The 104,168-nt window shown below is 35.0% G+C and overlaps 18 protein-coding genes and 2 non-coding genes across 23 annotated transcripts; 6 read left to right on the top strand and 14 right to left on the bottom strand.

Moving 5' to 3' along the window:
- The first annotated feature begins 9,306 nt into the window (after positions 1-9,306).
- Positions 9,307-12,143, top strand: LOC148768199 (F-box/LRR-repeat protein At2g42730-like). The gene is made up of 6 exons (XM_088823081.1): positions 9,307-9,576; positions 9,669-10,128; positions 10,208-11,125; positions 11,221-11,373; positions 11,468-11,509; positions 11,595-12,143. Exons 2-6 carry the CDS (start codon positions 10,066-10,068, stop codon positions 11,967-11,969), a joined length of 1,551 nt encoding a protein of 516 aa, XP_088679207.1. The 5' UTR covers positions 9,307-9,576; positions 9,669-10,065; the 3' UTR covers positions 11,970-12,143.
- A 3,433-nt stretch (positions 12,144-15,576) lies between these two features.
- On the top strand, positions 15,577-19,486 carry LOC105976063 (putative sulfate transporter 3.4). The gene is made up of 13 exons (XM_013001346.2): positions 15,577-16,032; positions 16,144-16,192; positions 16,541-16,748; positions 17,024-17,195; positions 17,302-17,367; positions 17,473-17,586; positions 17,691-17,807; positions 17,888-18,014; positions 18,103-18,389; positions 18,472-18,662; positions 18,777-18,862; positions 18,967-19,043; positions 19,157-19,486. The coding sequence occupies exons 1-13, from the start codon at positions 15,652-15,654 to the stop codon at positions 19,298-19,300; spliced, it is 2,019 nt and encodes a 672-aa protein (XP_012856800.2). The 5' UTR covers positions 15,577-15,651; the 3' UTR covers positions 19,301-19,486.
- A 934-nt stretch (positions 19,487-20,420) lies between these two features.
- Positions 20,421-23,300, top strand: LOC105976091 (structural molecules protein). 2 transcript variants are annotated; one of them, XR_016033496.1, is made up of 3 exons: positions 20,421-21,151; positions 21,575-22,640; positions 22,709-23,300. XR_016033496.1 is itself a non-coding variant. In XM_013001381.2 (3 exons), exons 1-3 carry the CDS (start codon positions 20,928-20,930, stop codon positions 22,985-22,987), a joined length of 459 nt encoding a protein of 152 aa, XP_012856835.1. In that variant the 5' UTR covers positions 20,443-20,927; the 3' UTR covers positions 22,988-23,300. The 2 variants fall into 2 exon arrangements, 1 of the variants encoding a protein (XP_012856835.1); XM_013001381.2 differs by having other exon boundaries at positions 20,443-21,151; positions 21,575-21,801; positions 22,980-23,300.
- A 336-nt stretch (positions 23,301-23,636) lies between these two features.
- On the bottom strand, positions 23,637-23,710 carry TRNAR-UCG (transfer RNA arginine (anticodon UCG)). The gene has a single exon. It is a non-coding gene; the product is annotated as a tRNA-Arg (tRNA).
- Positions 23,711-24,727: 1,017 nt separating this feature from the next.
- On the bottom strand, positions 24,728-25,549 carry LOC148768201 (putative protein phosphatase 2C 55). Its single transcript, XM_088822799.1, has one exon. It carries the CDS (start codon positions 25,547-25,549, stop codon positions 24,728-24,730), a length of 822 nt encoding a protein of 273 aa, XP_088678925.1.
- A 2,594-nt stretch (positions 25,550-28,143) lies between these two features.
- LOC148768202 (FCS-Like Zinc finger 11-like) lies at positions 28,144-31,873 on the bottom strand. The gene is made up of 4 exons (XM_088823082.1): positions 31,752-31,873; positions 31,339-31,502; positions 29,542-30,147; positions 28,144-28,457 (listed from the first exon to the last, which is right to left on the bottom strand). Exons 2-4 carry the CDS (start codon positions 31,362-31,364, stop codon positions 28,298-28,300), a joined length of 792 nt encoding a protein of 263 aa, XP_088679208.1. The 5' UTR covers positions 31,365-31,502; positions 31,752-31,873; the 3' UTR covers positions 28,144-28,297.
- A 1,369-nt stretch (positions 31,874-33,242) lies between these two features.
- TRNAD-GUC (transfer RNA aspartic acid (anticodon GUC)) lies at positions 33,243-33,314 on the bottom strand. The gene has a single exon. It is a non-coding gene; the product is annotated as a tRNA-Asp (tRNA).
- A 180-nt stretch (positions 33,315-33,494) lies between these two features.
- On the bottom strand, positions 33,495-36,274 carry LOC105976036 (Pentatricopeptide repeat (PPR-like) superfamily protein). 2 transcript variants are annotated; one of them, XM_013001317.2, is made up of 3 exons: positions 36,101-36,274; positions 35,676-35,798; positions 33,495-35,589 (listed from the first exon to the last, which is right to left on the bottom strand). In XM_013001317.2, the coding sequence occupies exons 2-3, from the start codon at positions 35,767-35,769 to the stop codon at positions 33,743-33,745; spliced, it is 1,941 nt and encodes a 646-aa protein (XP_012856771.2). In that variant the 5' UTR covers positions 35,770-35,798; positions 36,101-36,274; the 3' UTR covers positions 33,495-33,742. The 2 variants fall into 2 exon arrangements, with proteins under 2 accessions (XP_012856771.2, XP_088679209.1); XM_088823083.1 differs by lacking the exon at positions 36,101-36,274 and having other exon boundaries at positions 35,676-35,885.
- A 311-nt stretch (positions 36,275-36,585) lies between these two features.
- Positions 36,586-41,930, bottom strand: LOC105975769 (heat shock 70 kDa protein 15). The gene is made up of 10 exons (XM_013000997.2): positions 41,578-41,930; positions 39,866-41,087; positions 39,481-39,708; positions 39,281-39,376; positions 38,551-38,742; positions 37,934-38,128; positions 37,704-37,850; positions 37,470-37,619; positions 37,233-37,363; positions 36,586-37,132 (listed from the first exon to the last, which is right to left on the bottom strand). Exons 2-10 carry the CDS (start codon positions 41,033-41,035, stop codon positions 36,913-36,915), a joined length of 2,529 nt encoding a protein of 842 aa, XP_012856451.2. The 5' UTR covers positions 41,036-41,087; positions 41,578-41,930; the 3' UTR covers positions 36,586-36,912.
- A 1,518-nt stretch (positions 41,931-43,448) lies between these two features.
- LOC105975930 (RAD3-like DNA-binding helicase protein) lies at positions 43,449-52,157 on the top strand. The gene is made up of 24 exons (XM_088823084.1): positions 43,449-43,779; positions 44,050-44,303; positions 44,692-44,840; positions 45,323-45,404; positions 45,492-45,639; positions 45,775-45,931; positions 46,133-46,309; positions 46,897-47,024; positions 47,147-47,186; positions 47,829-47,970; positions 48,061-48,215; positions 48,325-48,416; positions 48,503-48,610; positions 48,705-48,773; positions 49,031-49,117; positions 49,449-49,502; positions 49,598-49,713; positions 49,877-49,934; positions 50,026-50,131; positions 50,436-50,506; positions 50,588-51,115; positions 51,300-51,445; positions 51,676-51,758; positions 51,836-52,157. Exons 1-23 carry the CDS (start codon positions 43,678-43,680, stop codon positions 51,755-51,757), a joined length of 3,051 nt encoding a protein of 1,016 aa, XP_088679210.1. The 5' UTR covers positions 43,449-43,677; the 3' UTR covers position 51,758; positions 51,836-52,157.
- A 706-nt stretch (positions 52,158-52,863) lies between these two features.
- Positions 52,864-53,874, bottom strand: OFP14 (ovate family protein 14). Its single transcript, XM_013000800.2, has one exon. The coding sequence runs from the start codon at positions 53,834-53,836 to the stop codon at positions 53,096-53,098; it is 741 nt and encodes a 246-aa protein (XP_012856254.2). The 5' UTR covers positions 53,837-53,874; the 3' UTR covers positions 52,864-53,095.
- A 1,877-nt stretch (positions 53,875-55,751) lies between these two features.
- LOC105975475 (uncharacterized) lies at positions 55,752-57,290 on the top strand. Its single transcript, XM_088823569.1, has 2 exons — positions 55,752-56,024; positions 56,597-57,290. The coding sequence occupies exons 1-2, from the start codon at positions 55,811-55,813 to the stop codon at positions 57,091-57,093; spliced, it is 711 nt and encodes a 236-aa protein (XP_088679695.1). The 5' UTR covers positions 55,752-55,810; the 3' UTR covers positions 57,094-57,290.
- Positions 57,291-62,732: 5,442 nt separating this feature from the next.
- Positions 62,733-64,382, bottom strand: LOC105976103 (uncharacterized). Its single transcript, XM_013001393.2, has 3 exons — positions 63,490-64,382; positions 63,050-63,121; positions 62,733-62,969 (listed from the first exon to the last, which is right to left on the bottom strand). Exons 1-3 carry the CDS (start codon positions 64,084-64,086, stop codon positions 62,952-62,954), a joined length of 687 nt encoding a protein of 228 aa, XP_012856847.2. The 5' UTR covers positions 64,087-64,382; the 3' UTR covers positions 62,733-62,951.
- A 1,081-nt stretch (positions 64,383-65,463) lies between these two features.
- On the bottom strand, positions 65,464-70,013 carry LOC105975866 (protein ROLLING AND ERECT LEAF 2). The gene is made up of 4 exons (XM_013001105.2): positions 68,377-70,013; positions 68,012-68,190; positions 67,262-67,485; positions 65,464-66,485 (listed from the first exon to the last, which is right to left on the bottom strand). Exons 1-4 carry the CDS (start codon positions 69,422-69,424, stop codon positions 65,696-65,698), a joined length of 2,241 nt encoding a protein of 746 aa, XP_012856559.2. The 5' UTR covers positions 69,425-70,013; the 3' UTR covers positions 65,464-65,695.
- Positions 70,014-70,800: 787 nt separating this feature from the next.
- On the bottom strand, positions 70,801-73,747 carry LOC105976135 (Putative methyltransferase family protein). Its single transcript, XM_013001430.2, has 9 exons — positions 73,597-73,747; positions 73,402-73,494; positions 72,673-72,746; positions 72,456-72,558; positions 72,253-72,306; positions 71,927-72,071; positions 71,404-71,542; positions 71,208-71,313; positions 70,801-71,131 (listed from the first exon to the last, which is right to left on the bottom strand). The coding sequence occupies exons 1-9, from the start codon at positions 73,745-73,747 to the stop codon at positions 70,983-70,985; spliced, it is 1,014 nt and encodes a 337-aa protein (XP_012856884.2). The 3' UTR covers positions 70,801-70,982.
- Positions 73,748-77,516: 3,769 nt separating this feature from the next.
- LOC148768204 (zinc finger BED domain-containing protein RICESLEEPER 1-like) lies at positions 77,517-79,717 on the top strand. Of its 2 annotated transcripts, none has more exons than XM_088823086.1 (2): positions 77,517-77,622; positions 77,716-79,717. In XM_088823086.1, exons 1-2 carry the CDS (start codon positions 77,592-77,594, stop codon positions 79,569-79,571), a joined length of 1,887 nt encoding a protein of 628 aa, XP_088679212.1. In that variant the 5' UTR covers positions 77,517-77,591; the 3' UTR covers positions 79,572-79,717. The 2 variants fall into 2 exon arrangements, with proteins under 2 accessions (XP_088679212.1, XP_088679211.1); XM_088823085.1 differs by having other exon boundaries at positions 77,526-77,622; positions 77,710-79,717.
- A 1,415-nt stretch (positions 79,718-81,132) lies between these two features.
- On the bottom strand, positions 81,133-84,120 carry LOC105976012 (Regulator of Vps4 activity in the MVB pathway protein). Its single transcript, XM_088823087.1, has 7 exons — positions 84,094-84,120; positions 83,739-83,939; positions 83,501-83,633; positions 82,753-82,856; positions 82,460-82,604; positions 82,240-82,380; positions 81,133-82,143 (listed from the first exon to the last, which is right to left on the bottom strand). The coding sequence occupies exons 2-7, from the start codon at positions 83,777-83,779 to the stop codon at positions 81,364-81,366; spliced, it is 1,344 nt and encodes a 447-aa protein (XP_088679213.1). The 5' UTR covers positions 83,780-83,939; positions 84,094-84,120; the 3' UTR covers positions 81,133-81,363.
- A 5,529-nt stretch (positions 84,121-89,649) lies between these two features.
- On the bottom strand, positions 89,650-91,659 carry LOC105975573 (purine permease 3). Its single transcript, XM_088823088.1, has 3 exons — positions 90,846-91,659; positions 90,074-90,159; positions 89,650-90,035 (listed from the first exon to the last, which is right to left on the bottom strand). The coding sequence occupies exons 1-3, from the start codon at positions 91,572-91,574 to the stop codon at positions 89,756-89,758; spliced, it is 1,095 nt and encodes a 364-aa protein (XP_088679214.1). The 5' UTR covers positions 91,575-91,659; the 3' UTR covers positions 89,650-89,755.
- A 707-nt stretch (positions 91,660-92,366) lies between these two features.
- LOC105961130 (purine permease 3) lies at positions 92,367-94,397 on the bottom strand. The gene is made up of 2 exons (XM_088823089.1): positions 93,564-94,397; positions 92,367-92,853 (listed from the first exon to the last, which is right to left on the bottom strand). The coding sequence occupies exons 1-2, from the start codon at positions 94,275-94,277 to the stop codon at positions 92,476-92,478; spliced, it is 1,092 nt and encodes a 363-aa protein (XP_088679215.1). The 5' UTR covers positions 94,278-94,397; the 3' UTR covers positions 92,367-92,475.
- A 2,930-nt stretch (positions 94,398-97,327) lies between these two features.
- Positions 97,328-99,422, bottom strand: LOC105975472 (purine permease 3). Its single transcript, XM_088823090.1, has 2 exons — positions 98,538-99,422; positions 97,328-97,715 (listed from the first exon to the last, which is right to left on the bottom strand). Exons 1-2 carry the CDS (start codon positions 99,222-99,224, stop codon positions 97,344-97,346), a joined length of 1,059 nt encoding a protein of 352 aa, XP_088679216.1. The 5' UTR covers positions 99,225-99,422; the 3' UTR covers positions 97,328-97,343.
- Between the last annotated feature and the right edge of the window lie 4,746 nt (positions 99,423-104,168).

Consider the following 104,168-nt stretch of genomic DNA (forward strand, 5'->3'; position numbering starts at 1 on the left):
ATTATTAATACTAATACTAATACTAATATGAATACTAATACTAATACTAATACTATTACTATTTATAATAATGATATTAATACTAATACTATTATTAATATTATTATTAATATTAATATGTTAATATTATTAATGTTAATGCTAATACTAATTTTAATGCTAATGTTAATCTGGATATACTAATTATTATGCTAATGCTAATTATAATTGTAAGTCTAATATTATCCAAATCCTTTTCCTATTCCTAATCCTATTCATAACACTAATCATAATTCTAATCCTAATCCAAATCATAATCCTATTCATTATACTGATCATAAGCCTAATAATTTTAATACTAATAATGTTAATGATAATACTAATGTTAATTCTAATTCTAATATTAATTATAATTTCAATCCCAATCCTAATGCTAATTACAATCCTAATACTAATATATGTCACTAAGTATCGTACTAAGCATAATCATAATCTTAATATTAATTATAATATTATATTAATCCTAATTACAATTCGAACCCTATTTCAAGTATTAACACCAATACTAATTCAAAGAATATTAATTATAATTCTAATTATAATGCTAATATTAATCACAAATCCTGATCTTGCATCATTTTTTTTGCAATGATCTATTATTTTGTATAAAAAAAAACAATTATATCCAATCTCGAACCTTTATATCAAATTTCTTATGTGCGGTAGCTGAAGCATCAAAAAACACATATTAAATATATTAGAAATTAATATTTAATTATATTATCAAACTGACATTAAAAGTATATAAAATATTATAAGGGTATAAATAAACGTTACGACGTAAAAGAACAATAATCGTTGTTAATAAGATAAATTATGAAAATCCTCCTGAACTTAGGCTAAATTCTAGAAAACACCCTCACTTATCGGTGATTACCAAAATTCCCCTGATGTTTGTTTCTATCTTACACGACCCCCTTATGGTGTGATTTTTTACGGAATTTTTTTTATTCCATGTAATATCCCAAAAAATATGGATTCTACCCTAGCAAACGTGACATTTCTTTTATCGTACTTTTTAAATACAAAAATTACCCTAAGGGGTGGTCATGGTAATAATAAAAATTTGTGAAAGTGTTATTGAAGAAGAATAAAGATTTCTTGTAAAGTACCCATGAGGGTAATTTTTGTCTTTAAAATGTACCATAAAGAAATGTCGCGTGTGCAGGTATAATCAGCATTTTTCGGGGAATATTCTACGTAATAAAAAAAGTTCCTTGAAAAATCATACCATAAAGGGGTCGATGTAAGACGGAAACAAACATCAGGGGAATTTTAGTAATAACGAATTTGTGGGGGTGCTTTTCTTAATTTAGCCTAAGTTCAGGGGGTTTCATAAGCTATCCTTGTTACATACAACTTAAACTTATTTACACGTATGACCATATGTTAGAAACTAACATAAAGGCTGATGTTATTGAAAATAGATCAAATTTCAAGTAAACAAAAATCACTATAAAATGCTTATATAAATAAACAATGGAAAAATAAAAAATTAATTGGATTTTTGTGTAAATCAGTCGAATATATTGTGATTTAAAAAAAAACATAGAGATATAAAATCGATATAAAGATTCTTATAAACATTATACAATAAATAATTTCATTTTACAAATATTTTAAAAATGGAAATTAAGAAAATAAATACAACTTATTATATATGATAGGGAAATAGAAAACTTAAGAATATTTCACTAATTTATATACATAACTTGTAAATTAGACAAAAGAACTCATGTATTCCAATACCAAAATATAGTGAGATATATACAGTGTTAAAATATTTAATAATCATTTACGCTATTATAACCTACATTAATACTTTTATTTTCATATGGTTTAAAATTTTAATTTAAAAATTAGTCAGAATATTTGTAGTTAAACATATTTTTTCCAATGGTAGGTTTTCTATATCTTTCTTTACTCACACTATAGGATTGTAGTAAATCTCATATAAGTTCGATATGGTACCAATATCATGCCAAATGAAATGATAACCATTAAGTTGGTATTTGATAGGTAATATTTTGTTGGTATACTATGATCGATTCTTAGTATTTGATAACTTTTTCCATCCATAAATTATGCAATATCTTTCTCAATTTGAAAAGACACACACATAAATTATGCAATTACTTCTCATATAATTGTAGTCATTTATGTACTATATAAATATTTTATTGAGTTTGTAACTAAAAATGGATCGTAGAAACTACTTATTTGTCGATTGATATTGTATTTGTTAATATATACTATTTACGGCAAGAGCACCTCGAGTGGCGTTATTAAATGAGCTATCAAAATATTTAACCACCATTTTCATATGCAAAAATAGTGATTTTTAATTCCAATAGTGTTATGAAATCATGGTTGTATTTTGATATTTCATCTTTCAGAATGTAAAAATACATTATGCAATCATGCATAATAAATTATCAAATATGAGTTATGAATTTAACCACCTTAGTGTCCATTTTGAAAAATAATATATGTGGCAATTACAAATATAAATAAATTTAATTATATTTAATTAATAACTATTTAATACATATGGTTGGAGCTAATACATTTAGATAAATATCAAAATAAAATAATAAATAGCACATAAATATTTGCAAACTCATTTTGATACTTTTGGGTTAGAGTTGGTCTAGATATTTACTTATACCAAGTAAATATTTATCATAGTTATAATGAAATACTTCTTAGTGGAATACAATATATAATATATACAATCATTATACATTTTAAACAAAACAATTGATATTCTTAATGTTTGGAATTAAATAAAGTGAATAAACTAATTTAATACCAAAGATTTAGAATAACATTGTTACATTTTGAAATATATAAAATCAATTCGTTTTTTACCAATTAATTAAACTTAACTTATATTATTCAATTTATTAGTATAATCATGATAAAATTATTATTTTAATTATTATATAATTTAAAAAAGTTAAATCAATTGTAAAATTTATTGTCAGTGGATTCAGTGAAGAAAAAATAACTGTTTAAATAATAAGATGAAATTCATGTAGTATACTTTTGAAAATGGTAAATAATGAAGTACATTACTCTACACATGTCAAAAAAAAATAGTGTCAATTTTCGCAATATAGTAAATTCGAACATGTTTCTTTCCTTTTTAGATATAATATTAATATATAATATTAAATTCGTAAAAAAAACGTATTATTTGGTCATGTTCATGTAAAATGTATAATATCAAATAATTTATTTTGCAATATTTTTTAATATAAATCCAAGTTTATGAATTAAAATACAAAATTTCCGTAACACCACCAATCATGCAATTATAATAGGGGAATATTTTAACTTGAATTTAACTAAATTCAAATTAAATTAATTATAAATTAAATTAAAAAATAAATTTTGTTTAGAGCTTCCAAGAAAGTTGATATATTTAGAGTATTTTATAAATGGTAGGATATAAATATATTAATAAAATAATTAAATATACTTAATTACCTTTAATTTTGGAAAATGATGACATGTTTTTTATGATTTATTTCCACCAATCAATTCGCCAATTGGGATGAAATTGAGGACATGTCATCAATTGAAATTGCCAAATGTCAATCAATTAAGTGTGGAATTCAACTTTTATATATTATATAGATGTGCATCTTTTTATATGTATAAATACGGTGGGATGGTAAATTATTTATTAATTTATTTATTTCATATAAATAAATTTATTTATTTCAACAAATAAACTAAGATGCCAGTTCATTTTATTATGAAAAATAAGGCAATTATCGAATTCTAGAAATTGAATGAATCTCCCGAAACCATTATTTCGATACATTTTACCGTTGTACATGCTTTTATGGACCATCGCACGTTGTACATGCTTTTATGGACCATCGCATCTCCACCACCCTCTGATCATGGCTTTTGAGATCCTACATTTTGTGAAATACACAATGTGGTTTTAAAACGTAGATCTATATAAATAACTACCCACCAAACACAAATATACAATACATGGGTGTGTGTTATTATGTGTAGATGTACGGTTCACATGGTGTATTTCACCAGGGTGTGTGTTATTATGTGTAGATGTACGGTTCACATAGTGTATTTGTGTGTTCTTATGTGTAGATGTACGGTTCACATGGTGTATTTCACCATATATAGGTTGTATCAATTGTAATCACCCTTGTAATCACTGAAAAATATAAATTAGATTAATGTTTTCAACAAAAAAATAAAGAAAAAAGCATAAAGAAGAAAATAAAATTGATGTGTACCTAACGTGTAAACGCAATCTCGAAGCATTCATCTCTGTGTAAGCCTAACTATCTCATGATTCTTCAGGTCTCTGTGTAAGCCTAACTATCTCATGATTCCTCAGTCAAACTAAGGTGAATTTCAGCTGGTGTTGAGAGCATGACCGAAATATAACTAATCGCCTTGATATCAGCGCAACCCATGACGGTTACATACTCCCAATCTTTTGGATTGTAATCTTCTAACAAGGGGCAATAAGCCTTTCGTCTCTTTTCTTTCCGCCTTGAGTGCGTTTGTAATTGTTTGTTGGGCTTCGTATGCCGGTAGAGCCTGTGCGATTTCATTGAATAAAGTCATGCGAGTCGCATCCAACCCTTTAAGCATTTTCGTGATGCATCAACATGTAGTCAATAGCCACACTATCTGGATGCACCAAATTGTCATACTTCTGTATCCATCCTCTCAGATCTTTGGCCCTTACCTAGCTCTCTAAACTACTCTTGTCTCAGTTCTTTCATTTGACTTCTCAACTCTGCTTCAACATCTCTTTCATCTTTCAAAGTCGACTTGATCGACAACAAATTCATTGTATGAAACATAATTTGGGTTCACGAGTCATTGTCCATCTGAAAAACAATTGACATATCGAAACTCAAAAATCAAAAAAAATAAAAAATGAAAACAACATCTTTCTACAAAAGTATTCCAGTAAGAAAAACACAAATGAAGAGTTCTAGTAATAAAGACACGTAATAGTGGTTTCAAACATTACACAATCTGATTTTTTTTTTAAATTGATTTTTTATATAATAAAATTTGGTCGTTTAATGCAGGTTACGATTTTATTGATTTTCTGTCAAGGCAGATCTAGATGGATTCTTGGCTGGTGCGACAGTAATTGTTTCACTACAACAGCTAAAAGGGCTACATAAAATAGTCCATTTCACTACCAAGATGCAACTCGTTCATGTGTTATCCTCTAGCCATCTAATAAATTGTTATAAATATACTGATTTACAAAAGAAAAGATGATAATACACGGCAAAATAAGTAGAGTTGTATTGATGAAAAAGTGAGAACATTCAATACAAACTGGACAAAAACTCCATCACAGCTACACTACTCTACATAACTTAAGTAATGTGATAGAAGCATAAGAACATAATGCAAAAAATGTTGGTCTTTAAATAGTAAAACTCCAGAGGAGTGGGGGGAGCACTCTGATGCCTTGAATCATGAAGAAAGTGTGAGCTCCATGCACAGTCATCAAAACGCCGAGCTCCATGCACAGTCATCAAAACGGCGGCGTTTTGGTGACTCCAGCTTAAAACAAAAAGCATGTTTGATTGGAATGACGATAGCGATTCTATAAGCGTTGCAACGTCATTTTAGGTGGTATTAAGAAATAATTAAAAAACGGTTTTATACCGTTACACTACTCCTCCCTTCCAAGAGCCGTGACTCATGGCTTGAAACTTGAAAATTTCTCATCCATCTCAACTGCAAATTCCCATGTAGCTTCCTCCACCGGTAGATGTGCCCAGACTAGCTACTGCACTTGAGCCACATTATTATGTTTGACTATCCTCCTCTCTCACAGCAACAAGAACCAGTAGGAACTGGTTCTGCTCATTCAATGAGGGAAAGACTCTTGTGATCCTTGTGGTGTCTCCAACATGCTTCTTCAGCTGTGATACATGAAAGACTGGATGTACTCTAGCCTCCGCAAGTAATTGCAATTCATAAGCTACAACTCCTATCTTTTTGGTAATAAGGAATGACCCACAATACTTTGGAGTTAATTTCCACAGTTCACTCTTCCTCAAACTCAATAGTTTGTAAGGTTTGAGCTTCAAATAGACCCACTCCCCTTCTGCAAACTCCCTCTCACTTCTATGCTGATCAGCATAAAACTTCATTATTTGTTGTGTTTCACTCAACAACTATTTCAGCCTCTGAGATATCATTTGATGATCCTTAACCCAAGCTTCCACCCCTCCTGTCTTCCTTAACAAATGAGGTCCATATCCCACTTGAGATGGGTTGTAGCCATATAAGGCCTCAAATGGAGTCATTTGGATGGATGAGTGGTGGGAAGTGTTATACCACCACTCAGCCGAAGGAATCCAAACACTTCATTTCTTAGGCATATGCCCGTACGTACATCTGAGATAAGATTAAAGACATTGGCTAACTCTCTCTATCTGCCCATCAGTTTGGGATGATGGGCAGTGCTCAGTTTTATTGGATGTTTTGGTGGCAAAGATGGCGGCTAGTTCGAATTTTTTTAAGTTGGCCGGCAATGGTGGTTTTAGGTGTGGTGTAGGAGAAGGCTTTTTTGAAAGTGTAAGTGACTCAAATAAAAAAAATTGAAAAGTTCATTTTGGTGCTTATAAAAGAAGTAAGGGTGAATCTGTAGTTTTGTAAATATGTGATGAAGGGTAATTTGGTCTTTTACAGAACAAATAATCCTTAAACACCACAATAGGTTCTGATAGCACTCTCAAGTCTCCTGTTCTCTTTTTTGCTGTAAAAATCAAGAAACTCGAGATGCTCAAACAGCTTATACTGCATCTGATTATTCTCGTCCACTTATATCCTTGCCATATTTCGACCGTTTTGTCCAAGAATGAAAATTGCGCAATTGAATATCTTGTTTTTTTAGCTTCCATGGTCACCCTATATATGGTGTGGCGATTTTAACCGGTTACTGCTCCATGCCTAGTCCAATCAAAATATAAACAAGTTTATCTCGCATTTAATACCGATGTTATACCAAACTGTTAAAAAACTCTCCGTGTTATTAATATCAACAAAAATACCATTATAATGCATTTTTTAGCACATAACACTCTAATAACGAGTTTATAGGGGCAGTTTAGTAAGAAAAAATGAATCATATCGGGGTTTTGCTATTAAAAGAATATGGGGAGTTTTTTAGCGATAGAGAAAATACACGGGTGTTGAATGCAATAAACCGAAATATAAAATACAGGGGTGTGTATAGCACATACCCTCTAATAATGAGTTAATTGGGGCATTTTGGTAAGAAAAATTGAATCATATGGGGGATTTTGCTATTAAAAAAATACGGGGAGTTTTTCAACGATAGAGAAAATACAGGGGTGTTGAATGTAATAAACTGAAATATAAAATACAGGGGTGTGTATAGCACATACCCTCTAATAATGAGTTTATTGGGGCATTTTGGTAAGAAAATTTGAATCATAGGAGGGGTTTTGCTATTAAAAAAATACGGGGAGTTTTTCAACGATAGAGAAAATACAGGGGTGTTGAATGCAATAAACTGAAATATAAAATACAGGGGTGTTTTTTAGCACATAACCCTCTAATAACGAGTTTATAGGGGCAATTTAGTAAGAAAAACTGAATCATGGGGGGGGGGGGGTTGCTATTAAAAAAATACGGGGAGTTTTTAGCAATTAGAGAAAATGCAGGGGTGTTGAATGAAATAAACCAAAATATATTATACTCGGCCATTGTTGAGACAATTTTTCAAGTACATGGGGGCAAATCAATGCAATTAAGAGTATAAGGGGTCAAAGTGATATCGAGCCAAAGTACAAGGGGGCAAATTGATGCAATTAAGAGTAGAAGAGGGTAAAATGATATCGAGCCAAAGTACAAGGGGGGAAAGTGGAATTTACCCTACTTATGATCACTTATGTAGCACGGAAACGGAAACAGTGATACGGGGAAACGGTATGTCCCAAAAATAGGGATACGGAAACTTGAGGAAATGTGTAAATACTAAAAGTATGAGATTATTTATAAATTATTTTTATATATCTTTGTACAAACATATTCAACATAAATATTATTATCACCTATCGATTTGCAATAGATCATTAAATCACATAAACAATTAGTGAAACAATAAAAATATTTAGAATTTCGCTACTCAAACATATTTCTAACTTTTAAAAAAGTTGCAAAATAACCCATAAAGTGTCCGGTAGGTGTCCTCCAATATTGGACATGAAACGCGTTCGAAACGCGAATAAATTAAGAAGTTAAAGTTTTCATGCTACATAGAAGTAATAATCAAACAAAGATCATAACTAAACAAATTGTGTGGCAAATTAAATAGCAATAGCATTAATTTATAAATGGCATATAACCATATAAGACATCTCCATCTCCATGTATTTTGTCTATAATATCCCTTATAATATAATTTTCATCAATTTTATCAATTGTATTCTAACTTCATTAATATTGCACATTGACCTTGGATTTAAACAATATATCCCATTAACCTCCATTTTCATTATTATTATTTTATTTTATTTTTATTTTTTTTAGAAAATAATCTCTTTTTTTTCTCAATTTTGTTTTCCAGACAGATTATGGCGTTGACTTTTTTCTAAGGGGGAGTGCAGTGTCCATGGTAAAATATTGAGGACTGAACCGCATTTGAAATTAGGCAAAAATGATTTTCAAGTAAAAACCCCTATTTTATTTATCCGAATATTTATTTCTCTTCTCTTATGTTGTGTATAACAAATGCGTAAATGACGAGGACTCCCTGAGGTGTGATCAAATAACTTACACACCCATGAGATATCGGTAATTACAAACTATTGCTCCGTCTAACAGTTACACTCTTACGGAGCTATGACTAACGAAATATGTAAGATATACCATGGAATATTCGATATGAATTTCAAGATCTACCAAGTAATATTTTGTCTTAACTGAGGGGGTATTCGTAATTTACACAAAATTTTGTTTGTTTAATAAAAGGGTAATTTAGACAATTCATTAATTCCGTTCCGATTTATAATGGAGTAAAATGCAACCCCCATCCCCGTAATGTCGAAAGGCCAAAAAACCCCCTAGGAAAAATTAAGTGGCAAAAACCAACATGTAATTAATTCAAACAAGCGCACTCGACCCTTTTTATTTTCATCCGTTGGCTGCTTGTGAAAAGACGAAAAAACCCTCCAAAAAATAGACTCTTAATCCAAAAAAACCCAATGGATCAATACCCTTTAAACCAGAAATTTCGAAAATTATAAATTTACCCCAGAATTTTTGTTAAAACATTCCTCAACAGCGAGCTCCACCACCTTGTTAAACTTGGATCCTCACAGAATTAATCTCCGTTTTTTTTCATGTCACCTTCACTTTTGTTGATGTCAGCATTGAGTTTGCTTACGAGCTCCTCCAAAGAATTAACACGATTGGTCCGGCAGCCCACCACTGCCGTCGCCGCCCGCCGTCGCCTGATCTGATCTCCAAACCTTCGCCGGAGCTGTAATTATATGATGAATTTTGAAGTATTATTTTTTTACCATTCCCAAATTTCAAATTTAATTGCATTTTATTTTGGATGATAATTGGTACAGGTAGCATCTTTTTTCATCGAGGCTCGGAATTCCGCTGCTGTTCATTGTAGGCCTTCGGGTTTATTTTGATTTTATATTTAAATTGGATACATACAGAAAGTTAGCCCCACGGAATAAAGATAATTTGGAAAGAATCATGAAATACCTATAAAAAAAAATTGAATAATGATTCTTAAATATCCTAATTAAGGTTATTTCTAGGGTTACACTTGGAATCCTAACCTAATTTCAGGTCAATTTTGAATCTTACAACTCTTCTTCAGCTGGAATTTGAATCGGAGTACAATTTCTCTTCCTCTGTGCGCACGTTTTCCCTGTGTTTCTTTTTTAATTTATTCATTCATATATATATATATATAGTGGTAAAAACTTCAATTCATCAAAATTTGTTGATGAGATGGAGATGAGCAAGCATAATTCATATGCGGAAAACCCAAGAAAACGAAAGCAGAAACATGAGGTTTGTAATGAGATTTTTGTCTATATATTTATAAATTTTCACAATTTTTCATGCTTTTGTAACATTTATGATGATGCAGAGAACCGATGATGCCATTCGTGTTAAGAGACGACGCAAGACTGCCGCACGCAATGTGTTCGATAAATTGCCCGACGACATTCTTATTGCAATTCTATCTCATATGAGCCTCAAAGATGCCGTGAGAGCTAGTGTTCTTTCTCAAAGATGGAGAAATTTGTGGAAGTTTACATCGAGGGCGTTGGTGTTTTCCGATAGGGATACTCCCACCGGGGCTAGAATGGACATTCGTAAGTTCCAAGTTTTGCTGGCACGTGAGTTGGAGTTGAATCAATCTACAGGTCTCGATAGCTTGATTATTCGTTTCTCCAATAGATGTAAATACACCACATCAGACACCATCGACGATTGGATATTTTTCGCCATGCAAAAAGACTTGAAAAACCTCGAATTGGATTTCTCGGTCAGACCTCGATTCCGTTACAGATATAAATTTCCCGACGCTTGCGAGATGGTATTTGAACACGCTACCGAGACGTGGTTATGTGGCTTCTCGACTAGGGCCCGAACTCTTAAAGAACTTGGTGTTTTCGCCTCACTAAGAACCGTTAAATTGGTCGATCTTAGTATCAAGGATGAGGTCGTTCACCATTTTCTTTCGTGTGCTTGTATCGAACAATTATGCATAAGGGGTTCCAGATCTACGAAAAATCTTCGAGTTGTGGATCCGTTACCAAACCTGAAGCAATTGGAAATATCCAACTGTAGGAAAATCCGAAGTTTGGTGATATCTGCAAAGAATCTTGTATCGTGTACTTACCAAGGAAGAAGGAAAATCAGTTTTCCATTCAAGGAAAACCCAAATCTCACCGAACTAACTCTTGACGGGCCGCTCTGTGAATCATTCATTTATGAACCTAAAAACCACTCAAGCTATTCGTTTCAATTGACGGACCTTGTGTTGAAGCTTCAAATTTCAGTATGTGCGCGATTATTAATTATCATCTCTTTTGTATAATGAATATCTAATCTTGGAAAATCACAAAAAACACTGACATTTTCTTTTTTCCGCAGAGCTTTGAGAGAACAATTGCGCCAACTGATTTGCCTCGGTTGTATGCTCTCACGAGCCTGGAACTGAACATTGTGTCGGAAGTTGATCGAAGCCTTCTCTTTTTCTTATCATTGATCAAGTCATCTCCTCACTTACACCACCTTAAGATCAAGGTGAACAATGTTTTCAAGATTTCGTCTTTTTTTTTATATATAATATTTTCAAGAATCCTACTCTTACGGATATCTTTCGATCATATTGTTACAGATAGACTACTTAGTGTCATTCCCACCGATCTTCAAGCGAATGGTACTCAATTCAACTCTGACTCGTGTCCATTGGTTTTTCTTTTCTTTTTTCCGATTAGCACTAACTATGCTCTTGGTGCTAACAGATACGAAATATGATGGCATTTCCTGAAGTAAATTCAATAGAGGAAAATGAGTTTAAACTGGAAAAGCTGAAGGTGGTTGAAATAGTCGGGTATTGTGGGTCTGCGAGTGAAGAGAAGTTGCTATTGAATCTGTTAAAGATTGCCCCATCGATCGAGACGGTGTTTATTTATACCGATTGTGATTATTACGCACGTGATTATCCGGAAGAAGATGATCTAGTCTTTTTCACGTATAGACTGAGACAAGACGGTCTACATCGAATGAAGAAGAATGACAGGAACAAGAATCGGCCCTTGTCACGGTTTGATGCAATAAAGCATGCCAATAAATTGAGGTCCAGTTTTACTTCAGAAACAAGATTTGTTATAACATGATAAATTTATATATATAACATGATAATTTATATATAAATTGTTTATTTTTTGAAACAAATATTGAGTATTTTTTTTTATCTTTTTTGGGCAAAAGAAATATGTCTTGGATCAGAAATATTTGTATTGGGACTAAATGATGTGCATGAATGAATATGCAGCTTTAATTTCATCAAAGGTTGTGTCAAAATTACCCTTTTAGTAGTAAATTACGACAACCCTTCTGAGGTAAGAAAAAATATTACATTTACTCCCCTGAGAGAGAGTATATTACAGTTACCCTTGGAAATGTATAACGAATATTCCATGAAACCTTCAAGATTCTAATTGCTCGTAACTCCGTAAGAGTCTAATTGTAAGACGGAGAAATAGTTCAGGCGGATATTTGTAAGGGCAAATTACGCCCACCCTTTAAGTTATGGTCAAATTACGAAAACCCCGTCATGTTTGGGTAATTACAGTCAGGGGCGGACCCAGGGGGTTTTTCTGGGGGGGCGGAAATATAGGGGTAATTTAAGAGAGGATTTTTTTTTTTTGTTTTTTGGGGACTAAAGTGTACAAAATTAATTTTTTTTTTTGGGGGGGGGGCGAATGTGTATTAACTAATACATAAATACAAAAAAAAAAAAAACAGCTTAAAAAAAATCTTGGGGGGGCGGGGCCACCCCAGCCATAGGCATGGGTACGCCCATGATTACAGTCACACCCTTAACTATGTATTATCTTACGAAAATACCTCTCCAGAGGTAAAATCGAACCGAAATTTCGGTACGCCAACATTTCATACCGTTTACCGAACTTAATATACGATTTGGTTCGATAAATAACCGAATTACATAAATTTTATGTAAATATTTAAAAATAGTGGGTGACTGTAATTACCCAAACAATAGAAGTTTTTTCGTAATTTAGACATACCTTAGGGCTGGCTGTAATTTGCCCTATTTGTAATGACAACTACCACATGAATTTGTAAGTTGTATGGTATTATCTTACGAGAGTGCATGTAATTTTACCCTTTAATTTATTACACAAAATTAGGGGTGTAAACAAGTCGAGGTAATCTTAGGTGTGTAAACTTATTTTTGAATCCTTCAATCCAAATCAACTCTATTTCCTTTTTTTTTGGGTCTATTTTCATTATTCTTAAATTTTCTTAGATTTTACACTAATACTAGTAAAATTCTGTTAAGTATTAAGTGTCACTAAAATCAAGAAGGGGGCTTCAAAAAGTGGGGGCCGTAGAGAAAACCAAATTGGACTTCATTTTGTGAAGTGTTGACTGTTGAGATAATAAACATATATTTAATTATTTAATTAGAATAGGTCAAATTTAGTATGATTGGTAATTAGCACTCTATAAATCTACACTAGCAACTCTTCCACTGCCCATGGAATATTCCTGGAATATACCTGTCCACTATTCTGTAAATTCAAAAGAAAAATTTAGGAAAAAATGGGCTCCACTCCTTTTTGCCTGAAATTCATCAAGTTATTATTACATTACATATATAGATCAAATTAGGCTCTATCAAATATATTTATTCCTACCTATCTATTAATAATAATAATAATAATAATAATACAAAATTTGCATTTATAGCCAATTACCCCACTACTTATTCACTTACAAGAATTTAAAATTAGAAAAAAAATAAAAATCGCTAGTTGTGGAACTAATGATCATAATTCATAATGACACTATCCATCTTTCACTAATGCAGAATAATTAGAATCGAAATCGACGAAATATAAAACATACTTTATGTACACAATATTTAACACATTTTTTTAACGAAAAATACTGAAGATATATACCGAGTTATGTGATTATGAACTGAGTGAGTTGTGATGTTATCGTTCAAATCAAGCGACTCCGAATAATCAGATGCCACGTCGAACTTTCCAGTTTCTTCAAATGTCGGCCAAAAGAATTGAACAAAAAAAATTAAAGGGGAGAAAAGATATATAAAATATAAATTAAAGGTACAAAAGGATGGCCTTTTGACTCTAGAATTTGTATTTAAATTTGGTCCATCAATGGTGGGAACTTCATTCAGATTTCAGACATTTGTTACTGTTCTTCATTACCTTCTTTTAATTTGCATATTTTTTTTTATGGAGTAGGACACATTCGAAGGCATCCACTGCTCGCCGCGTATTAATCAGACTTATTATTTGTCCCGATTCTGAAATATTTAAGTCTAATAATATGTATTTTTCTAAAATCGAGATATATTTATTAACATTATTAAGATTTGTGCAAATATGAAAAAACGACAATTAATTAAAATTAGAAGAACAAAGAAGTGATGTTTTTTTTTCTTATCTATAAAAGGCAAATTAAAAAGTCAACGATTTTTGGCTCGTGTTTTGACCAAATAGATATTGGATTCTATGGCCTACCATATATAATTATAGTGTTGTCTCTTCACTCTATTTCCTTATTTATTTTTTGCATTTTTATTAATATATATGCCAAACACGACTTTACTTTTTATAGTGGGAGTGCCACTTAACATGCCCAAATACGAAAATTAACTCCCCAAAATAATTATCTAATACCAAAAACTTTATCTCAAATTAAATTCAATTCAATTCATCTATAGTTATATTTTGGTTGCCACAATTGACGGCCTCCATTATTTTCCACATTGAATTATATTCTTAGAGTAAAATTTGATTTCCTCCATTATGGCAAATAAAAAATAGGGTAAATTACAACCATCCCTGAGGTATGATCAAATTACAAAAAATTCCTCATGTTTGGATAATTACAACTACTATCTCAACTATGAACATTCTTACACACCCACCCTTATAATGTCAAATTCAATATAATCTTTTAGATTCCGTGAAATATTCACTATTTTCTACTCGTTTTGTAAAAAACTGCATTTTCTGATGCACCACAATCTGATATATACAAGCCAAAAAACACATCTTATGATCATCTTGCTTCAAAATGTGGAGCTCGAATTGGATAACACATGTACAAAATTGAGAATATTCTATATAATCTAGCCGCAAAGGTGGACGTATAAAAAGATTTATAGTTGAGGGGTCGTTGTAATTACCCAAACATGAGGATTTTTTCGTAATTTGACCATACCTCAGGGGTGATTGCAATTTACCCTAAAAAATAAAATAAAAAGAGTTTAATTTTTAGGTGGTGTTTGCAAATGCTTTTTGAAAGTGATTATGCGGTTTTTTTTGCTCATAATCTGTTTTTAGGTGTTTGCAAAATCAACTTTTGCTTTTGCTTCTCTTAAAATAATCTGCTTTAAGCTATTTTTTTAAAAGCACCCCTAACCCTGTTTTTTCAATTTTAGTTCATTTTCTGAAATATTTGCAAACACCCCCAACTTTTAGAAATAAGCACTTAAAACTAACTTAAATCACAATCACTAACTTCTGCTTTTAAATAATCATTTACAAACACCAGCTTAGAAAAAAACAATTTACAAAAACCTATATGCTATTGCTATGGATATATATAAAATAAAACATTAAATTTAATAAAATAATAATAAATTAAATGAAAAGAGACCCCATGCAAAAAAATCTCACTACTATAAAAACCCCATGGTTGTCTTTACTAACCACTCCCAAGTTAAAACTTACTACAACAATACTTTCTCTCTGCACCACCACCACCACCACCATCTTCTCCGGCGGAATAAAAATGGGTGTAAACTCAAACAGGATTGAGCACATTTGGAACCCCGAAGCACCGCCACCGGCCGAAACCCTAGAAACCGCCGCCGCCATAAGTGTTCCCATTAATTCTTCACATGCAATGCAAATGCCGCCGGCGTCGGAGGCGCACAAGGTGTGCATGCCGCCAGCAAGAACCACCGCGCAGAAGCTCCGGCACCGCCTCTCGGAGATCTTCTTCCCCGACGACCCCCTCCACCGGTTCAAGGATCAAACATGGTTCAGAAAGTTGGTTTTAGGGTTGCAGTTTTTCTTTCCTATTTTTCAGTGGGCCCCACATTACGGCCTCGATATGCTCAAGTCCGATGTCGTCTCCGGTCTCACGATCGCAAGCCTCGCAATCCCACAGGTACCGTTAAAAACACATCAAAAATTAGTTAATTAATTAATTAAATCATGATCATAATTATAATTATGTTTAATTAATTAATCTTGTTTGTTTCTTGTACTAAATAAACAGGGTATTAGTTATGCAAAGCTAGCAAATTTGCCACCCATAGTTGGTCTATGTAAGTATTCCAAAATTAAAAAAAGATTGGGTAAATTACAATCACCTCCCTGAGGTAAAGTGTAATTACAAAAAAACCCCATTTTGTTTGAGAAATTACATCCAACCCTCTGTAATTTGTAAAATTATTACACTCATCACCCCCCTAAAAAAGGGTGTTAACAAGACATTTACAAATTTCAAGGGGATGGATGTTATTATTGGAAAATGAGGGGTTTTTTTGTAAATAGACCTTACTTCAGGGGGCGGTTGTAATTTACCCAAATAAAAAACCATCCTTAAATCTTTCTTGTTTAAATATTTGATTTGATGAATTAAATCATTACATAATTTTTTATTTTTTTTACAGATTCGAGTTTTGTACCGCCGTTGATATATTCGGTTCTTGGAAGTTCTCATCATCTAGCTGTGGGACCCGTCTCGATAGCGTCTCTCGTGATGGGAACAATGCTAAGCGAAACAGTTTCTTACACCGAAGAACCGATTCTTTACCTTAAACTCGCTTTCACAGCTACATTTTTCGCGGGATTATTCCAAGCTTCTCTTGGCTTTCTAAGGTAATTAAAAATATTTAAAAAAATTAAAAAATAAAAATAAAATTATTATTACATCTATTATGGTTTGTCCGAAAATTCTTTTACTTTTGTTAAATGGGGAACATCTTTTTATAAAAGTATTCCACAAGAATATTTTTTTACTATATAGTAATAATTAAAGACAGTTAATAATGGTTTAAAACTTAAGCATAATTTATTTTTTCATAAATGTAGATGCTTTTGCATAATATATTGAAATTAATGGTGTAATATTTATTTAATATTTTTTTATGCAGATTAGGATTTATTATCGACTTTCTGTCGAAGGCGACGCTAGTTGGATTCATGGCTGGTGCGGCCGTAATTGTTTCACTACAACAGCTAAAAGGGCTACTCGGAATAGTCCATTTCACTACCAATATGCAACTCGTTCCCGTTTTGTCCTCCGTTTTTCATCAAAAAAACGAGGTACATAATTAATTAATATAGAATATAAATTAGGAAATATTTAATATAATAATCTTGAAATTAAATATATATATTTGATTCTGAAATTTTGTCTCATGTTGTGCAGTGGTCTTGGCAAACAATTGTTATGGGAGTTAGTTTCTTGGTATTGTTACTCACAACAAGGCAAATCGTAAGTACTTTAATTAATTATATGATCTTAAATAATTCTTTTTACCTATAATTAGTTATATAATTATATAATGGTCTTGAATTTTTCATTAATGAATAAATGCAGAGCATGAGAAAGCCGAAACTATTTTGGATTTCGGCCGCTGCTCCATTAGCATCGGTTATCTTGTCGACAATTCTCGTCGTCTCCCTTAAATCCCAACTCCCTGGAATTAAAACCGTAAGAATTTCGCAAAATTTCGACAAATAATTTGCACTTGCTATTTTTTGTCGAATAACCGGAAAATTTGTATTTTTTTTATTTTTTAAATTATTTTTCTACAGATTGGTCATTTGCCTAAGGGTTTGAATCCACCTTCTTCAAACATGCTATATTTTCATGGCACTCACTTAGCTCTAGCAATCAAAACCGGTCTCGTAACCGGAATACTCTCTCTCACGGTAAGTTAAATCAAAATTATCGAAAAATTTCGTAATTAATTTATTTTATATTTCATTAATCGAAAAAAAAAATTATTTAGGAAGGAATCGCAGTTGGAAGAACATTTGCATCTCTAAAAAATTACCAAGTTGATGGTAATAAAGAAATGATGGCCATTGGACTAATGAACATGGCTGGCTCTTGTTCGTCGTGCTACGTTACAACCGGTAAATATTTATATATTATTTTTTTATTTTTTTTCGGAATTCATAATTATTTGTTTATGACACTAATTAGACATTAATTTTTTTCTAGGATCATTTTCGAGATCAGCTGTGAATTACAACGCAGGAGCGAAAACTGTGGTCTCGAACATAATAATGGCTTCGGCTGTGCTCGTGACATTATTATTTCTCATGCCATTATTTCATTACACTCCCAATTTAATATTGGCAGCAATAATTATAACGGCTGTGATTGGCCTTATCGATTACGAGGCAGCTTATAATCTGTGGAAAGTCGATAAGCTCGATTTTTTAGCTTGCTTGTGCTCGTTTCTCGGTGTTCTGTTCATCTCGGTTCCTCTTGGTCTTGCTATAGCAGTAAGTCGTTTTATTTTTATTTTTTAAGTTTATATAAAAAAAATATAGCCCGGTAAACGATATTAAAAAATTGAATTTTCAGGTCGGAGTTTCGGTTTTCAAGATTTTATTACACGTGACGAGGCCAAACACGGCTGTGTTAGGGAATATTCCGGGGACTCAAATATACCAAAATGTTGGAAGATATAGAGAAGCTGTGAGGGTTCCGTTTTTTCTCGTTATTGCGGTTGAAGCTCCCATGTACTTTGCGAATTCGACTTATTTGCAAGAACGGTAAGATACGAAAAAAAAAACCCGAATAATTGAATAATTTATTTATGCCACATTTGAAACGAATCGACTTAGAAAGACCCGTGATTAAGTTATCCTGATTTACAAAATGCGCAGGATAATACGGTGGATTAGAGAGGAGGAAGAGTGGCTAGCATCAAACAATAGAAGCAACATCAAATGTGTTATACTAGATATGACAGGTAATTAATTAATTAATTCAATAAATAAATAATTAATTAAGATAGCTTGTTCATATTTAAATAAACACTAAGATTTTTTGTTATTTATTTTTTTTTTTTTTCAGCTGTGACCGCGATAGATACGAGCGGTATCGACACTATCAGTGAACTCAGAAAGATACTTGATAAAAGATCGCTTAAGGTAAAAAAAAAAAAAAAAAAAAAAAAAAGAAAAGACCACCTTTTATTTTAGACAAGTTTTCGTATTTGTAATAAAAAAAAATCTAATTATGTAATTTAATATGATAAATGCAGCTTGTGTTGGCAAATCCTGTCGGAAGTGTAATGGAGAAACTGCATCAGTCGAATGTGTTGGAATCGTTCGGTTTGGAAGGACTTTATCTAACGGTCGGAGAAGCAATTACCGATATTTCTTCTTCATGGAAAGCTCATCCCTGAAAATAAATATTGCCTTTTTTTTTTAATATAAATTTTAATTACATAGATGTATGATGTAGGATGTAAGGGAAACTCTTTTTTTTTTTTTTTTTTTTTTTTTTTTTTTTTGTAAGAGGATTTGTAGCTCAAATGTATGAACTATTTCAAGAAGAGGTTTTGTAATGAGTATCTTTAATATATATACCATATGCTCAATGTGAAGTGATGGTTAGATTTTCCAAGTGGCTACTATGCTTGTGTGTGTTTATTTAATTAAATCATATTTTTAGATTTAATATCTAATATCTAAAAATATGATTTAATAGTGGTAATGGAACGAGCAATAATTATTTATTCTTTGAAATGCCAACTAATTATACGGGTTTGGCACTTTGCATCCTCAAATTAAAATAATAGCAATTTGCACCTTTTAATTACAATTTTTTTGACAATTTACACCCTCCATCACTTTTTGGCTCGAAAATGAAGGGCAAGCGGTTTTGTGAAATTTGAAAAAGGGTAGATTTGTCATTCTCTATTTATTAGAAAGTTAAAAAGGTTCATATTTTTTTTTTCATTTTGCATCTTTCCATACCCCAAAATAATTCGATTATTTTGCATATAGAGAGGAACATAATTTTTTCAACGGTTCTTTCTTTTTTTTTTGGAAGAGAAGAAGGAATCAAATGAAAAAAAGGGGAAAAATATTGCAAAATGAAGAAAAGAGGTGCGAACATTTTTTACTTTCTGAGAATAGGAGAAAGACAAATCCGCCCTTTTTCAAATCTCACAAAACCGGTTGCTCTTCACTTTCGAGCCAAAAGGTGATGGAGGGTGCAAAGTATCAAATAATTTGTAATTGAAGGGTGCAAAGTGCTATTGTTTCAATTTAAAGGTGCAAAGTATCAATTACACAAAAAAATGATTTTGAGGAAAATAAAAGATATATTTTATTTTTGACAATTACAGTCTCATTAATCATTATTTTCTTGATTTATTTCCTTTCAGACTATTATTTTCATGAATAAAATACTTTCAATCTTTACCGAATTTTATTAGCATCAATGTGAGAAATTCGTTTTTAACAAAAAAAAATAAAAAATCTTCATATAAAATATCATGAAATAATACTAAACAACCTAATTGTGAAATGAACAATAATTGATTAATTGATTAATAATTTATCAAGAATCCGGTCCAACATGACAAACACCGATTCCTAAAACCAGTAACCAAACACACCTCTTCCTTCTTCCCCCCTTTCAGAGACTCCCCCATTATTCATCAATCTAACCGCACTCGAATCTGCAGCTCGTTTTGCATACAAAATTCAATTTCAAATACACATCCATTTTTCGTATAAACCTCGTAAAATTCCCAATTTACAGATCTCGCCCCTCCCAAAATTAGAGCATTTTTGTTCACGCCCAATTTCCAGGATTTCAAGAATTTGTCAATTCCCACCAAAATTGATTCGCGATTCGGCCCCAAACACTAGAAACAAAATCTGGGTTCTGATTTTTTTCACCTAATGTGTAGGTGAAAATTAACAAAAAAAAAAAAAAAAAAAAAGGGGGAAAATTGAATCCTGTGTTTGGAGAATTCTCTGAGGGAAGGGGCGAAAGGGCAAAAGGAAGAAACTAAAGTCATGTTCTATGGTACGGCGGCGTGGGATCCATGGCTAATTGTAGCGCAAATCGTGTCCCTGCAATGCCTGTACTACCTGACTCTGGGGGTATTATTGTCAATTCTGGTTGGGACTCGTGTATCGAAGATGAGCCTTGTGTATTTCTTCGATTACGCTACGGTTACTGCATCTACAGCTACTGGGTGGTGTGTAATGGCTTCCATTCTTCTCAGCTCTATTGCTGGGTATGTCTATTTGTTTTCGTGTATTGGTAATTTGGTATTTGTTGCACTTTTGCGGTTTTTCGGAGTCAGTGATTTCGATTCTTGCTCGATTCCTTTTCGATGTTTGTGGAATTTGCTGTTAAGTTGATCATGGTTTGTCGTAAGGAAGTCCAATTCAGCTGTTAAGTTGATCGTGGTTTGTGTTAAGGAATTACAATTTAGCTATTATGCTTCGAGTTAGGTCAAAGTGTAGGAAGTCGGTATGCATATGTTGCCTTGATGAAGGGTTTTTATATTTAATTGGATTTTTTTTGTTCAACTGTGTGAAAAAATTTCGCAGGCCGTCTTTATTGTGTGAAAATTTTCAACGAGGTTGGACCTTGTTATACAAATTACGAGAAAATCCATTACTGACAATGTCGTTTCTTTTTTTATTGAATACAGAGCTGGTTATTTAGTCTATTTAGTCGAAAGGGCAAAGAAATGCCTGGATTTTTGTGCGACCCTTTACATCATCCACCTCTTCATTTGCATCGCATACGGAGGCTGGCCCGCATCGGTTACGTGGTGGGTTGTGAACATTACGGGACTTGCGGTGATGGCACTGTTAGGTGAATATCTCTGCATGAGACGAGAATTGCGAGAAATTCCCATCTCAAGATATCGGTCAAGTAAGCCCTCTCTCGTGCTTTTGACTGATTACTTTGTTTGAGATATTAATTATCTTATATTTTACCTTGTGTTAAAGTTATTGGTAAAAACCTCATCATTTCCCTCGTTTACGTTACTTTAGCTATTCTAGTCTTCAACATCCTTACACTCGTGTAAAAAGTCAGTTTACCTACCTAATAATTTTTCACTAGAGGAACTTCGTGTTCATACCACCCCCGATTAGACGTTTCAGAAAGTTTGGGGAAACTCAAAGATGAATTTCACTGTTTCAAGATTTTGATCAATCTGATTTTAGCTTTTGGGACGTCTGATTGAATCATGATAAGTTTTAGGGTAAATTACCCCCCCCCCCTCGAGGTAGAGTCAAATTACGAAACCCCCTCATGTTTGGGTAATTACAATCACTCCTCAACTAGGAATCTTCTTACACGTCCACCTTTGTGTTGTCAAATTAAGTGGAATCTTCTAGATTATGTGGCATATTCTCTAGTTTGTACCCGTTTTACCCCGTTCGAGCTCTCCACATTTTGAAACAAGATGATCATAAGATGTGTATCTTGGCTTGTAAATATCTGATTGTGGTGCATCATAAACTGCATTTTTGCACAAAATGAGTACAAACTTGAGAACATCTCACGGAACCTAGAAGATTCCGGTGAATTTTACACCATAAGGATGAACGTATAAGATTAATAGTTGAGCGGTGGTTGTAATTACCCAAACATGAGAGAGTTTTTTCTTAATTTGACCTTACCGCGGGGGTTGGCCGTAATTTACCCTAAGTTTTATTTTCATAACAAACTCATCACGCAACGCCACCAAAACTCAGATAAGGGAAGTAGAGGAAAGAAAAGTGCCATGAAAAGGTGCATGATTGGCTCTGACCTTTTATGTTAACTAAATTAGTGTTATTCAGACCGAGGATAATTTGTCGGTGCAACTATCCAACAGAATTTCGGGCGGGTATTTTTCTTGCTTGTTTATACGGTTGCTATCGCTCGGTACGATGATAACTGTTTCTAGAACTTCCGAAATTTTGTTATATGATTGTTCTTGTGGTTACTTAAATCTCAATTTGAAAACTTGTCGAATGTTCTGTAATTCTTCGTTAATTACGCTAACCTACTGACAATTATATGCACGACTTATTTGAACATTTGCATTTCAATTCATGCAGACGCTTGACGAACGAAGAACGTGACCGGTTTCGCTTTTGGAGGTGGTGGTCATTATTAGATGACACTTATATTTCATATGGATTGAAATATATATATAATGGAACCTGCCCCTTGTGTGTTAATTTTTCGGGTTTTTTTCTTCTTTTTTTTTTCTTATTATTTTTGGTGGATTTGAAAGATTTATTAGAATAGTATAGTGGATGAATGCATCTCAAGTTTGAGATGTGAGATGGCTGAAGTATGTAGAATCAAATTTTAAATAGTAAACCACTTTCTTTGCTCTTGATATGCATATTTCAGACAAACTTTGTTTGTTCTTATTTCACTCTTTTTTCAGATAATATTTTTAGGGCAGCTATGTATAAATATTTATGTTACACTCCATGAACTTCACCGGTTTATATATATGATTTACAATATGTTTCTATATATATATATATATATATATATCTTATAAGCTCTTAAAAAAAGATTTATAATAGCTTATAAACTCTTTCAAAGTGTTTGGTGTTTTTTTTAGAATAAAAAATCTTAACAATTCAATAAATAAGTTGCTGAAGAGCTTTAAATAAAAAAAAAAAAGAAAATTAAAAAACAAAACAAAACTTACACAAAAAAAAACAATAAATGAGACATAAAATACGAAACAAAAGATTTGACCACAGTGGGAGTCGAACCCACGACCTTTTGATCCGAAGTCAAACGCGCTAATCCACTGCGCTATGCGGTCCTTGATGCTTTCTTTGTTAGCTTTATTTTAGAAATACTAAAATAAGGGACAGAACCGTCTTATATAAAAAGAAATGCTAAACAAAAAGTTTTAAAAGAAGCTGCCTATTCTGCACAAAGCCATATTACACAAGGAAAAAAGAATGCACCACCATCACCACCTTCTCCAAGAATATACATACCACATCATTCATCAATGCAAATTTTAAGGACCACGAAAACGACTTTCCATCCCAAGAACACGAAACCCAAAAAATTACTCGACTTTCACGTACATACGGTTTGTACAGAACGACGAATGTGAGTGTGTATTAGTGTTAAAAAGTTCAAACCAATTAGCATATATATGGCATTTTTTCGCATGCATGCACTCCCAACTACGAATCTCCTTTCTTAGGAGTCGCCTTTCTTCTCCGATCCGATCGAGTAACCTTCCTCTTTGGGATATGATCACCTTTCTGTCCCCTCTTCAACTTCTCGTTTTTTATCGACATTATATGCTACCTTAACCGTAAAATCTCTCCCTTAGTGAACGCAACTTCGTCTTCTAATTTCTTCCAAGCATCTTACAAGTTTTCACAAGCTTCTTTCGATATCTGCCTTTGCTCGTCGATCGACTTATACAACACTTCTCTGTCCTCTTCCTTACTCGAAATCCGAGCATTAACAACCTCCAACTCTCTGTATAGCATGACTCCATTTCTACTCATAATTTCATCTAATGATTTAGTGGCTTCTTCTAAATCAAATTCGAGATTTTTCCGGGCTTCAATTCCTTTTCTTCGAAAATCAAGCCTCGAGAAAAGTCAACTCTTTCTTTAAAACTTCCCATCCTCCCATAAATCATACACATACATAAAATTGATTTAATAATTAATTATACATATATATATATACAAGGAAAATTATTGATAAACTGTTTCAACTCTGGCAACAGTTCTCTATTAATACATGAATCAACCTCTCAAATGTTCTTATAAAGAATGTTTTTGATAATACTAGTAATTAACGTCGCTAACTAATAATACGGTACGACGTGCGCAACAACGACAGTGATGTCGTCTTTCTTCAATCCAGTGTCGATAATATGACCGTATCTTGATTTGAATCGGGCGTATTTAATGTCATGCCTATATTCGCCTTGGGATGTTTTTTCCTCGAGGAGGGACAATTTGTCCTGCGCATCCTCGGCAAACGGCCCGATTACGTCATCGTGCCGGCCCGATCTTAGGTTGGCCGCCCTAGCAAGATCCTCCGGCAGACGGCTCCAATCCATGCACGCGTCCACAATCTCCTCGATTTCGGTCAGATACAAATTATCGAAAAGCCCGTCGGTCCCCGCCACCACGACATCTCCAACTTCCAACTTCACCGACATCTCTTGCGCGTCTTCCGGCAGGTCACACTTGTCGTAATTCCCCAACTGCCCCGGGTGATTGAACCCGTGCTGCACCTGAGGCGCGCCGAAGAAAGTCTCCCCGTTCCTTATGACGACGAAGCCGGAGTCGCCGATGTTCACCGCCACGAGATTGTTGTCTCCGGCGAGGGCCATGATGAGTGCGGTGGAGGAGCCGGGAGCCTCCGTCCGGTGGAAAGCTTCGACGAGGACTTTCATGGGGTCCACTTTGCCCGGGCGGCAATAGTAGACGGCGTTTTCCGCGTTCCTCATCAGCTCGCGCGCGTATTCGCCGGCGTCAACTCCCTTCTTCGCCCAACCGCCGACACCATCGGCAACTCCGATCACCTGCGCCGCCTTGTTGAAGAAGTGCGCGTCATCACCGTAGGGCTTACCTGGCTTCTCTTTTGGTATGTAGAAAGATTCCACAACAAGCTGCATCATCTTTTTATTAATTATTAATTATGAGGTATGAAAAATATTTAGGAGAGAGAAATAAAGATCGAGAGGAAGACGATCGATGCAGGGTTTGAGTTTAGAGAATTGATTAATGTAATGAGAGATTCAATAGAAAGGGGTTTATATAGGTTTGCAAGAATCGGGTATTTAACTTTTTTTTTTTTTTTTTTTTTTTTTTTTTTTTTTTTTTTTTTTTTTTTTACATATAGCTAGAATCCAAGTAGAGTTAAACTTCTGTAAATTAATAGAGTTAGGGATATCAAAATCTCATTAATTTAGTAAAATATTAACTTATCGATAAATTAATAACTATTAATTTATACATTAATTAATAACTTATTAAATTATGAAATTATTTTTATTATTATTTTCAATAAACACGTCTTTTCTTTTTTTAATTTTTTAACGTGTCTATTATTCATTGTATCATTAGTTCAATGCACTATAAAGCCCGTTTCACAAACGAAAGCTCTTAAAGCAATAATAATATTGAATATTTTTTTGTTGAATTATGAGAAAACTTATACGAGAAGTTCTAACCGTGTTAAAAAAAGTGAAGGACGGGACTGATGGTATACTTCAATAAAAAACAAGCGATAAATAATTATATTATGACTTCTTAGATCTATAAAATATGTATATACCACGTAATTTAAGAATTATTTATATGCATTGTTAATATATATATATATATATATATATATATATATATATATATATATATATATATATATATATATGGGGCTTCTTAAAATTTTTGAACGTGTATTATTTTATAAATTTAGCGAATATTAATTTAGCACGTTGTCCCCGAGTCGGGACCAAGAAAATTTATTATTTAAGCGAGATTATTAATTTATCGGGTATTAATTTATTGAGTTCTACTGTAATTACCTTAATTGACAATTGTAGTTACCTTAATTGACATAGAAAATAATTACCTTAATTTACAATTGTACTTACCTTAATCGATTGATTTTTTGGATTTTATTATGTTATTAATAATAAAATAATGGATTAAGAAATTTGAAAAAAATAGTTATTTCTTATAATTTTTTATAGGGTAAATTACAAACACCCCCCTGAGGTATGGTCAAATTACAAAAACCCCCATCTTGTTTGGATAATTACATCTACCCCCCTAAACTATGATTTTTTCTTAGACCTCCACCTTTATGGTGCCAAATTCAACATATTCATCTAGATTCCGTGAAATGTGATCTAGTTTGTACTCTTTTTGTGTAAAAAATACAGTTCCCGATGCAACACAAACTGATATATACGAGCTAAAAATCACATATTATGATCATCTTGCTTCATAATGTAGAGTTTGAATGGGATAAAACAGGTACAAACGTGATAATATTCCATATAATCTCGAAGATTCCACTAAATTTGATGAGTTGAGGGGGGTGGTTGTAATTATTCAAACAAGAGGGGTGTTTTTGTAATTTGAACATACCTCAGGGGGTGTTTGTAATTTACCCTTTTTTATATTTGTGTCGTCTCGTAAAATTCAAATGTTGATTATCAAGTGAATAAAAAAAAATCAAGATTAACCAGTCACAGGGCCCATGTCTTCTTTCTTTTTCCTAATTGAATTTTTTCTTTTCATTTTTAATTAATAATTAACAAGAGATCCCATAATTATATTGATGATGCTAGTCGCTACAGTTAGATGACCTTGGAGAGAGTTGAAATAAGATGAGCTCGAAGAGCAGAGTGGATCACTGGCTCACGAGCTTGATAACTTCGAGATATCTGCGATCATAGAACACGTGAACTAAGTCGGGGTTGATTCGGCGGAAACTCCTCCGACGTTCAAGTCAGACGTGCGGATAGTAAAAATAGTCAATTGGGTTGGCCCAATTAGGCATATCATATCATTCATATATATATATATATATAATGTTGTTAGAACCGGACCGAACCGGCCGGTCGGACCGGTTCGACCGTGACCCAGCAATAAAGCGGTCCGGTCTGACATCTAAAACCGGAAAAATCGAAAATCGGGGTCAAATGACCAAAATCCGGTTCGACCAGGTAAAACCCGACAACCGGAGAGTCAATCAAGGAACCCGGTTTTCGGCCAAAACGTCTCGAATCACCACTGAGTTAGTTATCTGTGGCTAGATTTGAGCGAACCTTCACTGACTTAGTAGTGGGTGGCCGGATCTAGTCATGAGTGGTCGAAGGATTGTCACATATGATCATGGGTGATCGAAGAGGAGAGACCGATTGCCGGATTTGAAGAATAATTTTTTTAAAAATATAGAGTATAAGCAATAATATATCGTATAAAGTGAGGTGAATTAGATAAAAGGAAAATAATAAGTGGGAGATTAAAAATATAAAGAAAATAATCTTTCTAAAACATCAAAATTAATAAAATAATGGCATATTAACAAAAAATCAAAAACCCGGTTGAACCGATTCGACCCTATAAACCCATGACTATATGTTGCAAATAATATGTACACACTGATTTATTTATTTAAAATGATTTTCTCGAAATTAGTGCTCTTAAATAGTAGTCGTTTATTTCAAAATAAGTGTTGTTTTAAGTAAAAGCGCACACATTAATAAACCGACTAAATAGCCTCCTTTTTAATTAAAAGAAAAGGCCTAAATTGTTTCAAACTACAAATAAAACATGTACTGCAGTAGCAGCTTAATTATAATAAAACGCAAAAAGAAAACTCAACAAGTTTTTCAACAACTATATCATGAAAATTATGAAAAGAAATCAATTGTAAAAACGACGGGCCCACCCATGCTCGAGATATCACTCAACTCGTCGTCATCATCACTGTCGTCGTTCCTGATCGTATCACACGACCAGCAACTCGTGCATTCCTCACTACGACATTCATCGCTACAAAACGTATTATCCCTACAAAATTAATACCAAATACCCAAAAATCGCAATTTAAGAAATAATAAAAAAAAAAAAAAAAACGTTAACAACATATACAAATAAAGGACAAAATGCATTTGTGTCCCCTATAAATTTTCTAGATTCACACTTACGCCCCCTTTAAAAAATTGTTATGGTTGCACTCTCTCCAAAAATCCAATTTCTGGTGGGCAAGTGCAATAATATAACATTTTAGAGGGTGCAACTTACAACAAAAATGACATTTGAAAGAGCACGCAACAAAAACAACATTTTAAAGGGATAATTCAAAACAAAACACTTAATTCCAGTGAATAGCCATAAGAATTTGGCTACCAGAGCAAAAATGCATAAAAAAAGGGCAAATTGCACTTCACCCCCTCAAAATACCTCTTTGCCCACCCCCCCCCCCCCCCCTCTCAAATGCAAACACGAGATTGCGCCCCTTCGAAATATGCAACTCGTTGCACTTTTCTCCAAATTTATATTTTCGGGATAATTCTCGCCGGGTTATAGGTATATATGTCATTTCACTTTTCTACTTTTAAAATCCCTCAATCATAGTTACTTAAGGTTCTTAAATTAACAAAAAATTCTTCTCAAATTGATGAAAATTTATTGCAAACTAGACGAAATTTTCTTCCAAGTTCGACAAAATTTGTTGGTCGTTGTTCTTCATAATCACGGCAATATGGGCTGAAAAAAGGTCAAATGACATTTATAGCCTTAACCGATGAAATCACCTTTCCAATTTACTCAAACCCGACTAGAATTAGACCGAAAATACACATTTGGGGCAAAGTACACCGAATTGTATATTTTGAAGGGGCCAGTCTCATTTTCACATTTTCGGGGGGGGGGGGGGGGGGGGGGGGGGGGGAGAAGTGCAAATTTTTGGGGGCGATGTGCAATTTGCCCTAAAAATATTAACATTTTGAAGGGTACACTCATTTCTTTGAATTTTGAGGGGGGAAATGCGAAAATTGAAAATTTATAGGGAGTGAAGTGCAATCTCTCCATAAATAAATTAAAAATAATAAAAATAAATAATAATAATAAAGGAAGAAAAGGAAGAACAAACCTGGACATGTAAATGTCATCTTGATCAGACAGCTCTTTATCGCAGCGGGAGCACTTAGTCACCACCTTGTTACTTGTATCAGGAAACTCCAATACGCAGTCTTCGAAGCGGTGGACCACTCTGTGCACCGGTAGCACGTGTGTCGTACACGTGTACTCCGGCAGCATCCTGGCGTAATCCAACGGTAGGAACCCTGCGGTCCCATGCTTAGCGCATGTGGTCAGCGGCACAGGATTATTACTACTATTATTATTAGTTCCCATGCGATGAGAGATGATGTAGTTTGACGAGAGGAGGCAGGGTTTTCCGACGAAGCTGCGTCTGATGAATGAGTGACCGGTTCCCGGTGTTTTTTGTTGACCACCATCTCCGGCGATGAAGGCTAGCGGCGAGTTGGCGGCGGCGATGTTTGATGATGATGATGACGATGATGATGATAAGGGCGGGTTTGTTTGGACCACAGATTTTGTTATGTTTCTTGTGTTGAAAACGACGTTGACTTTTGCGGATGCCACGTCGGATTGAGTTTCGCCGCCGTTGAGAATCAGCAAACCTACCTTTTGTTCTTTGATGACGTCAGCAAATGAAGTTGGTGCATTTGACCTGCTATTTAAGATGAAGAATAATAATTTATTTTATTTTTAAAATAAAAAGTTAAACATCTGTAAATTAATACGGTCTGGAATACCTAGTAAATTTTTATTAATTTAGCGAAATATATAATAAACTATCAAACTAATAATTTAAAATGTTTTCATCAAGTTGGGATCCGAAAAAATTGTTATTTGAGCGAGGTTATTAATTTATCAAGTATCAATTTAATTGAGGTTCTATTATATATATATATATATATATATATATATATAACCGGAATATTAAAAACAAGGGTTTTGTAGATGGATGCTAGTGAACTATATCGGGGGGGTAATTTCGTACAATAAATCGACAGACAAACACGAACGAATACAGCTGTTTTAATTAGTTGATAAAGTTTATCGAGTATAGCATCTAATAAATCGCACACAGGATTGAGAGTGTATGGATATGCAAGAATCTATATACACAAAACAAAACATCAAACCGATGTAATAAATTAGCTTTTAATGCTTCAACTGGTTTTCTATTGTAAAAATTTTTTTGAATGTTTTTTGGGTGATATATAATTAAAAGCTGTATATACATATATAATCTATGAACTCATGAGTTGTATCCAAACAAGGTGTGGTGAAAATCAAATTAAATCTCTTGAAAAATAAGAAATTCAGTTGCATGCATAGAAAAAACAGCTCAAATAAATTATTAAAAAATGAATAAAAACTGATTTAATTTATTAAACAATTTTATAATCTGATGCATGCATGCTTAATTAATAGTTTGATTTTAAAATCTTGAACAAGGGTAGAATGGTTCATTTTTAAATAAACCAATCAATTTTACCATTTTTCCTTAATTAATCTCTCTCTCTCTCTCTCTCTCTCTCTCTCTCTCTCTCTCTCTCTCTCTCTCTCTCTCTCTCTCACACACACACACACACGCACACACAAAACACTCACTGACATACATGTATATATCTGTGTGTAACTAAAACATGAACAAATTAAACACACACACAAACAACGCAGAACTTGTAAGAAACACACACAAACAGGGCAGACTACTTGTAAGAAACACACACTCACACGCACACGCACACACACACACACACACACACACACACACACACACACACACACACACACACACACACACACACACACACACACACACACACACACACATATATATATATATATATACCTGGATTTTGTGTATGAGAACTCCATGATTAATGTGAAAGAGATTGAGCTTTACAGATAGAGTTGCTTCAATTTTATTTTGATTTCCAAAGTTCTTCTTCAACTTTGTGCAGAAGGATTCACCACCTTTTACAACAAAAACCCTTAAACCATGGAATTCTTGTTCTGTAAAAAAAATAATAAATAAATAAATAAAATAAAAAATTAGATTATAAAAAGACAAAAGAATCTTTTTTTTTTCTAGGGCATCTTTTTCTAGAACCCCAACCGAAAATAAAACACCGTCAAATCTGAAAGAAGGAGAACAAAACGCATGAAAAAAAACTTTGTGACGAATTAGATTCAACGTTCACATGGTTAGCGTGACTAAAATCGATAGAGATAAGACGAAAGAAACGATGTCGTTTTTTTTACCTGCTAAAAAAAATTGTTAGTTGAATAAGTTTGTAGAACAGCTGCCTGTTAAACGTTTCTCTTTTTTGTTTATATGCTTATGAGAGAGTGAGGGATGGCAAATGGGGAATATATATATATAGAGAGGGAGTGTGTGTATGTAGAGAGACAAGGGTAAAATGGTCATTTCAAGATGATGCTGATGTGGTTTGAGGAAACATTGGGTATGGCCTTAATTAGTAATTCCACCTCATTACCAACTTATTTATGGTATTCCATCTTTTGAAAAAAAAAAATCTAATATATTCTTTTTATTATAAAAAATGTTTTTTTTTGTTAGATGGTTAATATTATAAGATTTAGTTTAATTTGTAGGTTAATTACTTCAAATTTGTGAATAAGTTCATGTGAGAATTAGCAAATGTTGTTTGTATATTTTTTTAAGATTTTCTTCGATCGTTAATAAACGACAAATTTGATGTATTTAACGGTTAACGGTATGTAACGAGGACTGTAATCTCTAACGACTAACGGTCATATGTAATAAACTCGTTGGACGTAGTTATTTTTGCCTGCGGATTTAATTCTAACGACTAACGATCATAAAAATAACGAATTATAGTTATTTCCGTTTGCGAATCTTATCTCTAATAACCAATAACGACTAACGGTCGTAATAATCTTAAATCAATTATTTCGTTCATAACGTGTCAAATTTGTATCGAATAACGACAAAGAATTGTAACAAAAATCTTATAAAAAAAGTAATTATTTTGAGTTGCATCACAATTATATTACTATTCTTTTTTTGCACATTTTCTCTTACTTATTTGAAAAAAAAAATCATTTTATTTAAACTTTTAATATAGTTAATACAAGTTTTGGTATTGCTCTAATTATTATTAACACCTAGTTTAATACAACATGAAGTGTAACTAGCTAGCATTTGCAAAAGCTTGCATATTTACCTTATATAATTAGGCTATAAATCGTCGAAACAAATATAGAATTATTTTAATTATATATTAATCACATACCATATACAAGTAGAATATTTCTAAAATAAAAATAAAAATAAAAATAAAAATTGTAAAAATAGGGCAATTTAAGAGAGAGAGAGAGAGGGGTATGGATTGTAATTTTTGACAGTTGTGCGTCAGCTCTTTCCGGAAAGAAATCCACCAACTTCTATCTGGTGGGGCCCAAATTTGGCCAAAGACAAGCGAGCGCATGCATACTCACAGCGGCGCATTTTAGCAACTTGCCACGTCACAGTCTTCGTCTTCGTCTTCATCTATTCCGCTATTATACACCGAAAAAAATGCGCACTTTTCAACTTTATCCACTCCCCAACATGACAATTAATTCTACGTTTCACGTGAAAAAGGCACAATTATTTTATTTTTATTTTTTTCTGGAAAATTACCTTTTCTGATTTCTGAATGTATTAATCTGGTAATGTAGCAGAGAGAAGGTGGAGCAAAAAAAAAGTAAGGAAATTAAAAAAATTAGCGCCGTTGCCGGGGATCGAACCCGGGTCACCCGCGTGACAGGCGGGAATACTTACCACTATACTACAACGACTTTGTTGCTTATATTTTATGTTATTGCTATATGGTTAACTATTATTTCGTTGAGAATAAAAGAAATTGATATTTGTTTACATTTACAAAAGCCGCTGCCGGGGGTCGAACCCGGGTAGCCCGCCTATCAGCTGTCTGAAACGCGGGAATACTATCCCATTTATGCTACAACGGCGTTAGATTTATATAATCTAAGTTCAATATCTATATAAATGACTAATGTTGTTGACAAGCTAAAAGTCAACTCACAATGAACTATGATACTGTCATTTTATAATTGTACATTACATCTCTTCATCAAATTACTAAACATAATCTCATTACAGTACTACAATAAAAACAAAAACAGAACCATGATGTTTTTTATTTTTTTTCTGGTAAAAAATAAATAATCACCACAAGCTACCAATCATGTAGTGTATATGGTCATCATGATGAAGAAACAAGTTTACAGTCTTCGTCAACTTTACCAACCGCCTCGAGTATCGAGGAGTACGTTATCCGATCATACTCCAAACCACTCGACCGCATCTCCTTCATCAACTTGGCAGCCTCCTCAAACATACCCGCCCGACTCAAACAACCTAGCACTGTATTGTAAGAAACAGCATCCGGTTTCATCTTCCAATCCCTCTTCATATTCTCAAACATCTCCATCGCCGGGTGGGGCCCACCCGCCCTAGCCAGCCCGTTCAATATGATATTATACGAGTTCAAATCCGGAGCGCACCCGTTTTCCTCCATCGAACGGATCATTGACCGAGCCTCGTCGGTCAACCCTGCCCTCACCATCCCCGACATGAGGGCATTGTAGGCGTAAACATCGGGAGGGCATCCTAGTCTTTTCATCTCGTCGAAAAGGTCAACCGCCTCAGTCAAACGTCCGCATTTTCCTAAATGCTTTATCATAACCGCGTAGACACGAGCGCTCGATGAACCGCAATTCTCCTTTAATTCTTGAAATAACTCGTGTGCTGCATCGTATCTTTTCGCTCGGCAGAGGCTGTTGATCAAGCTGCAGTAGGCGGCTGGGCATGGCGGAAAACCCTTTTCGTCCATTTCCTCGAGCATCAACAAAGCTTTTTCCAAGCTGTTTTTCTTGCAGAATCCATCGATGAGGATCGAATAAGTGAAGGAGCTCGGATTCACACCGCTGTTTTTCATTTTCTCGTACAATAAAACGATTTCAGACACTGGCGATTTCGATTCGAACATGGATTTGATTATCGTGTTGTAAGTCACCACATTCGGAGTGCAATCGAAAGACTCCATATTTTCGAAAAGCTTGACCGCGTCAGCCAAACGGCCCCTACGCCCCAAGATATTAATCACGTTGTTCATAAGCACAACATCTGGTTTACAACCATCATTTATCATGTTTAAAAATATCGAATAAGCTTCTTCGACTCTCCCAGCAGAGCCAAGCCCTCTAATCATTTCTGTATACGTATACACCGTAGGCGCACACCCTTTTTCCTTCATTTCTTGCACTAACCCCAATGCCTTTTCGACCTTATCAATCTTGAAGAAAACACCCAATAAAGTAGTGTATATTTTTGCGGTGGGGTACAATCCATTCTCTTTCATTTCATCAAACAAACGAATAGCAGATTCATTGCGGTCCAATTTCGCAAATGTAGATATGAGAGCGCTGTAAGTAACAGTGTCGGGGAAACAGTTAGTTCCTTCACCGCACATCTCGTTGTACAGCTCGTGGACTTTTTCGTGGTGGCCCTCTTGCATCAGCATCAATATCATGGAATTGTACGTGCTGGCGGTCGGTTTGCATTTCCGGGTTTTAATGTGGTAGAATATCGAGAGTGCTTTGTTCACCATCTTTGCCCTGCCCAAGACTCGTACGATTTCTGACAGGTCAGCGGGGCCCACGGCACATGGACTCTTGACCATTTCTTGGATCGTTTTCCACATTGGACCGAAGAGTTTCGCCTCTTCGAGGCAATGGATTAAGGCCATGTAGGTGGTGGAATCGTGCTCGAAGTGCCTTCTCTTTCCCGCCCACTTGAAGAAGTGCAGTTTCACGTTGATTTCGACATCTACTTGCAGAACCTCGCGGACTAATCTACGGTCAACTTTTAATTTGAGAACCTCGAGAGCTTTTTCTGCGTCATGGCCCCACTTGAATATTTTCAAGATTCTTATAAACCTCTCGTCGAGTTTTCTGGCTGACATGCTCCTCCTTGTGCTGGGGTGGTTGCCGAAATTTGGGGTGTCGTCTTTCGGACTAGCTAGCCGAAACATTTGGACGATTTCATTTTCTGCAACGATAATGAATGCAGTCGAAATTTTAGCCCTCGGTATCACTACAAACAATGGAGTCATTGTAAAAGAAAGGGTTGTTTACCTGTCTGCTTGATTCTCTCGAATAAACAAGAACAGGTGAATACTCCTCGGCTCGAGGCGATTGATTTGGCCAACATTTTCCCTTCAGCCCTCATAGCTCAAATCCTCCTGTAATTTCTAATACCTGAAAAACATCGAAGCATTCTGAATCGAAAATTGAAAATCGAAAATCGAAATGAATGCAACTTCAAATTATCACCATTTTCATTTTTTTAATTTCCTACATCTGAAGTATGATAGAACCATAAATTGAAATGAATACAACTTCAATTTTAGCCCTTCCTGTCGTAGTCAGCACAAAATCACCATCGCCGAATATCAAACTCCGATAAGCATTAACACCGACATATCAAACCAAATAAAAAATGAAAAAATGGAGTGAATGAATCAGCGAAAATTAACAGCAGAAAGAACAAACAAACATACCTCGAATAGCTGAGATTGAAAGGGAAACGGAAATCGTTAATTAACGGAGGCTAGATCGCCTGTTTTAACCTATTAAGTATTAATTATCAAAATAGCCTTAAACCCTTGCGCCGTTAAAAAACCCCCCAAACTGAAGAACTCTTTCCCCACAAAATGATTTAAAAATCTCCAGAAAATTATTTCTAATTTATAGAACCTCAATAAAGTAATATTATCGTCTAATTAATTTACGTTTTTCTGATCCCAACTTGAGGACATTTTCAAACTATATTATTAATATAATATTTCATTAAATTAATAAAATTTCATAGTTGGTAGCGTATTAATTTATAGACATTTAATAATTTATAGAGATTCAACAGTACGGTGCGTTCTTAAAATATAAAACGAACGGTTGATGTTCTAAAACAGGGTAGTAATATCTTAATCAGACCGATTACCGATATCACGGATATTCACATAAGAAAACACAATACGAAATGAACTTTGCAATAAACAAAAAGCGCATCCATAAAACTGAAACGAGCCGAAACAAATCCTGTATTCAGATAAGACTAGCGAACGAAACTCGTTAATCTATTTCTTACGAACCCATATCAAAAACATGACCAACCATATATATAGTCTATAGAGAAGAACCCCACCTAATAATTAATAGTATAATAAATTTGAAGTGACCGGAAAGTAACTCAAAAACAATCTCATCATCAGATAAAATTCAATAAACCACACCCCGTCGACAAAAGTTCCCCCAAAGTCGTAACAAAAAAAACCGAAAATAATAAGCCCCTATAAATAAATAAAATAAACCACTACTCCGGTTTCTCAGTTTCCATAGGCTCTGCATCAGCTGAAGGTACTCCATTTCCAGATCCAGCAGTGTCAGTCGTATTACCGTTTTCGCCCCCACCACTTTTCTCGGCCCCATGAGAATGCGGTTCGCCTCCTTGTGAAGAAGCTGGTGATGGTGCTGCTTCGGGTGTAGCTGGCTTTACTGCTGGCTTTGGTTTCATCATTACCGGCCTACAAACCCTGCCGATAAAGCAAATTTATCGTGTGTTAGATAGATATTAAATCGTTAGAGCATACATGGACAAAAATACCCCTGCAAGCGCACGAATTTTACAGTTACCTGTCGAGAGCTTCGGCCTTTTTCCTAACATCAGCAGACAAGAGAACTGGTGTCGCGTATTTCGGAAGTGTGTCCTGGTGCTGCTTCTTCTCTCTCAGCCAAGCTTCAGCTTCCACGCATTCGTTCAAAACCTGGACGGAGGTAAATGCAAAAGAACCAATTAATCAAATGACTATTTTGTTTTTCTTTTTTTTTTTTCTTTTTTTTTTTTTTTTTTGTATTTAGGGAAATATGTACCTTTTGCTTCTCGGCTACATCAATGTGGTCAAACTTGGGGTCATTTGACACAACGGCATCTCTGTAACTGCTGATGCAATAGGCAAGTTGATCGACCACAGATCCCCTTTCTGTGTGTTCCTTAAAACGGAACTCAATAGGGTCGCCTTGCTGGAGAATTATATTTTATTCCAAATTAAATATGCTATATTTAAAACAATAAATCTGAAGAACAGACAAGAATAAGAAACAAACCTTCTTGAGCTCATCGAGTTTAGCAACATAGACTCCTTTGGTTTCATCCTCGCCATCCTCGTACAACCAATCTTCGACTTCTTGGAGTCTAGAAATAAGCTGCTCTTTATCTGATTCGGTTACGAACTCGTGATACTTGTCGTTAAGCTGCAGACACAAAATGACTTGTCAGTTTTCCAATTGTTTAAGGTGTATATTAATTAAGACCAAAACACCTCGTATGCGTGTACCTTGTTCCTCATTTCATACACATAAGCCTCCACAGCATTCTTTTTGTCTTTGGTTTCTTCCATAACACGATCCTGCAAAGCCATCTCAAACTCCTTCTCCACAGCTTTTTGCACATCCGCAGCAGCCATCCCTCCGTAAACAATTTCTGATACAGGTACGCTGGTTTTCTTGACCTTTTTCTTAGGCGCCTCAACCTGACAAATATAAAACCGTATAGAACTCAGGGGTTAGGACAACAGTTTTCTAAGAAACAAGCTAATGCCTAGGATGTACTAAATGCATTTTAAATCTTGGGAGATTCACATAAATTGTTAAAACTGAAAGGTCAAATGCTCCACCAGTAAAGTACACAGAACAACACTGAGCCAAAAATAGAAAAGCAAAAGAAAGTATTATCGTTTTACCCAACCTAGACAAAGTGAAGGAAACAAACCGACATACACAGAGAGCATATAGGCAAAAATATTCCACCATCGTATATCAGGTGACAGGAGCTACTTTCCAAGGTAAACAAAGATGAAAAATCTAGATAATTAACAACTGGCCAATAAAAACAGCCCAAGTCATCAAATAATCACCGACAGAAAACTATTATATACTGGTACTATGAGCTAACCTTGACATCAGTTTCCATCTGAGCCGTCTTGTCTCCTGACTCTGGCACACCATTTTCGGCTCCATCAGTTTTTGCATCTTGCATATTAACATCAGTTTCAGTGGTGCTTGGAGTAGCAGCAGGAGCTTCATCAGTTTCCATCTTGGTCGCCTCTTTCACAACAGGAACTTCCACCTCTTCCTCTTCCAAGAGCTGCTCCAAGATAGACCAGTTAGAATTTCAAAAGAAAAGCATATATCCTTCAACACGAAGACTGAAAAAGTTCCATCTCCTTCGCTAGTTAAATTAACCAAAAATAACTCTACCACGCACACCAATGTCAATTTTTTTAATTCCCATCAATGTATATTGCTATTATTGTTAACAGAAAAACATCAATGAAAAACTAGTTATATATCCTAGGATTGTATGCGCCCATCTCTTTATTGTTGAGGATAAGATCAATTTATTATCTGATAAGCAGCGAAAGTATCACAGTAGAAGCATCATTTTAGTCGAACTCATGCAGATCCGAGAGTTTGACTACCATACTGAAAACTCGGAACAGAATATACAATCTACATTAAAGATGCATCATGGCAAAGGGTTAATATTTTATTTGCAACATTTGCAAGTCTATCATTTCTAGCCCTTAATAACCAACAAAACTCGAGCATCCCACACCATTATATATATAAGAGTCGATTGTAAACATTAAGAACTATATAAGAGCTTGAAAATGATTACTTACCGTTGCTGACTCAATTGATACAATACCATGAAGATTCAGACGTACTTTGACCTTCAGTTTTGCTCTTTCACTCTTTGTGGACTGGAAAGGTCCAATCTGCAGATCAACAAAAGGACTGTCAAGTAAGACAAACATATAATGTATGTTGTGTACTTCATGTATTGAGTTGATAAATTGAAACAGAAAGGATAACATGTTACCGTATAAGTGCTAATCTTTGCAGGTGCCTGCAATTCGCTGACATCAGCATATTGTACATCTATTGTGAAGGTGCCAGATCTGTAGAAAGTCAAGGCCTTCACACTTGGTATCGGGTTACCCTTGGGGAATACAACGGTGCTCTGTTGATTATCTGCCGCTCCATTTTGTGTATCGGGAGCAGAACCTTTCCATGACAAAGCAATCGGGAAAGGAAAACTCTCATTGACCTGCAAAAGAAAAAGTCAGAACATGTTAGGCTAGTTCCTTCCAGTAACTAATAGACTTTGGCGATGGATGTCTTGTACAAAGTTAACTAACGCCATAAATCAAAATATACTAGTTTGTAATGCATGTAACATAGCTATTCTCGGCAGGAACCTTTACCTGAAATTCCCGCACTTTAAAGGTGGGACTAAGAATAGCACATTCTAGAGCACTGCCTTTAGCAACACACTCACTTGCATTCATTGTTCTTCTGGGCTCCTTCCCGAAAAAATCAGTCAATATCTTAAAAACAGCAGGGACTCGAGAGCCTGAACCAACAACTTCAACCGAATGTATATTCTCAACAGTCAGTCCAGCTTCTGCAAGAGCCTTCTCCAAGGGTTTTTTCACACGCTCCAGTATCGGAGAGCTGATTTGTTCAAACTCGTCCCTCTTAATAAATCCTCGAACATCCTTCTCTTCCATCAAGCACTCAATGTTGAGAGGTGCCTCAGGATTTGCACTGAGAACTTTCTTTACCTTCTCACAAGCGGCACGCAACCGCAGGCAAGCCCTCGCGTTCTGATACACATCAATCTTATATTCGTCCTTAAACTTATCCGCGAAATGCTGGAAAAGCGCTTCATCAAAGTCCCTTCCACCTAGAGACCGGTCAAAAGAATGGGCCAATATCTTTAGTTGACCTTTCTTGAAGGCAGCAATACAGACTTGCATACTCGCATGCCCAACATCAACAAAAGCAACATTCATAGGCTCGTTTTCTGGTAAATCTGTCTTATAAATTCCATAAGCTAATGCAGTAGCTGTGGTCTCGTGAATGAGGCGAAGAGGGTGCAGGCCAGCAATTGTTGCAGCATCTATCACAGCTCTTCTCTGCAAGTCAGTGAAATAAACGGGAATTCCAATGCAGCAATCGACAACTGCTGTATTTAAATTCTTCTCGGCGATGATCTTCAAATCAGAAAATACCATTCCCAGAACCTGTGTAGGAGTAAATGTCCTAGTTTCACCCAAATACCGAGCATGGATTAATGGATATCCATCTGGACCTTCGGTCACCAAAAATGGCAATGATTTGATATCACGCTGCAGTTCGGGATCGGAGAACTGGCGTCCAATCAACCTCTTTATTTGAGATATTGTGTTTTTTGGGTTCATCATACTTGACGCAGCTCCAGCTGTACCGAGGAATCGCTGCTTGTCACCAAAGCATACAATGGCAGGAGTTTCACGCTTGGACTCATCGTTAAGTACAACATCAATCCCTCTTTGTCTTGCAACAGCGACAACACCACTCTCGTTTCCAAAATCAAAACCGACCACACTCATGCTGGCTAGGAATACTTAAAAGTCTAAGCACGATTTTAAGGTAGGTAATAACCTGAAGCATTAACAAACAACCATAATCACTACAAGTACCATATGAGAACTGCATACAACTGTCAACCACGGTCCAAACGAAAAGGGTTAAGGAATCGAACTCCAGGGTATAATTTCCATGCATATCAGTGCCAGATTACTAAGAAAACCACATTAAAAATTCAATTTGATTACAAATATAATTCTATGAAGTTTTTTATTCTGGTGAATTACATCAAACTCGAAACCCAGCATCACATAAACAGCATTAAATCCACCTAAAATTGCGCATTAACCCCAGAACAGCCAAAACGCCTAAAAACCAAAAAAACATTACACAAATCCAACGATTTCGACGAAAATTTTAAAAAATATTTCAAACTCGATGCGAAATAATCCACAAACAAACACCACACCAGTTAAACGCATAAACAACGAAAATCAACAACCAAATTAGATCTACAAATCGTACGGAACATTATCAGTAATCGAGATTCGAAGAGCCACAGTACCTGAGAACAGATCGAGCACGCCGCGCAAACGATTTTCCGGAACTCTCTTCCTGGATACTGTGCTGGTGCTGCAGTAGAGAGAGAAAGAGAAGAGAGAGAGAGGGGGCAGGGAATAATAAAAAGGGCAGGGGGAAATTCCTTTTTCGTTTTAATTTATATATTTATTGGTGGAAAATTACAGATGGGAGAAAAAGGGGTTTATAAGAGAGAGAGTGTGCGGAGGGTTTGTGTAGAAAATTCTGAATAATTAATAAATTATTATTTATTTATACGAAAATAAGGAAAGTAAACCGGCCGGTCCAATTGTCCTAGATTTCTCTAGGAGATACTTTGCCGCTTCTAGAAACATCGTCAACTTCAAATTTTTTTTTTCTCGTTTTTATTATTTTATTTCTTTTGGGTTGGGCTGTGTTAATTTTTCTATTTTACATGGCCCATTTCAGCAGCTTCACAAATATTTTTTTTTTTTGGGTTGGGCTTTGTTATTTTTCTTTGTAGGAAAATATTTGTACTCGGATGAAACAATTGAGTATTATAAGGATGAAAATGTAATTATTGGAAATAATCAAGCATGCAAGGTCCAAGAACCGGGGACCCAGAGTAGGATTAAGGATGTTTGATGGAGTAGAAAGGATCTCGACAGAGGTTAGATTTGTCGAGTTAAAGAGAAATCTTATATCCTTTGTAGATATTTAGAGGTGTGACGGAATCTTCGAGATCCTAAAATGGCTCAACTGTCATTATGAAATTCCTGGAGAGCAATATGGAATCTACTCATTGATTGGAAAGACAATAGTGAATATATGGATCATTGAATAATGCAAGAGGATTACATTAACTTAACTTCTAAAGATTCCACCGAATACCCACGCATGGCTCATTTTGTAGTTTTACTCACAAACTTGAATATCAAGAACCGACTCTGGCAGATTGACGTGTTTTCTTTTTATTATATATAGTTGGAGTATAGTAATGCATATCATTACTTTCACTACTGATATGTTCGGGGTGTTCAGTGTTCTGACAAGGTAGTGATTGAGAAAATCCAAGAGTATTGGGCCCTCTTGTGCAAATGGTGTTCGAAAATTGTGAATGAAAATGCAAATTTTGCAGCTCACCATCTTGTTAAGTGGGCTTGTACTTCCAGTTTGGATGAAATAGTCCCCTCATAGGTTTCTTCGATTTGTTTGTTTTTTTTACGGCGGTTATCCACATATATACTTCTGCATTTTTTTTTCGTTTTATTAGTACATCGCTCTTATTTATCAAAATAAAAATAAAATAGTAAGGCCTATTATTCAATTTAATAAAAAAAATAGGGCAAATTGCACTTCGCCCCCTAAAAAATGTCATTTTTGCACTTTCCCCTCTCAAAATAGAAAAATGAGACTCTTTCCTTTCGAAATATATAATTCGGTGCACTTTAATCGAAATGTGTATTTTCGACTTAATTCTTGTCGAATTTGAGTAAATTGGAAGGGTAATTTCGTCTTTTAAGACTCTAAATGTCATTTAACCCTTTACACCCTACCCTACATTACAACGATTACGAATAACAAAAAATATTTTTTGTCGAATTTGGAAGAAAAAAATTGTCTAATTTGGAAGCGATTTTCGTCAATTTGGGAAGGGAATTTTGTTCATTTGGGAACCTTAAGTAACTATGAAAGGAGTATTCTCAAGCGGAAGATGTAAAATGACATATACACCCTTCATTCGGTGAGAATTATACCGAAAATACATATTTGAGGCAAAGTGCACCGAGTTGTATATTTTGAGGGGGGAAATTGCGGAACAGGCATTTTTTAAGGGGGTTAAGTGCAATTTTCCCTATTAAATATTTTGATAGGCCCTTGCTCTTATTGTAATTTGACCAAACATCAATGGTTGCTATTGCAATTTGCAAAGCCCGGCCCTTTGAAGAAACCGGGCTAACCTCATTAGGCCTGTCATACGGCGTCGTCGGCAACACCCGACGCAACTAAAATTGGCGGGAAAAGAAGAGCAAACATAATGGAGTTCTAGGGTTTCAATCCAACCACAGCAATCAGCTTCTCCAATCATCACACAGCAGAAGAAAATCATCGAATCGAATTCAGAATGCCGACATACAAAATCAGGGGAATCGATGTGGATTTCCCTTTCGAGGCGTACGATTGCCAGCTTGTTTACATGGAAAAAGTCATCCAATCTCTTCAAAACGTATGGAGATTCTAATTTTCGTTTGTTTTTCTTTCTTTCCGCCTGATTTTGAAATTGAAACAGTTGTTACGAAAATCAGTAATTTATTATTTATTTTTGTCTCAGTACTTCAGTTGAGATATAAGAAATCATGATTAAAAAGAAAGTGTTTTCCTGACAAATTTTATGATCGAATTTTACCCTTTTCATCTGCAAATGTACTTTGAATTACAAAATTACCAACACTACTGGAATATAATTTAATTCCATATTGATTGTTTACAATGGCAGAAATGCAATGCCCTGTTAGAGAGCCCAACTGGAACTGGAAAAACACTGTGTCTTTTGTGCGCCGCGTTAGCTTGGAGGAAAAGTCTAGGTGCATTCTCGAGAGGTCGGAGTGAAAGAAGCAAAGTAAGAGGAAGTCAGGGAGACGATGAATTCTCGCAAACCCAATCTTCAGAATTTCCGAGAATAATTTACACGTCACGCACCCACAGCCAGATTAGGCAAGTGATCCAAGAGTTGAAGAGGTCCAACTATAGGTCAGGTCCGTTACACTATTTTGTCTCTGGCAATTGATGGGCGTTAGTCAGTCGTCTAATTTAGAAGTCCTGGAAAATATGGATACCATATTCTCAAACTTTTCGTTGATCGGGAATTATTATTCTTTAGTAATGATTTATGATTCATTAGTATCTATTGATTTATTTATTGATGTTCTTTGGTTTTTGGCTCATGGATGTTGATTTTTTGATATTGAATTTGCTTGTTCTCATACGATAGTGTTCATCATCATGTGGGTCTTGATAATTTTTTTGATTAACTAAGCAATTTTTTTTATCGAGCAGTGAGTACATTCAATATGTGCGTGGGTATAATGCGTGAAGATGTAGTATATTAATTTAACGAGTTAAATATGATGAAATTCAGGCCCAAAACCGTGGTATTAGGATCCCGGGAGCAATTGTGCATCAATGACCAAGTACGTTCACTTCGTGGAAAAGCACAGACAAATGCTTGCCATGCCCTGTGCAGAAAGCGTTCCAAGCGATATTGTTCTCATTTTTCACGTGTTACAGGTATGTGTCGTAGGTTTGCCAGTATCTGAACACGTGCATGATAGGATCAGCAGATCATTAGTATCCTCCTATATGTTATATAATATGTAATGAGCTTTATTTGGTGTCCTTCGGAGACACGCACTTCCAGCTGTTTAACATAATATTTTGTGGTTTATTTAATTAATTTAGGAAATTTTTAGCCGGGAAATTTGGGAGCTATTTGTGAAGAAAGCTGTCCAATATGTATTTGTAATCATTTTTCTCTGGTCTTTGGCGATTAAATTTGCACATCCAGGTGTCAAGAGGTTGATTTCTTTGTATTTAGGTCACTCAATGTAGAATTAGTGGTATTTGCCGAAGAAAAGTGATAATATATTACTAATTCATCATCTACTGAAGGCCATTGTGTATATCATAAAATTTTATGATGTCTTTGTAATGCAAATAATTATGTTCAACTTATTTTTATACTAAATTACTTTCTTTATCGTTCGATGTAGAATTCGTGAAAAAGAATCCTGGCATTGGAGATGACCCGATTGACATAGAGGACTTGGTCAATATCGGAAGAAGCTCTGGACCGTAAGTTTCGGTTGTAGTTGTTATCTATATACCAGAAAATTGACAAAGTTCAACTTGAAATGATCTGTTCTCTCTCTCTTTCTTCAGGTGCCCTTATTATCTGTCACGGGATCTCCATAAGGATGTTGACATCTTATTCGCACCTTACAATTATCTTATTGATCGTGGAAATCGGAAATCTTTGAAAATTGACTGGCAGAACAGCATCCTTATTTTTGATGAAGCTCACAACTTAGTATGTATGCATATGAATTCTGGAGAATGTCATCTTAGATTTTCACTCATCTTTATATTATAAGTAACCCCTTAAGTCAAGCAGCTTATTGCAAGCAATCTCTGTTTAGCAATCTGACTTTGGTTAACGATGCAGGAAAGCTTATGTGCTGATGCAGCCTCTTTTGACCTGCCTGCAAGTCTTTTAACTGCTTGCATATCAGAGGCCCAAAAATGCATTGATCTTTCCATTACTAGGAGAGATGAATCAAGTGATAAATCTTGTAATCCAGATAATTTTGCTATTCTGAGAGGTACAGCTGAGCTTTTGCCTAATGATTGTTTGTCAAATAATAGGGGAAATAAAAAATTCTTTGATGCTACTGATGGTCTTTTTTCAATTCATTTGCTGCTTCTATAATTTTTATATTTATGCCTATGAGTATGAGATGCTAAAAAGATCTGTCCTTTTCAAATCATCATCTACATTTAACCAAATTGCTGGATCATTACAGCACTTCTTTTGAAGCTCGAGAAACGAATAGCTGAGGTGCCAATTGACTCCAAAGAATTAGGTTTTACAAAGCCTGGCCCTTACATTTATCAGCTACTATCTGAGCTGAATATAACTCAGGAAACTGCCGACATGCTCACAGATATCATTGAAAAAGCATGTGTACTTCTTGAAGAAGGTACCTCCCAGCAGTCACTAACTTGACTCTCGAGATCTTTTACGTCATTTTTATTATTTCAAGTTTATAGAGCTGTGACTATATTGATGTGTTTGCATGCAAGTTCTCATTTTCTTTATGGGTCTTCTGCGACCTTGTGAGTCAGGAAGTACATTTGTTAGTTCTATAGTAATATTCCTTTTCAGTACTACTGTAAAGTCTAAAGCTTACTTTTAGTTCCCCATTCTCTTTGTTTTAGTCCCAAAATACTCCTTTTTTTTCATTCTCCTTTACTTCGTGATACTTTATCCCAAGTCTTTTTTTTTACTCCCAACATTGTGAACCACTGCAAAAGTCAATTATGAAATTCAATTTTCAAGGTATCATTTTCATTAAAAATGAGAAACAAATATATGTATACACAATGGAGCATCACCGTAGTTTCTCAACATGGTGCCACAAAGTGCTCTCTCTCTATCTCTGTCTATCTCTCTCTCTTTGCTGTTTTTGTCAGTCAGAAGAACTTCTTAAAGATGTGGAATTTGAATTTTCTTACAATTCTATAACATTTAGTATCTTATTAACTAATCTCCTGACTTTTCCTTCAGATGCAAATGGAAGTGACAGTGGAGGAACAAATAAATCAAATGGGACCTATTTCAGGCTAGAAAGCATGGGTGACATTCTTAACATGATTTTTAGGGATAATTCTAATGCTCATGCTCAATACTATCGTGTAAGTTATATCAATTCATTTCAGTATATAATTTTCTATGTGAACTGGCAAGCTGGTTTTTAAGGTGCCATCTTTCACGAGGCATTTATTTGACATGATTTATTGACCTTGATATTTGGCAGGTTCATGTCCATGAAGTCGAGGCTACAGATTCCTTTAGAGGTAGTCCTTGCATCATTTTAGTGCTTTATATTTCCCATATTTCTGATTTTTTTAGTTTCTATATTCCATACGCTTCCTTGAGTTTCACAACTAAATATGCAAAATACTTAATGTACTTGATGCCTTGTTAACATGTTATAAAAAAACATTAGATTCAAGTTCGTAACAGTGATTAATTGTTGAAGAATGCATTTAATTTATTGTGCAATGGTTTCTTCAAACAGCTACTCCTAATCAAGGCGTTGTGCCACATGTTATAATTCTATCCTTCCATGCATACGTCTTCAGCAGCATTTATGCATGTACCATAATTTACTTTCAAACCCGACGTGTAGGTGCTTGTGCATGTATGATCACATCTGCTTGCACTTTCTGCACCAGATTGTTATCTTTCGTTTTGAACACCTTCTATTTTTGAGGTTCATGCATTTCACCAATGTTTTAACTTTCTGCTATTTAAAATGTATCATAATATTACCCAATGTTTTTTTTAATTAAAAATGATGAAAGAAGGGCAATGTCGGTTATTGTTTATCCTGTCTTAGAATTTCTTGTAAGATGTAGCATTGGCTAGCTCATATGTAGCTGTGCAAGTACGGAACATTGTGATTGACACATGAAATTTCATTAAAATTGAATTAGGGAAAACTTCTAGAACACTAAGCTGGTGGTGCTTCAATCCTGGGGTTGCCCTGGAAGAGTTCTCCAGGCTTGGCGTCGGTTCTATTATTTTAACATCTGGCACATTATCACCAATGGATTCATTTGCAGAAGAATTGAAGCTGTGAGTGATTATTCAATGCATTTAATCCTTTGAGTTATGTTCATGCTGATTTCAAAGAATGATATATTCATCACTGTTTCCCTCTTGTAGAGAATTTCCTATTCTTCTGGAGAACCCTCATGTTATATCTGGAAATCAGATATGGGCTGGAGTTGCACCGGCTGGGCCATCTGGTTATTCTTTCAATTCTTCATATCGAAATCGTGGTTCTATAGAGTACAAGTCGGAACTGGGCAATGCCATTGGTACGCTTAATACATATGTACAATAAGACCTATATACTATTGCTGTATAAATCTGAATTTTGAAGTTATACTTAATTGGGAAGATACTGAATTGGAGTTTATGTGCCAGTCAATTTTGCTCGAATTGTACCAGATGGGGTGCTTGTGTTTTTTCCATCTTACTACCTTTTGGAGCAATGCATAAACTGCTGGAAAACCACGGTAAAATATGTCATGTCAGGTTAACAATGGGGTCTTTTTGTGTTTCCCTTTGTAGTGATTACGCTTCTTATGTGTCTTATGTGCAGGGTCAGCAAAATCTAACCAATTCAACAACAATTTGGGAAAGAATTTGCAAGCATAAGTTACCTGTCGTGGAACCTAGGCAATCCTCACTCTTTCCTACGGCAATCGAAGTAAGCTGCTCACATACAGAATTTCTTGATTGTGCATTTCCTAAGTTGAGCTTTCTTCTTAAGATTTATATTTTGTTTATGCCTCCTTGACCAGGATTACATGACAAAGTTGAACGAGACTTCCTCTTCTGGGGCAATTTTTTTCGCAGTGTGTCGTGGCAAGGTATCGGTGTATCCTACTTCTTGTGCATCGTATGTTTCTAGTCAAAATTTTCACTTGCATGCACGTGGTTCTCTTCACCCGAAATTTGTATGCTGATACTTGGTGCAATAGTGGAAACACCGGACTTCTTTATTTTGTAACTTTTTCCTAATTTTATCTGTACGTGTAGACAAATATTTCTTCTCGTGTCTCACAAATTGATTTTAAGTTTCACGGCTTGCTGCATGTAAGTGATAAATACCATAATTTATATTTAGGTGAGTGAAGGACTGGATTTTGCTGACCGTGCTGGCAGAGCTGTGGTCATCACTGGGTTGCCGTTTTCCACCATGACTGATCCTAAGGTTTGTATTCTTAACTGTATATAGTTCAGACTCCAGACAAGGGAAAAGTAGGAGGGGTGGGCTATGAAGAGAAGGCTGACAGAGTTTTTTATTTTGAAAAATGCAAACTTCTTGATCAAGATGTTCCACATATTATTTCTGATTCAACAAAATTCTCTGTATAATAATGCCAGTTGTTGAAGAACATTGTTTATATGTAGATAAGTTCATTTGTTCGAATATGCAAAGATTCTTCTGATTTGTTTCATTAGTTCACGTATACACTATTTATTTGTGATCTATTTTCTCATCAAATATGTAAAAATTGTTTCTCCTTAATTGCTCGAGACAGGTTCGATTGAAACGTGAATACTTGGATCTACAATCACAAAAGTTTGGAAACAAGGTAGTATGCATGTTAACAGAATAAAGTAATGCAGTTCGTATATTCGAAAATATTTTTAATACTTTAATGTAATAAATGACAATGTGAATGAACAGGGTCTGACTGGAGAAGAGTGGTACACTCAACAAGCATCACGTGCTGTAAATCAGGCTGTGGGCCGTGTCATTCGTCATAAGCATGATTACGGAGCAATTATATTTTGCGATGAGAGGTGATTGCTATCATTGACTGCATGCTTGATCCTCAAAAGCTCTGTGAAAACCTAATTAATTTGTGCCATTACTATGTGTCAGTTTAGAGCTGTCTCTTAATCAACTGCTGTCATTATATAGCTCTGTAACTTATTATAGTTTCTTCTTCTTTGTTATGGATAGATTCACGAATTTAAACCGACAGGCTCAAATATCATTGTGGATACGACCTCATGTCAAAGTGCGGTTTGTCTGTTTTGCACCTTTTTTCTTATTCTTCTCTAAGTTTCTCTTCTCCCTTTTTTGTAATTCTCTGCATTTTGCTTTTGCAGTGTTATTCCAAATTTGGTGATATAGTTTACACACTCACTCGCTTTTTTAGAGATGGTGGAGCACGTGTCCTTCCGAAGCTAGAACTGACACAAAATGAAGACAGTGGTAATTTTTTTTCGGTTTTTGCTAGTGTGGATTAGGTCGTCTGCTTAATGGCTTTCTATTTTGAAATTAATATATGCTTAGGTTAATATATATATTATTTTTTAAGATTAAGATGCTCCTGCACTGAAGTGTGTGCAGTGAAGACATCTGCATACAGATTATATTGTTGCGGAGGGATGGACTTGGGGTTACTGTTTTTTAATGAAAAGCCAAAGATATTGGTGTTAAACATTTTCCCGCAGGCGATTATTTAAAAATTTGTTTTCTATAATAAAATTCCGTAGTCACACATATGTCATTGCAGAAAGTGTCCGAGGTTTAGAAAGCTCCCAACCTTTGGAGAAGTACCATCCTGAGAAGCTTCTTCTTCCCCAGGTAATTTGAATTTGTTCATTGGCAAATGATGCCCTACCTTATTCCTTTGATATTTGACTTCTAACTGGAACAAGTCTTCAGATTAAAATAGAACCAACTTGCTCATTGGACTCGTCGTCTTCAACAAAACAAGTTAAACAAAACAGTATTTTTAGCCTTTGGAGGGAAATAGTTCCTGCCAATCGCTCATCTCTGACATCAGACAAGATTTCACAAGATTTATTTTTGAGATGTTCAAGTGATCTACGCACAATGAAAGAACCTTCAATCAGTGGGAAGGGAAGTTCACAAGATTTTGATGGAGAAAGTAGTGATTTGGCTGCATCTAGTATATTGAAGAAACGTAGATTGCTCATAACTGGGCCCGACCAGTCAAAACATCACGAGAAATCCGATCATAAAATAAGCAATTTAGCGAAGAAAAAGAGTTTCGGGTTCACCGAAAATGTTAGCATCCAGAATCCTCTAGAAAGAGTAGTTTTGCTCGATGATGAAATTGTTACGGAAAACGGAACTGTTGTACATAACATTCGCGAACACAAGGATGTACTGTCCCAGAGTGTACTTAACAATAAGGAGGAGACAAAGGGATCGGCTTTTCTCACCCAGGTGAAGTATTTTGTACTGTTGTGTGACGTTCTCTTTCATTGAATAGATGTAGGAATTTAAGACAAAAAATGTCATTGATTTCTGGGCATATTAAACATGTCTTTAGGAAGTCATTTGAATCCTAAATGCCCGTTCCTGGAAAAGAGATGTGCGTAAGAGCCATTTGTTTGTATATAATTTGCAGGTTCGCGAAAAGCTTACCGATGCAGAGTATAAAGAATTTGTAGGCTTTATGAAGGCGCTGAAGTCTAAAGCGATGAAGATAGGCCATGTTCTACAATCAATAGCAAGATTATTCTCCGTACCGGACAGGCGTCCTCTTCTTCACGGGTATCCGTTTTTCAGAAAATGTGTTTATCCTTGTTATTCTATTATTGCCACCTCGTCGTATTCTAGCTCACATAATATGCTGGTAACAAGATAAGTTGAATTAGAGTTTCTTTAGAGTTACAGTAAGTGTGTAATATGTGATGCCACGTTTTAGGATGAATATCGATTCTTTAACCTATTCGATTTTTTTGCTTAATCATTTTGCTCGATTTTTTTGTTTTGTTTTACAGTTTCAAGGATTACGTTCCTACAAAATACCATTCTTTGTATGAGCATTACTTGTGCAATAATAGCGATGCAGCTGGCATTTAAAGTGAGTAACTCTTCTTTGCTCGACGAATTCTGTACCGGTTGGATTACATTTCTAAATGCTCATTTATCCATCTGCAGAGGACCTAAGAAAGACACTTGGGCGACGAGGTTTTGCCTTACTAGTAAGATTTTCACTTGATTTCCAATGAAACGAGTGTTAATTTATATCTCAAAGTGTAAAAACTTCCGAATTCACGAACGAAGAGTTTACGCAGCCACAAGTATCTCCAATCCAACTCCCTTTTTTTTTTTTTTTTTTCTTTTAATGCACCAATATTTATTTTGCACTAATATTCATTTTTTTTTTTGTTGTAAATTATTTTGGACATTGTAACGAGTGGAAATTGATAACCAATACATGTTTGAAGTTTTTTCAATATATATTATTCCACTTCATATTGATTTTTTTTTCTTATTTCATGTTTCATATTGGGGGTCACACACACACACATAAACACACACACTTAAACACACACACAGTAGTTAGATGTGGAGTTGAATCTTCACACTCAAGACAGCCCTCTTTATTGCAAACTACTACTACCTGCTGTTCTTTTTGCCAAATTGATTTTCATTTATTAAGGCCAAAACTTTTGTTTCAAATACTTCATTAGATAACTACATTCGTTGTATATATATTCATTGTTTTTAATACTTTGGCATTAAATATGAAAAACGTGATGTTTGTTGGAACAAAGATTTAAATCAAAATTTGAAGATTATCTATTAATGAGGTCAATTTGGCAATAATGGACTGAGCCTTCCCTCATCCCAAATTATTGGGCCAAGGCCCAATGAACGACAAGAAATTAGGCCGAAGCATGATGAATGTCAAGTATCGAGATGAATTGAAGTGTTCGTTATAAGAAGGCTCAAATGATAAGGTCGATATACAATTCGCGCGTAAAGCGCACTAACATCTTGTCGATTTTTTATTAATTTTTGATAGCTAGGTTGATGTCGAAAGTTGTGAAAAAATCGACAGGTTAGCGTCAATTTTTTTTTGCACTAACATGTCAATTTTTCGACACATTGATGTCAAATATTCGACATGTACATGTCGAAAATAGATGGGTCTAAAAATAATAATAGAAGATGGACTTGCAAACTCAAAAAATACATGGATTCATATGTCAATGAAAATCTATCAAACAAAATCTAGCAACAAAAAAGTTGGAAAAGAAAATCTTAAAACTAATAAGTCAAACAAATAGAAGGAAAAAACAACATAAATTATTTAATTTAATTTTAATGTACAATATTTCTTTTTTCAGAAAATATGAAATCACGAACTAAACTCATGCACACTACATTAAATCTCTTCTTTTAAAATCGAAGCTACCTTCTCCGAGCACCGCCGTCGTTCCACGGCTGATTACTCGCCGGATTCCTCCCGGCATTCTCTCTCAAAACAACGATGAGATCTACAAACGCTCGCAGTATAAACCGATATGATTTTTTGTTATTCAAATCCAAATAACAGAACAAAAGCTCCTCCAGAAATTCCCAATCCACTTTTCCGTTGTGCTCCTGCCGCGCGTCCACCATCTCCTGCATCGATCGCCGGAAATCCTCGTACGGACTCGGCGAGTACGTCAGCAGCGCGATGAAATCCTCCGGCGCCGCCGCCGGATCCGCCGCCACCTCCTCCTCCTCCGACGTCGTCTCGGCGGAAGCGTGGTCCGCGGCGGAGGTTGAGGAGGAGCTCGCCTCGTCCATGATTAGAGAGCTCGACGAGCCGGTGGTGACGAAGAACCTAGCCGAGCCGCAGAGATTCTCCGGCGGCGGCGGATCGAGAAACCTCGGCGATTCTAGCAGAAACGGCGCCGTTTTGGCCTCCTTCCTCTTCGAGCTTTCGTCTTCGTACTCCTTCTGGTACAGCGACCTGAAATTCTCGAATAGGAACTGGTCGATGTCGGACAACGTCACGGCGGCGCCGCCGCCGATCTCCTTCCCCTTCCCTTCGACGGCGAACGACGTCGTCCTGGTGTGCGTGCAGCTCCGCATCGGTAATTGGATTTGTTTGTTGGCAATTTTCATTCTCGAGAGGCACTCTTGCAATGATTTCTGAATTGGCATTTTCGTTATTTTCTTTTATTAAAAGGGCATAAATTATCACTTATATTTATAATGAAATATTAAAATTAAAAAAAAGGAAACATAATCTTTTGGAGTGGCATTAAATTGCGAATTAATAATAGACGTTTTTATGCACCATAAATATAGATAGGTAAAGTAATTTTAATGACAATATTTACTGCATATCTTTTGGAAAATAATAATAATAATTTTAATAATTTACCACTGATTTCTAATTTCTGGTATTTTTTTTTTTAAATATGGTAGCTGAAAATTAGGTGCACAAAATAAATATTTTGCTCAATTATTATTTTTGTGTATATTTTATTTAAAGTCCATATTTAAAGAATTAAATTATATTGTGAGTTATGTGAATCCACTTATTGGATTTTCAAAGTAATGCTAATTATTACCAACATTTAAAAGTGGATTATGATTTTGGATTTGATTATTTGGTTGGATTTGTTCAATCACAAAATTTAATTTACTAAATTTTTTTTCTTTGATTATGTTCATATGTGACCAAATGAAAGTTTATTTTTTGAATAAATATTTATGTAATTTTATGTAATAATCTGATTCTAATAGACAATAGTCAAGTCAACTAGAGATTTCACTCTTTGACCATCTTTCTCTCTCTAAAATTTCCAATTTTCTTGTCACATATACCAAATAAAAACATATTTTCTATATATATTTAAAATCCGGGCTGAATTGACAAAATATATTAGTTCATAATTGGGAAGTCAAAATCAAATATGGTGTTATATTGCACAATGATTTTATTTCTAGATTTAGTTTACCAGTGTAGATTGTATCACGTGTGTATATTAATTGATGATGTCATTATTTGGAATAAATGATAATAGTTGAAAATTATTGGGTTTAATCCCACTTTGCACCCTTAGATATAGTTTTTTGGCACTTTGCACCCTAAAAAATACTGTAGCACTTTGCACACCGAATAAATTTTTAGAGCTAATGAAGGTAATTTAATATTTTTAGTCGTATTCATCAATTCTTTCGAAATTGCAAAATACAAACATTAAAAATACACCTCATCAATATATTAAAAAAGAAATTCGAAAATAATTATTTTATCAAAAAAAAAAAAAAAACAGAGAGAGAACAAGAAATATCCTTCAGCTATTTAGGTATCACGTTATTTGAAAATCATATTTTCTTCCCAATATTTTCAGTAATTACAATAGAAAAATCCATCAATGGAATAACTTTGTGAGATTTTTTTTTTCTCTTTTTAAGAAAATATAGTTTTTTCAGTAATTATTTATGATTTTTTGTTTTTTCGCATTTTGTACACTCGAAATTATGTTGGAGGTGAAAAATAATAATAATTTAATTTATTATTGTGCACTCTGAAAATAAAAATACCAATAAAAAATAAAATTACCCTTATTAAGTTTTAGATATTAATTCAGGGTACATCGTAAATGAATTTATTGTGTTTCGAGGGTCCAAAGTACTATTAATTATTTTTAAGGGTGCAAAGTGCCAAAATAGCATATTTCAAGGGTGCAAAGTGAAATTAGGCCAAATTTATTGCGAAATGGACTTAAAATGGGCCTACACATCTGGTTTTAGGCCTTAAGCGCTGGAAAGCCCAATGTTTTTTTTTTCAGTCAATAATTAAAATACAAATATTATTAATTATATAATAAAAAATAAAAAAGTTTGTTATATTTATTTCTAACTCTAATATACTAACATTTCATCTTTTGAATTTTCGTTAGAAAAATAAAATCCCATCATCTGCAATAGAATTATAAATTGAATTACGTTTATATATATAATAATAAATAAATAAATAAATATAATTAATGATCAAAAAATACAAAAGAATTTCATCCATCCATTTTTTTCCAATATAAATAGTAACAACAAATTATTAATAAGCGAAAAATTAACGTAAAATGATTTGCTTACGCTAGAACAAAATATACAGACACAACAAAAATGGAGAGAGAAGCAAGGAGGAAGAAGATATCTTCTCAAGGGACGGATCGCATGGCATTGATAACGGGCCGGATCCAAACCCTCGACCCGAATCTTTCGAAATCGTCTTCGTTTTCCGACCCGATCCAACACCATTTACCCGCACAGCATGCCCGCTCCACGTCCGAACCCGTTGCGGAAAAGGACATACCCCTGTTTCAAGATTATCCTCATGGTATTATATTTTTCATAAAAATATTCGTATTGTTTAATTCTATTGATTTTTTTTTTAATTATTTAAAATTAAATGGGTATATTTTGTATAATCTCGATCTTTAATCTTCGATCCATTTGCATGTCTATTAATTCTAATGTGTTTCTGTTTTTTTTTTTTTTTTTTTTTTTTTGAATGAGTTGAATTAGTAAATTGAAACTATGAACATTGTCGAAAAAATCAAGGCAATTTCGTGAAAAAGAAAAGGAAAACAAAAAAAACCAATTTCGGGAATCCCATGCAAGACGGTACATAATCATCGAATTCGGCATCAATTTGTTTCGTCTAGATTGGAAAAATCACCCATTTACGAATGTCAATTATAGTATTATACTACATTACACGAAAAATAACAAATCTCTGCATAAAATATTTAATATTAAGGTGTAGGACACGGGTCCCGCTGAATGTTCCTATACTGGCCCTGCCACTGGATTAGTGATTAATGTAATTTCAATTCCACATTAACATTGATTTTTGTATTTAAGTGATGATTTGCATGATAAACTACTAATTAAGACATGACCATGCAGAGGAAGTTTCTAGAAGAAATGCATCACTTGTCACCACACGGGCCTCCGATTTTTCGGACGGTCCAAATTTACGCGAAAAGCCCATCGAATATCATCTCGGTTCAATAACTCCAAAGGAAATAAATTTCAGCATTATCTCATCCGAAAACACACGAGCCCTATGTTCGTTCGCGATCGCAGTTCTTGTGGTATTGTCACATGTTAATAATCTCCCACACAATGTAGTAAAATCGAAGAGCCTAATTGCTTATAGGCCCCTTTACGCCGTTTTATTAACCGATGCTTTGATAGTGGCTGCAAGAATAGCTCTCTACTCGCAAGAAAAGGAGGAAAACGAAGAAGAATCTAAATTCGAGGGCGATTACGGAAAACATAATTGGGATGGAGCTGTGAAATTGTTGGAATGGGGATTGGTTCTGCATCAGATTCTTCGCGCGGTTTTTATAGATTGCAGTTTTTATTTGTCGATTGTTATATGCGGCCTTTGTTTCGTGTAATATGCGAGATGTGGCGTCGAAATTTTGAGTAGTATTATGCATTATGTAGATTATAATAAAATTATATATCTCTTGTTGAGTAAATTTAAATTAGAATTTGTTATTGCTATTAGCTATAGACAAGCTTTTCATGTACTGGAATAATTGTAATATGTGATTTTTTTTTTTTAATTTTTATTTATTTATTTCATTTTCAAGATGATTGTTTATGATGAAATATCACTTGTCAAGTGGGGAGAAAAATATCAAGAAAGAAAATAAGGAGTGCAAATAATTGGTTGGGCATTAAATAATAGTATAATACGTTAGCTTTATCATATAATTTATTTATTTATTTAAAAAAAACTTTGAAAAAAATTTCAATTTTCTTGATTTATGATAATGACAAGTATATATAGACAGACAAGCACATTAATTTCTGCCATTATTCTCTGCACCAAATGCAAATTTTTGAAATGGGAATAGTTAAATAGAAAAAAAATATATAGCAATATAAATAAATAAATAAATAAATAAATAAATATTAAAACAGTTTTACATATTATGTGAATGTGATTGTAACAACCAAACAAAGAATTTTGGTTTAACTTTATTGTATGAATTAATGTTTAGTACTATTTTTCCTCCGAACAAGTTGTCTACTCACTTTCGTACTCGATAGCTCATAATATGAATCGTCTAAATTTCAGTCCCACAATCGAACTTTGTCTAATATAAATTATATATATTGGATATAATTTAACCACGTAGAATTTAGACACATTTATTAATTGGCTAAAATTAAAAGAAGATATATATTTGTTTAATATAGTTTTTTTTTTTATAATTATCAATTTCAAAAAAATAAAGGAATTATAAATATATAAGAACAGCTGGTGCAGTGAACCACCAACTTAATTTTAATAACGCAACTATTGTAAATGCTTGAAGAATATAATAGTACCAAGTTTTTAATTTTAAATAATCATTGAAAAAATAACCAACCAACTATAATTATTTAATTAATGTGGCCAAAAGGGTATCCAAAGAACAAAACAAATGATATTCATTTTCCTTCGTTCAATGTCAGCAGAAGTTTAGTCAAAGGTTAGATTACGGCCATGGCAAGTTCCTGATATAAATTTAAATTACGAAAAACTCCTCATATTTGTGTAATTATAATTTACAATTACCCATTTAATTATATATTGTCTTATACGTTCACTTTTATGGCGTCAAATTTACCTATATAATGAGAAGTTTTTTCATTAGACAATATATAATTAATGGTTGATTGCAATTACGTAAATATGAATGATTTTTTTTCTTCGTAATTTGAGCTTATCTCTGAGTATGGCTGTAATTTCCTCGAAGTTAAATATTCTCTCTAGTGTGTTTAAGTGGAATTTACGAAAGCTTATAAAATTTTGAATACTAAGAGCCCGTAAGAGCGTGTTTTAATTTTTTCTATATTACATTCGGTGAAGTTACATAGAGTAGGGTTTGTTCTATTTACAGTTTTACACTTAATGAAGGTTACACCGAATAAATTTTTACCTTTCACCTGGTGTAAATTAATGAATTAACATGTGATCTCACATATAATTATATACAGTGGCGAGGCCAGAAAGTTTGGTGAGGGGGGCTTAAACACACGAGGGTTAGGGGGCAGCGCTCCCGAAAAAAATTTCGCTACGAAAGAAATTTGAGATGAAAATTCGATATGAATTTTTTTTCCTTCACTTTCAGAAGATAATACCAAAACGAATCGCGAAAGCTAAATTGCTATGAAAATTTAAGAAATATGAATATCAAGTCGATTATCAAATTGACACAGAGAAGTTGTCAAATGCTAAAACGATCGTCGGTGGATGGCAATTTAACCGCTATTAGTGTGACAGTGGGAGAGAATTTTTTTTTTTTTTTTTCAAGAAACGTAATGAATTTGAGAAATAAAAGATGAGAGCAAGTCATACATGGGATGATGAGGGGCCTTGAGCAAGTGGACTAAAAATAAGTGGACTTAAATAATATAATTATATATATAATTATATATATATATATATATAATAGTAAAAATTTGGGAAGTGAGGGGGGCTTGAGTCCACCTAGCCCTTGGGTGGACTCGCCCCTGATTATATACATATATTGTATTCTAATTAATTAGATGTTAGTTAGTTGTTTGACTAAACATTGAGTTTTGTTATTTTTTAGAATTATTTTAGAATTATAAAATCAAGAAAATAAAAAAATATGACGTGGACTCCATTCGTCTACTCGTTTCCACATCAACATAAAAGGAAAAAAAGGTCAAAATCTCAAACGCATCTACCTTTACTTGTAACTGAAGCCTCAAAATATCAACATAATAAATAAAGATTTAAAATAAAAAAATTCCATTTAAAACTATAATTACCTTTTAAATCAAAATTAAATAAAACGCATGAAAATCAAACTAGCTAATAATATCATAACATGCCTAAAAAAATAGATAAGAAAATTAATGACGAAATCATGACATCATCAATCTTTGCTGCTCAAAGATTCTCGACGGAACTGCGAAACGGGCCGAAAACGAACGGGAGACGTTGTCCGGATCAGCCCACACGGAGCCCTGATTGTCGTCGAAGTTCTGCGAATATGAATACGCGTCGTATGTGAACCTCATTGAAGAATTATTCGAATTATTGTTATTACATTGGAATATTCTTTTCTTCTCTCTCTTCAACTTCCGCCATAGCTGCATCCAAATCGGAGCTTTCGATGAAGATCTCGTTAGTGGCGGCATATTATTGTTATACGAAACGAAACGATCGTATCTTAGACTCGAGTAGCTTCTTGGCCAGCATACATTTTCTTTGCTAGACCATTTCGTCCATCTTTCTTCTTCCATCTTGATTGAGAGAGAGAGAGAGAGAGAGAGAGAGAGAGAGAGATGTTTGAATGAGATATGTATGTATGTGTGTGTATATATAGTATAATGAAGTGCCCTTAATTGTTTTTAGGTTATGTACAAAACATGGTCGACATCACTAGAAGGGGTGGCATGTGACAATTACTAGGGGCAAATTCGTCATTTTGGTTTACACTAATTTTTGCTTCAAAATAAAAAAAGAATTTAATAGAACATGGTACGCACAAGATTGTGGTGTATCTTTATTTGCCATAAGTTGTAAGTGAATAAAATTAAAATAATAATTAAAAAAAAAAAAAAAAACATAGAGGCAAATTTGGAATCTTAGACCTTTGGTATATATCAAGATTGAACATTATTTTGGAATGAGTTGACTCAGCTACAATTGATTTGAGATTCTTGATGGACTTTTAGGTGTGGCTTGGTTGTATGAACAACTCATTTCATTAATGTGCTGGAGAATTTGCTGTCAATTTATTAATTATTAAATATTATTTGACATTTATTTATATTCGTAGAAAATGGTTGACTCAATTATATTTAGTGGAAAATCTCAAAACCATCCCATATGGATGGTTTGGAATTTGGATGAATTATTGTAGAAGAGATTGGTTTTTTAGATGATACTCCCGATGAAATACATCGGGTAATTATGCACTCGTTGATCTAAACTTAATAAAATACACTTACGTGTATGAGTGCTTAAAGTATAGATCTATGGTGCAAAATAATTCGATGTTTTTTTACCAAATGTAGCATCTCATGGACCACAGAAATTGGGATGTTCAAAGAGTGTTGCCTATTTGATGTTGGCTATTTACCATTTTGTCCTTTGAATTTGGAAATAAGTTTACTCCCTCTTTCGGCCAATTTAATTATTATTATAAATTATAAATTATAAAATATTAAAATATAAAATAGTAAAAAGGTGAGGATCACTAATGAATGCCGTGTTGTCTCCATATTTACTGGCGCAGGAGTGGGCGTATTGCTTTCTTTCATACATCATATGATACTGTTGGATTCATTGGATTCTGAATGTGTCTATTTATATGTACTTTTATTGTTACTTAAAAGATCTTTTGTATCCTATAATCGATGACTAATTGGGGCAAGTGAAATTGGATCAATCGATCTAAGTTCGAATCACTGTGCCAACGGTTACTAGATTAAACTTGTCACATAAGGAATGGTTTAGTAGCTGGAGCGAGTGAGTTTTGTCAATCGACCAAATTCGAATCACATTGCTAACGAACTTGTTTATTTAGTATGGTTTACTGCAAATACATGCTTATTAGCCTATGCCTATGGGTAGTATACTGCAATCTCCTAGAGAGTATGCTCTTAGCAAGTTTATTAATCCATCTATTTCAAATTATTGTCATTTAAAAAAATAAATCGCTACCTATATTCAGATTTACCCTTAATATTCCAACTCTCTTGAATATCAACTCTTATCATTTCATCTAATGTCAAAAGTTAGTTTAGTTTTTGTTATGTCCATTCTTATAAGAAGCGAGTGTAAAAACTTTTAAACGACAATTATTTTAAAACAGACGGAGTAATATTCGACGCGAACATTCACTAGCATCAAGTAACAAGATTTTTTTCAAGCTCTATAACTACAAGATAAACATAGACAATATAAGATAATAAATCAAAATAAAAGGACCACTTGTGCAATTTGTGCACGGCGATTGAATTAAATAAATTCATTAGTCTCACAAGAGATGGTCTAATAGTTGGAGCAAGTAAGTTGGCTCAAGTTCGAACCTCCTTGCCAACGGTCGTTAGGCCGAGCTTATCACACATGGTTAGCCTAGTGCGGTTTATGTCTCTTGTATGGTTTGCAAGTTATTATACGAGAATATATAGGATAAAAAAATAAAAAAATAAAATAAAAAAAAAAATTTTTGAGGGTGCACACAGGTTTGGCACTTTTCACTAGGTTTCAATTTTTAGGACCACTGATCTTCTACCCACATTTATTATCTATCCTTCTCTCATAAAAATACCACTACCCTAACAATTAAATGTTTAATTAGCATTTACTTTTATATTAAAAAAACAAAAGTTAAAACCAAGATCATGTAATTTTTCTCAGAAAAATTTAAATCCTGCACCTGCAGGATAAGTTCTGCATTTATCAATTATTTTTGCTTTTCCAGCATGGGAAAAAACAATGCTTCAGGATAAGTTGTGCATGAAAAATTAAATAACCAGTGCCTGCAGCAGTCTGCAGAGAAAAACAATCCTTTTTTATGTGACTCAAATCCATATAATACCGGTAAACGAAGCAATATATTCTCACAATTAGCGAAAAATCGTTCCAGTTTTACACTAAGAGCAAACATGTGCAAACAGGGTTCGTTTTGGCGAGGTGGTGCTTTCGTCACACCGGCGGATGCAGCCGAAAGAGAGGCTGCACCACAACAACAACAACAACAAATGGTTGTTTCCGGTGGTGGTGGAGTGGCTGAGGGTGGCGGCAGCGGTGGTGGAATAGTTACAAAGGTATGTGTGTGTTCACCGAGCAGCCACCCGGGTTCGTTTAAGTGTAGACACCATCGTGTGGAGTATCAGTGGGTTAGTAGGGGCAAGCCCGTCTAGTTTAAGTACGTAAATTATGTCTACAAATAACTCTGTTTCTGTGGGGGTTTCGTGTAATCTTAAACCAGACAACTTTCGGGTATTCAGTTACAAACAATTAATATATATGCAGTTCTTCTAGAAACGAAGAAAAAAATCGAAAAAATAAATCGTCTATTGCAAAAAGCCGGTGCTCGGCAGAGACCATATTATGTGCATCTGTGTCTGTTTTTTCGGTTTAATGTCAAAGTGTGGAAGATGAATGAAATAAATACATAATTGTTTAATTACAGAAAGAGAAACGGGGCAGAAAAACCTGTGGTAAAATTTCTTTATGTTCATCCGATTATCCGGCTGCTGTTAATTGCGAGACGACCTAACTCACTTCAGAAACCTGTTCAAACAAATTCCGATTCATCATCTTCAACTTGCGTTCACAATTAGCGCACACTTGAATGAAGTTAAAAAGTTTACCTCAGGGTAGCAACTTTGATGAGAAATTGTTTGGTTCCGCGAATTTACAACCACTTCACATTCGATTTCCGTCTGCACGAGAATCATATTAACAACATTTGAATCAAACAATATTTACAGTTTAGTCCACAATTCGATGAATGAAAAAAGACCACGCTCTACCTAAGCCGAAATATTTATCGATTTAGACAATTTTTCTTGTTCCAAATTATTCGTCAATTCAGAATATCAATAATTTTGCACTAAGTCACACTCATAACTAATTGAATGACAATATATTTTGTTCCAAATTATTCTTCACTTCAGAATATCAATAATTTTGCACTATGTCACACTCATAACTAATTGAATGACAAGATATTTAAATCAATTTCTATGTTCCATATGCTTTACAGTAAAACGACGACGTATAATAAGGTAATTATTTTATTATTAATTACCTTGAGAGGGAGGTTAAAAAAGTAAAATACTTCGAGCTTCCCACTAATCTCGGACTCCGTATCAAACGTGACCGCACCTTTGGCCAAGTCCTCAATCAGCAAAACCACATCACTCATAACCTCCACCTTATCCAGCTGGAGCGTGGCGTTCACGTACGAAGATCCACGCGCTCCGATTCGTCCGCCGTCGGAGGTCACGTACCCCAGCCGCTTCCCCCTGTACCCGATCGCAACCACCAGCGAGTCGTAGTACATGGCGTAGAAGTCTTCGTTCCGGACCTTCACCGTGAGGTCCATCGTCACGTCGACTGACATTTTGGGGATGGTGTGGAATTGGAGCCGATCGAGGCGGAGGCGGAGGATCGAGAGTTGGGGCTTCGCCGGCCAGAGAAGATAGCCGGCGGCGATTAGGAAGATGAACAGTGTGGCCAAGCAGAATAGGCACCGCTGGCACGATTTGCGGAAGAGGAAGTGGTGGTGCGGCGGCGGGTAGTGCGGTAAAACGATGACGTATTGCGCCGGCGGCGGCGGCGGTTGCGTGTGTTGATGTTGGTCGGGGAGTAGCGGCGACTTATCGGAATGTTTGGCTACCGTCATGTTTTTGTTTTGTGTATGTATATATTTGTTTCAGTACACACAGAAAAAATTAGATACATATACGGTTTTATAGAGAAGTGTGGGGCCGGGTGGGGTCTACTGCGGGTTCTGTTATGTTCGCTCGCTACGGTTTTATGCATTTAGAACTGAAGGCGGAGGTGTTTGGTGTAATTTTATACGTCGAATGGGTGTAGAATAAGAGAGTTTTTTGTGTGTGACTAGGTATTAGGTGAAAGTAAAACCTTGGACTGTGTTTGTTTAATGATTTATCATATGCTAATTGCTAACTAATTAAAGTTATTGGTTTTATTGGCTGTGGTCATATGACTTAAGGAACACGATATATTTTTCGATTGAATAATAAATAGGCACTTGATTTTTTATACAAGGTTGAAGAAAGCGGAAATATGAAAATATATAAACCCTTCTTCTCTATATCTATAGGGGTGAAAATTGGAACGAAATTTTTGATTTATGTCTATTCCGATTCGAAATTTTCCAATTTTGGAACATTCGAGGTTTCGAAAATTATTTGGATTGAAATTGGAATATATATGATATTCCAATTTTCGATCCGATTTTAGCCTTTCCTAAGAAAATTTCGGAACACGTTTTTTCGTTCCAATTTCCGAATTTTTGGAAAGGAATTGAACTAGTTTTTCACTTATCAAAAAATCGAAATTTTTCCGAAGTGCTAATTCCAATCCGATCCGTCTCATTTACCCCCTTACCCCCTCATAGATTTTTAATTCTAAATCACTTATTCTATATTCTACTATTTGTCTTTGAATATTAACAAATTTTACACACACACACACACAAATAAAAAAAATCATTTTCTAAAGGGTAAATTAAGGGACCCTTCTGAAGTAAATGTCAAATTACGAAAAAAAAAAAAACTTATGTCTGGGTACAACCAACCCCTCAACTATGAATTTTCTAACACGTCCATCCTTGCTGCATCAAATTTAATGAAATCTTTTGATTATGTGAAATATTCTACAATTTGTACCCAATTTTATACCATTCGAGCCCTATATTTTGAAACAAAATGATCATAAGATGTGTCTCTTGACTTGTACATATCAGATTGTGGTGCATCAGAAATTGCATTCTTGCACAAATCAATTACAAACTAGAGAACATTCCACAAAATTTAGAAGATTCCGTTGAATTCGGCACCATAAGAGTAGACATGTAAGAGTGGTTATAATTACTCAAACATGAAGGGTGTTTTTGTAATTTGACCTTACCTCATATGGCTAGTAATGCTCACAATCATGCACTACTGTTTTGACCTAAAAGAATAAATTACTCAATAGAAAATTTCACTGAATTAAATCTTATGTAGAACACATACATAAACAAGATAAACACTTAATCAGCAAACAAAATTTGCAAAAAAACTGCCCACACAGTGCCACAAGAGGATGAATCAACTCACAATCCAATCACGTATTTCTATACATGCACGACTAAAATAAATACAATTTCACAACCAACCTTCTCTGCTACTTCACAACAGAACACACACCAAAAAATGTGGTAATTATTTGGTAGAAAAATAAATAAATTATATAGGTGACGAAACACATACCAGAGAGATCAATCAAACCTCGTTTCTGTGCCTCGGATGCGAAATGGACCTCAAGTTACTGTACATATCCGAGCAAGCAAGCGAAAATTCTGAAAGCGCCCGAAAAAGCTCGGGCAAGTGACTTTTCAGGCTCACAAGCGACTTCTCTCTAACCTGCACGCACAACTTCCGGTACCCTTCTTCGTCTTCCTCCAGTTTATGCTTTGCAATTTCCACAATCAGCTGCCTCTCAGCGATGTGGTCGCTATCGTGGACCCGGTCCGGATCCGTGTCATCGGGCGGGCCCCGTTTCTGCATGAACTTATTGTACCAACTCTCGAACTCCCTCGTTTTTCTTACCAGATCCTTTCTTGAATCGGAGCATTTGTTTCTGAACTCCAGTTCTTCTTTCTGGTACTGCCAGATGGTTTTTACTATGGCGGCAAAGTTGTTGATCGTTGCCCTCGCGGGTTCATCCGGAAGCTTCTCGAGATGATCGTGCCACGCGTTCAGGAGGGTTTGTATGGGGGGGCTGTGGTGGCGGTTTGGGGAGGTGGGTTTCTCTTTCCAGTTTGTGTCTATGGGTACTAGGTTGAGCTTTAGCCAGGTGTTGAGTGCTCGGATGTATTCCTTTTGCTGGCTCATTAGTTCGGTGAAGTTTGTGAACCAATCCTGGACAACACCGCCTAGCTGGCGGGTGCGTTCGTGGTGGTGGTCGCTCGTTTCTTTCGGGGATTGGGAGGTGTCGAGGGAGCGCAAGGCTTGGACGATGTTCGATTGGCTCTCTTGTTGTATTCTTATTGTCTCCCACATTGTAGCCATTCTGTGCATAAAAAAAGAAAGAATAAGGCAATACGTTGTTGAAAACACGTCGTAGACACATCATAAATCATAGGAATAAGAGATCTTGTTGAAAACGAAACAAAACAAGGCCACAATGTCCCATTTTAATGATTAGTTTTTATTCTATTTATTGTAATGTGATGGTTTATTTATATTTCGGTCAATATATCCACGTACGTTTAAAAATAGGGTAAAATACACCTCGGCACCCCCTCCTTCCCATATTATTTGTCTCTTTGGACAAAAAAAATGGCTTCAGATTATTTGTCACTTTAGAAATTCCGATGACACGTTTATTATATCATCTTAAATTTGCCCCTACTATGCTTAATTTATTGAGAGAAAATTAATGGCGAAACAATTAATGAGAGGGGGTATTTTAGTCATTTTATTAACTTTTTCCTAGAATCTACACATTTATTGGTTCTCTTAAACGTGTGCACTAGCCCAAAACGACAATATGGGAAGGAGGGAGTATAATTTCGACTTTTTTGGAATTTTCCCTCTAGGGTTGGATGAACTACTAAAATTGAAGCCAATAAATTTATTAAAACTATTAACTAATTAGAAAACATATGCAATATTTTGGATTTGAAAATTGCCATTTACTGGATAAATTAGTTAAGAAAAAAGTCAGTAAACTAATTTAGTAGAACAGTTAAAAGAAATTAATCTGACATGATTCAGACAAGAGCACATATTGAGACAAGTAATACAGCATTAAATTCTTGACAAAGAAGTGCATAAGGAACTCACCCGTCAACGAGAGCAACGAGTTTTGGATAGAGTTGGTCATCACGTAGACGATTAATTTCGGAAACAGTTGAATCCATGGATTGCATGTCCACAATATATCTTGTATGCAGATGGCTAACTGCCGCTTTCATTCTCTCTAGTGCTTCCGTGTTTGAACCTCGTTTCTTCAACTTATTCAATGAAGCTACCTTTTTCTGATATTCAAGTTTCATCTGCTCGCCTGCCTGTTCAGCACCGAATAATTGACAGCAAAAAGACTTTTTCAAACACAACTAATTAAGTTTTAAAAAGAAAAAAAAAAGAAAGAAAGAAAATGAACAGAGCAACCACATTAATTTTATTTCCTTCACACAAGGAAACACCATGACGCGACTTTACGATCACACAAAAACATTGATTACTTATTTTCCTGAAGTGTAACAATTTAGCATTAATTTCAACTTACGGCCATAACTTGAGCCCGTGATTCTCAATTCCAGTTGAAAATTCATAAAAAAATCGCTGCTAATTAAAAAACACTTGAAGATCAGACGCATCTCCGAATAAATTAGAACAGCTATGACATATCACCTAGCAGGAGTTAATAGTGGTACCGTAAAACAATTAAACCCGACACTTGAATATGGCAATACCCTTTTCCAAAGCAATCCAATCAAAGATGGGACTGATGATTTAAAATTAAAATGAAATTAAATTTGAAAAACTTAACACGAAATCGAAAGAACTAACAAGATGGAAACACGATATTACCTTCACTTCATCGTAAAGCTTTTTCTCCCATGCAAGCATCTTGTCCAACACTGTTGCATGAGTTTCATTCTCCTCGGAATCAAAGTCGTCCGCCCCATCATCAACATTAGTACTTAAACCTCTGAAGGACCTATTCCATGTAATGACTCGCATTACCCTTTCCGAATGATTAATATTCCCTGCCGACGGAGAACATATTATACTTAATATCCACGTTATAAATGTACTTTCTTTATTAAGATGCATGAAATTCCATAATTATTATTGTAATAGAATCGCGCCAAGAATAATAAATCCCGCAATAATGTCAATAAATGGTTGCAGTTCCAATCAAAATCGAACACAAGCTGTAATAATTTTAATACCTCGTTTGTCTGCGAAATTCGAGTGGTAGTGCAAACGTGCTGCCTCGAGCATCCTAGAAACATCATGAGCACTCTCCGAAGCCTTGAGAAAACAATCATCGAGATCGACAAATATTTGCTGCAAATTTACATTACTACTCCCACTCTTCTTTTTCCCGTCAGCTGGAACAAGTTTCACTCTCTTCACCACCTTAGCTACTGCCGCCATCGCTTCTTCCGGCGGTGGTGGCTGCGGAGGAAGATCGTTCACAGTCTCCACCACCTCCGCTACTTCCTCTACTTTCTTGCTTTTTTCATCTATTTCTCTTCTTCTAGCCCTTTCTTCGAACATCTTCCGTTCGATATCCTCCCTATCCACAGTATTCTCCTCCACCTCCGCCAATGTGGGACCCGGCACGTTATCCATGGAGAAGAAGTAATCCCAAGATGAATTCTCCAGCGAAGGGGGTGGCGGCTGCTGCTGCTGCTGCGGCTGTTGCTGCCGCCGATTTTGCTGATCATTTTTGCGTGGCTGATGCGAAATCTCGTCCTCTGCAACCTCCGGAGGTGAAATCCTACCTCTACCCCCACTTTTACTGCTACCACGTCGTTTCAAGCTGTGGGTACTCTCTGTCTCGACATCCTCGTCGCTTTCCTCCTCAATTATCGGATCGGAGTGCTTGTTATCCGATCGGGGTATCACGAATTCCGGCATGGTGGAGGCGCGTTGGAGGGGGGAGGATGTGGTGAAGGAGGGGGGGAGAGGAGGTGGAGGACGAGGAAAATTCTCGAACGGTGGAAGAGGCGGAGGGGGGCTAGCGCCGCCGACGGCGGCGGAGGATGCCGCTGAAGCAACCGCGGCGGCGGAGGAGGAGGAGGAGGGGTAGATAACCTCGCCCTGGGCGAAATCGCTGAGGGCGGCGCCGGTGTTCTTCAAGGACATGGCGTGGGCGGAGTGGGCGGCGGCGAACTTATTCCTCGCCGTGACGGACCGCTCCATGTGCTGCTTCCGCTCCCTGCATCGATTCACCGTCTCTTCGTTCTCGATCTTCGATTGTGTGCAGCCCATTGGACAATTGACCCCAAAAAACACACACACAAAACAGTGTGTTTGTGTGTGTGTACCGATTTCAGAAAGAAAAATTCAGGGTTTTCGGGGAATTTAGTAATACCTAGATCACCCGATTCCTACTTTAATTTTCCCCCTTTTTCCTGTTCGAGGAATATAGAATAAGAATAAAAAAAAAAAAAAAAAACAAGGAGTGAAGATTAAGCAATCGGATTATTGACTACGAGGAGAAGCGGCCACAACAATGTTTGGATTCTTCTTCTCTTTTACCATAGCTGTAAAAAAAAAGTGGCGGAGGTGGTAAAAAATTCAGTAGTGAAAAAGAAGATTCGCTACAGTGAAGTACACGTCAGCAGTTCTATTTATAGGCTTAGTTCCTACACCGTGAATAAATTGATGATCAGCTTCCGGTACGGCGGCGCCGCTACCTGGTCAGAGGTCGCCACCGCCCTGGTTCATTCCCGAGATTTTATTGGTTTGGCAGCATTTGATATGAGCGTTCTAGAAGTAAAAGTACACCGGAGTTTAAAGAAAATAAAAACAAATATAATTAATTTGGTAAGAATTTTAAGAAATTAGGAAATTATTTTATTTTTCAAATATTAATTTTTAGATTCAATTTTAAGGTTTAATCCCACTTTGCACCCTTAAAAAAATAATATTAACACTTTGCACCCTTGAAACACAATATATCATTCATAATGCACTCCACATGAATTTTTAAAGCTAATAAAGGTAATTTAATATTTTAAGTGGTATTTAAAAATTATTTTTTTTATCACAAAAAGTTATTTTACGAGAAAAAATAATCATTCAGCTATTTCGTTATCAAGTTCTCTAAAAAATATATTTTCTTCCAAATATTTCTACCTAATATTTCAACCAATTAAAATAAAAGACAGATCAATCGAATAATTTAATGATAAAAGTTTATTTGTTTTTATTTTGTAAGAAAATATAATATTTTTTCGGTTGTGATTTTTATTTTTCGCCTTTTGTGCACACAAAATTAGGTTGGAGGTTGAAAAAAATAGCATCGCGAAAAAAAATCCAATAAAATGAATTATCATTTATTATTCAATTCAGGCTCAGGGTGCATTAGGAATAATTTATTATATTTTGAGGGTACAAAATGCTATTATTATTTTCAAGGGTCCAAAGTGCCAAAGTGCTCCATTTCAAGGGTGCAATGTGGAATTAAGCCTTCAATTAAGTAGAATGAATATTGGAAATTCATTCTGAAAATCTTTTTTTCTTTTTTCGTTTTGGGTGAATTAGGTGGTTACTAGATTTACATCGATTTCAATTATTGATTCCCATCATTAATTAATTAGTTTACATGCCAGTAAATAAAAACAAATGCTTTTCAAAAAAAAGATGCTGAAATAAAGTCACTTTTCCAGCGAACCATGCAATATTCTGTGTTTAATGTCTTGCATGTGACGACCACAACCTCAAAACGCCGTCGTTTTAGCACTACATAATATTCAGTAAAAAAAACAAAAAACATATTTTATCTAGTTATTATATTTTTCATAAATAAAAAAATTATAAAAATTCAAATTTTAACATATCTGATCTCCCAAATTTCGACGTCGTTTCCTCGACTATACTCTTGCACATACTGAGGAATCTCTTCTAGATCAACCAGCCTGCCAATAAATCCACACGAAAACTCGTTTCCCACACCACCTTCTTCATCAATATCTGTCACGATTCGAGATAAAATTAAAATTAAATATCGAAACAGGCGTTCGTTTTAAGAAACAATAAACACGCTCACCTTCGATGTTTTTAAGATAGCTTCGGAAGTGTGAATAACCGTTCGCAACAACATCAAGATCATCGATCGAGAAGTTATACCGCTTCTCTAATGCTAGGTACAGTACCTGGAAATTTCGATTCAAAAAATAAAAATAAAATTTAATTACAATAATTCATTTTGTTATTTACCAATCTCGGAAATTTGTTAAATTTACCTTTTCTGGACCAGTAGACATGATTACTTCTAATACGCGGAATAAGGCATCAGTTAATTCATCACTGTAAATTACATCAGCAGCTAATATCAACGAAGCTCGTTGAACCTCTTCAACCTCGGTCAAGCTCCAACCATGGCTGTGTAATACGAGGTTAGGTGGTGTGTCCTAATAAACGGTATCTTAAAAAAAAGTTATTTTATAGAATCTAGAAAATAATAAATGGAAGGGCAAATTACGGGCATCCCCTCGAGGCAAGCTCAAATTACGAAAAAAAATCCCTCATGTTTGGATAATTACAACCACCCCCTCAACTATGTATTGTCTTACGAAGAAACCCCTCCTCCAATAGGTAAATTTGACATTGTAAAGGTGGACGTGTAAGATAGTACATCATTGAGGGGTTGGTTGTAATTACCCAAACATAAGGGGTTTTTACGTAGTTTAAGCATACCTTAGGGGGTGGCCGTAATTTACCCTACATGGAAAAGAAGCAAAATGAGCTTTAACTTTTTATTACTACCTATGTGGAGAATTTGCTACGATCTGAGGAGGCCATTGATGGTTCCAATCGAGTTCTCGTACAAATATAGAAGCCTTGCCGTGGAATATTCCACGGTTGAGATTAATATTCTCGGCACAGTTTACGAGTATGTCGTCGCCTCGGTCTGTAATATATTAAATAATAACGATATTTATAATAACGATTATGACCGATAAGGAAAAGTACATACTAAAACAATTGATAATTAATTATAAAAAAAATAAAAAGTATCAGCCATTAATAAGTTTCGCTAAAAAATCACGAAAAAAACAGATAATTTGAGAGAGTTAAGTTTTACGCAATACCAGTTATGAAGACAGTATTATTAGCAACACGTGCAAGTAACATGCCGACCAACCCTGGTAAAAGATAATCAAAGAAATTCACGTGAAGATTTATCTTTGGAAAATATATAAGTATTTAAAAAACGAGTGATGCTATCATTTATTAACGAAATTGGGAAAATATAACTCCACGACTCACCAGAATTAAGCATAAGAAAATTTACCAGTGCCGGCTCCAAGTTCCAAGGCAACAGTTCCGTCAAAATCGGACGATTTGTACATTTTATGCAGCACAAAGTCAGCTAGTACCAGTTCTGCTCTCCAAATCTAAATTAGGAATATTAATCGATGAAAAGATTTTGATTTAGTTAAGAATCGATAAGAATAAAATCTTGAAATGTTCGGAAGATGTACTACAGGGCTTTGTGGCTTTATTATTACCTGGAGACCAACTCTGGGAATGGATGACGTAATGTTATGTTGGATGCTGATAACGAAAGAATCATTTGGTGGATCTGCATGTTAAAATTTGAAATGAATTATATTGGTTTCTTGGCCTCGTTTATTCTTTTTCGGAATTCGTATTTATTTTATAGAGAGGAGCGTCAGTATCACAAGACTTGTGCCGTTTACGATATTTCAGCTACAAACAAGTGAACAACTACAACCTACGACAGCTGATTCACGATGAATTGAATAAAGATAATTTTCCGACATAGAAATTCGACGCAATAATTGAAGAAGATCAATGAAATTCTAAATGAAGCACTATACTAAAAACAAATAAAAAAGCAAGAAATGATACAAAAGCTTAGTTTCAAATTCAGTAAAAGCAACATGAGTTAAAATAGATAGATAGATTGACAGGAAAATTACAGTTTTCATGTCTCAAGTTTGCACCGATTTCACATTTGGTCCCTCGAGTTTCAACAATTTAACATTTTTGGCCATTTTCGTCAATTTACCGTTACTCCGTCAGTTAAGGCGGTGATGTGTACAGGCTTGATTGCGTTAGTACTAACAGAAAATTGACGGAAGTGAATAGGAAATGTTGAATTTTTGAAACATGGGGGACCAAATGTGTTTTTTTATGAACATGGGGACCAAATGTGAAATAAATTCAAATTTGAGGGACAAATAATCAAATTTCTGCCGTGAAAGAAAACTCACAGTGCCGGCGAGTTAGAATTAAATCTCCATCTTCATCCACCTCACATACATTTGAGCTCTTTGAACTCAGACTATCTTCAATCTGATTATTCCCTAATTAATTTATAATTATTTGAAAAAAAAATAATGTAAATTAATTTAAGATAAGTTCCTTACAGAAGAAAGAACAAAATTAAGCAGAAAAGAAACCCTAACCAGGTGGGAAGAAGATGGTGAAATGGGATATGTGGGGCCCAGTGTGGTCTGGAGGGCATCCGAGGTGAACCTCACTCATTACTTGCTCCTCCCCCAAATCGCCGCCGCCTTCCGCCGCATACGACGGCGCATCTTCCTCTTCCGATACCATTCTTACTCCTGCATAGACTCCGAAACAAATGGGCCAGCCCGGTAACTACCCGTTTAAACACGTGCCGGGTCGACCCGTATTACATTTTAGTTTCTTACGGGTCAAACCCAGGCCCAGAACATTTTGCCGCCCAAATCTCACTTTCGTGTGAAATGACGAAAAAGCCCCACCCAGTTTGAAATTACTATAAATTCTTTTTTGCCCTTGCCCTAGGTTAGTATCTCTGCATTTCCAAACTAAATAGTAAATACTCTCTTTTTACTGTTCGAATTCTCTCGGGGAAGAAGAATCGTTTGCAGCCATGGCTACCGAGGAAACATCGCCAAAAAACGGTACGATTCACGAATAAAATTTCATTTTTGGTGGTTTTTTATTTTAAAATGCTTAATTTTTTTTAATCCATTCAATTTCAGCTTCAATGGATGTTGCTTCTTCGGTTTCGAGTCGAAGTAGCAACGAAGCAGACGATTTCACATACTCGCAGAAGCGTATGGAAATAGAATTCGCCAGGTTGATAATCGTCGAAGGACTCGATTTCAGCTTCGGCGAAAAGCTTGCTTTTGTGCGATTTGCAGGTATGGCGTCGAGTCCGTACATTTTGTCCTACTCGCATGAGGTGATGGTGAAAGAAATAACTAGGTTAATCTACACCGAAGGGCTTCATCTCAATTTCGGTGAAAAGCCTGCTTTCGTGCAATTTGTTAAGAAAGCGTTGAACCCTAATTACAGAGAGGTTACAAAGAGTGAAGTACTAACTGAAGGTAAGAAGGAATTCGCGAACCTGATGAAAGAGTTACGTTCGATTTTTGCGTCTCCTAGCCGTAGGGTTTCACTAGCTTTGGATGTCTGGCGCAAGGAAGGGGGTTTTACTTATGTTCGGGTTACAGCGCATTGGATGGATAGTGATTGGTCTATGCATAGGAGGATTATCGGATTTAAACCGCTCGAGTTTCCAATTTCTGGTGCTAATGTATCCGATCCCGTTAAAAGCTCGATCGAGGCATTGGCAATTAACGACAAGATTTCTTCGGTTACTGTTGATGATGTTACTGATTGTGCTGATGCTATGGGGGATCTCAAGAATATCATACACCCAATTCTGGATGGGAAACTGTTTCGTGTTAGATGCGTGTGTCGTGTTTTGAGTTCGTGTATTTTGGATGGTTTGAAAGTCGTGCGTAGGCATATAAACAAGATTCGTGGGGTTATTGGATTTGTATCGTACGACCGGAAAAGCTTTGTCTACTTGTGCGAAAGATATGGTCTGGAACCTAAGTTTGATTTTCCTTTGGATGATTCGATTGGCTGGGATGACACTCGCGAAATGCTGAAGAGGACCGTGCACTTTAAAGATGTTGTCAATGAATACATTGCAACACGCCCTCCCTATTCAAAATTTAAAGAAATCAACGAACAAGATTGGGAAGTTGTGTCCATCTATATCAGATTCCTGGATGTGTTCTACGAGGCGGTCGATTTCGTTTCGCGTAATTACTACCCATCTTCGAGTGGGGTTCTGCTTCACTTGGTCAACATTGCTAAGCTGTTTTCTGAATATAGAGGGAGTCTTGTGTTCGAAAAGAAAATTTCGGTTATGGAAGAAAAATTTCTGAAGCACTACGGCAGAATCCCGGATTTGTTTTCCTTGGCTGCTGTCATGGACCCAAGGCTGAAATTATCCGGTTGCGAGTGTCTGATTGAATCTTATTATCAGTGTATGAATACGATGGAAGTAAACGTGGAGCAAGAAAAGAAACAAGTATCTAATTTGCTACACGAAATGTTTAATGAATATGCTTCGAAGGCGAGCAGATGTGGATCGGAGCAGCCCTCTTCACCCGAGTTATCTGCGCCCTTGAACACAAGTGGCTTTGCATGGTCTTTGATAAGTGAGAGGAAACGAAAAAAGACGGATTCGGTTTTCGACGAGCTTGCGTTTTATTTGCAAGCTCCACTTGTGTTTGAGAAAGAAACGGGAGACTTTGATATTTTAGGGTGGTGGAAGACACATTCGGTGACTTATCCCGTGCTTGCTGACATGGCACGTGATCTACTTACGACGGCTGTATCTACACTAGCTCCGGATTGTGCTTTCGTTAGGAATGAAGAGAAGAAGATAATGGAGAATTCACGTCCTGTGGGATTCGGGTTGTTGGAGATGCGTGTTTGCTTAAGCAGTTGGTTTAATGCTGACGGTACAACACGTGGTGTAGATGATGATGACGACGTGTATGATGAATGGGATGGTGGTGCTGAGAGATTGGAGTTAAGTACGTGCTTGAGGGATTGGTTTAATGCTGAGATGAGGACACAAGGTATAAGAGATACAACGACGTACGATGATGATGTTCATGATGATGTTGATGAGGATGATGATGGTGACGATGATGATGATGATGATGATGATGATGATGATGATGTCGGTGATCATGACCATGACGATGATGATGAATGTTGCGGCGAATTCACATCATGAGGAGATGGAAGGTTCAGCAGAACAGTTTCCCTAATTTCTTGACTTGAATTCTCCTCTTCTTTTGGCATGTTGTAGTTATTTTTTTTTTTAAATTGTCTTTTGTCGTCTCGTTTGTGGTTTGCTTCGTCGTTTCTTTCGACTGTCGGAAGAAACTCGAACTTTATTTTTGAGGAATACTTCTGAAGTGTTACATTACATAGACCACTATATATATATGTATTGAATCCGAATGCATGTTCTAGTTTACAAACTCAAGTATCAAGTAACCATTGGAAATATGTAACAATTTGGAGGTTAATTTATTTAACAAATGTAGTTATTTAATAAAATATGGTATAGACTGTAGAGTTTAATGAATTTAATTTACAATAAACTCTAGTAACTAGAAATGCTTTCAAATTTCAATCAAAATCTAATTACAATATTCAAATTACAAACAATTTCAAAATTTTAAGCTGAAATATATTTTGCACACAACGACCCGTTTAAACATGTGATGGGTCGACCCGGATATACAACTTACTATCCGTTACGGGTCGAACTCGAGCCCAGTTCCCTAGGATTTTGCCGCCCAAACCTCAATTTCATGTGAAATGACGAAAACACCCTCCCCAGCTTCAAAGTTCTTCTATGAAGTCTTTTCCTCCGCCATTGATTTTTCTCATTCTGAAATGATTTGTGCAGGCACAAATTAAACATTCAGGCACATTTTTTACCATTTCTCAAAAAACAAAAGGTAAAAAACTCAAAAACTCTCTCTACCCTTTCGATTTTCTTTCGCAAAGCCCGTGCAAATCGTCAACAGATCGGAGGTAATTTCTACGCTTTTACGATCCTCTTGTTATGTAGATTACGAATCCGAAAAAAAAAAACGAAAAAAATCGGACTTTGGCCTGCTCGTGTGAATTTACGCGAGCACTTGGCAAGTGCTCGCGTAAATTCACGCGAGCAGGCCTTGTTAATTTTTTTTTTTAATTGCTCGTGTGATTTCACACGAACAGAGACGTTCTGCTCGTGTGATTTCACACGAGCATATCTTCTCTGTTCGTGTGAAATCACACGAGTGGGTTAAAAAAAAAAAAAAATTGTTAATGTGCTCACGTGAATTTACGCGAGCACTTGCCAAGTGCTCGCGTAAATTCACACGAGCACTTGCCAAGTGCTCGCGTAAATTCACACGAGCACATATGAATAGTACAAAAGGTAAATAGTTATGGTAAAAAGGTAAAAAATCATGGTAAAAAAGTGCCTGAATGTTTAATTTGGCCTGCATATATCATTACCCTTTCTCATTTCATTCCATTATCAAATCAAATTAAATTACTCGCGTTTCACTGTTCAAATTCTCTCGGCGAATCTTCCGAATTCATGGATACAGACGATAGCTCGTCTGATAACGGTACCATTTACAAATTTAAGATTTTGCATTTTAGGTCATTTTTACTTCAAAAATCCTGATTAGTTTTTTGCCCCCTTTCAATTTCAGTTTCAGCTTCGATGGATGTTGATTCTTCAGTTTCGAGCCGAACCAGCAACGAAGCAGACAAATTCACATACTCGCAAGAGCGGATGGTACGAGAATTAGCTATCTTATTATGTGTTGAAGGAATTGATTTCGGTTTGAGCGAAAAGTTTGCTTTTATGCGATTTGTGGATATAGCTTCAAATCCAAAGTTTTTACCTTACTCGCATGAGTTGATGGTAAAAGAACTAACTAGGTTAATATTCACCGAAGAAATTCAAATCAACCTCGGCCAAAGTGTTTTCTTTCTGCAATTTATGCGAAAGGCGTTGAACCCTAATTTCAGAGAGATTACAACGAAGGAAGTAGTAAACGAAGCGAAGAAGGAGTTTAAGAGCTTTAAGGAAGAGCTCCGTTTGACTTTTTCGTCTCGTGGTCAAAGAGTTTCGCTTGCTTGTGATGTGTGGCGCAACAAGGATGTTGTTGATTATATTTGTGTGACGGCGCATTGGATAGACGGTGATTGGTCGATGCAGAGGAGGATTGTCAGCGTCAAAGAGCTCTACTCTCCTATTTGCGCTGATGAAATATACGAGCCCATAAAACAATCCATCGACTCGTTGGCGATTAACGACAAGATTTCTTCGGTAACTGTCGATGAAATTGTTGACGATGATGAAGTCATGGCGGATCTCAAGAAATTTACGCACCCTATTCTGGATGGGAAGTTGTTTCGTGTTAGATGTGTGTGTCGTGTTTTGAGTTCGTGTATTTTGCATGGTTTGGATCTTGTGAAAGTGCATATACAAAAGGTTCGAAAAGCTTGTCGCTTCCCATTTACTGACCGACAAAGGTATATCGTCTTGTGTGAAAAATATGGTCTGGAACCTAAGTTTAATTTTCCTTGGACTGATATGATTAGCTGGGATAGTACTCGGGAAATGTTGAAGAGGAGTTTGCACTATAAAGATGTTTTCAATGAATATAGCGCAACATGCGGGCCCGATTCAATATTTCAAGAAATTAACGAACAAGATTGTGAAGTTGTATCTGTCTACATCAGATTTCTTGATGTGTTCTACGAAGCGGTCGATTTCGTCACGCGCAATTACTACCCGTCTTCGAGTGGGGTTCTCCTTCACTTGGTCAACATTGCTAATCTCTTTTCGGAATATAGAGGAAGTCTTATGTTTGCAGAGAAGATTTCAGGCATGGAAGAAAAATTTCTGGAGCATTACAGAAGAATCCCGGATTTGTTTTGTTTGGCTGCTGTCATGGACCCTCGGATCAAATTATCGGGTTGTGAGTGTTTGGTTGAATCTTATTATCGGTGTATTAATAATACGGAAGTAAACGTGGAGCAAGAAAAGAAAGCAGTGTCTAATTTGCTACACGAAATGTTCAATGAATATGCATCAAAGGCGAGTAGTTCTGGATCAGAGCAGCTCTCTTCACCGGAGGCATCTGCACCGTTGAACTCAAGTGGCGGTTTTGCATGGTCTTTGATAAGTGGGAAGAAGCGCAAAAAGACAGATTCGAGTTTCGACGAGCTGGCGTTTTATTTGCAATCTCCGGTTGTGGTTGAGAAAGAAAAAATTGAAGAATTTGATATTTTGGGGTGGTGGAAGAACAACGAGGCGACTTATCCAGTCCTAGCTGGCATGGCGCGTGATCTACTTACGACAGCTGTGTCGACTCTAGCTCCCGAGTGTGCTTTCGTTAGGAATAACGAGAGAAATATAATGGGGAAATCGTATAGGTACAGATGGAAATTGTTGGAGTTGTCTATATGCTTGAGGGATTGGTTTAATGCTGAGATGAGAACACAAGGTGTAAGATATCCAGCTGTGTATGAGGATTATGGTGCAGATGAAGATGATGAATGATGAATGATGCTGCAAATTTACTTAAAATCACCTCTTCTTTTGGCATGTTTTAATTAAATTAAAAAAAAAAATCATGTTTTGTTGTTTTGTGGTGGGTTACTTCAGAGTTTCTATTGACTGTGTAATGAAAACATGAACTTATTTTGCAATCATATAATTATATAGAATGAGTTTATAAATTTTAAATATTTTATAAGTAATATCAAAATATACTTAAAAAATATGTATATTACTTATATAATAGTCTTAACTAATTTTAAAATCTATAAACTTATTATATATAATTATATGATTTTTCTTTTCACCTTGGGCCCGTCAAAATAGGATAAAATGGGCTAAGGGCCGGGCTGGCTGGGATCATTGTTTCCCACCCTGGGCCGGGTTATCAACTTTAAAATGCTCGATTTTCCGATTTGTGCTGATGGAATATCCGATCCCGTTTTAAGAAATCTATACAGGCTTGGGCGATTAGAGACAAGGTGTTTTCGTTAACTGTTGATGATGTTTGTGATTGTGGTGATGCTGTGGAGAAGCTTAAGAATTTCGTGCACCCTATTTTGGATGGGAGATTGTTTCATGTTCGATGCCTGTGTCGTGTTTTGAGTTCGTGTATTTTGGGATGGTTTGGATCACGTGAGAGTACACTTAAGCAAGATTCGTCGATTCAATACATTCCCGCATGATCACAAGAAATGCGGTCTAAAACCTAAGTTCGCCTTTCCTTGCAGCAATATGTTTAGCGGGGACGATACACGAGAGATATTGAAAAAGTGGATGCATCACAAAGAACGTTCTCGACGAACACATTGGCAACAACTTGCCCCGACGACGAAATGAGCGAACGAGATTGGTAAGTTGTATCCGTCTATATCCGATTTCTTGATGTGTTCTACGAAGCGGTCGATTTAGTTTCGCGCAATTACTACCCGTCTTCGTGTGGGGTTCTCCTTCACTTGGGCAACATTGGTAAGCTATTTTCTGAATATAGAGGAAGCCTTTTCTCAGTTTGGTTAATTGCATCTGTTGGGCCTCGCTAAGGATTATTGGGCTTTGCACTGATGGGCTTACATTTGAAGGCTGCAAGATTTAGGCCCAGATTTATTGGATCACGTGCAAGGCATGTGACATGTCATTTTATTGTTATTATTATTATCATTATTATTACAAACACCTCCCCTGAGTTATGGTTAAATTACGAGAACCCCCTCCTGTTTGGATAAGTACAACTGTACAACCACCCCTCAACTATAAATCTTCTTAAGCGGTTTCAAATTTAGTGGAGTCTCGTAGATAATATGAAATATTCTCAATTTTGTACCTGTTTTATCTCATTCGAGCTCTACATTTTGAAGCTAGATGATCATAAGATGTATTTTTTGGCTTGTATATTATTCACATAATAAGTACAAACTAGAGAACATTCCAAGGAACCTAAAAGATTCGAAGTTGAGGGGTAGCCGATGGGGAGTTTTTGTAATTTAACCATACCTCAGGGGATGTTTGTAATTTACCCTTATTATTATTACTCAAAACCAAAAAAAAAAAACAAGTGGACTAAAAATGCAATCAACTCAAATATTCATAAAAGAATGTAAGTTACATCAAACCCCAGCAATAATGGATGAATACTCATACTGTAATACATATCAACTATTAATGACATTAACATTTGTACATCCTATGAAAATCACCTTCGTACATTTATATATAAAAAAAAAAGTATATAAAAAGAATAAATGTAATAATGATAATAATAATAATACTGTTTGTCATACACAGTATAATCAACCAATCACTTCCCTCTAAGCAAAGCCAATCTTGCAACAAAGTCATCATAATCCGGCATCTTAGGATGAACATGCACAGCATTCCCATTCAACAGTTCGGGCTGCAGCGAAGCGGTACGAGTATGTTTCTTAGGTGTCTCGGAAATAGTCGGGGCCGCTACTTCTCCGGGAAAGGAAGTACTTCGGCCCGGCGCATCTCGGCTCTTGCGGGCCCCGCCATTTTCTTCCGCGGGCCCCACCTTCTTCCTGCTGTAGTGATGCAGAAGCTTATCCATCATTCTCTCCTCTTCGTCTTTCGGTTCGCTGAAGCCGTTATTTTTGTCGAAGAATTTCAGGATCTTTTGAGCCTGCGCAGCTCTTTCTTTGTTCGTCATTTCTCTCTCGTCTCCTTCCGAACCACCCGGTGTCGACTTTCTTCTCCTTACGGATTTCGGGATTGGCTTATTATTATTATTATCCTCTTCGCCATTGTCTTTCGGTTTATTAACCTCGGATTTAGTGTAAGGAGGCAGAGGAATTGACCTGCACTTGAGCTGCTTATCTTCTTCATGTTTATCCTCTAGACCATTTCTTACATTAGGCTTCTTCTCGGTTCTTACAACGGGGTCCACTTGAGCGTCCTTCACACGAGGGACATTATGGTCTTTCTTCATAGGAAATTTGACTTCGCTTTTCGGTTCGTAAACGTACTTTTTACTATCGGCTCCAAATTCTCTCGCGTGCAGAAGCTTGTCTTCTTTTCGAATTGTAGGTTTCGCATTTGCATCGATTTCCTTTGCAAGGTTCTGCAAGAAGGACGTTTCACAAAAAAAAATTTCAAAATTAAAATAAAATTATTAGGCTTCGAAAAATCTTAAGAATGAGGCCTAAATAATAATTACCTCATTATTTGCAGATTCGTTAAAGAGCTTATTTTCAAGAAGTTTCGAATTCCACTCCAAACCTGATTCTGCAGCTATATCTTGCAAGAGGTGAAGCTTCTCGTCTTTCGAAGGAGGGCCCGATTTCAACTTCTCACCAAACTAGATACAACGCATTAAATTAAAAATTAATCCAACGATGAAACAAATATCAAACCTTAATACACACACACACACATACCTGTTTATTAACATAGATATCAAGGGAATTCCCATATCTCTCCGAGAAAACAGTTCTCAGCTCCCTAAGCTCAGGCAGATCAGCAAATCTAGCTGCTGCAAACATCAAAGACGATGCGGCTTCTCTGCACTCTTCGGGACATTCCCTGTTTATAAATAAAAAAACATTCAGTTAGATTAATTTTGAAAAAGGAAAAAAGATCAAAAAGATTATTGTGTACATATATATATATATATATATATATATATATATATATATATATATATATATATATATATATACAGTATATATACCTCTGTTTGTTCATGGCTGAAAGATTCTTGAGAATATGCTCGCAAGATTGATCGATGAACTCGTAACAGCTAGTTCTGTTCATCTCGGCCACAAGCCCTTCAGCCTGTTTCACCATTTGAAACCAATTCTATAAGTCACAGCCCCTTTGTGAAAATTTATTATTATCAAGAAACCCGAGCAAGTTACGAAATAATTTTTTTTTCTTTTTTCCAATAAACAATATATGAGAAAAAGACAAATCAATCAACATAAACAAGTGGATAAAACAAATAGCTAAAATTATAAGAGTTAAAGAATTAGTTTATTTTAACTCTTTCATCAACCTCCTATGACAATTATTATATGCCCCTAAAACAAAACTTGCAATCGAAATCCTAAAAACCTCGAAGAGGGAGCTACCGGTTCGGTTTACTCCACGCTACATCGGGTGGATCTTTACCGTTCATTCACACACAAAAACACACACACACACACACACACACATCCATGTTGGTGTGTGTAGATCGACAATAACAGACTTCCCTACAAATTCTTACAGGTTGTTCTTCACCGGACAAATCCTTACAATGTAATCAAATACGACAAATACAGAGGACGACGAATGATAAAACCACAGATTTTAGGCCAGGAATTTTTTAATTTCAAGAATAAAAATCAATTAAAAAAATATATATTATTCTCAAATATACAAAATAAAATTCAGGGGCTAAAAAATTAAATCAAAAAAAAAGGGGGAAGAAATTATACCCGGCCATAGGCGTTAGAATCCAATTTATTCTTGAGCAGATCAGCTACATCTTTCCTCAAATACTTCTCCACTGCATTTCTCTTCTTCCGAATCATCTCAACTCGGGTCCTCGTCAGCTTCAGATCCGACTTGCTATTTCACCCAAAATTAAACCCCAATAAATTCCAAAAATAAATAATTTAAATACATACATTATACATATATATAACGCTAATTCACGATGAAAATTATTCTCACCATTTCGTGTAGAATTTGGTTTTCAATAACCCGTCGAACATTTTTGTTTTTTTCCTGGGGCTTTTCTTCTTCTTCTCCCTCTTCACTTTCTCTCTCTAACGGAATGTAATGGTAAACAATTGATTGAGGAATTTGTCTTTTTGTAATGGAGGAAAAAGAAAAGGAGATTCGATTCGGAAAAGAATAACCCACATTCAACAGCTGGAATCGAAAAAAAAAAAAAAGCAAAGAAGCTGCTGCTTTATTTCTTTCACGGAGGAAAAGCGAATATAAGAGATTCACAAGCCAAGAATTTTTTAATTTGGGGAAGAACACACAAAAATCAAGGGTTTTACTCAAATCGCCATTAACGAACCTGAGCAGAGATTATCTGTATAATAATAAGCTGTGAAATGGAGGAAACTTAATTACATATATATATACATACAAAATTATATATGGTTTTAGAGAGAGAGAATTTTGTGACCAGGTAGGGTCAGGGTTTGCTGCGCCAAGTCGACATTGTGAAATTACCATAAGGGGCTTGCTGATTGTGTTTATGTTGGGAGTTGGAGAGGCGGAGGGGAAGGGTAGTTTGGGGAAATTAAAGGGTGTCGTGGAAAAAGTTACGAGGTGGTGGGGACCACATGAGAGAGAAGATGAGTGAGTGGGAGTAGAAAACGCGGAGGAATAATCTGCTGCTGTTCGGTCCACCCCATGTTCCATGTTCTTAGGGCTTATTATAATATTTCATCTATCTAAATGTTTATCCGTAATTAATTAATTACAATATGATTTAGGGGGTAATTCATATTTTGCACCCTCCAATTATGCTCATTTGGCACTTTGCACCCTTCAGTTAAAAATACGGCAGATACCTCCCTCAAGTAAAGATTTGCTTGGCACATTGCACCCCAAGACAGTTTTGTGCTAAAATTTGCGTCCGGAAAAATGATATTACCATAATTCAATGGACAAAATGATCAATTATTGTTATTTACATCCGCGAACAAGGAAGAATATAAATATTTTCTGTAATTAAAAAAGTTGGTAGTGAATTTATTCACAAGTTTACACTTTCAGTTCCCCAAAAAACTTTTTATCCTATGGTTCTCGAGTGCATTATGCCAAGTAAATCTTAATTTAAGGGTGCAATCTGCCATATTTTTTTATTTAAGGGTGCAAAATGTCAATTACCCTTAGTTATGTCATTATTTAGATGAGGGTAATTTGAGAAAAGTCCCTTAAATCTAATTAAAATACAATGGAAGGGACTTAACTCAAATTTAAAAAGTTATATCTATATCAAAAATAGTGTATGTCCTTATTATCTTGTAGTGATTTTTTCTCAAATTTTCAATAATTAACATTAAATACAATTATATCGCACATATTATCTTTTACATAATTGACCAAAGTGGTCAAATTGTGAAAAAAAAAAGGATGGGCTTTACTCTCTCTTTTTAAGGAAAGAGATTAGTCATTGTAAGAAAGAAACAAGAATCATGATTTTAATCTATCTTTTGTGTAATTTTTAGAAGTTCAAATAATTAATAGAGTGGAAATGAATTATAAAAAAATGAACATAAAAGGAATGAATAGATTTGTTGCTTTAGATGCAATTATGCAATAAATGGGGGACTTAATTAAGTATTAACTACATAATTGTGGATATCGAGAAATTAAATGATAAATGACAAAAGTAAGTCATGGTATTCATTCACGAGGATTCTTACTACTCATGTGGATTTGGAGTTGACGATCCATACGTTTGAATGGTTGTTAATATTCTTCCTAGCATTAATTCATTTTTCTTGTGAATTGTGATGTAAGTATTTCAATTTTTAATTACAATTTAACATCAATAAATTAATAATTTTTTAAATAATAATTTCTCTTGTTCTCGATTTGTTGATAACATGCTAATTTTTTTTTATAATACTAATTGTATTAATTTATAGTAATTTAATTGTAGTTTATAAGATAAATTTTGTATCTTTTGAATTAATGGCAAATTACGGTCACCGCCTCAGGTAACGTCAAATTGCAAAAACACCCCTCTTGTTTGTATAATTACAACTACTTCTTTCAACTTGATATTGTCTTACTTGTCCACCCTTACAGTGTCAAATTTACCTAGGGGTGTTCATACAGTTTATAAACCTACCGAATTGAACCGAACGAAAATTCAGTATGTGCCGATTACTGAATCGGTAATTCAGTGCAATATTCCATTTTTTATTATTTTTAAATATATATATATATATATATATATATATATATATATATATATATATATATATATATATATATATATATATATATATATATATATATATATATATATATATATATGTGTGTGTGTGTGTGTGTGTGTGTGTGTGTGTAACATTAGTATTTAAATTACAAAATCAGATTTTTAAATATTTTTAATAAAATTCCAGTAATTCGGTTATTGACCGAACCGAACATTAAACGGTGTGAATTTTTGGCGTACCGATATTTCGGTAGAATACCGAATGAATGCGCCTAAATTTATATTAACTGGAGGGACTTTTTTATAAGATAATATATAGTTAAGAGGGGTGGCTGTAATTATGTAAACATGAGTGGTCTTTTCGGAATTTACACTTACCTCAGGGGGCGACTGTAATTTGGCCTTTAAATTTATGCAATTGTTTGAGAATAGGTAAAATGATTAGCCATTTGGCGGAGCCCTGTGGCTTGCCGCCGAAGGAAAGCGAGTCAGACGGCCCACTGGAAAACTGGTTTCTTAACAGAACACAGCTGGGATTTATTTATTATTAATTATTATTATTATTTTTTTTTTTTAATAATGATAACTTCTATTTCAAGTTGCTGCATTTTTTATAGGATTAAATACAAAAGCACCCATCTTATAAAATAAAAAAAAAATACAAAAACATCCATGTACTATAAATTTTGTATCATATTGCCCATGTACTACACATAAATACGAAAACCCTTCTATTGTTACATTTTCTTCAAAATCTGTTTTTAGCTGGACGAAAATATCTCAGGTAAAGCCTATAAATATAAGTGTTTGTTTGAGCTATTTTCCACTATATTTTTTAAACATTTTACAGTCGATTTTACTTGAATTTTTTTGATATTTTTATTTTTTTCTTCAAAACATCTAATTAATTGCTTTGGATTTTTTGTTAAAATAGCCAGCATCGAATATGTAGTTAATTCTTAAAGTTAATATAAAATATATATTATATATAATTCTATTATAAAATTAAAAATAATCCTACTTAAAATGATAATTAAAAACAAAGTATTAATTAGGCCATTGGTAAGTGGCCTAAGAATGAAGCAGACTTTATCAACCCCACAATTAAAGTGGGAGAATGATTAATTGATAGCTGGGTTCCAATTATGCAAAAAAAATGTTGACTTTCTAGTAAAAAGCAAGACCTTGGTTGAAGAAAAAGCATACAAATAAATGTTTATTTATTTTATAAATATATATTATTTATTTAAATTAGTAAGAAATTAAAGCTCCAGAATTGGTTCAGTGATGGTCTGTGGACTAGGTAGTATTGGTGGAACACACTATAATTAGAAGATTCTAATGCTATATATAGTGGTTAAAACACTCACATAACCACTATAGTATGTAATAAAATAAAATAAAATAAAATAAACCGGTATGCGAAAATCATCCATGTAGTTTTTAACCGTTAATTAACACAAAATCGCGCGCGCACACACACACATACATATGTGTGTGTGTAAAATACGTATGAATCTACACGGTCTAGTGAATGTATGGGATTTTATCCATTAGAATGTAACATAAAATGCAGCGTAAAAGTATAACCGGCCCACAATATAAGGTCTATTTACAAAATAATCCCTCATCTATTCATAATTAAATCCACCTTCTTTGAAATTTGTAGATTTCTTGTAGTAACTCCCTTTTGTAGGGGGTAGATGTAAGAAATCTACAAACTATATGGGCATGGATATAATTTCTGAAAATTGAGGGGTTTATTTCGTAGATAGAGTTAATATCAGGGATCTGGTTGTAATTTACTATAAAATGAAAAGGTAAAAAAAAAGGGTAAATTACAAACACCCCCCTGAGGTATGGTCAAATTACAAAAACACCCCTCTTGTTTGTATAATTACAACCACCCCTCAACTCCTCAAATTTAGTGGAATCTTCGAGATTATATGGAATATTATCACTTGTGTACCCGTTTTATCCCATTCAAACTCTACATTATGAAGCAAGATGATCATAATATGCGATTTTTAGCTTGTATATATCAGTTTGTGGTGCATCGGAAACTGTATTTTTACACAAAACGAGTACAAACTAGAGCACATTCCACGGAATCTAGATGATTATGTTGAATTTGGCACAATAAGGGTGGAGGTGTAAGAAAAAATCATAGTTAAGGGGGTAGATGTAATTATCCAAACAAGAGGGGGATTTTTGTAATTTGACCATACCTCAGGGGGGTGTTTGTAATTTACCCAAAAAAAAAAGAAAAAACATTAATCCGATCACGTGAGAGTTGATGGAATATAATTTATTAGTTGGAGGTCACGTGGCATATATACCCACTTTAAAGTTGAGGAAAAACGGTTTGATGGTGGGATTAGTTTTCCTTCCAACTAAAAAAGTGAGACCACAACAAATATGTGAAACTGAACTAACCCACAACACACACATCACCACCTTGCATGCTTATCTCTTCAACTCCTTATACTCCACGTCATCCTTTTTTTTTTGTCCCTTCTCATCCCTCTTTTTCGGACCTTCACATGCTATATGTACCATCTAATTAATTAATTAAAGCTTCTCTCTATATATTTTCACTCTTTTTGGAATAATAATTATCATAAATAAATGTATCATTAATTGTCGGGCCAGCTCAAACGAGTCACCTAGTGTCTGCCTCGATTTTGTAGGTTGGAGTGAAGAATTGTACTCTGCACGGGACTATCGTTTGGCATTCGAATTTAACCCGACTTTCGCCATGGACACATGGCAGGGGATCTCGGTTTCCCGATTTACTTAAGCTTTAAGATTTGTGAGTGTCCTTGAGCAACATCTCTGAAATCGAGTCAAATACAAGCTAGTCTAAAATAAATGCACCTATATGAGTAGATGTGAATTCCTTTTTTTAATATAAGAAAGGTTAATTTTCTTTCACTAGCTTCATATGGATTAAATAAGATATATTCCAAGTGGACAGATGTGAAGAGTTGTTGAGGTCATCACCCCTTAATGAAGGGTGAATTAAACCTTCAATTAAATTAAATTAAAATGTCAAAATAAAATTAAATAGTTGATGAAAAGTATAGTGTCACGTCACATAATAGTGTGGAATTAGGTGATTTTTTTCTGGATTTTTTTATAGGTAATAAAAATTATTTGTACTTGAAGTTTAGAATGTTCAGCCCAATAAGAAGTATATGAAGTTGGGCCCATTATTCCAAATTTAATAATTGAGGTCCATATACATGGATTAATCCATAATTGTACTAATTATACTTAAGTGGGCCGAACAGTGGCGAAGTCGGGATTTTACCATCGACGAGGATTGAGTGTACATTAAATATGTAAATAAAAAACAACAAACATAAATTAATAACAACAATAATTGCTCCAAGAATGGTTGAGTTTAAGATACTTTTATACGATTAGATAAAAATTTTGAGGTTTCAGGAGCATCACCCTCGAAAAGAATTTAGAAGTTTTGTCTTTTATTTTGACAGGACCTCGAAAATAAAATGAACTCGGATCAATAATTATGTGGTGTCATTGAATGCAACATTCAACAATAAGATGCAACCACCAATTTTCTTTCCGTTGAAATTGACAACCCTAATTACTCAAATGCCCCTTTGTTCTTCCACCACAAAATGCAACTATAATATCACCCACACAAACACAAAATAAAATCTCCAATAAAAAGAATTAAGCATAATGTGAAATTAACACCATTGCATATAAGCACACTAAATATCTACAAAACACTAAAAGATTAAAATTTCACTCAACTAGCAATAATTTGACGACTCGACCGATCAGTTTCATTCGTCGTTCGAGTCTGATCGTTGCTTTCGTTGCTGTTTTTGTTTTTCGTAATCTCGCCGTAAAAATACGAAATAAAACCCCAAAGGGAGAGAAAAAGAGCGATACCTTTTTCGGCTTGGAATTTTTCATTGTAAATAAAGACACCTAATATTTGTGTAATAGGAATTGTAACGGTAATAATAATAGCAGATAGAAGTGAAGAGGAATAGAATATCACTCCAACAACTCCTAAGAAGAATTTACTCAAAAAAAAAAAAAAAAAACTCCTAAGAAGAATAGTTGCCAAATTATTGCACTCCATATTACCACTAAATAATATTTCATCTCTCCAAGTTCATATTCTTTTGCTTCTCTTGAAATTGCCTGCAAATTAAACCTTTTTTTTTGTAAGCAAAAAATTATTTGGTTTTTTTTAATAATTTTTTTTTTTTACTTTTGTCTGTTCCATAATAACTGTCTAATTTTAAAACTATTTTTTGTTTCATATCATATGTTGCTTTATATTTTCAATATTGCATTAAATGCGTTATTTCCTGTTTTAATCTTATTAATTCAACTCTAAGACGTCTTTTATATGATTAAGGTTATTTCAGTCTTGTAATATGTTTTTTTTTTTAAATCAAGACACACTTTTTGAGATTCTTAATATTTGTGCAAAAGCTAAAACTAATGTCTATATATCGCATGTATTAATTTATTGTGTTATTTACTCTAATTGTTCAAAAAAAAAAAAAAACACATACTATCTACAAAAGTTTCCATATGATTCAATTTTTTTAGTACACACTAAAAATCGCGAATTTAGGGATTTTTTCCCGTATTATATGCCATTTTAGAGTTCCGATAATGTATTAATTAACTGCATTTTTTTTCTCCGATTCTCGGCAAAGGTTATTCGCGTCTTCCTTAGATATATTATATGCATTTTCTTAATACTCAATGATATTAATAGGTAATTTTTTTTTAAAAAAATTACTAATTTTCTTAGAAATCTTGATTTACAAAATATTATGAAAGTAGGGAGTAATTAAATGAATTAAATTAATTACCTGGAAGTCATTATTGAAGAGCATTCCAACAGTGCAGAAAAGTGTGGCAAAGAAACAGATAACCAACTGAATCTCCATAATCAGTGTATACGTTAAGGCCTGTTTGGCCTTCTTATACATCAGCTCCACCACCGGCAGAATCAATCCGTACAGCGCCGCCGCCGAGAGCGCCATGATGAACCCCACCACGTACTCCTTCTCCGACTCCCCCTCCGGCCGGTCGCCGCTCGTGTGGAGCCCTAGCACCGCCGTCCCCACCGTCAGAAGAACCACCGCGTTCACCGAGTAAGCCGTGAACCTCTGCTTCACCAGGAGGAACGCGAACGCCGCCGTGAACACCAGGTGCGTGGCGGCGAGGAGGGCGGCGGTGGAGATGGGGAGCTTCGCCACCCCTTTCGCGTACAGGTAGTCGTCGAGGCCGGTGAGGATTCCGATTACTGATGCGGCCGAGAAGATGCGGGGCTTCATGAGGATGAGCTTCGCCGCTCCATCGGCGGCGGCGGTGGTGCTCCGGCGGCGGCGGATGTAGGCGGCGATGAGGGGGATGAGGATTATGGGCCATCCACCGGTTTCGAGCCAGCTGGAAAACCAGATCCTTTCGCCGCCGCGGATGAAGTAGAGGCGCATGATTAAAGGGCCGCCGCAGTTTCCGACGGCGAGTATGACGCCGTTCATAATCAAGAAAGTAGTTTTCATGGCTGTGGTGGTGGTCGGCGTTTCAGCTTCCATTATTGCTTCTGATTTTTATTGCATTATTTAATTAATAATTTGGTTCTAATTTTGAGTTAGAATTCCAATTAGAATAATAAATTATATAAGTATACATACATGATATATCACATGCTGCATATCCACCAATTATATATATTAGTTTAAATATAAAAATATTCTAATAATTAATCCCAATACTTTTTTTTTAATGTTTTATTTGTCAAAAACATATATTACATAATTAATAACGATTGATGAATTTTGTCCCACTTTTCAAATACAAATAATTTATTTAGTATAAAAATCAATCAAAAATAAAATAAAAATTTATACGTCAAAAATAAAGTTCATTGAGACGTATAAAAAACTAATTTTACTTGTAAATTGTAATATTATTTCTTAATTAATGTTATAACGATAAATTATTTTCATTGATAATTTATTAGCACTAAATTCTATCGATTTAAAATGATGTTGACAAGTCAATGTGTCTCATTCAACACTGATTTAATGCATATTATTTAATGTTGAGAAGTCTAATAATATGGATACGTATTAAATATGCCAATTTTTAGGATTCTAAATATTGAAAATTGTCATACATTATGAAAGAAAAAACATATCTATATATTCATATATAATTATAAGAACATTTAATCTACTTATAAAAAACATTGAAATTTATAAAATTACATTATGAAATACTTATGATTGTTATTGTGTTGTTCAATTGCACGAGAATGTTTTCTAAAATAAAATTCATTTATAAGGCTTCGAATACAAAATGTAATCGATTGAACTTATAATTATTACCGCGAAAAAAAATATCCTATTAAATACCAACATATATATCAAGGAGTGAAAAAACAAAATCAAAGTTTATACACCAATATATATATATATATATATATATATATTATCAAGGATTTATAACGACCCGATGAGTCAACTCGGTTTCTGTAGCCTGAGTCTGGTCGTTACTTTGATCGATGTTGTTCTTGTTCTTGTTCTTGTCCTTTTTCATTTCGCCATAAAAGTAAGATATAAATCCCCAAAGAGATAAGAAAAGAGAGAGACCCTTTTCAGCTTGAAATTTCTCGTGGTAGAAAATAATGGCTAATATTTCGGTTGCCGGTAGTAAAACTGTAATAACGATGCCCGATAGAAGTGACGATGAATAGAATATAACTCCAATGGCTCCCAAGAAAAAGCATTGCCAAACAATGGCACTCCACAATACAACTACATAGTATTTTGTCTCCCCAAGTTCATATGCTCGTGCTTCCCTTGCAATTGCCTGCAAATTAAACAACTTTTTTTCCTTTAGATATATTGATAGTTATATCCGAACAAAGTTGAGGGGTGTGGTTATAATTATCCAAACATGAGGTATTTTTCGATAATTTAATCTTACCTAAATGATTTTTCGATAATTTTACGCTAGGTTTTAATATTGTCACAATAGCTCATATTATATGTTCGAAAAATAGGATGCCGGTCTTGTATGTAATTTAATATTGTATTTGTTTCTATTTCAATTAGAATCGAGGACGTGTCATGATAAATTAAATATGTATTTATAAGGGAAAAGTACACTTCACCCCCTTAAAAAATGCATGTTTTGCACTTTCCCCCTTCAAAATACAAAAATGAGACTGTCGCCCTTCAAAATACGCAACTCGGTTCATTTTGGCGAAATGCATTTTCGGTCTAATTCTCAGCAAATGAGGGCTGCATATGTCATTTACATCTTCTGCTTGAGAATCCTCTTTTCAGAGTTAGTTAGGGTTCCCAAATAAAAAAAAAATTCTCTTCCAAAATTGATGAACTTCGCTCAAATTAGATTAAATTTTCTTCCAACTTCGACAAAATTTGTTCTTTATTTTTCTTAATCATTGTAATGTAGTAGGGTGAAAAAAAGATTAAATGACTTTTTAGGGGATAAAATTTATAAAGAATATAATAAAATCAGGTGAAATAAATATTGATAAATGAAGAAAACGACACCTGGAAATCATTGTTGACGAGCATCCCAACGGTGCAAAACGACGTCGCAAAGACACACATAACCAACTGCATCTCCAAAACCAGCGTATACGACACCGCCTGCTTCGCCTTCTTATACGTCAGCTCCACCGCCGGCAGTATAAATCCGCACAGCGCCGCCGCCGCCACTGTCAGGAAGAACCCCAGCATGTACTCCTTACTCGACTCCCCCTCCGGCCTGTCTCCGCTCGTGTGGAGCCCCAGAACCACCGCCCCCAAAGTTAACAGAACCACCGAGTTAACGGAGTACGCCGTGAACTCTTGCTTCACCATAAGAAAGGCGAACGCCGCCGTGAAAGCCAGCTGGGAGGCGATGATGAGGGCGGAGGTGGACACCGGGAGCTTGGCCACTCCGTACGCGTACAGGTAGTCGTCAAAACCCGTCAGTACTCCGATCACCGCCGCCGCCAGGAAGACTCGTGGCTTCATGAGGTAGAGCTCCGCCTTGCCGGAGGCGGCGGTGCGGCGGCGGCGCGTGTATGACACGAGGAGGGGGGCGAGGATTATGGGCCAACCCCCGGTTTCGAGCCAGCTGGAAAACCAGATCCTCTTGCCGCCGTGGACGAAGTAGAGGCGCATGATCAAAGGGCCGCCGCAGTTTCCGACGGCGAGTATGATACAGTTGATTATCAACAAAACCCTTTTCATGGCGGCGGCGGTGGTTTGAATTTCCATCTATTTACTATAATGGTATGAACGGAGACTGGACTTTTTATAAATACACGACGCAAAAGAAAAGCTAATCAATCATTTGATACGAATTTATGATTATCCTATGATTAATTTATCCGGATTTTAATTTAGAGTTTGACTGCTCAATCAGTCCACTCAGTTGGTTGGATTTAAATCTTGAGATATTTAATTCTGAATTAATAAAGAGATATATATAGATAGCCCTTCTATCATAGCAATTGCATTATCCAATTTACACTACTAGACTTTATTTTATTTTATCATAGCAATTGCATTATCCAATTTACACTACTAGACTTTATTTTATTTACACTACTAGACTTTATTTTATTTCTGATCTCCAACATGCCCCCTCAAGTGCATGCGAATTAAATTTGAAGTCTTGCACTTGAAATACTTTTAAATGGGTGGTTGTGGGATTCGAACTCAGAACCTTTCATTTGGCCTGACTTTGATACCGTGTTGAATGACCATCTCAACCAAAAGCTTAAGCTATTAATGAAATGTATCATTTAATATTAATATATCCAATATTAAGTGCTCTTTACCCAATTATATATTTAGATTTATAGGCATGCAAAATTCATTTTTTTCTTAAATGCACCAATTAAAAGCTTTTACCTAACATAGGGGCCATCATAGAATTGAACTTTGGGGACCTAATAACTCTTTGTACTAATATCTACAGATCAATTCAGAAATAATTGATGCGAGTCAGTTGGAAATTAATAATTTAAAATCAATTTTTCATGTGTCATATTTTTCTTAGAAATTTGTGTCTTTATTGTAGATGGGACAGTCTAAAGAAAAATTATGGTAACCATTAGATACGGTTAAATTGCGAAAAAAGAAAATTCTTTATATTTTTGTAATTACAATCACAATCCTAGATTTAATGACAACTTCAAACCCCTAACAGAAAATATGAATTGTCTAACTTGACCATTACTTAAAAAAATTAATTAAAAAGAAAAAAGAAAAATCATATAATGAAAATACCAATTTACCCATATGTTTACAATACAATGAAAGAAACAAAAATTAGCATTCAAACCCTACGTCTTCCCGTTCTAAATCTGGCGCCGCACCTCCATAACTGCAAATATATATAAGGCTAAGATTGGAAATATTGAACGAATATTCCTTGTAATCTGAAAGATTCCATTAGGGTTAACTCCATAAGGGAAAAAATGTAAGACGAAGAATACCTTAAGTGGCGGTTTTAATTACAGAAATAAGAGGATTTTTTTCGTTATTTATCCTTACCTCAGGTGATTTACCCGGCTGGTAGTTTATATTTGGGTAAATTACACCAACACCACCAACACCCCTGAGGTATGCTTAAATAACTTTAAGATCCTTGTGGTATCGATAATTACACTCACCCCCTGAAATATAGTTAGAAACTCTAATGGGATAATGCATTGGGTACGTTATTCCAATAGAGTCATAACAAACTTTTACTTTTAGCTAGCGGTGGAGACAACATAGAATTAGGGGGAGACATGTCTCCCCCAATATTTCATAAATCACGCATAGCTCGTTGTTGTCTCCACTACTTCCTGAAATTAATAGTCCGTGAGAACTCTATCGGAATAACGTATCCAATGCATTATTCCATTAGAGTTTCTAACTATGTCTTGGGTGGGTAAGTGTAATTGTCGATACCACGAAGACCTTAAAGTTATTTTAGCATACCTCATGGGTGTGAGAGTAATTTACCCTTTATATTTTAGTATACTAATTAAGGGTAAATTACGGCCACCCCCTGAGGTATGGCCAAATTACGAAAACCCCCTCTTGTTTGGGTAATTAATTACAGCCACCCCCTCCTTTTAAATATTTTTACGTAAAATTTATGTAATTCGGTTATTTATCAAACTAAATCGTATATTTAGTTCGGTAAACGGTATGAAATGTTGGCGTACTGAAATTTCACTTCGGTTTTACCGAATTAACATCCCTAAATTTACCTATGAAAGAGTTTTTTCGTAAGATATTATATAGTTGAGAGGATGACTGTAATTACCCAAATAAGAGAAAATTTTTCGTAATTTGACCATAACTCAGAGGTTGGCCGTAATTTGCCCTACTAATTAATCGTGTGTGATCCATATTTGACTCTTTAGACACTCGCCAAGGAAAAAATCGCTAATTGATAAGTTAATAAATGGAGCACGCTTATTAAAAAAGTTGATGTGCATGTGCACCAAAACCGCATCCAATTGGTTCTTTCTATTAAAACGTATAAAAAACTAATTTTACTTGTAAATTGTAGTATTATTTCTTAATTAATGTTATAACGATAAATTATTTTCATTGATAATTCATTAGCACTAAATTCTATCGATTTAAAATGATGTTTTTTTTTATAATAAATTCAAGTCCATTACGAGGGGGAGTAGGGGAAGAAGGACTCGAACCCTAGACCTTTACCCTGTTGATAAGGGCTATGTACCAACTCTCGTAATGAAGGTTGACGATTTAAAATGATGTTGACGAGTCAGTATGTCTCATAACTCATTCAACACTAAAATAGACGTACTGATTTATTTATTTAAAAGAAAAAATTAATGTTGAGAAGTCTAATAATATGGATACGTATTAAATATGTCAACTTTTTAGGATTCTAAATATTGAAAATTGTCATACATTATGAAAGAAAAACATATGTATATATTCATATCTAATTATAAGTACATTTAACCTACCTATAAAAAACATTGAAATTTATAAAATTACATTATGAAATACTTATGATTGTTATTGTGTTGTTCAATTGCACAATAATGTTTTCTAAAATAAAATTCGTTTATAAGAATTCGAATACAAAATGTAATCGATTGAACCTTATAATTATTACCACGAAAAAAACAAAATTCCTATTAAATGCCAACATATATATCAAGGGGGAGTGAAAAAACAAAATCAAAGTTTATATATATATATATATATATATATATATATATATATATATATATATATATATATATATATATATATATATATATATATATATATATATATATATATATATATATATATCTATCAAGGATTTATAACGACTCGATGAGTCAACTCGGTTTCTGTAGCCTGAGTCTGGTCGTTACTTTGATCGATGTTGTTCTTGCTCTTGTTCTTTTTCATCTCGCCATAAAAGTAGGATATAAATCCCCAAAGAGATAAGAAAAGAGAGAGACCCTTTTCAGCTTGAAATTTCTCGTGGTAGAAAATAATGGCTAATATTTCGGTTGCCGGTAGTAAAACTGTAATAACAATGCCCGATAGAAGTGACGATGAATAGAATATAACTCCGATGGCTCCCAAGAAAAAACATTGCCAAACAATGGCACTCCACACAACAACTATATAGTATTTTGTCTCCCCAAGTTCATATGTTCTTGCTTCCCTTGCAATTGCCTGCAAATTAAACAACTTTTTTTTATTTAGATATATTGATAGTTATATCGCAACAAAGTTGAAGGACGTGGTTGTAATTATCTAAATATAAGGGATTTTTCGGTAATTTTACCCTAGGTTTTAATATTGTCACATAGCTCATATTATATGCTAGAAAAATAGGATGCCGGTCTTGTATGTAATTTAATATTTTATTTGTTTCTATTTCAAATTAGAAACGACGGCGTGTCATGATAAATTAAATATGTATTTTTAAGGGTAAATTGTACTTCACTCCCTTCAAAGTGCATGTTTTGCACTTTCCCCCTTAAAATACAAAAATGAGACTGTCCCATTTCGAAATATGCAACTCAGTGGACTTTGTCTCAAAATGTATTTTTTCGGTCTAATTCTCACCGAATGAGGGGTGTATATGTCATTTTACATCTTCTGCTTTAAAATCCTCCTTCCAAAGGTACTTAGTGTTCACAAATTAACAAAATTCTCTTCACAATTTGATGAAATTCACTTCCAAATTAGACAAAATTTTCTTTCAAATTCGACTTTGTTTTTCGTAGTGATTGTAATGTAGGGTGAAAAAAGGTTAAATGACACCTAAAGCTTTAAAAGACGAAATTAACCTTCAATCCGACAAGAATTAAGCCGGAAATACACATTTGGGACTGAGTTGTATATTTCGAAGGGGACAGTCTCGTTTTTTCGATATTGAGGTGAGAAAGTGCAAAAAAGGCATTTTTAGGGAGTAAAGTGCAATTTGGCCTATTTATAAAGAATATAATAAAATCAGGTGAAATAAATATTGATAAATGAAGAAAACGCCACCTGGAAATCATTGTTGACGAGCATCCCAACGGTGCAAAACGACGTCGCAAAGACACACATAACCAACTGCATCTCCAAAACCAGCGTATACGACACCGCCTGCTTCGCCTTCTTATACGTCAGCTCCACCGCCGGCAGTATAAATCCGTACAGCGCCGCCGCCGCCACCGTCAGCAAGAACCCCACCATGTACTCCTTACTCGACTCCCCCTCCGGCCTGTCTCCGCTCGTGTGGAGCCCCAAAACCACCGCCCCCAAAGTTAACAGAACCACCGCGTTAACGGAGTACGCCGTGAACTCCTGCTTCACCATAAGAAAGGCGAACACCGCCGTGAAAGCCAGCTGGGAGGCGACGATGAGGGCGGATGTGGACACCGGGAGCTTGGCCACCCCGTACGCGTACAGGTAGTCGTCGAACCCCGTCAGCACTCCGATCACCGCCGCCGCCACGAACACGCGCGGCTTCATGAGGTAGAGCTCCGCCTTGCCTGCTGCGGCGGTGCGGCGGCGGCGCGTGTAGGACACGATGAGTGGGGCGAGGATTATGGGCCAACCCCCGGTTTCGAGCCAGCTGGAAAACCAGATCCTCTTGCCGCCGTGGACGAAGTAGAGGCGCATGATCAAAGGGCCGCCGCAGTTTCCGACGGCGAGTATGATGCAGTTGATAATCAAGAAAACCCTTTTCATGGCGGCGGTGGTGGTGGTTTGAATTTCTATATGAACGGAGAGTGGAGTTTCTATAAATAGACGACGCAAAAGAAAAGCTAATTAATCATTGGACATGAATTTCAGATTATCCTATGATTAATTTATCCGGATTTATTATTCAGAGTTTGACTGATTAATTAATCAGTCAGTTGGATTTAAATCTTGAGATATTTAATTATGAATTCATAAAGAGATATAGATAGACCTTCTATCACGGCAATTGCATTGTCCAACTAATTATTGACAACAATGAGCTCTTAATTTACATTACTATACTTTATTTTATGTATTGTAAATAAAGATTTATTTAGTAAAACTATTTTTTTCTCTCTTCAAAATTATCTTCTCAATTAAAATCCATTTAAGTACTAAATAGAATATAACTTTTAATTCTTAAAATTTTAATTTACTAAGAATTTCAACCCAAAATAAGGCAATTATATATTTATGGGTAAATTACAAAACCCCCCTGAACTTAACTAATTTACGAAAAACACCCCACCTATCCTTAATTATAAAAAAAAACCCCGACATTTGTTGCCATCTTAGACCGACCCACTCACGGTGTGATTTTTCTCACGAGGGGGGGCGAGGATTAGGGTATTTTTTTGTCTTTAGAGAGTAGCATAAAGAAATGCCACGTCTGCAGTGGTATAATTGACATTCTTAGAAAATATTCACTAGAATAAAAAATATTTTAGTGGAAAATCACACCAGGGTCGGTGTAAAATGGAAAAAAAACTTGGTTTTGATAATTACGGATAGATCGTGATATTTTTTATAATTTACTCTAAGTTCAGGGGATTTTCGTTATCTACCCTATATTTATATATATCATCAAAGTAGACAAACAAAATTATTTTTTTTCTTAAATGGACCAATTAAAAGCTTCCACCTAGCATAGGGGCCATGGTGGAATTAAATTTTGGGGGAGGGACCTAATAACCTTTGTGTACTTAATAATATCAATAGGTTTCATCCCACAATCAATTCAGAAATAATTGATGTCAACAAAATCGGAAACTAGTAATTTAAAATCATTTTTTCATGTGTCATGTTTTTCTCCTATAAAATTGTCTTTATTGAAGATGCATCTATGGAGTATGGGCAGTCCAAATAACTTATGTAAGAGTTGAATAAAATTTGTCATGCAAGAAGAGTTCAATTCAAATTAAACGTGACATGCATTAAATAATCCTCGAATGTTTGACCAATTGGCATATCGTCCATATAATTAACGAAATGTTGATAATCGGACAAATCACGGTAACCCTCAGTGTAAGGTTAAATTGCGAAAAAAACTCATCATATTTTTGTTATTACAATCACAACACTAGATTTAACGACAAAACCCTAACATAAAATATGAATTATCTAAATTGCCCTTTACTTGAAAAAAAAGAAGAAAATCATATAATGAAAACACGAATTTTCCCATATGTTTACAATGCATGAAAGGAAAAAAATAGGAGTCAAACCCCACGTCTCCTCGTTCACGTCTCCCCATTCTAAATATGGCGCCGCACCTCCATCATCGCAAATATGAATAAGGTTAAAATTGGAAATATTGAACGAATATTCTTTGGAATCTGAAAGATTCCATTAGGGTTAACTCCGTAAGGGGAGAAATATAAGACGGAGAATATCTTAGGTGGCGGTTTTAATTACAAAAATAAGAGGATTTTTTTTGTTATGTATCCTTACCTGAGGTGATTTACCCGGATAATATTTTATATTTTAGTACACTAATTAAGGGTAAATTACGGCCATAGAGCAGTGGCGGAGCCACCCTTTGGCAAGAGTGGGCTCCAGCCCACTCTCATTTAAAAAAATATATATATATATATTATATCTATATATAATTAGTCTATTCAAATAGTTTAATTTAGCCCATCCAAGTAATTTAGTTTAGCTTATCTATCAAAAAAATTATGCTATAATAGTTGAAGTTTATAATTTGTAGTTATTTTATGCTATTTTAGTTAATGAATAAAAAAAAAAAAAAACTGGGGGCACTGGTCCCGAACCCCCGTAAATATTACGACCACTCACTCACAAGTAATTTAGTGTAGCACATATTAGTTGAAGTTTATAATTTTGCAGTTATTTTGTGCGACATTTTTATGTGAATGAATCAAAAAAAAAAAATATCGGGGGCGCTGCCCCCGAACCCCCGTAAATGTTAAGCCCACCCTGTTTCAAATTCCTGGCTCTGCCACTGCCCCTGAAGACCAAATTACGAAAAGACCCCTCTTATTTTGGTAATTACAGCCAACTCTTCCTTTTTAATATTTTTACATGAAAATTATGTAATTCGGTTATTTATCAAAACAAATCGTATATTTACTTCGCTAGACGGTATGAAATGTTGGCGTTCCGAAATTTCGGTTCGTTTTTACCAAATTAGCATCCCTAAAATTATCTATGAAAGAGTCTTTTCGTAAAATACTACATAGTTGAGGAGGTATTTTCGTAATTTGACCGTACTAATTAATCTTGTGTGATCCATATTTGACTCTTTAGACACTCGCCAAAGTCGCTAAATGATATGTTAATTAATTGGAGCACGCTTTTTAAAAAGTTGATGTGCATGTGCACCAAAACCACATCCAATTGGATCTTTCTACTCGTAGCAATCTTCTACATACATTTATGCAAAATTCACTCCAATTAATTAATTAATACCTATTTTTTGATGGGCTCAAACTATAGCCTTTATATTACTAGAGCTATTGAGTGTTGGGCTTTGACTATAACACTTTTTTTTTTTTTTTTTATGTTCGTTCGACTCTACATTCGGTGATAAATACCGAGTGGGTCTTCTGTTGCCACGTATCTCTCTTTTTATTTTTCTAAAACCCCTAAAGGTAAACCCTAGAGGAGAATATATTATAAAATACAAAAAAGAGACACGTGGCAGCAGAAGACCCATCTGGTGTTTATCACCGAGTGTAGGGTCGAACAAATCTGTCTTTTAATATAAACAAATAATCTATTTGTTCGTTCAAAAAAATTCTCTTTTTAATGAGCATGATTATAAAGTTCAAACTACAGGGATCACTTAATATTATTATTTTTGCTAATAAATAAATATAATAATCCTTCCTCTCTATTTTAATTGTCTTTTTGAAAAACTAATAAATCTGCATGAATTCTAGAAAAATCAAAATCATAATAAAATGATTAAAAATCACTTTTTTAAATATATAACCATTAATTCTCTTAATAGTAATAAGGGCATAGTTGAGAAAACACAATAAATACATTATTGAAACTAAAATGACAATTATTTTGAAATTCAAAAATTTCTCTAGAAAAATAAATAAAATGGAAAGAAAGGAGTAACTTTATACCAATTAAATTAAATCAAATTATCATTACATACAATAAAAAGGACAAAACGTCAAACATTGACAATAAAATATTATCAAAAATTATTTTTCTAATAAATTCCATACTCTAAAGCCCTTACTCCAAAGTCCAAATTCAGTCAAATGCATATAATTATCATTAATTCAACAATATATAAATAATCTACCAAAAACATTTCAAGAAATAGACGAGAAAATGAAGAAAGAAATTCTCAGACTCAACAAACAACTCATGCCGAACAAACCGGTCAAAGTCAACGCTCCGAGGAAGGAGGTCACTGTAATACAACACCGTAGTCATCGTCGCCGCCGGCTGAGCCACCAACAACCCCATTGCCCTCGCCAGTGACGTCATCATCTTAGCCATGAAAACCTGCAAAATCGCATAATTACATAAATACCCACGACTTTTAATATAGTCAAACTCGTGATCAAAGCTGGAGCATAGGTGAGAAAATAATACATACCATAATATGTAAGAAGATACAAAATGGAGTGAACAAATTTTGCTGGTCGGAATTGGGTTTATTTATTTTTATTTATTATTATTTATTTAATTAATTAGTGAGAGAGAGGGTGTGAATTGAAGAGTGTGCATTGGGTTAGTGGTTTTGAATTAATGAACAAGAAAACGTTGGGCGTATTGGCCTCGTTCATATCGAACCCTATGAACTTTGTACAAAGGAAGTGATAGATAAAAAAGAAATATATATGTATATATGTGTATGTATACAATTTTATTTCGTCTTATTTATTCTCCAAGAAAATTTCTTGCCTTGTTATTCAAGAAATAATTAATTGATATTGTATTGTTTTGTTGGATATATATATGTAAATATATATGCATTTATAGTTAGATGTTCGATATGAATATTATGATCAAAATTAAAGAAAATAAATAATTAATGAGAACAAACCTAATAATTAGTCTTCTCTTTTTAATTAGAAAATGGGTAAATTACGGTCAACTCTCTGAGATAATGTTATTACGAAAACCCTTCTCATGTGTGGGTAATTACAACAATTTATCAACTATAAATATACTTAAGCGTACACTCTTGCGGTGTCAAATTTAGTGGAATCTTCTAGATTATGTGGAATATTCTCAGGGTTTATACATGTTTTACCCCTATCCAGCTCCACATTTTGAAACAAGATGATCATATGATGTGTCCCTTGAATGGTAAATATCAGATTGTGGTGCATCATAAACTGCATTTGCACAAAACGAGTATAAACTATAGAACTTCCACGAAATCTAGAAGATTATGTTGAATTTATATCATAAGGGTCGACGTGTAAGAAAATTCACAGTTGAGGGGTGATTGTAATTTCACAAACAAAAAGTTTTTTTCGTAATTTATGAGGAGGGTGGCCGTAATTTACCCTAAAATAAAAATCCTAAATTACCCACGCTAACTCTCAAGAAGATAAATTAGTGGCACAAATTGATGATCTTGACAATCAATAATGTGGGGAAAAATTGTTTTGAAACGGAGATAAAATTGATAAATATTTATTAGTAATCACTGATTAGTGAATACCCCTACTT

The sequence above is a fragment of the Erythranthe guttata genome, chromosome 9 (assembly GCF_056151865.1).
Source record: "Erythranthe guttata isolate IM_541 chromosome 9, IM_541, whole genome shotgun sequence".
In the NCBI taxonomy this organism is placed as follows: Eukaryota; Viridiplantae; Streptophyta; class Magnoliopsida; order Lamiales; family Phrymaceae; genus Erythranthe; species Erythranthe guttata.

Excerpts from the sequence above, each read along its gene's own strand:
- LOC148768199 (XM_088823081.1), top strand. The coding sequence starts at position 10,066 with ATGGAGATGAGCAAGCATAATTCATATGCGGAAAACCCAAGAAAACGA. Across the intron at positions 10,129-10,207 it reads AACGAAAGCAGAAACATGAG|AGAACCGATGATGCCATTCG; the intron begins GTTTGTAATGAG and ends ATGATGATGCAG. Across the intron at positions 11,126-11,220 it reads TGTTGAAGCTTCAAATTTCA|AGCTTTGAGAGAACAATTGC; the intron begins GTATGTGCGCGA and ends TTTTTTCCGCAG.
- LOC105976063 (XM_013001346.2), top strand. The coding sequence starts at position 15,652 with ATGGGTGTAAACTCAAACAGGATTGAGCACATTTGGAACCCCGAAGCA. Across the intron at positions 16,193-16,540 it reads GCCACCCATAGTTGGTCTAT|ATTCGAGTTTTGTACCGCCG; the intron begins GTAAGTATTCCA and ends TTTTTTTTACAG. Across the intron at positions 18,015-18,102 it reads GTCGTGCTACGTTACAACCG|GATCATTTTCGAGATCAGCT; the intron begins GTAAATATTTAT and ends ATTTTTTTCTAG.
- LOC105976091 (XM_013001381.2), top strand. The coding sequence starts at position 20,928 with ATGTTCTATGGTACGGCGGCGTGGGATCCATGGCTAATTGTAGCGCAA. Across the intron at positions 21,152-21,574 it reads CTTCTCAGCTCTATTGCTGG|AGCTGGTTATTTAGTCTATT; the intron begins GTATGTCTATTT and ends TATTGAATACAG.
- LOC148768201 (XM_088822799.1), bottom strand. The coding sequence starts at position 25,549 with ATGATGCAGCTTGTTGTGGAATCTTTCTACATACCAAAAGAGAAGCCA.
- LOC148768202 (XM_088823082.1), bottom strand. The coding sequence starts at position 31,364 with ATGGAGTTCTCATACACAAAATCCAG. Across the intron at positions 30,148-31,338 it reads TTCTCATACACAAAATCCAG|CAGGTCAAATGCACCAACTT; the intron begins GTATATATATAT and ends CATCTTAAATAG. Across the intron at positions 28,458-29,541 it reads GATGACATTTACATGTCCAG|GGATAATACGTTTTGTAGCG; the intron begins GTTTGTTCTTCC and ends TTAATTTTGTAG.
- LOC105976036 (XM_013001317.2), bottom strand. The coding sequence starts at position 35,769 with ATGAGGGCTGAAGGGAAAATGTTGGCCAAATCAATCGCCTCGAGCCGA. Across the intron at positions 35,590-35,675 it reads CGAGAGAATCAAGCAGACAG|AAAATGAAATCGTCCAAATG; the intron begins GTAAACAACCCT and ends TTATCGTTGCAG.
- LOC105975769 (XM_013000997.2), bottom strand. The coding sequence starts at position 41,035 with ATGAGTGTGGTCGGTTTTGATTTTGGAAACGAGAGTGGTGTTGTCGCT. Across the intron at positions 37,851-37,933 it reads TGTATGAAATGAGGAACAAG|CTTAACGACAAGTATCACGA; the intron begins GTACACGCATAC and ends TTGTGTCTGCAG. Across the intron at positions 37,133-37,232 it reads AAGGCCGAAGCTCTCGACAG|GGTTTGTAGGCCGGTAATGA; the intron begins GTAACTGTAAAA and ends CTTTATCGGCAG.
- LOC105975930 (XM_088823084.1), top strand. The coding sequence starts at position 43,678 with ATGCCGACATACAAAATCAGGGGAATCGATGTGGATTTCCCTTTCGAG. Across the intron at positions 47,187-47,828 it reads GGCTACAGATTCCTTTAGAG|GGAAAACTTCTAGAACACTA; the intron begins GTAGTCCTTGCA and ends AAATTGAATTAG. Across the intron at positions 48,417-48,502 it reads TAAACTGCTGGAAAACCACG|GGTCAGCAAAATCTAACCAA; the intron begins GTAAAATATGTC and ends TCTTATGTGCAG.
- OFP14 (XM_013000800.2), bottom strand. The coding sequence starts at position 53,836 with ATGCCAATTCAGAAATCATTGCAAGAGTGCCTCTCGAGAATGAAAATT.
- LOC105975475 (XM_088823569.1), top strand. The coding sequence starts at position 55,811 with ATGGAGAGAGAAGCAAGGAGGAAGAAGATATCTTCTCAAGGGACGGAT. Across the intron at positions 56,025-56,596 it reads GTTTCAAGATTATCCTCATG|AGGAAGTTTCTAGAAGAAAT; the intron begins GTATTATATTTT and ends ATGACCATGCAG.
- LOC105976103 (XM_013001393.2), bottom strand. The coding sequence starts at position 64,086 with ATGACGGTAGCCAAACATTCCGATAAGTCGCCGCTACTCCCCGACCAA. Across the intron at positions 63,122-63,489 it reads TTTTTAACCTCCCTCTCAAG|ACGGAAATCGAATGTGAAGT; the intron begins GTAATTAATAAT and ends ATTCTCGTGCAG.
- LOC105975866 (XM_013001105.2), bottom strand. The coding sequence starts at position 69,424 with ATGGGCTGCACACAATCGAAGATCGAGAACGAAGAGACGGTGAATCGA. Across the intron at positions 67,486-68,011 it reads AGCTTTACGATGAAGTGAAG|GCAGGCGAGCAGATGAAACT; the intron begins GTAATATCGTGT and ends GGTGCTGAACAG. Across the intron at positions 66,486-67,261 it reads CTCGTTGCTCTCGTTGACGG|AATGGCTACAATGTGGGAGA; the intron begins GTGAGTTCCTTA and ends TTTTATGCACAG.
- LOC105976135 (XM_013001430.2), bottom strand. The coding sequence starts at position 73,747 with ATGGTATCGGAAGAGGAAGATGCGCCGTCGTATGCGGCGGAAGGCGGC. Across the intron at positions 73,495-73,596 it reads CACCATCTTCTTCCCACCTG|GGAATAATCAGATTGAAGAT; the intron begins GTTAGGGTTTCT and ends TAAATTAATTAG. Across the intron at positions 71,543-71,926 it reads GTAGCAAATTCTCCACATAG|CCATGGTTGGAGCTTGACCG; the intron begins GTAGTAATAAAA and ends CGTATTACACAG.
- LOC148768204 (XM_088823085.1), top strand. The coding sequence starts at position 77,592 with ATGGATACAGACGATAGCTCGTCTGATAACG. Across the intron at positions 77,623-77,709 it reads CGATAGCTCGTCTGATAACG|TTTCAGCTTCGATGGATGTT; the intron begins GTACCATTTACA and ends TTTCAATTTCAG.
- LOC105976012 (XM_088823087.1), bottom strand. The coding sequence starts at position 83,779 with ATGTTCGACGGGTTATTGAAAACCAAATTCTACACGAAATG. Across the intron at positions 82,857-83,500 it reads ATTCTAACGCCTATGGCCGG|GCTGAAGGGCTTGTGGCCGA; the intron begins GTATAATTTCTT and ends ATGGTGAAACAG. Across the intron at positions 82,605-82,752 it reads TCAGCCATGAACAAACAGAG|GGAATGTCCCGAAGAGTGCA; the intron begins GTATATATACTG and ends ATTTATAAACAG.
- LOC105975573 (XM_088823088.1), bottom strand. The coding sequence starts at position 91,574 with ATGGAAGCTGAAACGCCGACCACCACCACAGCCATGAAAACTACTTTC. Across the intron at positions 90,160-90,845 it reads TCTTCAATAATGACTTCCAG|GCAATTTCAAGAGAAGCAAA; the intron begins GTAATTAATTTA and ends TTTAATTTGCAG. Across the intron at positions 90,036-90,073 it reads AGTGCAATAATTTGGCAACT|ATTCTTCTTAGGAGTTGTTG; the intron begins ATTCTTCTTAGG and ends TTTTTTGAGTAA.
- LOC105961130 (XM_088823089.1), bottom strand. The coding sequence starts at position 94,277 with ATGGAAATTCAAACCACCGCCGCCGCCATGAAAAGGGTTTTGTTGATA. Across the intron at positions 92,854-93,563 it reads TCGTCAACAATGATTTCCAG|GCAATTGCAAGGGAAGCACG; the intron begins GTGTCGTTTTCT and ends TTTAATTTGCAG.
- LOC105975472 (XM_088823090.1), bottom strand. The coding sequence starts at position 99,224 with ATGAAAAGGGTTTTCTTGATTATCAACTGCATCATACTCGCCGTCGGA. Across the intron at positions 97,716-98,537 it reads TCGTCAACAATGATTTCCAG|GCAATTGCAAGGGAAGCAAG; the intron begins GTGGCGTTTTCT and ends TTTAATTTGCAG.